At 41.6% G+C, this 142,231-nt stretch overlaps 2 protein-coding genes, 1 non-coding gene and 2 pseudogenes across 5 annotated transcripts; 3 read left to right on the top strand and 2 right to left on the bottom strand.

Moving 5' to 3' along the window:
* The first annotated feature begins 57,736 nt into the window (after nucleotides 1–57,736).
* Nucleotides 57,737–58,449, top strand: LOC119259842 (DNA-directed RNA polymerase II subunit RPB4-like; annotated as a pseudogene).
* A 1,107-nt stretch (nucleotides 58,450–59,556) lies between these two features.
* On the bottom strand, nucleotides 59,557–59,662 carry LOC119259997 (U6 spliceosomal RNA). The gene has a single exon (XR_005128642.1). It is a non-coding gene; the product is annotated as a U6 spliceosomal RNA (small nuclear RNA).
* A 9,944-nt stretch (nucleotides 59,663–69,606) lies between these two features.
* RAB1A (RAB1A, member RAS oncogene family) lies at nucleotides 69,607–102,132 on the top strand. The gene is made up of 6 exons (XM_037527500.2): nucleotides 69,607–70,026; nucleotides 86,244–86,316; nucleotides 94,186–94,281; nucleotides 98,748–98,843; nucleotides 100,929–101,060; nucleotides 101,319–102,132. The coding sequence occupies exons 1-6, from the start codon at nucleotides 70,004–70,006 to the stop codon at nucleotides 101,514–101,516; spliced, it is 618 nt and encodes a 205-aa protein (XP_037383397.1). The 5' UTR covers nucleotides 69,607–70,003; the 3' UTR covers nucleotides 101,517–102,132.
* Nucleotides 102,133–102,937: 805 nt separating this feature from the next.
* CEP68 (centrosomal protein 68) lies at nucleotides 102,938–125,929 on the bottom strand. 3 transcript variants are annotated; one of them, XM_037527497.2, is made up of 8 exons: nucleotides 125,856–125,929; nucleotides 116,047–116,452; nucleotides 115,295–115,372; nucleotides 113,038–114,546; nucleotides 111,338–111,460; nucleotides 108,578–108,674; nucleotides 106,702–106,872; nucleotides 102,938–105,897 (listed from the first exon to the last, which is right to left on the bottom strand). In XM_037527497.2, the coding sequence occupies exons 2-7, from the start codon at nucleotides 116,407–116,409 to the stop codon at nucleotides 106,721–106,723; spliced, it is 2,322 nt and encodes a 773-aa protein (XP_037383394.1). In that variant the 5' UTR covers nucleotides 116,410–116,452; nucleotides 125,856–125,929; the 3' UTR covers nucleotides 102,938–105,897; nucleotides 106,702–106,720. The 3 variants fall into 3 exon arrangements, with proteins under 3 accessions (XP_037383394.1, XP_037383395.1, XP_037383396.1); XM_037527498.2 differs by lacking the exon at nucleotides 125,856–125,929 and adding an exon at nucleotides 119,262–119,658; XM_037527499.2 differs by lacking the exon at nucleotides 115,295–115,372.
* Nucleotides 119,565–119,899, top strand: LOC119258563 (60S ribosomal protein L35a-like; annotated as a pseudogene).
* Nucleotides 125,930–142,231: the final 16,302 nt, after the last annotated feature.

Genomic DNA, 142,231 nt, shown 5'->3' with positions numbered 1-142,231 from the left:
TCACTGTATTTTGCTTACTTTCTTGTGCAAAGTCACATATATGTAACTCATACACCTGGACATTGAACATTCCAAAGAAGTGTAGGTTTCCACAGTGTTTCAGCTTTTCATAATTATGTCTCATTAGAGGCCAAAGGAACACATCTGATTTCACTCATAACCACTGACTCTTAGAGCGAAGAACAGAGATGTATGTGTATTTCACTTAGTCTCTTGAGGAAAGTCACTATCTTATTCTTGCAAAGAGACATTGATATTCAGGGTAACTGCTTGATTTCACAATGATTCAGCTTTTTACCAGAGAGCAACTTCGGAGGCGAAGGGAACACTTGTGTTTTTTCTCCTATCAATTGACACTCACAACAGAGAAGTGAGATATCTCTGTATTTCGCTTACTTTCTTATGCATAGTCACGTATATGTAACTCTAACACCTGGACATTGAACATTCCAAAGAAGTGCAGGTTTTCCCGGTGTTTCAGCTTTTCCTCATTAGTTCTCACTTGAGGCCAAAGAATCAGGTTTTCCCAGTGTTTCAGCTTTTCCTTATTAGGTCTCACTGGAGGCCAAAGGATCACTGTTGATTTCTCTCATAACCACTGATCTTTAGAGCTGAGAATTGAGATGTATGTGCATTTCACTTAGTTTCTTGAGGAAAGTCACATATATCTTATTCTTGCAAAAAGACATTGATATTCAGAGGAACTTTCTATAAGAAAATCACATATAGGGCCTCCCCTGGTGGCGCAGGTGCTTGAGTGCCACGCTGTGAAGCTGTCCGCAGTCTCTGCAGCACTGGTTCATTCCTGGCTGGCCGGCGAGGATCCCACATGGCGCAGCAGACATCTCCTGTTGCGCCCACTGCTCCCCTCATCAGTGTATTTCATCATTCTGCCTGTTCTGTTCCCCACTCTCTCTGGTGAATCCGCTCACCCTCCCAGGCATCTGGCCTATACCCCGGTTCTTGTATAACTAAATAAACCTTTAAAAAGAAGTCACACATATATTATTCCTTCAAAAACACATTGATTTTCATAGGAACTGCTTGAAATCAGCGTGATTCAGATTTTGCCCAAGAGCACTCTCTAGACACAAAAGGAGGGATTGAGATTTCGCTCATACCAAGTGACATTCACAACACAGAAATGAGATATCCCTGCATTTCTCTTACTTTCTTGTGCAATGTCACATATATGTAACTTTACACCTGCACATTGAACATTCCAAGAAAGTGCAGGTTTTCCCAGTGTTTCAGTTTTTCCTCAATAGGTCTCATTGGGGGCCAAAGGAACACTTCTGACTTCTTTCAAAACCACTGATCCTTAGAGCTGAGAATTGAGATTTAGGTGCATTTCACTTAGTTTCTTGAGGAATGTCACCCATATCTTATTCTTTTTTTAAAAAGGTTATTTATTTATTTATTTATTTATACAAGCACTGGGTACAGGCAGAAAAGCAGGAGGGTGAGAGAATTCACCAGAGCCAGAGTGGGGAGCAGAACAGGCAGACTGACAAAATACACTGCAGAGGGGAGCAGCGGGTGTGGCAGGAGAGGTCTGTAATGCCATGTGGAACCCTCGCTGGTGGCCGGCAATCAAACCAGTGCTGCAGAGACTGTGGGCAGCTTCGCAGCCCAGTGCTCAATCACTGCACCACCAGGGGAGGTCCCCATATCTTATTCTTGCAGAGACATTGATATTCAGAGTTACTGCTTGATTTCAGAGTGATTCAGCTTTTTATCTAAGGGCTCTCCTTGGAAGCAAAGGGAACATTTATGTTTTCTCACCTATCAATTGACACAACAGAGAAGTGAGATATCGCTGTATTTCAATGCTTTCTTGTGCAAAGTCACATTTATGTAACTCTTACACGTGGACATTGAACATCCCAAGGAAATGCAGGTTTTCCTACTCTTTCAGCTTTTCCTCATTAGGTGTCATTGGAGTCCAAAGGAACTCTTCTGATTTCTCTCATAACCACTGATCCTTAGAGGTGAGAATTGAGATGTATGTGCATTTCACTTAGTTTCTTGAGGAAAGTCACATATGCCTTATTCTTGTAAAGAGACATTGAGGAACTGCTTGATTTCAGTGAGATGCAGATTTTGCCCAAAAGCACTCTTTGGACTCAAAGGAAACACTTGTGATTTCATTCATACTTAGTGACATTCTCAACACATGAGATATCGCTGCATTTCACTTACTTTCTTGTGCAAATTCACATATATGTAACTCTTACACCTGGACATAAAACATTCCAGAGACATGCAGGTTTTCACATTGTTTCAGCTTTTTCTCATAGGGTCTCTTTGGAGGCCAAAGGAATACTTCAGGCTTCTTTCATAACCAATGTGCATTTCACTTAGTTTCTTGAGGAAAGTCACATATATCTTATTCTTGCAAAGAGACATTGATATTCCAAGTAACTGCTTGATTTCAGTGATTCAACTTTTTACCTGAGAGCAACTTTGGAGGCAAAAGGAACACGTGTTTTTTCTCCTATCAATTGACAGAACAGAGAAGTGCAATATCTCTGTATTTCACTTGCCTTCTTGTGCATAGTCACATATATGTAACTCTTAGAGCTGGACATTGAACATTCCAAAGAAGTGAAGGTTTTCCCAGTGTTTCAGCTTTGCCTCAATAGGTCTCATTGGGGGCCAAAGGAACACTTCTGATTTTTCTCATAAGCACTGAGTCTTAAGGCTGAGCATGGAAATGTATGTGCATTTTACTGTTTCTTAAGGAAAGTCACGTTGATATTCAAAGGAACTGCTTAATTTCAGCGTGTTTCAGCTTCTGCCCAAGAGCATTCTTTGGATGCAAAGGGAACACTTGTCATTTCACTAATACCAAGTGACACTCATAACACAGAAGTGAGATATCACTGCATTTCACTTATTTTCTTGTGCAAAATCACATATTTGTAACTCTTACACCTGGATAGAACATTCCAGAGATGTGCAGGTTTTCACAACGCTTCAGGTTTTCCTCAATAGGTCTCTTTGGAGGTCAAAGGAACACTTCAGATTTCTCTCATAACCATTGATCCTTAGAGCTGAGAATTGATATATATGTGCATTTCACTTAGTTTCTTGAGGAAAGTCGCATATATCTTATTCTTGCAAAAAGACATTAATATTCAGAGTAACTGTTTGATTCAGATTGATTCAGCTTTTGACTAAGAGCACTCTTTGGATGCAAAGGGATCACTTGTGATTTTGCTCATACCAAATGACATTCACAACATAGAAGTGAGATATCTCTGTATTTCACTTGCTATCTGGTGTGTAGTCACATATATGTAACTCTTATACCTGGACATTTAATATCCCAAAGAAGGCAAAATTCCCAGTGTTTCAGCTTTTCCTCATTAGGTTTCATTGGAGGCCAAAGGAACACTTCTGATTTGTCTCATTACCACTGATCCTTAGAGCTGACAATTGAGATGTATGTGCATTTCACTTGGATTCTTGAGGAAAGTCACATATATCTTATTCTTGCAAAGATACATTGATATTCAGAGTAACTGCTTGGTTTTAGAGTGATTCAGCGTTTTACCTGAGAGCAACTTTGGAAGGGAAGGGAACACCTGTCATTTTTCTCCTATCAATTGACACTAAATACAGAAAAGTGTGATATCTCTGTATTTCACTTACATTCTTGTGCGTAGTCACAAATATGTAATACTTACACCTGGATATTGAACATTCCAGACTCATGCAGGTTTTTACAGAAAGGAATGACATATGCATTGCTCATTACATGAGACTTTGATCTCTTAGTGTTAGTGCAGTTTTGAGAGAGATTCAGCATTACTTGCCAAAATCGCTGTTTGGAGGTTGTTTGAGCACTTTTCATTTTCCTCAAAAAAAGTGACTGTTGGGCCTCCCCGGTGGTGCAGCGGTTGAGTGCTGGGTTGTGAAGCTGCCCGCAGTCTCTGCATTGCTGGTTCGATCCCTGGCCACCGGTGAGAGTCCCACATGGCGCGCAGACCTCTCCTGCCACGCCCATGCTCCCCTCAGCAGTGTACTTCATCAGTCTGCCTGTTCTGCTCCCCGCTCTGGCTCTCGTGAATTCTCTCACCCTCCCATGCTTCTGACTACCCAGTGCTTGTATAAATAAATAAATCTTTAAAAAAGTGACTGTTAAAAGACCGTATTGAGGGATGAGAGATCAACATGACGGCAGGGAAATGCTGCAAGTCCTCCCTTTAAAAAAAAAGTTAATAGGGAGGAAAAGTGGCAGATCCCTGCAAGAACTGGTACATGGAAGATAAACGGGTAACTCTGGCAAACTGCCTGAAAAAGAAAGTTGCCATAAAAGAGGACTAGAAGGGAGGAAAGCTCAGAATCCTGCTACTCTCTCCCACCCAGAAAGTCAGCACTCTCTGGCCAACAGAAAGGAGGAAAACAAACAACCAACCAACAAGAACAAACTACACATCAAGCAGGACTGTGAATGGAAAGAAAATATTTCAGGCACTGCACCCTGTGAACTGGACTGTGGAGAACCAGACAGGAATCACCATGTAGGTGAGCAAACTGCTCTGGGTGCCATTAGAGAAGATAAGAACTCTGTGGAAACCTACAAATAGCCCAAGGCCAGCCTGTAAGCTTGTGTGGAAAAGCAGCGACTTGAAAACCATATGCGGATTGCGGATTGCGGCTGCCTAGGTCCCCATGCCTGCTACCTATGCTTTTGGGGAGACACACGGGAGCCCTCATTGTGGTGAATGTCTCTCACTAACTAATCAGAAAACAGGCGCCTGGACATGAGAACGGGATGAAAAAGGCGCCATTTCTGCGGACACTGAACTGGGCTACAGCCTGTGTCCTAGATCTGAGGGCTTCGGAACCGAGACCCAGGGCACGAAATTCGGGGTGCGGGATCCCAACAATGGTGGGGCACAGGGCAGACACAGCACCCCCACACCGTTGAGTCTCTCCACATCACTCCCACAACATTTCCCTGGACCCACGGGGGAAAAAAACAGTCTGGAAGGACACCAGGAAAGATCTCTGGCACCACGTAGTGACCAGAAAAAAATCACCAACATCCTGATAGTTGGAAACCAGGGATCCCAAAAACACCCTCAGGATCTGAGAGAGGGTGGGCCACGCAAACAGGGGTAAGGAGGAAAATAAGGCATGAAAGAAGACCCATCCTGGAAATGAGAGCCAAGCACAGGATATGGGGCATGGGATGCACCATAGCAGCGGGCAATGCATGGAGTGACAGCTAGCGTTTTCGATATGATAGCACTGGAACTGAGACCTAGAGTGCAGCAGTCAGGGCACGGGATCCATACAGCTGCAGGCACAGCACCGGGTGAACACGGGGCAGGCACAGCACCCAGCTTGAATCAGAGCCTCTGTGTTGAGGTGCTCCCCTTTGCCTCCCATCCATTTCTCAGAGAACCACTGGGAAAAAGTAATGGTCAACAAGTACGGGCCTCTGGAGCCACTTCGCGACCAGAACAAAATCACCAACTAGCTGATTTCCTGTTGGAACTTAGCAAATACAGGGAAAGGAAATGTAAGGGACAGCACCCAGCAACACAGCATCAACACCCTGTTGGAGTTTTGGCCTACCAGTGCTGGTCTGTCTGGTAAACAGTTTCTGACACCCCTAAAGCAGCACTCCAAAGAGATGCCTGCCAACACCAATGGCACAAGGTCCCAATGCATGGATCTAATTAGAAAGCAAACAAAAGGGAGAAGAAAAAAATATAAATAACAAAGCAAGCCCGCAGGAGAACACAGCACAAAAGAAATACGGTCATCAGAGCTCAAAAATGACATGGAAGAACTTCTTGGCCTATCAGATAGAGAATTAATGATCATCATGATTAAAAAGCAGAAAGAAAATGAAAAGGAAAAAAATAATTTGAGACAAATAACCACTGAACTGAAGAATGAAATTGAGACCTTAAGGAAAGAAAAGAAATGCAGGAGATTAAAAGATTACTAAAGGAGATAAAGAACTCTGGGAAAGAAATGAAAACAGAATAGATGAAATGGAGGAACAGATCAGTACTATCGAAATACAGATATAAAAAGAGCCAAAAGAGAAAAAGACAGAGAAGTGCAAATGAAGCAGTATGGGGATACTCTTAAACAATTATCAGACTCCATGAAGAGAGGAAATGTAAGAGTTATAGGCATTCCAGAAGGTGAGGAGAAAGACAAAGGAACTGAGAAAATAATCCAAGGAGATAATTGAAGAAAACTTCCAAAGGAGACTAATATAGACATACAAGAAGCAAGAAGAACTCCCAATTACCACAATGAAAAGAAAACTACAGAAAGACACCTAACAATAAAGCTTGCAAGAGTCCAAGACAAGGAAAAAATAATGAAACTGGCAAGGGGGAAGAAACAGATAACTTATAAGGGAAAACCAATCAGGTTAACTTCAGACTTCTCCAAAGAAACATTATGGGCAAGAAGAGAATGGAGTAACATATTCAGCAAATTTCAAGACAGCAAATGCCAACAAAGAATACTATACCTTGCAAAGCTCTCCTTCCTCTACAAAGAAAAAATATGGACCTTCTCAGACAAACAGAAATTCCAGAAATTCATTACAACTAAACCCCTTACTCCAAAAAATTTTACAAGATGTCCAAAAGCCAAAACCAACAGAGGAATGAACAAAAAGAACAGAATAAAGCAAAGAATAAAAATCAAAAAACATAAACAAAATGCAAACACAGATACCAATATATCAATATTAACTCTAAATGTAAATGGATTAAACTCATCAATAAAAAGATACAGAGTAGCAGGCTGGATTAAAAAATAAATTCCAAACTTCTGCTTTCTCCAGGAAACACATTTAATCACAAAAGATAAACATAGATTGAAAGTAAAAGGTTGGAGAACAATCCTACAAGCAAATGGACCAAAAAAGAAGGCCGGAACAGCCATACTTATATCAGATGAAATAGACTTCAAATGAAAAAAGGTAAAAAGAGACATAGATGGACACTACATTATGATCAAGGGAACAATACATCAGGAAGATCTAACACTCATCAACATATACTCACCAAATGAAGGGGCACCAAAATATATTAGACAATTATTATCAGCTCTGAAAACAGACATTAAAGAAAATACATATATAGTGGGAGACTTCAACACCCCACTCTCACCAATGGACAGATCAACAAGACAAAAAATAAACAAAGACACTAGAGCCCTAAATAAAGACATAGAACTAATAGATTTAACAGACATCTATAAGACGCTGCACCCAAAAATATCCAAGTACACGTTTTTCTCAAGTACGCATAGATCATTCTCCAGAATTGATCACATACTGGGCCACAAGACAAACATCAACAGATGCATGAAGATCAAAATCATCCCAAGTATCTTCTCCAATCATGAAGGTATCAAGCTAGAAATAAATCATGAAAAGAAAACAAGGATCCCTACCACTTCATGGAGATTGAAATCCATACTACTGGAAGACCACTGGACTAATGAGGAAACCAAAGAAGAAATTAAAAAATAATTTGAGTTGAACAACAAGGAGGACACCACTTTCCAGAATATATGGGATGCAGCAAAAGCAGTAATAAGAGGAAAATATATAGCAATACAGGCTCACATCAACAAACAAGCAAGAACTCAAAGAAACAACCTAATCTCACATCTCAAAGACCTAGAAAAAGAAAAACAAAAACACCCTTAAGCCTGTAGAAGAAAGGAAATAATAAAAATCAAAGCAGAAATAAATGAATTGGAAATTAAAAAAAAATCCAAAAGATCAATGAAACCAAAAGTTAGTTCTTTGAAAAAATAAACAAAAGACAAACCTCTAGCCAGGGACACAAAGAAAAAATGAGAGGTAACACATATAAATAGGATTACAAATGAAAGAGGAGAAATCACAACAGACTCAGTAGAAATCAAAAGAATAATCAGGGATTGCAATGAACACTTATATACAAACAAATTCAACAACCTAGAATGTCCGGAGCCGCATGGAGCATGCGCCGTGTTGCACATGTGCTCGATGAATTACGTTTCGATTTACTGTTTCGCCTTCAGAGAAATCCCTGCGTTTTCCTGTAAATCATGCGAGACTGAGAGGTGCGATGGGAGGAGCGACCGGGGTATAAGAAGGGAACCGAGAGAGAGAGAGAGAGAGAGAGAGAGAGAGAGAGAGAGAGAGAGAGAGAGAGAGAGAGAGAGAGAGAGAGAGAGAGAGAGAGACTGCGAGGAGACTGTGAGAAGGAGTTACGGCGAGGGGTACTGCAAGAGGAGCAGAGAGAAGGCCTGGGAAGTAAGAAAGACAGGGAAAAGAAAGACATGTAAAAGTAGGAAAAGGATAAAGGAAAAATAAAGAAGCAAACGCTAGCGTCAAGTTGTCTCAAGGCCCACATTTCAATCCTCAGCCCTTCTCTTTTCGTGCCTCCGAATCCCGCGGGTCGGAACACTAGAAGAGATGGACAAATTCCTAGAACTATATAATCTTCCAAAGCTGGACAAAGAAGAAATAGAACAACTAAACAGACCAATTACAAGCAGTAAAACTGAGGCAGTAATCAAAGCACTCCCCAAAAACAAAAGCCCAGGTCCAGACGGCTTTACAAATGAATTCTACCAAACGTTCAGCAGTGAATTAGTGCCTATCCTACACAAACTCTTTCAAAAAATTGAAAAGGAAGGAATACTACCAACTGCGTTCCATGTAGCCAATATTACACTAATACCAAAACCAAACAAAGACAGCACAAAAAAAGAAAATTATAGGCCAATCTCCCTAATAAACACTGATGCAAAAATCCTCAACAAAATCCTTGCCAACAGAATCCAACAATGCAGCAAAGGGGTAGTACATCATGATCAAGTGGGATTCATCCCAGGGGCACAAGGATGGTTCAACATACGAAAATCGATCAGTGTAATCCAACACATCAACAAAAAGAAAAATAAAAACCATATGATCATATATGATCATATCAACAGATGCTGAGAAAGCATTCCGCAAACTCCAACATCCATTTATGATGAAGACTCTTGAAATTCTCGGGATAGAAGGAACAAACCTTAACATGATAAAAGCCATATACAAACCCACTGCCAATATTATTCTTAATGGTGAAAAGCTGAAGGCCTTTACTTTAAGATCAGGAACAAGACAAGGTTGTCCTCTCTCACTACTGCTCTTCAATGTAACACTGGAGGTCCTAGCCAGGGCAATAAGGCAAGAGAAAGACATACAAGGAATCCAAAAAGAAAAAGAAGAAGTAAAACTATCACTATTTGCAGACGATAAGATAATATACACAGAGAACCCTAAAAACTCCACAGAAAAACTACTCAAAATAATCAACCAGTTCAGTAAAGTAGCAGGATATAAAATCAACACACAAAAATCATTAGTCTCCCTATACACAATCAATTGGAAGAAGAAGAAATCAAGAAAACCATCCCTTTTATAATTGAAACCAAAAAAAAAAAATCAAATACTTGGGAATAAACCTAACAAAAGAGGTGAAAGACCTGTGCAAAGAAAATCATAAAGCACTGTTAAAAGAAATTGAAGAAGATGCAAAGAAATGGAAAGACATCCCCTGCTCATGGAGTGGAAGAATCAACATTATTAAAATGGCCATCCTCCCAAAAGAAATATACAGATTCAATGCTATTCCAATAAAAATCCCAATGACATTCTTCAAATAAATAGAAAAACTATGGTGAAATTCATGTGGAATCACAAAAAAACATGAATAACCAAAGCCCTACTGATGAAAACAAAGGAGAAGGAGGTATCACACTTCCACCAGTAAGAATGGCACATACCAAAAAAACAAGCAACAACAAATGGCGAGGATGTGGTGAAAAAGGAACTCTCCTACATTGCTGGTGGGAGTGAAAACTGGTCCAAACACTGTGGAAAGCTGGAGTTTCCTTAGTCTACTAAAAATGGTGTTACCATACAATCCAGCAATTCCACTGCTAGGGATCAACCCAAAGGACATAAAAACAGTGATTCAAAAGAACACCTGTACAGCTATATTTATTGCAGCACGATTTACAATAGGTAAAACCTGGAAACAACCCAAATGCCCAAAAATAGTTGACTGAATCAAGAAGATGTGTTGTATATACACAATGGAATATTATTCAGCAATCAAAAAAAGATAAACTCATGCCATTTGTAGCAACGTGGATGGAGCTAGAAGGAATTATGCTCAGTGAAATAAACCAGAAGGAAAAAGAAAAACATCAGATGGTTTCACTTATAACAGGAATATAGGGGAACCAAATAAGATATCAGTGTAAAAATATAATAACAGTACAAAACACAACAAAGCAAAAACAGACAACTATAAACCAGAGACATACTGCAGGGGAGAAGGAGGCAGAGGGGTGAGAGGGTAGGAGGGAGGAGCACAGGGACTGTGGTGGTGGTGCATGTATGCCTTGGGGAAGGGAATTCTATGGGGCCTCAATCTAAGGGGGTTGGGGGGAAGCAAATATTGTCTAAAAAATGTAAAAAGTGATAAATGTTCAAAGAAAAAATTTTAAAAAATTAAAAAAAAAAGACTGCATTGATTTCACTGTGTGTTTTACTTAGTTTCCAGGGAGGAATCACATATGCATTCCTCATTTCACTAGACTTTGAACTGTATTAGTGCAGTTTTCAGAGAGATTCAGCATTATCCACCAAAAGCGCTTCTTGGAGGTAGAGTGAGCACCTGTGCTTTTCTTCATTATCAATGACCTTGACAAGAAGGCATTGAGACAAGTGTGTATTTAACTTAGTTTCCAGGGAGGAATCACATATACGTAGCTCATTTCTCTAGACTTTAAACTCTGAGTGTTTTGCGGTTTTCGGAGAGATTCAGGATTACCTCCCAAAAGTGCTGTTTGAAGGTATTTTGAGCCCTTTGCATTTTCCTGAAAAAAAGTGACTGTTAAATGTATGCATTGTTATCACTTTGTGTTTTACTAGTTTCCAGGGAGGAATCAAATATGCATTTCTCATTTCACTAGACTTTAAACTCTGAGTATTAGTGCAGTTTTCAGAGAGATTAAGCATTACCCACCAAAAGCTCTTCTTGGAGGTAGAGTGAGCACTTGTGCTTTTCATCATATTCAGTGACCAGTAAAAGAGTACACTGAGATCAGTGTGTGTTTTACTTAGTTTCCAGGGTGGAATCACATATATGTTCCTCATTTCACAAGATTTTGATCTGTCAGTGCAGTTTTCAGAGCGATTCAGAATTACAGCAAAAGGCACTATTTGGAGGTACTTGAGCACTTATGATTTTCCTCATAATCACTGAGGAAGCACTCACTGAGATCACTGTGTATTTGGCTTATTTACCAGGGAGAAATCACACATATGTTGCTCATGTCTCTAGATATTGAAATCTGTGTGATAGTGCAGATTTCAGTGAGATTCAGAATACTGCCAAAAGTGCTCTTTGGAGGTAGAGTGAGCAATTGTCACTTTCCTCATTTCAGTGACCCTTAAAAGAGCACACTGAGATCAGTGTGTATTTTAACAGGGAGGAATCATATAAATGTTGCTCATGTTAGTAGACTGTGCATTTTTCACAGCGATTCAACAGTAACAGCCAAAAGCGCTGTTAGGAGTTAGTTTGAGCATGTATGATTTTCCTCATAACCAAAAACTCTCAGTAGCCCGCGTTGAGGTCAGTGTGTATTTTACTTAGTTTACAGAGAGGAATTACATTTGCATTGCTCATGTCAAAAGACTTAAAACTCTTAGTGTTAGTGCAGTTTTCATAGAGATTCAGTATTACCAAACAAAAGCGCTGATTGGAGGTAGTTTGAGCATGTATGATTTTACTCAGTTTCTAGGGCAGAATCACCTATGAGTCGCTCAAGTCACCTGACTTTGCATCTGAGTGTTAGTGCTGTTTTCAGCGACATTCAGCATTACCAACCAAAAGCGCGGTTGGGAGGGAGTTGAGCACTTGTGATTTACTTGATATCCAGTGACTGTTAAAAGCCAAAATGAGAACCGAGTGTATTTTACTGTTTCCGGGGCGGAATCCCACATGAATAGCTCAAGTCACTAGACTTTGTATCTGAGTGTTAGTGCAGTTTTCAGGGAGGTTCATTTCAGCACTACCCACAAAAGCGAAGTTTGGAGGAAGTTGAGCACTTGTGATTTTCCTCATATCAAGTGATTGTTAAAAGACAGCAAAGAGGCCCGTGTGTATTTTACTCAATATCCAGGGCGGAATCACATATGAGTTGCTCAGGTCACTAGATTTAGAAATCTGAGGGTTAGTGCCTTTTCCTTATAACCAGTGACTGTTAAAAACCCCCATTGAGCGAAATGTGTATTTAATTGTTTCCAGGGAGGAATAACATAAATGTCATTCATGTCACTACAATTTGAACTCTAAATGCTAATGCATTTTGGGAGATTCATCATTACTCACTAAAAACGCTGTTTGGAGGTGTTTTCAGCACTTATGCTTTTCCTCATATCCACTGACTGTTAAAAACCCTCATTGAGTTAAATGTGTATTTTACTAAGTTTCCAGGGAGGAATCACATATGAGTCGCTCACGTCACTTGACTTTGAAATCTGAGTGTTAGTATCTTTTCCTCATATCCAGTGACTCTTAAAAACCCTATTGAGTGAAATGTGTATTTTACTTAGGTTGCAGGGAGGGAATCACATAAGCTTCTCTCATGTCACTATACTTTGAACACAGAGTGTTAGTGCATTTTTGGGAGATTCAGCATTACACACCAAAAACACTGTTTGGAAGTGTTTGAGCACTTATGATTTTCCTTATATCCAATGACTGTTAAAAATCTGCATTGAGCAAAATGCATTTTTACTCAGTTTCCAGGTAGGAATCATATATGCGTCACTCAGGTCACTAGCCTTTGAACTCGAGTGTTAGTGCATTTTCAGGGAGAGTTAACATTTCCCACCAAAAACCATTTGGAGGTTTTTTAAGCACTTATAATTTTCCTAATATCCAGTGAGTATTGAAAACCCCCATTGAGTGAAATGTGTATTTTACTTAGTTTCCAGGTAGGAAAACCATATGTGTCACTAATGTCACTGGACTTTGAACTCTGAGTGTTAGTGCATTTTCAGGGAGATTCACCATTACCCACTCCTCCTGATTGGAGGAGTTTTGAGCACTTATGATTTCCCTCATATCCAGTGACTATTAAAAGCTGCATTGAGCAAAATATGTATTTTACTTAGTTTCCAGGTAGGAATCACATATGCGTCGCTCAGGTCGCTAGCATTTGAACTCTGAGAGTTTCTGCAATTTCCTCATAATCTGTGACTGTTAAAACCCTTATTGTGTGAAATGTGTTTTAATTTCCAGGGAGAAATCACATATGCATCACTCACATCACTAGTTTGTATTCTGTCAATGCATTTTCTTCATGTCCAGTGACTGTTAAAAACTCACATTGAGCAAAATGTGTATTTTATTTAGTTTCCAGGGAGGAATCACATAACCATTGCTCGTGTCACTATAGTTTGAACTCTGAGTTTGAGTGCATTTTTGGGAGATTCAATATTATCCACCAAAAACACTGTCTGGAGGTGCTTTGAGCACTTATTATTTTACTCAATCCAGTGACTGTTGAAAACCCATGTTGAGTGAAATGTGCATTTTAGTTTGTTTGCAGGGTTGAATCATATATGCATATCTCAGGTCACTAGAATTTGACCTCTGAATGTGCATATTCAGGGAGATTCACCATTCCCCACCAAAAATGCTGTTTGGAGGTGTTTTGAGCACTTGTGATTTTCCTCATATTCAATGACTGTTAAAAACCCACATTGAGCAAAATGAGTATTTTACTTAGTTTCCAGGGAGGAATCACATATGTATTGCTCAAGTCACATATTTGAACTCTGAGAGTTAGTTCATATCAGGGAGATTCAGTATTAGCCACTGAAAGCCCTCTTTGTTTTTTTTTTTACTTTATTTATTTATTTTTTTTAAGATTTATTTTTATTTATTTATTTATACAAGCACTGGGTACAGTCAGAAGCGCGGGAGGGTGAGAGAATTCACCAGAGCCAGAGCGGGGAGCAGAACAAGCAGAAGGACCGAAGTACACTGCTGAGGGGAGCAGCGGGCGGCAGGAGAGGTCTGCGCGCCATGTGGGACCCTCCTCCAGTGGCCGGGGAGCAGCCGGGGATCAAACCGGCGCCATAGAGTCTGCGGGAAGCTTCGCAACCCAGCGCTCAACCGCTGCTCCACCAGGGAGGCCCTGAAAGCCCTCTTTGGAGGTGTTTTGAGCTTTCATGTTTCTCCTCATATCCTTTGACTGTTAAAAAACCGCCTTGGTGAATAATGCTAAATCTCACTGAAAACAGCACTAATACTCAGATTCAAAGTCTATTGACTTGAGCGACTCATAAGTGATTCCACCCTGGAAACTGAGTAAAATACACAAGGGTCTCAATGCTGCTTTTAACAGTCACTGGATGGATATGAGGAAAATCAAATGTGCTCAACTATCTACAAACTGCGCTTTTGGTGGGTAATGGGGAATCTCACTGAAAACTGCACTAACACATACAAAGTCTAGTGACTTTAGTGACTCATATGTGATTCCGCCCTGGAAACTGAGAAAAATACAAACTGGTCTTAAAGAAGGCTTTTTACACTCCTGGACAGCAGGGAAATCATAAGTGCCCAAACGTGCTTCGAAACAGCGATCTTGCTAGAAATGCTGAATCTCAATGAAAACTGCACTAACACTCAGAATTCAAAGTGTAGTGACATGAGAAACTTTATGTGATTCCACCCTTGAAACTGAGTAAAATACACACAGTTTCCATGCAGGTTTTTTTTTTTTTTGGGGGGGGGGAAGGACCATAAATATCAAAATTATGAAAACTTTATTTTGGAGAAAGTTAGTGTAAAGGGAGCAGGAATGGCCACTGAGCAGGTTTTCTTGGATCCCATGCAGACTGGGTAAAGGAGGAGTTCTGGAGCCCTCAGGGGTTTTGCAGGTCTTTTATTGGGGTTCACCAGGCATATGGCAGGGAGGGGTGCTGGGGGGCCGGGAGGCTGGCAGGCCTCCCAGCCCCCAGCAGGTCTTCACTCTGTGGGCTCTCCAGCCTTCTCTCGGCTTCTGCTCGGCTTCTCTTTTGGCTTCCTCCATGCAGGTTTTTAACATTCACTGGATATGAGGAAATTCATAAGTGCTCTGCCTTCAAAAGAGCAGTCCTGCCGGTAATGATGAATCTCAATGAAAACTGCACTAACACTCAGAGTTCAAAGTGTAGAGAGATGAGCAACTCATATGTGATTCCACCCTGGAAACTCAGAAAAATATACAGTTCACAATGCGGACTTTTAAAAGTCATTGGATAAGAATAAAATCATAAGTGCTCTAACTCCCTTCAAACAGCGCTAATGCCGGTACTGCTGAATCTCAAAGTAAACTGCACTAACACTGAGTTCAAAGTGCAGAAAGAGGAGCAACACATATTTCATTCCGCACTTGAAACTGAGTAAAATACACACAGTTCTCAATGGGTGCTTTTAACAATCACTGCATAGGAGGAAAATCATAAGCGCTCTAACACCCTTCAAAACAGCAGTCTTGCCGGTAATGCTGAATCTCAATGAAAATTACACTAACACTCAGATTTCAAAGTGTAGATGAGCAACTGATGTGATTCCACCCAGGAAACTGAGTAAAATACACATAGTTCCCAATGTGGACTTTTAAAAGTCCCTGGATAAGAAGAAAATCATAATTGCTCTCTCTCCCTTCAAACAGTGCTAAGGCCGGTATTGCTCAATCTCAATAAAACTGCACTAACACAGAGTTCAAAGTGAAGAGAGATGAGCACTCATATGTGATTCTGCCCTCGAAACAGTAAAATACACACAGGTCTAAAATGGGGCATTTTGTATTCACTGGATACCAGGGAAATCATAGTGCTCTAACATGCTTCAAAACAGCAGTCTTGCCGGTAATACTGAATGTCAATGAAACCTGCACTAACACAGAATTCAAAGTGTAGTGACAGGAACAACTGATACAGGATTCAGCTCTGGATACACATAGTTCCCAATGCCAGCTTTTAACATTCACTGGATATCAGGGAAGTCATAAGGGCTCTAACATGCTTCAAAACAGCTGTCTTGCTAGAAATGCTGAATCTCAAAGAAATACACTAACACTCAGAGTACAAAGTGCAGTGACATGAGCAAATGAGATGTGATTCCACCCTTGAAATTGAGCAAATACACACAGTTCTCAATGCAGCTTCTACCATTCACTTAAGATGAAAATCCTAAGTGCTCTGTCTTCCAAAGAGCCAGTCCTGCTGCTAATGCTGAATCTCAATGAAAACTGCACTAACACAGAGTTCAAAGTGTAGGGTCATGAGCAACTGATGTGTAATTCTGCTCTGGAACCTGAGTAAATACACATAGTTCCAAATGCGGACATTTAAGTCACAGGGTAACAGTAAAATCATCAGTGCTCTAAATGCCATCAAACAGCTACTCATATGTGATTCCGCCCTTGAAACTGAGGAAAATACACACACAAGTCTAAAAGCTGGCTTTTTATAATCACTGGATATCAGGGAAATCATAAGTGCTTTAACATGCTTAAAAACAACAGTCTTGCGGGCCTCCCTGGGGCGCAGCTGTTGAGCGCTGGGTTGCGAAGCTGCTCGCAGCCTCTGTAGCACCAGTTTGATCCCCAGCCGCCAGGTGAAGGTACCACATGGTGTGCAGATCTCTCCTGCCTCCCGCTGCTCCCCTCAGCGGTGTATTTTGTCAGTCTGCCTGTTCTGTTCCCCGCTCTGGCTCTGGTGAATTCTCTCACCCTCCCGCACTTCTTAATGTACCCAGTGCTTGTATAAATAAATAAATAAATAATTTTTTTAAAAAGTCTTGCTAGAAATGCTAAATTTCAATGAAAATTACACTAACACAGTTCAAAGTATAGGGAGATGAGCAACTAATATGTGATTTCGCCCTGAAAACTGAGTAATATACACATGGGTCTCATTGCTGGCTTATACACTAGTGGATATGAGGAAAATCACAATTGCTCAACTCTGTCCAAACAGAACATTGGGGGAGGGGAAGGGATTATGCTGAATCTGGCTGAAAACTGTGCTAACACTCAGATTCAAAGTCTAGTAACTTAAGTGACTCATATGTGATTCTGCCCTAAAAACTGAGTAAACTACGCATGGGCCTCATTATTGACTTTTAAAAAAATATTTTATTTTATATAAGTATTACATCATTTTTCATCTTTGCAGAATGTATGCATTTTCATTATGGTTATACTCCCCATACAATTGTGCCGCCCCCTTATTTTCACTCTAGTCCTTCCTCTCCTTGCTCCTCCCAACCCCCCCGTAGTGTGTCTCTGGTTTATAGTTGCTTGTTGATTTTGATTTTTACTTTGAATTGATTAGGTATTTTCCTGGTCTCTTATTTAAATTTTCTAAATTCCTGCTATGAGTGAGACCATCCAGTATTTTTCTTTTTTTTTCTGAATTATGTCGCTGAGCATGATCCCTTCTAGCTCCATCCATGTTGCTGCAAACTGCATGTGCTTATCTTTTTAGATTGCTGAGTAATATTCCATGGTGTATATGTACCACATCTTTTTGATCCAGTCATCTATTTTGGGGCATTTGGGTTGTTCCCATAGCTTAGATATTGTAAATAGTGTTGCTATAAACATAGGTGTGCAGCTACCCTTAGGTATTAATGTTTCTGTGTCAATTGGGTAATTACCTAGGAGTGGAATTGTTGGATCATATGGAAGCTCTATGTTTAGTAGGTCAAGAAATCTCCACACAGGGCCTCCCCGGTGGCGCAGCAGTTGAGCGCTGGGTTGCGAAGCTGCCCACGGCCTCTGCAGTGCTGGTTCGATCCCCGGCTGCTCCCCGGCCACTGGAGGAGGGTCCCGCATGGCGCGCAGACCTCTCCTGCCTCCCGCTACTCCCCTCAGCAGTGTACTTCGGTCTTTCTGCCTGCTCTGCTCCCCACTCTGGCTCTGGTGAATTCGCTCACCCTCCCACGCTTCTGACTGTACCCCGTGCTTGTATAAATAAATAAATCTTTAAAAAAAAAAAAAGAAATCTCCACACAGATATCCATAGTGGTTCGACCACTTTGCACTCCCACCAGCTGTGCAGAGTTCCTTTTTCTCCACAACCTCGCCAACATTTGTTGTTGCTAGTTTGTTTAATATGTGCCATTCTTACTGGTGTAAGATGGTATCTCATGGTAGTTTTGATTTGCATTTCCCTGACTACAAGTGATGTTGAAATTTTTTTCATATGCCTGTTGGCCATTTGCATTTCCTCTTCAGAAAAGTTTATTTTTAGCTCTTCTGCCCTTTTTTCACTGGATTATTTCCTTTATTTTCTTGAGTCTCATCATCTCTTTGTAGACTTTTGTGATCATTCCTTTATCATTAGTGTTGTGTGCAAAAATTTTCTCCCAGTCGGTGGGGTTTCACTTTGATATGGTTATTGTCTCTTTTGCAATGTAGAAGCTCTTTAATTTGATGTAGTTCCAGCTGTTCATCTTTGACTTCACTATCACCATCATTATTGGCTTTTTACAGTCACTGGATATGAGGAAAATCATAAGTGTTCAACTCCCTCCAAACACCGCCTTGATGGGTAGTGCTGTACCTTGTTGAAAACGGCACTGACACCAGATTCAGAGTCTAGTGAATTGAGCAACTGCCATGTGACTTCGCACTCGAAACTGAGTAAAATACACTACGGTCTCATGGCTGGATTTTCCAGTCACTAGAGAGAAGGAAAATCGCAAGTTCTCAGTTCCTCAAAACAGCGCTTTTGGTGGGTAATGCTGAACCTCGCTAAAAACTGCACTAACACTGAGATTCAAAGTCTTGTGACTTGAGCTTCTGATATGTGATTCTGTCCTAGAAAAGGTAAAATACACACGGGTCTCATTGTTGGCTTACAGTCACTGGATATGCCATTAGTGTGGTTTTGCAGGCAGTTACAGCACTTGGGATTTCCCTCATTTCCAGTGACTTTCATGAGTCCTTATTGGGAACTGTGTTTATTTCACTCAGATTCCAGGGTGGAATCTCGAGGTGTCACTCTATTCACTCCACATTGAAGTCTGCTAGTTAGCGCAGTTTCCATGGTGATTCAGCATTACCGCCATTAGTGTTGTTTGGCAGGTAGAGAGAGCACATCAGATTTTCGTCCTGTCCTGTAACTTTTAAAGTCCGCTTTGTGAACTGTGTGTATTTCACTCAGTTTCCAGTGCAGAAGAACAGAGGAGTTGCTCTTTTCACTACACTTTGTAGTCTGTGTGTTTCTATTGAGTCTGCAGTTTCCATTGAGATTCAGCATCTCTGGCAGTAGTGCCGTTTTGTAGGGAGTTAGAGCACCTAAGTATTTTCTTATCTCAGTGAATTTTCAGAGTCCCAATTGGGAACTATGAGTATTTTACTCAGATTGCAAGGTGGAATCACATTTTGTAGCACTTGTCACTAAACTTTGAACAATGAGTCTTAGTGCAGTTTCCATGGTGATTCAGCATTACCGCCATTAGTGCTGTTTTGCAGGCAGTCAGAGCACCTGAGATTTTCGTCCCATCCAGTAACTTTTTTTTAAAATAAATTTTATTTTTATATTCCCCATACAATTGCAACCCCCTTATTTTGACCCCAATCCCTCCCCTCCCCATCCCTCATCCCCCATAGAGTGTCTCTGGTTCATAGTTTTTTGTTGATTTTGATTTTCACTTTCTTTTTTTTTTTTTAAATTTTATAGAGGCATGTTTATTTATTTATTTATTTGTTTGTTTGTTTTGTTTATACATGCACTGGGTACAGTCAGAAGCGCGGGAGGGTGAGAGAATTCACCAGAGCCAGAGCGAGGAGCAGAGCAGGCAGACTGACAAAGTACACTGCTGAGAGGAGCAGCGGGAGGCAGGAGAGGTCTGCGCGCCATGTGGGACCCTCTTCCGGTGGCCGGGGAGCAGCCGGGGATCGAACCTGCGCCACAGAGGCTGCGGGCAGGTTCGCAACCCAGCGCTCAACCGCTGCGCCACCGGGGAGGCCCGATTTTTACTTTCTTATAGTTACTCATTTTCCTGGTCCCTTATTTAAGTTTTCTAGATTCCTGCTATGAGTGAGACCATCCGGTATTTTTCTTTTTCTTTCTGGCTTATTTTGCTGAGCATGATCCCTTCCAGCGCCATCCATGTTGCTGCAAATTGCATGTGTTTATCTTTTTTTGAATGCTGAGTAATATTCCATGGTGTATATGTACCACATCTTCTTGATCCAGTCGTCTGTTTTTGGGCATTTGGGCTGTTTCCAAAGCTTAGCTATTGTAAACAATGCTGCTATAAACATAGGGGTGCAGGTGTTCTTTGGAATTGATGTTTCTGTGTCCTTTAGGTAAATACCTAGGAGTGGAATTGCTGGATCATATGGAAGCTCTATGTTTAGTAGGTCCAGAAATCTCCACACAGCTCTCCATAGTGGTTGGACCAGTTTGCACTCCCACCAACAGTGCAGAAGAGTTCCTTTTTCTCCACATCCTCACAAAAATCTGCAAAGAGCTGATGAGACTCAACAACAACAAAGAAAATAATCCAGTCAAAAAATGGGCAGAAGAGCTAAAAAGAAACTTCTCTTAAGAGGAAATGCAAATGGCCAACAGGCATATGAAAAAATGCTCAACATCACTTGTAATCAGGGAAATGCAAATCAAAACTACCATGAGATACCATCTTACACCAGTGAGAATGGCACATATTAAAAAAACCATCCAGTAACTTTTAAAGAGTGCTTTGTGAACTGTGTGTATTTCCCTCAGTTTTCAGTGCAGAAGAACAGAGGAGTTGCTCTTCTCACTACACTTTGAACTCTGTGTGTTACTGCAGTTTCCATAGAGATTCAGCATCACTGGCAGTAATGCCGTCTTGTAGGGAGTTAGAACGCCTAAGTTTTTTCTTATCTTAGTGAATTTTCAGAGTCCCAGTTGGGAAGTATGAGTATTTTACTCAGATTTGAAGGTGGAATCACTTTTTGTAGCACTTATCACTAAACTTTGACAGAGTGTCTTCGTGCAGTTTCCATTGTGATGCAGCTTTACTGCCATTAGTGCCGTTTTGCAGGCAGTTAGAGCACTTGGGATTTCCCTGATATCCAGTGACTTTCAAGAGTCCACAATGGGAATTGTGTTTATTTCACTCAGTTTCCAGGGCGTAATCACCTGGTGTGGCTCTTTCACTCCACTTTGAACTCTGCTAGTTAGTGCATTTTCTATGGTGATTCAGCATTACCGCCATTAGTGCTGTTATGCAGGCAGTCAGAGCACCTGAGGTTTTCGTCCCATCCAGAAACTTTTAAAGTCAGCTTTGTGAACTGTGTGTATTTCACTCAGTTTCCAATGCCGAAGAACAGAGGAGTTGCTCTTCTCACTACACTTTGCAGTCTGTGTGTTACTGCAGTTTCCATTGAGATTCAGCATCTCTGGCAGTAGTGCCATTTTGTAGGAGTTAGAGCGCCTAAGTTTGTTTTATCTCCAGTGAATTGTCAGAGTCCCAATTGGGAACTATGAGTATTTTACTCAGATTGCAAGGCGGAATCACATTTTGTAGCACTTGTCACTAAACTGTGAACCGTGAGTCTTAGTGCAGTTTCCATGGTGATTCAGCATTACCGCCATTATTGTGGTTTTGCAGGCAGTTAGAGCACTTGGGATTTCCCTCTTATCTAGTGACTTTTAAGATTCCTCATTGGGATCTATTTTTATTTCACTCAATTTCCAGGGCGGCATCACTAGGTGTCGCTCTTTTCACTCCACTTTTTACTCTGCTAGTTACTGCGGTTTCCATGGTGATTCAGCATTACCGCCATTACTGCTGTTTTGCAGGCAGTTAGAGCACCTGAGATTTTCGTCCTATCCAGTAACTTTTGAAGCCCGCTTTGTGAACTGTGTGTTATTCACTCAGTTTCCAGTGCAGAAGAACATAGCAGTGGCTCTTTTCACTACACTTTGAACTCTGTGTTACTGCTGTTTCCATTGAGATTTAGCATCACTGGCAGTAATGCCGTTTTGTTGGAGTTAGAGCGCCTAATTTTTTCTTATCTCCAGTGAATTGTCAGAGTCCCAATTGGGAACTATGAGTATTTTACTCAGATTGCAAGGCGGAATCACATCTTGTAGCACTTGTCACTAAACTTTGAACTGTGAGTCTTAGTGCAGTTTCCATGGTGATTCAGCCTTACTGCCATTAGTGTGGTTCTGCAGGCAGTTAGAGCACTTGGGATTTTCCTCATATCCAGTGACTTTCATGAGTTCGCATTGGGAACTGTGTTTATTTCACTCAATTTCCAGGGCGGAATCACTCGGTGTGGCTCTTTTCACTCCACTTTGAACTCTGCTAGTTACTGCAGTTTCCTTGGTGATTCAGCATTACCGCCATTAGTGCTGTTTTGCAGAAACAGAAATATTATAAGTGGAAAACCCATTTAGAAGGTTATTTCATGTATCCCTCCTGTGTACATGGGAGACACCCAGCATGACAGAGTATCTCACCCATGTGGCTTTAGATGCTATATAAAATACTTAGCTAAGACAGAGGAATTGGGGATGAAAAGGGAAGTCAGGATGTTTAGTGGGCTCAATGAAATGTGCTTCTGCCCTCTCTCAGGAAGAGAGATAGGGGGATTAGGACTTCCTGGAACACTCATATAATGAAGTTTACAATATAAAAGCAATTTCTACGCAGCCTTCAGAGTCCCTCCCTGAAATACTCCTCTTGCTAAAGACATGTTAAGGAGTGCCGTATTTGAATTTGTTCCTACACAGGCAATCAGTGTTCAAGTCCTGACTTTTCCTCTTGCCACCTGGACGACTCAGATACCTTTTAAACTCTCTGTACCTGTTTTCTCATCCGTAATATTGGAGGAATAGTTCTAGTCACGACATGGGTAAAGCCCTCAGAGCAGCACCTCTCATGTAATAATGCTCTGTTGGTTAACTAACAGCATTATTTGGGGATCCCTCATCCCCTGCAGGACCAAATTAGACCATCTTAGTTCTCTTGTCTTCTCTGCAGCTCTGTCCCTGGTGTTTCAAGAGTAACTCTTAAACAAAACTCAACAAATTCTACGTCCTAGTCCTAAGACTAACAATGATTCCTAGGGGTGACTGTCTAAATTCACATTAAGTGGAAAAGGGAAGTTTGCATCAAAGGGACTAATCTGCAAAGATTTCTGTGGTCTTTTGTAGGTAAGCTCTGAGGTTGCTATGCTGAGTGACTTCTTTGCTCTTTTCTCAACTTCCTGCTTCTAGACTTGGTCCTGGGACGTAGCTCTGCCTAACAAAGTGCTTCAGTGCCATTTCTAACAAAGATTTCAAAGCCTTGCCAACGAGATACATTCTTTGGCAACTCTTATGGAATGTGTAAGCAGCTCATCTTAAAATAGAGCCCTTTTTTTCCTTCCGTCCTTCCACATTTAACATCCAGTGGACTGAGTGCAAAAATCAAGTTATAGTCCTTCCTCCCATTTGCTTTATTATCTCTATCCCACCTCTTTTCTTATGGCTCTCTTTTCCCCCTTTTATTTTCTTTGCTTTTGTTTCCTTAACTCCCTCCCTATGACTCAGAACGGAACTGGTATGTTGTCTTAGGCTTGATATTACTCTGAACCAGATAGAAACAAGTCTAGGAAATAGTTTTGTTTTTTTTTTTTTTCCTGAACTTGCAGCTCGGCTGAAAAATGAGAGAGGAGTGTTTCTTGGCAAGGAACCAGAACTAGAGAGAAACAACAAACTCCAGAGAAGAGGCATTCCTCAAACTGAGTATTTTGTTTCTGGAGTAATCACTGTCTGGCTTTCCACAAGTGGCCAAATTTAGTTTCTTTTAGATTTGGTATGAAATGCCTGAGGCTGGACACCAGCTTCAATCTGGTGACTTTTATCTCTGGGTTTTGGACTGTCACTGACACCAACTATCTTTCTTATTTATTATAAAGTGCCTGTCTGATCTTGGATCCACAAAAGATTTATTTTGTTGGTTGTTATTGCCTGAGTCATGAGGGAGGGGTGCCAGTGTTCAGGAAGGCCAGGAATGGATGAGATTTGCTTGACTGCTTAGCAACCTCTATCTAAAAATAAACCTTTTCAGAGTTATGCCCAAGTTCCTGGTACAGGGTGGGAGTTTGCTCTGAAGCTACAGATACCCCATTTTTCTCAATTGTGTTAGTCTATGTACACTGTTTCAAGGGAAAGAAAATGTCATTTTTAACCAGTTTATTTTGTGTAGGTGTTAGTATGTAGCATGAAGGGTACCATGTGGCCCCCCAAACCTGCACCCTTTAAGTAGGTTCTGCCATCCTCCTTAGGGTAAATGGTTTTCAGGCTTTTCTGTCCTCCCACCATTAGAATTGCCCTGCCTGATGGGCACCTGCATGTGTTACACTGTTATAAGTTGTATTGTTTACTTCTGTTGGCCTCCCCTGCAGTATTGAGATATTCTCCAAGAGAAGCAGAGGCAGGAGAGAGAACTGGAGAGAAGGGGAGAAAGAACTCCAGGGAAACCCAGAGTGAAGACTTGCTGGGGGCCTGCCACCCCCCGCCCCCGGCACCTCTGCCTGCCTTGTACTTGGTTGCTGCACTACATGTAAAAGCTCAGTAAAAGCCTGAGAAAGCCACCGAGGGCGCCAGGACTCTCCTTTACCCGTCCGGTCTGCTTGGATCATAGAAAACCTGCTCAGTGGCCATCCTGCCGCTACAGCTGTAGAAAGACAGAGAAATACTCCCATGTGTAAGATCATCAATAGAAAAGAAATTTAATAGGAGAGTATGCAAAAGAGAAGAGAAAGGATATGGTTTCCCAATGAAATACCCAAGAGTTACATATCTCCTCCTGGGTAAATGCTCAGCTAAATAGGTTTGCTCCAAAGCAGGGCCGCTGAGGCCCAAAAGCTTACAGCAAGGCTAAGGCACCTTCTGATGGGGACTCATAGAAAGTCTGGAAGGAAAGGAACAAAATCAAAGTACAAGTCAAGATAAAGCCTGCCACTGTCAGCCTCCCCACAGTCTTTCACCACATCTCTTCTAAGTGTCTCCTTCCACATCCTTCAGTCCCTGGTACAAGTCCAAGGCCAAGAAGCAAATAGAGCTTCTTCCTCACATGTCTCTTTGTTCCACCTGCCTCCACCTGGTCTTCTCCCTCCAACCTTCTCTCCCGAGGGCTTTTTAGCTTCACCTCACTGCTCAGCTCCATCCTTTCTTATGTGGAACATGGAACCTGGAACCTCCCCTTCAGTGGGGATCACATTGTTACTTACGTAGATGTTACGCGCACCATTAAAAAGCAATTTTGCTGTATGATTAACACTGAAAAATCAAATGTATTTTCAAATTAGTCTCTAAATTTGATTTTTTAGTTTTGAGTACTAAACTGAAATTTTCTAATTCAGACAATAATGTTGAGACTTGGCCTCTTCATTCTGTAGACGAGAGAAAAAAGATCATTTTTCCTCTGCAATTGTGAGCTCTTGAGTGAGATTCCTGTGGTTAAAAAATAACAACACCAAAAACCAGATAAATAAGAGTAAAACAAACAGAAGTTCATTAACATGTGTACCTCATGCATGCCTGGAAAATACCTAGGGAAAAATGAGTGACTCTCTGAGGTGACTTAAAATTCAGGATTCAATGCCATCTTAACAGAAGAAAAGAGGGGATATAGGTTTCTGAGGGGACAGTAAGTGAATTTTAGGAAAGATGAATGGGCCTATGGAAGAATAAATGGGAAGCAGGAGAGTGTGTAACGAAGTCTGCTGGGTGTGGGGTCAGCTCTAGGCTCCTCTCCCATGATAAGAACCAAGCTTCCCAGGTTTGTGAAACTCTCTGGAGGGCATTTCGGATGACTGAGTTCCTTTTGAAGGACCTGTTTTGAAGGACCTGTTTCTCCCCTGTAGAAAGGGGAGTTCAGAGAAACGTCCCCTATATTTACTATTTTCCAAGCTTGCAGCTCAAAATATTGATATACCAAAACAGCATATGTTTGGGTGGAATCTTTGACTACCCTTCGATCCTTCATGGAGTCCATGACCCCCGTTATTAGGTTGCTCATCTAAAACAATCCAAGGGGTTATTAGATCCCTGCCATAATTACACCATTCTTAAGCCAAGCAAGGAGAAAATAGTCCCACCATGTGAAGGAGAGACACTGAAGTCAGAAGCACACTTCACATGAATGACTTTTGTACCCGCCTTTTACATTTTGTAAGAAAATGTTCACCAGCTCATGTTATACCTGCTCTTTGGGCTGCTTTTTTATTTATTTTATTTTTTTAAGATTTATTTATTTATGCATATAAGAACTGGCTACAGACCAGAGGTGTGTGTGTGGGGGGAGGGGTGACTTCTCACCCACCAGAGACAGTGGGGAACAGAACAGGCAGATTGACTGAAATACACTGGTGAGGGGAGCAGCAGGCAGTCAAGAAAGGTCTGCTGAGCCATGTGGGTAGCTCCCTGGCTGCAGTGGCTGCGGATAGCTTCATAGGCTGCGTCTTAACCCCTTGTGCAACCAGGGAGGCCCTGGACTGCTTTTGAAAATCTCTCCTGGTTGAGGGGGGTGGATCAACATGGCAGCAAGGAAACGCTGCGAGTAAGATCTCCCATTAAAAAAAGTTAATAGGGAGGAAAAGCGGCAGGTCCCAGTGAGAACTATGACATGGAAGATAAATGGGTGACTCCAGCAAACTACCCGAAGAAGAAAGTTGCCATAAAAGAGGACTAGAAGGGAGGAAAGCTCAGAACCCTGCTACCCTCCCCTACCCACAAAGTTGGCACTCTCCGACCAACAGAAAGGAGGAAAAAAACAAACAAACAAAAAAAACCTAAAACAACCAACAAGAACAAACTATGCATCAAGCAGGACTGTGAGTGGAAAGGAATTATTTCAGCCACCACACCCCGTGAACTGGAGCTGTGGAAAACCCTGCAGGATTCACCTTGGAGGTGAGCAAACTGCTCCAGGCACCATTAGAGAAAAACAAAGACTCCCGGAGACCTACAAACAGCCCCAGGCCAGCCTGTAAACTTGTGCGGAAAAGCGGAGGGCTTGAAAAGCAAACGCGGATAGCGGCTGCCCAGGTCCCCACGCCTGCGACCTAGGCTTGCCGGAGATGCGCGGGGGTCCTCACTGAGGTGAATGTTCCTCACTGAGTAATCAGAAACCAGGCGCCTGGACACAGGAGCGGGGTCAAAAGGCGCCATTTCTGCGGACACTTAACTGGGCTACAGCCCAAGTCCTGGATCTGAGGGCTTTGGAACTGAGACCCAGGGCACAAAATTCGGGGTGTGGGTTCCCCATGACGGTGGGGCACAAGGCAGACACGGCACCCCAAAGCCGTTGAGGCTTTCCCCACCACTCCCACTCTGTTCCCCATCCCACAGGGTGAAAAAAACAGCTCCCCAAGGACACTAGGAGAGATCTCTGGCTCCACCTAGTGACCAGAAAAAAAATCACCAACACGCCATAGAACAGGGACCTTTCTTCAGTAAAGACTGCTTGAAACCAGCAGAAGGCTCCCGGAGGAGCCAGTGGTGAGCTGGGAAGTTCACCTATGCCAGGCCCCTTCTGACCAGCAGTCCGAGCCCAGAGGGGGAGCGGGCACCCACGGCCGGGGCAGACCTGGCATGCAGAAGAGTGTGCATGAGACCGGACGCGCAGGGAGTGCGTCCCGCATCGCCATTTTGGAACAGGGACATTTCTCCAGTAAAGACTGCCTGAAACCAGCAGAAGGCTCCCAGAGGAGCCAGAGGGGAGCTGGGAAGTTCGCCCACACCAGGCACCTTCTGGCCTGCAGTCTCAGCCCAGAGGGGGAGAGGGAACCCACCGCCGGGGCAGACCAGGCACACAGGGGAGTGTGTCCCCGCATCGCCATTTTAGAACAGGGACCTTTCTTCAGTAAAGACTGCTTGAAACTGACAGATGGCTCCCGGAGGAGCTAGAGGGGAGCGGAGAAGTTCACCCAAGATGCCGGCCAGTCCCAGCAACACAGTGTCCCAATGCATATGGCAAATTAGAAAACAGACAGTAGGGAGTAGAAGAACCACACACAACCTAGCAACTCCTCAGGAAAAAAAGTATACCACAAAAAGAAAACCACCCCCCAGATTGCAACGACAGTAACTTGGAAGAACTTCTGAGCCTTCCAGAAAGAGAATTTAAAATTGCCATGATTAAAAAACTGACAGAAGCCATAAAGGAAAACAATGATAAGGGAAAAATAATCAACAATCAGAAGAATGAAATTGAGTCCCTAAAGAGGGAAGTAAAAGAAATGCAGGAGATCAAAGAATTAATGGAGGTGCTAAAGAACTCTGGGAAAAGCAATGAAAGCAGAATAGATGAAATGGAAGAATGAATAAGCACTCTTGAAGACACAGAAATAAAAAGAACCAAAACAGAAAAGGAAAGAGAAGCACGAAGGAAAAATCAACAAAAAACTATGAACCAGAGACACTCTGTGTGGGGGGGGGAGGGGAAGGAAGCTTCCCCTTCCCCTCAAAATAAGGGGGTCACAATTGTATGGGGAATATAAAAATAAAAAAAATATATATATAAAAAAATAAAATAATGCTAACAGAGAAAAGTTGAAAGAATTGTACTAAGAATTCCCATACCCCTTGCCCAAATTTACCAATTTTTAAGATTTTGCCACATTAACCATTTTCTCTTTCAGGAATCAGACCTTTTATAAAACTTCTGTTCAACTTACTTCTGTACAATTCAGTTCCACTTAGTACCTGATATTAGCTCTTTTCTCTCTCTGAAGTCACCAATTTTCATGTCCTAACAGAAGGGAAGAGATAAAGTAGAAAGGATAAGATGAACTCATTCTATTCAGTAACCACTGGGTTTTCATGCTTTTAAAACTATGAGATTTAGTTTGAGAAACTGAGAAAGGCATTTAACATGTCTAAAGTTGGTCAGCCTTGAAAAAAATGGAGACACCTTCTAGAATAAACTATTTTTAGTAGCAAAATTACTATAGAAAAGAATGGTGGTGCATTACATAAATAGCTCTTTCTGGAAGCATAATGATAACTTTGCTTCTGCTATTTAAGGAATCAACCAGGAAAGTTTGGATGAAGTCTATTAAGTTATCAAAAAGAAATTTTTCATACAGGTCCAAGGGCTTAATAACATTTGGAAAAAAACTGGCTTGTCATTGAATGAAGTGGATGTTGTGGTGGGGGGAGTTTTAAGGAGACTGGATATCAAAGGTCCATCTTCATAGGCCATGGGACAGTTAAAATGTAGAGTATTTGTATTCTGATTAACTCACACTGATTCTCCCATATTAGGTAGTGTTGTTTCTTTTTTTTTAAGATTGATTTATTTATGCATATAAGAACTGGGGTACAGGCCAGAGGTTTGGGGCGGGTGAGAGGTTTCACGAGAAGAGTAGGGAACAGAACAGATGGATTGACTGAAATACACTGCTGAGGGGAGCAGTGGGCAGTCAGGAGAGGTCTGCTGGGCCACGTGGGTCACCTTCCTGGCAGGGGATCGAACTTGTGCTGCAGTGTCTGCAGAGAGCTTCCTCATACTGTGTCTTAACCACTTGTGCCACCAAGGAGGTCTGGTAGTGTCATTTCACTTTAAGGAAGAAATAAATGAAATCAGTGAAACAGTTGAATATAGGTTCCAAGAATTGCAACATACAGACTAAAAAGAACAATGAAATCATTCTTAGAAGAGGCCATTCACACTGTAGTAAGAAAATAAAGAACAAACTGGACTGAGGAGAGGAAAGGTAGCTCAGGGTTTTGGATTTTGTTTAACAAAAGCATTTTGTTTAATATATGGCTTATGAAAGTTTACAGTATAGGTTCTTTGCTTAAGAAATACAATCCACACAATAGTGTGACTATTCTTTCAACTTATTCTGTTCATTAATATTTATTGCACGTCAGGTCTCTTGGGTCAGACATAGGTCTAATGAGGCATTTCAAATGAAACACCTTTGTCCACACCTAGTTGACTCGTAAGTGGGAGACAGATGAGAAATACAATATATGACTAAATTAGGAAGCTTGTTAGAAGGTGGTGAGTGCTATAGGAAAATAAGAATAAAGTTGGATGCCTCCTAAGTGTAAGCTTTGTTGAGAAATAAGGAAGCAAAGTCTTGAAAATTGTGCACATTTTCCTCCGGGGAGGAGCATTCCAGGAAGAGGTAACATCCAGTGTAGACTACCCAAAAGGTAGCAACATGTTGATTTGTTAAAGGAACAGCACGGAGGTCAGAGTATGGGGGCACAGAGGGCCAGGAAAGAAGTGAAGATCCTGCGGGCCTCATGCTTCCGTTCATCCCTTGTTTGCTCTGGGTAAGATTCTGCTTTTGAGCAGAGAAGGAACTAAATGTTATTTCATTTTAAAAGGTTCTCACTGCCTACTCTCTTGAGAATAGACTGAGGGGACAAGGCAGGAGAAACGAGACAGGCTGTAGAGGGGCAGTGGTGAAAAAACAATCCCTTTCTGGCACACCCTCAGCAGACAGAACCAACAGGATTCCCTGGGATTGGATATGGGCTAGGAAAGAAAGAGTTAAAGTGTCTGCAAGGCTTTTGACCTGAACGACTACCAAAAAATGGACTTGTTCACAAGAGAAGGGGAGGAGGAGAACTACGAGGAAGCAGGCTCGGAGGACAGGCACAGATCAGCAGTTCAGTTCTGGATGGATGAGTCATGTAAGGAAACCGGAAGTCAGTGGGCACACAGATATGCAAGTCGGAGTTCAACAGAGAGGTCTGGGCAGGAGACATAATTTGGGAGTTGTCGGTATATAGATATTTATTGACTCATTTCTGTTCTTTGAACACGTTCATCGACAAGAGTACAAAGATGTACATATATTTAGTATATATACCTACTGCGGCCATTCAATAATTGTTAATATTTTGTTCTATTTGCTCTATATACCGCCCCTTAAGTATGCTTCTGTTTTCTTTGCTAAAATCAACCATTTGAGTTGGAGTTGCTTCACTCCTGCATTCCACAAGGCAGGGATTGCATGAGATAACTGGTAATGAATGCAGATAGTGACCAGAGCCCAGGAGAGGCCCTGCAGCACATGAAGGGTAAGCAGTCAGGCAGAGGAGAAAGAACCTAGAAGCAACCAGGAGAGATTTTTTTTTAAATAAATTTTATTTTTATATTCCCCATACAATTGCAACCCCCTTATTTTGACCCCTCTCCCTCCTCTCCCTGCCCCCCACCCCCTCATAAAGTGTCTCTGGTTCATAGTTTTTTGTTGATTTTGATTTTCACTTTCTTATATTCATTTTCCTGGTCCCTTATTTAAGTTTTCTAGATTCCTGCTATGAGTGAGACCATCTGATATTGTTCTTTTTCTTTCTGGCTTATTTCACTGAGCATGATCCCTTTCAGCACCATCCATGTTGTTGCAAATTGCATGTGTTTATCTTTTTTGAATGCTGAGTAATATTCCATGGTGTATATGTACCATATCTTCTTGATCCAGTCATCTATTTTTGGGCATTTGGGTTGTTTCCAAAGCTTAGCTATTGTAAACAGTGCTGCTATAAACATAGGGGTGCATGTACTCTTTGGAATTGATGTTTCTGTGTCCTTTGGGTAAATACCTAGGAGTGGAATTGCTGGATCATATGGAAGCTCTATGTTTAGTAGGTCAAGAAAGCTCCACACAGCTCTCCATAGTGGTTGGACCAGTTTGCACTCCCACCAACAGTGCAGGAGAGTTCCTTTTTTTCTCCACAACCTCGCCAACATTTGTTGTTGCTAGTTTTTTTAATATGTGCCATTCTCACTGGTGTAAGATGGTATCTCATGGTAGTTTTGATTTGCATTTCCCTGATGACAAGTGATGTTGAACATTTTTTCATATGCCTGTTGGCCATTTGCATTTCCTCTTCAGAGACGTTTCTTTTTAGCTCTTCTGCCCATTTTTTGACTGGATTATTTTCTTTGTTGTTGTTGAGTCTCATTAGCTCTTTGCAGATTTTTGTGATCAGTCCTTTATCATTAGTGTTGTGTGCAAAAATGTTCTCCCATTCGGTGGGGTTTCTCTTTGTTTTTGTTATGTCTCTTTTGCTGTACAGAAGCTCTTTAATTTGATGTAGTCCCAGCTGTTTATCTTTGCCTTCACTATCACTGCTTTGGGTGATGTGTCTGTAAAGATGTCTTTGATGTGCATATCATGTAGTGTTTCGCCTATATTTCCTTCTATGTATTTTATGGTTTCAGGTCTTATGTCTAGTTCTTTAATCCATTTTGAGTTGATTTTTGTGTATGGTGTGAGGTAGTGGTCAAGCTTCATTCTTTTGCATATAGCGACCCAGTTTTCCCAGCACCATTTATTGAACAAACTTTCTTTGCTCCAATGCATATTCTTTGCTCTTTTGTCAAAGATTAGTTGACCATAAATATGTGGGCTTATTTCTGGATTTTCTATTCGATTCCATTGGTCTGTGTGTCTGTTCTTGTTTCAATACCATGCAGTTTTGATGATTATGGCTTTGTAGTAGAGTTTGAAGTCTGGGAGTGTAATGCCTCCATTCCCTTCTTTTTTTTTTTTCAGGAGAGCTTTGGCTATTTGGGGTTTTTGGTGATTCCATATGAATTTCATCAATAACTGTTCTATTTCTTTGAAGAATGACATTGAAATTTTTATTGGAATAACATTGAATCTGTATATTGCTTTTGGTAGGATGGCCATTTTAATAATGTTTATTCTTCCAATCCATGAGCAGAGGATGTCTTTCCATTTCTTTGTGTCTTCTTCTATTTCTTTTAACAGTGTTTTATAGTTTTCTTTGTATAGGTCCTTTACCTCTTTTGTTAGATTTATTCCCCAGTATTTGATTTTTTTGTTTTGATAATAAAAGGGATGGTTTTTTTGATTTCTTCTTCTTCAGATTTATTGTTTATGTATAGGAATACTACTGACTTTTGTGTGTTGATTTTGTATCCTGCCACTTTACTGAACTGATTGATGAGTTGAATTAGTTTTTCTGTGGAGTTTTTGGGGTTCTCTATGTATATTATCATGCCATCTGCAAATAGTGATAGTTTGACTTCTTCTTTTCCTATTTGGATTCCTTGTATGTCTTTCTCTTGTCTTATTGCTCTGGCTGGGACTTCCAGTATTATATTGAAAAGCAGTGTGAGAGTGGACATCCTTGTCTTGTTCCAGATCTTAATGGAAATGCTTTCAGCTTTTCACCATTGAGAATGACTGGCTGTTGGCTTGTCATAGATGGCCTTTATGATGTTGAGGTATGTTCCTTGTATCCCAAGAGTTTCAAGGGCTTTTATCATGAATGGGTGTTGCACTTTGTCGAAAGCTTTCTCAGTGTCTATTGATATTATCATATGGTTTTTATATTTCTTTTTGTTGATGTGTTGGATAACGTTGATTGATTTTCAGATGTTGAACCATCCTTGTGTCCCTGGCATGAATCCTACTTGGTCGTGGTGAATTATCTTGTGGATACATTGTTAGATTCTGATAGCTAAAATTTTATTGAGGATTTTTGCATCAGTGTTGATTAGGGAGATTGGCCTGTAGTTTTCCTTTTGTGTTGTCCTTGTTCGGTTTTGCTATTAGTGTAATGTTGGCTTCGTAGAACGTGTTTGGTATTTTCCCTTCCTTCTCAAGGATAGGCACTAATTCGTCTCTGAATGTTTGGTAGAATTCATTTGTAAATCCATCAGGTCCTGGGCTTTTGTTTTTGGGGAGGTTTTTGATTACCATTTCAATTTCACTGCTTGTAATTGGTCTGTTTAGGTGTTCTATTTCTTCTTTATCTAGCTTTGGGTGATTGTAGAGTTGTAGGAATTTGTCCATCTCCTCTAGATTGTTGAACTTGTTTCCATATAACTGTTCATAGTAGTTACTGATTATTCTTTTGATTTCTGCTGTGTCTGTTGTGATTTCTCCTCTTTCATTGATGATCCCGTTTATTTGTGCTTTCTGCCTTTTTTCCTTTGTGAGCCTGGCTAGGTGTTTGTCTATTTTATTGATTTTTTTCGAAGAACCAGCTCTTGGTTTCATTGATCTTTTGGATTGTTTTTTTAGTTTCAATTTCATTTATTTCTGCTTTGTTTTTTATTATTTCTTTTCTTCTACTGGTTTTGGGGTTTTGTTGTTGTTCTTTTTCTAGATCTTTGATCTTCGAGATTAGGTTGTTTCTTTGAGTTCTTTCTTGTTTCTTGATGTGAGCCTCTATTGCTATATATTTTCCTCTTATTACTGCTTTTGCTGTATCCCATACATTTAGGAAATTGGTGTCCTCCTTGTCATTCAATTCAAAGACTTTTTTTAATTTCTTCTTTGTTTTTTGTTTTTTTTTTTTAATGTCACCCCAGTCTTTTTTTTTTTTATTTGTTTGTTTATTTATTTATACATGCACTGGGTACAGTCAGAAGTGTGGGAGGGTGAGAGAATTCACCCGAGTCAGAGCGGGGAGTAGAGCAGGCAGAAGGACCGAAGTACACTGCTGAGGGGAGCAGCAGGCGGCAGGAGAGGTCTGCGCGCCATGCGGGACCCTCCTCTGGTGGCCTGGGAGCAGCCGGGGATCGAACCGGCGCTGCAGAGGCTGCGGGCAGCATCGCAGCCCAGCGCTCAACTGCTGCGCCACCGGGGAGGCCCTTAATTTCTTCTTTGATCTCCTCGTTAGTCCAGTCGTCTTCCAGAAGTGTGGTTTTCAATGTCCATGAGGTAGGAGAGTTCCTTGCCTTCTTTTTATGGTTTATTTCTAGTTTGATGCCTTCATGGTCAGAAAAGATGGTTGGTATGATTTCAATATTGGTGTATCTGTTGATGTTTGTCTTTGGTCCCAGTATGTGATCGATCCTGGAGAATGATCTGTGTGCGCTTGAGGAAAATGAGTACTCAGATCTTTTTGTGTTTAGTGTTCTATAGATATCTGTTAAGCCCAAGTACTCTAGGTCCTATTTAGAGCTTTAGTGTCTTTACTTATTTTTTGTCTCGTTGATCTATCCATTGTTGATAGTGGTGTGTTGAGGTCTCCCACTACGTATGTGTTTTCTCTGATGTCTGTTTTCAGAGATGACAATAGTTGTCTGATATATTTTGGTGCTCCTTTGTTTGCTGAATATATGTTAATGAGTGTTATTTCTTCTTGAAGTATTATCCCCTTGATCATAATGTAGTGACCATTGGGGTCTCTTTTTATCTTTTTGAGTTTGAAATCTGTTTTATCTGATATGAGTATAGCTGTTCCTGCTTTCTTTTTTTGTCCATTTGCTTGTAGAATTGTTTTCCGTCCTTTAACTTTGAGACTATTTTATCTTTTGGAGCTAAATGTGTTTCCTGGTGACAGCAAAAGGTTGGATTTTGTTTCTTAATCCAGCTGCCACTCTGTGTCTTTTTATTGACGAGTTTAGTCCATTTACATTTAGAGTTAATATTGATATGTTAGCATCTGTATTTGTCATCTGTTTGTCTTTCCTTTGATTTTATTTATTTATTCTTTTAATAACTTTTTTTTTGGCCTCCTTTCTTTGTTATTTGTCCCTCTGAGGTTCTAGCTTTAGGACTCCTTGTAGTATTTTTTGGAGAGGGGGTTTAGTCGTAATGAATTTCCAGAGTTTCTATTTGTCTGGGAAGGTCCTTATTCTTTCTTCATAGAGGAAGGAGAGCTTTGCGGGATAGAGTATTCTTGGTTGGCATCTGTTTTCTTGGAGTCTGTTGACTATGTCCCTCCACTCTCTCCTTGCCCATAGTGTTTCTTCGGAGAAGTCTGATGTCAGCCTGATTGGCTTTCCTTTGAATGTTATCTGTTTCTTCCCTCTTGTCAGCTTCATTATTTTTTCCTTGTCCTGGATTCTTGGGAGCTTTACTATTATGTGTCTTGCTGTATTTTTCCTTTCATCGTGGAAGTTTGCTGTTCTTCTTGCTTCTTGTATATCAATTTTCAGCTCCTTCTACACGTTTGGGAAGTTCTCTTCAATTATCTCCTTGAATATTTTCTCTGTTCCTACATCTCTCTCCTCTCCTTCTGGTATTCCTATAACTTATATTTCCTTTCCTCATGGAGTCAGATAGTTCCTGAAGTCTTTCTTTGGTCTTTTTCCTTCGTACTTCTCTTTCCTTTTCTGTTTTAGTTCTTTTTATTTCTGTGTCTTCAAGAATGCTTATTCGTTCTTCCATTTCATCTATTCTGCTTTCATTGCTTTTCCCAGAGTTCTTTAGCACCTCCATTAATTCTTTGATCTCCTGCATTTCTTTTACTTCCTTCTTTAGGGACTCAATTTCATTCTTCTGATTGTTGATTATTTTTCCCTTATCATTGTTTTCCTTTTTGACTTCTGTCAGTTTTTTAATCATGGCAGTTTTAAATTCTCTTTCTGGAAGGCTCAGAAGTTCTTCCAAGTTACTGTTGTTACAATCTGGGGGGTGGTTTTCTTTTTGTGGTGTGCTTTTTTCCTGAGGAGTTGCTGGGTTGTGTGTGGTTTTTCTACTCCCTACTCTCTGTTTTCTAATTTGCCGTATGCATTGGGACACTGTGTTGCTGGGACTGGCTGGCATCTTGGGCGAACTTCCCATCTCACCTCTGGCTCTTCCAGGAGCCATCTGCCGGCTTCAAGCAGGCTTTACTGAAGAAAGTTCCCTGTTCTAAATAGGCGATGTGGGTTCGCACTCCTCTGCGTGCCCGGTCTGCCCCGGCAGTGGGTTCCCGCTCCCCCTCTGGGCTTGGACTGCAGGCCAGAAGGGGCCTGGCGTGGGCGAACTTCCCAGTTCACCTCTGGCTCCTCCAGGAGCCTTCTGCAGTTTCAAGCAGTCTTTACTGAAGAAATGTCCCTGTTCTAAAGTGGCGATGCAGGGACGCACTCCCTGCACGCCCAGTATGTCCCAGCGGTGGGTTCCCGCTCCCCCTCTGGGCTTGGACTGCAGGCCAGAAGGGGCCTGGCGTGGGCGAACTTCCCAGCTCCCCTCTGGCTCCTCCGGGAGCCTTCTGCCGTTTCAAGCAGTCTTTACTGTAGAAATTTCCCTGTTCTAAAATGGCAATGTGGAACGCACTCCCTGCACGCCCGGTCTGCCCCGGGGGAGGTTTCCCGCTCCCCCTCTGGTCTTGGACTTCAGGCCAGAAGAGGCCTGGCGTGGATGAACTTCCCAGCTCACCTCTGGCTCCTCAGGGAGCCTTCTGCTGGTTTCAAGCAGTCTTTACTCTGTTAGCATTATTTTAAAATAAAACATTAAAAAATGTTTGATCTCTTTGGGTTAGCTATTAGTAAACAAGGCATCAACATGTTTTGAGCATTAGCAGTTTATTCATGAAAATGAGTAACATGTGGATCTTGCCCATATATTGTTCATGGTCTAGAGGTCTAGACAGGGAGAGAGACACGGAAATAAAAATTGTAGGATAATGAAGTGGGACTTCTTAGTCTCAGCTTCATCTAAAGCACTGGTGACTACTTAGCCATGTAATAAATTGAAGCCAATAGTTCTCCCTGACCCACCCCACCCCTTGCCAAACTTACAGAGGACATGAAAAATAACTTGTTTTTCAATTCTCAGTCTCCTCATTCCAACTAACTCTTTAGCAAGAGAAATGGACCCCATCCTGAAGGATATGCTGGATTGCTACCTTCTTAACCATATGATTCTGGGAAACTCTAAGCCAATGCCTTGGAAAGCTTTCTAATGTATTTCTTCAAAGGAAAGAAACAGAAAACAAAAACTAAAAAGACAGATGTAAGCCCTGACATATCACTAAATGTTAATGGTCTAAATATGTTACTGGGCAAAGGATCTAAAAACTGTCTCTAGATTCAGAGAACCTCTGTCACTGGTTTGAGTTCCATCCTGAATAATCTAGAAAGAGAGAGAGGGTGCTACTATGGTGGTGTTTAATGGTGTACAATCCACTTACATATAGCAATTCTGTTTGTGTTTCACTTTATAGTCCAAAACTTTTTCAATGGTAAGTATTTTGTGAATATTCAATAATATTTGTTGATTTTTATTCATGTCATGTAGGAAAAGTTAAGTTAGAAGATTCGAGCTTTTCTTTTCCATCAGCACTACAGTTTGGAGACAAAGTCATATGCTTCTGTTCTCATTTTCATTTTACTTTGTGGTTGAAGCAGATGACCCAGTTACTGTTTCCTGATTTCGAAGGAATTATATGTGGGCATTGGTGCTGTTGCTATTTCTACTGCTACCAGTTCTGCAGAGCAGAAATCACAGTGGACTTGTGCTAACATATTTGAGTTCCAGTCTCAACTCAGCCAATAACTGGCTTAGTTTTTCACATATTTGAGATGAAAAAGCAAGGCTCAATGGTATTTAGGGTTCCTCCTCTCTCCAAAATTCCATAAAAGTAAATCATTCCTTTCTTATACTTTTTCCAAAAAGAGATTTCCAAAGCCAAAATAATGACAACAAAGCTTATATATATTCCTGAGTTTTAGCCACTAGCAATTTGTATGAATGGCATCCCATAATTCACAATTGACTCAAGATGATTTCGTTAAGTAGAGATATTGAAACCAGAAATTATTGTTATTTTTTGTATTTCCAGGACAATGAAAGCAGGTTTCTTTTAGTTCTACTGATGATTTCAAAAACAACTATGGACTCACATTGATGCTAATAAATATTGCAATATTAGATGACTTGCAATCCATCACAATATGATACAAGTTCATAATTCAGTTTAGATACTGTTGACAAATGTAAGATATCTTTCTTTCATTTCATGATCTTTGGAGTCAGGCTAATTTGGGTTTAAGTGACAATTTTGACACTATGCCTTATTTTCCAAACCTTCTATCTAGTTTTTCATTTTCACCTTTTAATTTTTAATTTCCAGCACCACTTTCTGAACCTTTTCTTTTTCCCAGTAGCATTCTGTTCTTGTTTCATGCATATTGTTTGCCTTCTCACTGCATTATTCCTGTTTCCTCCTTTTCTTTTCTCTTTTAACTTGTCTTGGTTCACATCTTTGATCTTAGAAGTTTCTTTCTGATGTCTTTCAATCCTCATGTATCTCCTCTTATTTGATTGAATTGTTTGTCTTTCTTCATTGCATTATTAAAATAATAAAGATGCAAAGACCATATCAGATATATGACTTGCAAATATTTTCTTCTATTCCATAGATTGCCTTTCACTTTCCTGATAGTGTTTTTTAATACACAAAATTTTTCCAGTTTTGATGAAGTCCGGTTTATTTTTTTCTTTGTAGCATATGTTTTTGGTGTCAAATCTAAGAAACCATTGCCTAATCCAAGGTCATATAGAGTTTTCTGTTTTCCTCAAAAAGTTTGTACTTTCAGCTTTTTTTCTTTACATCTTTGACCCAATTTGAGCTCGTGGTACACAGCACATGCCAGATGCTGCCCATCAGCATCCCATGGTCTTCTTCTAGAAGGGGAACCATTGTCTTATTTATTTTCCATTTTTTACCTTCATACCTCCTCTAGTCATTAAGTAGAGAACTAACCATGTGTTAGTTTCTTGAAAATTGAGTGGTATCTTTATGAAGAATGTACTTTTTAGTGGTAGTTTAGATTGTCTTTTTACAAAGGAAAAAAAATCATGCCAAACTATTTTCTTATATTTGGCTGCTAGCGCATGGTTGCCATGTCTTTTTCTCTCTCTCTTTCTCTTTGGAAAAAAATAAGTAAATATGCTGTAAGGGAGGGACATAACTTCTTTTGCATGTGACCATCCAGTTGTCCCAGTACCATTTGTTAAAGAGATTATTCTTTCTTTCATTGAATGCTCTTGACACCCTTGTGCAATAGCAGACTGTCTTGATTATTGTGGTTTTGTGGAAAGTTTTGAGATCAGGAAGCATGAATCTTTTGGCTTTCTGTTTTCTTTTTTAAGATGCAATTCCTCCCCTCCCCCAAAAGAGTGCAGCTCCCTTGCAAATCTTAATATTACCTTTTTCATTTCTGTAAAAAAGCTGTTGATATTTTGATAAGAATTACACTGAACCTGTAGATCATGTTGGGTAGTATTACAACCTTCATTGTGAAGTACAGTTGTTCAGAATATAGGTTTTAGAGTCAAAAATGCATGGATTTAGTTCCATCTCTGTTTGTTGGGAGACAGGTGACTTCAGGAAAACTACTTAACCTCTCTGAGCCTCAATTTCTTCATTTGTAAAATGGAAAGACCAATAATATCACCCACACATGATAATTATAGGGGTTAAATAAAATCTATGTGTGATTCAATATTTACTGATGTTTATGAATTGCTCTACTAGTAAGAAGACTTTCTTTTTACTGTATCTATACAAAAAGATGGATGTTAGCTGACCTATTTTTATAATCATTTCACAATATTTGCTAGTCAAACCATCAAGCAGTACATCCCAAACTTACCCAGTGCTGTATCTCAAAATTATTTCTCAATAAAACTGGAAAAAGTACATTTATAAGAAATATAAATTAAATAAGTTAAATATATAGAAAAAATGTTTCTATAGAAATAAAATTCTTTAAATAATATGAAAAAGAGATTCCTATCTGCATTTCCTTATACACCCCCTGACTTCATTACTGTTGGGAGCAAAGAAAGATCTGGTGGTCCACCTTGACCCACCCCTCTCATCTTCTCCACATTTGGAAACTTGTTCACATCTGCTATCTGTAGCCTCATGGTGGCATTCTCTGATTCCCATGCCCAAGTGGCTTCTGGGCACTCCTGACAGTTTAACTTCTCAGAGCCCATAAACAGTGGAGGAGGGAGAGCTTCAAGCAGAAGTGGGAGGAAAAGGCCTCCGCCTTTTCCTTTCCTGTTATTGAAAGGTCTCTCAAAGGCATTCCTGAATGGTTCCATCAACTTCTGCCTCTAACTTTCTCTCACTAGTGAGTCAAATCCAGCCTAGGGAACAGGTTATCGAAACCCCTTTGATCGCCTTCCATGCTCCACTCCCTTATCCTCAACTTCTCCAATTCCCCAGACTTCTCCACATTCTCTGCTACAAAATGAAAGTTCCTTACATCTAGTGCATATGTGCTCACTGATGCTCATGTAGGATTGGTGGTGGAAGTGGGGTAACTACACAGGCTGTCACTGGACAATATATACCATATAACATGTTTAGAAAACAATTGCACTTCACCTCACATATGACAATTCTCTTTGCTAGTTTTTAATTTATTTTTTTTTTAAAATATTTATTTATTTATGGGTACAAGAACTGGGGTACAGGCCAGAGGCACAGGGGGATTCACCGGATACAGCGTGGGGAGCAGAATAGGCAGACTGACTGAAATACACTGCTGAGAGGAGCAGCGGGTGAGACAGGAGAGGTCCGCCAGGCCATGTGGGTCAGCTCCCTGGCCTGGGATCGAGCTCATGCTGCAGGGGCTACAGATAGCTTCATAGAGCTGAGACTTAACCAGTTGTGTCACCATGGAGGCCCTCAGTTTTAATTTAATAAAGGGTATAAAGTACAATTTTGTATACCATGTGCTCTAATGAAGACAGTGAAGTTTTTCTATTACTGATGTTACAAATCAATTCCATAGACATAGTGTCAAATATTTATTAACAGGGATTTGTACAATAAAAACAAAAATGGTGTGTTACTTCCATGTTGCTTTCCCAGTGGATGAGAGAAACAATATTTATTATCAAATCTTAATGATCTGGATTGTTTTTGAGGCTAATGAGCTTAACCCAAGGTTGTGATTTAGAAAAAAGAATAGGAAGGGCTAGTTCCTTTTTCTGAATTGTCTTAAAAAGTTCAGTGAGTTCCTATGGGATTGCCTTGTTTCAGCTATTGGATTTTAGGGATGATTGAAATGGTTGACTTTATTGCAATGCAGTCCAACAGGACATCTGGAAACACATTTGGCCAAATCCCCAGGAAGAGGACATGTTCCTAAATTTCACATTGATACCATACCCTATTCTCCAGAGAAGTGGGATTTTGTGAATGAGGTATTACAGTTGCATATTTTATACGTACCTGAAGTATTTATATATTGCTCAGTATCACAGTTTGTTGTGATTAAATACACATAAGTTGCTATTTTTTTTTCTGTTGTGATTAAATACACATAAGTTGCTATTTTATCATTTTTAGTGCCAAACTTAATGGCATTAAGTATGTTCACACTGTTGTGCAAATCATTACCACTATCCATCTTCAGAACTTTTTTACATCCCAAACAGAAACCCTGTACCCATTAAACAAAACACACCACTTCCCATTCCCTCCGGACCCTGGTAATTCTCATTCTAGATTCTGTCTCTATAATTCTTTAAAAAATATTTCTTTATTTATGCATACAAGAACTGGGGTATAGGCCAGAGGCACAGGGGGTGACAGGATTCACCAGAGACAGAGTAGGGATCAGAACAGGTGGATTTTACTGAAATACACTGCTGAGGGGAGCAGCAGGAGAGATAGGAGAGGTCTGCTGGGCCATGTGTGTAGCTCCCTGGCTGGGGATGAAACTCAGGCCACAGTGGCTGGCAATAGCTTGAAGGCACTGAGAATTTAACCCCTGTACCACCAGGGAGGCCCTCTGTCTCTATAAATTTAACTATTCCAAGTAGCTCATATAATATACATACAATCACATACTGTAGGTATATCCTATTTGTCCTATTGTGACAGGCTTATTTCACTTAACATAATGTCCTCAAGTTCATCCATACAGAGCATGTGTCAGAATTTCCTTTCCTTTTAAGGAATAACATGGAATAACATTTCACTGTACATGCCAGTTTTGTTTCTCCATTTTGTCCATCTGTTGATGGACATTTCGGTTGGCCCCACCTTGGGCTCTTGTGAGTAATGCTGCTGTGAATATCAGTGTAGACTAAGCTGAGGGTCCATTTTTTAGTTAGGGAGCATTCATCAGTTACCTCAAAGCACTTGAAAATAACTTTTGCATGAGCAAGTTAAAAAGAATTTAAATCAACTTCCCATGATAATGTAGTTATTATCCTTAAGAAAAAATGAAAGAAAATATGCTAAAATTCAAAGCAAATATAAGAAATTATTAGAAATGTTAGAAAAATATTTGCCATATATCAATATATAGATAGAAATATATATGACATGTATGATGCTCCTATCACAATGGAGAGACGAACACAAACCTTTTATTGAGTCTATGAGCCATACAATTCAGAAACAGCTATCTGTTCTTGACTGCCTGTTTGATTTAATAATTCCACTTACATTAAAAATTCAGTAAGAGAATGGGCATGGGGGAAAATTTGGGTCAAACAATGGCATTCCTTTATTGAAAGAATCTTGTGTATTTTCTTCTCTATATAAATTCCAGGTGGAAAGGGAATAACTTTGAAAATTTATTTAGAACAAACAAACTAAACCAGTGGTTCTCAATTGGAGAAATTTCTGAGATGTTTGGCAATGTCTGAAGCCAGTTTTTTGTTCTTGATGATGTTTTATGATTTTATGCTATCATTATTGTTTATTTTTTCACATCCAACTGGGATTTTATTTTAATTTTTAATAAAGTACCATTATTTTACATCCTTGTCAATATTTCGACAGTATAGGATTTCTCCTTCAGGTGTCATCACCATAGCTCTTCCACCACCAAAGGACCCGCAGCCGTCTACAATAGCCCACTGCACCTCTTTTCCTTCTCCTCCTCCCGTTTCACTCTGGAAGCCTCAGGTCTATGGTCAGCTTTCAAGGGTTCATTGTTTGTTTTTTTATTTTAAAGATTTCATATTTATGTTTGTGTAGAAGAACTGGGGTGTAGACCAGAGGTGCAGGGGGTAAGAGGATTCACCAGAGATAGAGTGAACAGCAGAGTAGGCAGCCAATTTTGGTTGTGACATGTTGAAGGGGCAGTGCTTACTGGCATCTGGTAGGTAGAGGCCAAGATGCTACTAAATATCTTACAATGAGCAGAACAGCAAGAAAGGATTACATGGTTCAAAAAGTCAATTGTCAGTGGTGCCACTGTTGAGAAACTGGCAGCAAACAAAGAATATCGAACAATTACAATCAACCCCACCAGCATCGATATTTGAAAATCGTTGATCACAACGAGGTTATGTTTGCGGTTTTCATAAAGAATGCTGATTGTGAGGACTCCCTGGTGGTGCAAGGGGTTAAGTCTCAGCACTATGAAGCTATCTGCAGCCACTGCAGCATGAGTTCGATCCCCAGCTAGGGAGCTACCCACATGGCACGGCAGACCTCTCTTGTCTCACCCGCTGCTCCCCTCAGCAGTGTATTTCAGTCAATCTGCCTGTTCTGTTCCCACTCTGTCTCTGTTGAATCCTCTCACCCTCCCCCCACACCTCTGGCCTGTACCCCAGTTCTTATATGGATAAATAAATAAATCTTTTAAAAAAAAAGATTGCTGATTGTGGCTCCAAAATTTCTCTCTCATACCTCCCTATTTCCCTCTTTCCCTCCCTTTCTTCCTTTGTAATGACAGAAAGGAAGCTTCTCTATCATCTTCTCTGCTCATTTTGAAGTTTCAGCATTATTTAAAGTAATAAGAACTGTGATGATGGGTCAGGATTCAGATCGGAAGTCAGGTGGCCTGGAACACTCCTACTGCCTTGCAGAGGAGAATAGTCACTGTGTGGTGGCAGGACAGTTTTCCCTGACCATCCATTTCCTCCTCTCACAAATGAGCAGGGCCTGTTTTCTTCCTGGGCTCTGATCGCACTGTTCTGGGGTTCACTGTCACTTCTCATTGGTTCATGCCTCCTTTGCACTAGTTGGCATTCAAGCCAAATATTTTTAGGATTGCCACAGAAAGTCAACATAATAACTATACCCCTCATCCCAGTGGGTTTGGAAGGATCATGTACAGTATTAAAATCTCTTTCAAAGAATTTCATATAAATGTAAGGTCCTGGGTTGAATGAAAGAACATGAAAATACGGAGGTTGACAACCCCAAAATCGACATGCACATGTCCCACTGGAGGATTATTTTTTAGTTTGTTTTGCCTTTTAAGTAAAGTCTTTGTTTCTGCTAACATTCATTTGGGGAAAAGTCTTTAGGGCCTTGAATTTTATCTCAGAGTAGTTCAAATCTTTTTCTGGCCACAAGAGAGTAAATTATGACAGAAGAGAAAAAAAGTCCTCAAAATAATTGGGCCATCACAGCATGGATCCATGTGAGCTCTTAGGGGACAAGATTTAATTACATCATGAATTGCATATGTTGATTGTGCTATAAATAATAATCCTGTGTGCCTCATTAAACTCCAAATACATGTCCTTGCATGAAACTCATTCTTTTTCTTCCTAGCCTGACTAAATGCATTGTCTTTGGAAGTCTGTCTTGGGAGACAGGTGCACCTGGCTCAGAGTTAGGCAGGTGCAGTGTCTCAAGAACTGTGAAATTTTATGCTCATCATTTTTGAAAACCCATGCTCTAAGTTAACTATCGGGGTTCTCATATATTTTTTTAATTAATTAGATCAATTAATAAAAATTGCTAGACAGGAAAAGTAGCTTGCTTCCTGAGAATTTATATACCCTGTCTAACTATATATTTAAGACTTTGAATATATAGTCCCAATTTCTCATACCAAAACCAATTAAAATATATTTGCTTCAAATAAGCCAACTTCCTTTGATTCATCAATGAAAACTAAACATGGTATTTAAATATTCTTTAAGTAATAAAGAATGTAATAAAAAATTTCCACCTTCCTCTAGCAGTTCATTTTTAAGAGATCTATTTATTAGACTATTGAACAATGTAAGATCTGCCTTCCTAAGCTTCTCAAACTGGTACCATTTGGCAAATTGCTACCTGTTCTTGGCAACATAAGCACAGAAATTGAGAGTAACTGTCTAGGAAGTGTTACAGCAATCTAAGCATGGGACATTTTTTCCTAGTACTTTATTTCCATCTCATTTGGTAAAAGTGTTGGTACATGTAGGATTGGAAGTGGAAAAAACTAATTCTTCACTTAGATGGGTTGAGAAATGCTGTTGTAGAAAATTCGTTCAGCATTATACTATTTTCTCCAAGGATAACTGCCCTCATAAATTTTTCTTAGGCAACAGAATACTATTCTCTCCTTTGCTGCTCTGCTTCAAAGTGTGAAGACACATAATATCTGGCGATTTCACCTGCAAATATCAGCTTATTGACAGAGAATGTATTGTCATTCCTTTTGACCTTCTAGCCTCCTTAATCCTTGTCAGCTGGAACTCACTTTCCATCCAGGTTTTATGCAATATCAAAAGTGTGTCCTTTGTGGGCCTCCCCTGGTGGCGCAGCGGTTGAGCACTGGGTTGCGAAGCTGCCTGAAGCTGCCCGAAGCTGCCCGAAGCTGCCTGAAGCTGCCTGAAGCCTCTGCAGCGCTGGTTTGATCCCTGGCCGATGGCGAGGGTCCCACATGGCGCGCAGACCTCTCCTGCAGTGCCCGCTGCTCCCCTCAGCAGTGTACTTCATCAGTCTGCCTGCTCTGTTCCCCGCTCTGGCTCTGGTGAATTCTCTCACCCTCCCGCGCTTCTGATTGTACCCAGTGCTTGTATAAATAAATAAGTAAACAAATAAATAAATCTTTAAAAAAAAAAGTGTGTCCTTTGTAAGAGGTCTGTGTAAGAGGCTGGGTCCCTACATTTAGGGGTGCTCAGGACCATGTCCTCTCTGGAGCTTCACATGCCCAACTCCATCCTGAGAGGAGCTGGTATGTTATTATCATTGTTACATCAAACATGAGACAGGTTAACTAGCTTTGAGGTAACCTGCAATAGGATATGACATGACCTTCCAGCTCCAGACTATCAAGGAAGCCTGGCTGACTGTAAACCGCCTTCTGGCCTCCTTGTTTATTCTCCTATTCCTTGGGCCCTGACAACCAGGTACAGGAAACTCTCTGGCCCCAGGCCTCCTCTGGTAGGCAGCGGAGTATTCCTTTAAAGCTGATAGCTTTACATATATATGTGTGGTGTGTATACACACACACACACACACACACACACACACTGAGAGAGAGAGAGAAAGAGAGAGAGAAGGAGGTAGAGGGACTAGACAATATTTTCATTAAAAAATTTCAAACTCAGAATTAATAGATGCTTATTTTATCCTTTTTAATTTAATTTTTATATTTTATTTTTTGTTTGCGTTTAAAGAACTAATGTAGTAAGTCTTCTCCTGTCTCAATTTTCTTCCCTCCTTTCCCAGATGCATTTACTAGCTGGACAGGAATCCTTCCTCTTTCTGTTTTTATGTTTCTGCTATTCTATTTGTTTATTTGTTTATTTATTTTAATAAACACAAAACGCTTTATTAGTTATTGATTCTTTTACTGCAAATCATACCAAAATTACTCGCTCGATATAACAATAGTGTAATAGTATTCTACCAATGTTAATTTCTAAATTTTGATAAATGTGCTGTAATCATGTGTAATGTTAACATTAGAAGGAGCTAAGTGAAAGGTATATGGGAACTTTCTGTACTACCTTTGGAACTTTTCTATGAATTTAAAATTATTTCAAGGTAAAAGTTTAAAAATCCAATTTCAAAAGTACTGAAGTACGAAGTTGCTTAATGACTTAGTATCACACAACAGGTAAGTGGTTTATCTGAAACTAGAATGCAGGTGTCTAGTCTCAATCCAGAACTCTTTCTCCTAAAAGGAGTCTCCCAACCATCACTTTAACCCATCATTCTCCTGCGCATCTTGGTAGAGATATTTATGACCAAACTTCTGGCCTTGTTAGGTAGGGACCAAATGTGATTCCTGCAACTATAGTCTTTCCTGAAGCTTTGCAAATAGCATTCTCAGAAGCACAGTTTCAAACTTGCTCTGCTCATTAGCCTTTCTGCCCTTTCACCTTCCTCCTGCCCTCTCAGATGGTCAGATCTACTTCACAGCAAGTACAGAAGCCATTAGAGAACTTCTACTTCCTGTGACCCAACCTACAAGCCCACCTGCTCCACACCTATTTGTCTTTCTCTGCCTCCTACCATTTTGCCAACAGTGGTACTCTCCATTCTATCTCAGATTATGCCCTCTGCTGGGGCCCTGGGTTTTCCTACTGCTACTGTTTCAGAGGTCTTGACAGATCAATCTCTTTCTTGTCTCCCCATTTTCTTTCTCTCTACTAACATTTTTACGCATGTCTTTAAAAATCTCCAACCTTAAAAAAAAAATTACCTCTGTACTACATGCACCTGCGACTTCTACCTTGCCCTTCTCAGCCAGCCTTCCTTTAAAAAGTCATCTGACTCATCTCTTTCCTCACTACTCTGCTCTGCTTTTCCTATTTGGTTTCTCTGAGCATTTAACACTCTGAATCACACCATTCTTGTTTTAAAAAATTGTGATATAACCCATCCATTTAAAGTGTACAATACAATGGTTTTTAGTATATTCACAGATATGGGTAACCATCACTGCAGTCAATTTTAGAACATCCTCATCACTTCATAGAAATACAGTACTGTTTAGTTGTCACTCCCTATTCTCCCATCCTCCCCCACCGTTAATCTACTTTCACAACCATTAATCTACTTTCCATCTCAACTGAATTGCCTATTCTGTGCTTTCATATGAATGGAATCACATGATAAATGGATTTTTGTGATGGCTTTCTTTCACTTTCTTTATTTTTTTAAAACTCTTTTTTTTTTTTTTAAGAGGTGGAGTATGGGCCAGAGTCATGAGGGGTGAGAAGATTCACCAGAGAGAGTGGGGAGCAGAACAGGCAGATGTACTGAAATACACTGCTGAGGGGAGCAGCAGGCGAGACAGGAGAGGTCTCCTGTGCCATGTGGGTTGCTCTGAACTTGCACCACAAAGGCGGACAGCCTCACAGCCCTGCGTTCAATCCCCTGTGCCGCCAGGGAGGCCGTCTTTCACTTTAGTATGCTCTAAAGGTTCATCCAACTTATAGCATGTATCAGTACTTCATTTCCTTTTTACAGCTGAATAATATTCCACTGTGTGGATACATGACACTTTATTTTTTTTTTTTTAAAGATTTATTTATTTATTTATACAAGCACTGGGTACAGTCAGAAGTGCGGGCGGGTGAGAGAATTCACCAGAGCCAGAGCGGGGAGCAGAGCAGGCAGAAGGACCGAAGTACACTGCTGAGGGGAGCAGCGGGCGGCAGGAGAGGTCTGCGCGCCATGTGGGACCCTCCTCCGGTGGCCGGGGAGCAGCCGGGGATCGAACTGGCACTGCAGAGGCTGCGAGCAGCTTCGCAACCCAGCGCTTAACCGCTGCGCCACCGGGGAGGCCCAATACATGACACTTTATTAATCCACTCATCAGTTGATGGGTGTGTGGGTTGTATCCACCTTATAGCTGTTACGAATAATGTTGCTATAAATAGTTGTGTACACATTTTTGTGAGGATGTGTTTTCATTTCTCTTGAGGAGTAGAATAGCTGATTAATATAGTAACTTTATGTTTACACATTTGAGTAACTGCCACATTGTTTTCCAAAGCAACTGCACTATTTTACATTCCTACCATCAGGGTATAAGTGTTCGAATTTCTCTACATCCTTGCCAACACTTATTTTTATCTAACTTTTTGATCTACTATTACTATGTGAAGTGGTATCTCATTGAGACACAGTATTCTTCTGAATATAAATTATTCCCTTGGGTTTTATGAAGTTATACTTTAGGATTAATAAATAATTTTCAAAAAATAAAAAACATGACTTTTATATAAATATAAAATGAAAATGTGTCCAAATTTAATTGACTTGCTGGTTAATGAAGTTTCCAGTAAGATGGTAAATCTGGTTCAAAGACTGTTTTATGGGCCTCCCTGGTGGTGCAAGGGGTTAAGACGCAGCACTATGAAGTTATCCGCAGCCACTGCAGCACGTTCGATCCCAGCCAGGGAGGTGACACACATGGCACAGCAGACCTCTTGCTGTTGCTCCCCTCAGCAGTGTATTTCAGTCAGTCTGCCTGTTCTGTTCCCCACTCTGTCTTTGGTGTGTCCTCTCACCCCCTGCATCTCTGGCCTGTACCCCAGCTCTTGTATGCATAAATTAATAAATCTTTAAAAAAAAAAAGACTGTTTTGTGAAATTGTGGCTTATATAGGCTTTTTTTTTGAAAAAAAAACTTACAATCAGATCGCTAGGTTAGTTAGAGATAAAATTGGTTAATGTCCTTACAGAGTAATAAACCATAGCTTTTTTTTTTTTTAATAAACCATAGTTTCTGAGTTTACTAAGTAGTGTACTAGAACTGACTCACACTCGCTGATTATTAAATATTCAGGAGTTTTGTAAGTTAGCTCCTCTCCGCCCAGCCAGTTTATCAATGCATCATTGATGTTATTTGTACTGGGATGAAATTATTTATATCTCTACACAAATTAACATTATTTATATCTAGACACAAATTAACACATTAGTAACTAATTCTGCAGAGCCTCAGGTCTTCATAGTAAAAAGTGAAGTCAAACAATGGTACATTCTTCTCAAAAATGGTATCATCCTTCGGGGCGCCTGTTAAACAGTGCTTCCCCATGGCATTGAAGAAGGATGCAGTCATCCTTTTTACCTCATTTCCAAGTTTTGAATAATTTTCTTGATACTAATTTTCCTCCAACCTCTCTAGCTCCTCCTTTCCAATCTTCTTTATGGACTTCTTTTCCCCTATTTTCCCTTAAGTAATGTTGTTCTTCAAGGTTTTATTTTCAGATGTTGTCTGAGGCTTGCTGTCTTTTTGCTCCTTAGTCTTCCCCCATCACTGCCTGATTAACTACTACTCATTCTTTACTCTGCCTATCTCAGGTAAGCCTTCCCAGCTCCCATGTGAGATCAGATTTCCCTCTTTCAAAGTACTTACCACCATTCTAATAAACAATTCATTTTTGTAATTAGTTATTTAATGTTTTTCTCTTCCATTTGATCACAAGCTCCATGACAGCAGAGAGCACGTCTATCTTTTTCACTTCTATAATCCTCTGAGCCTAAATAATAATTTGTTAAATGAATGAATGAGTGAAATAATCAGATGGTTAGATGGTAGCTCATATCCCCTTTCATGACTTCAGTTTTCATCAGCATATTGGTGATTAAAAGAAATGTATATTCCCAATTGTCTTTCTCTTTTAAGACTGATTAACAAAATCATATTCATGGAAAGTATCTTGTTCTATTCTAGACACCATAACAGAACATCAGAATTCCATAGATATTTTGAAATGCCAAAGGAGGCACACAATTCAGCTAGGAAATAGCATTTTATTGTCTACAAAGTGTTGGGAGACAATTCTCCATTGGGCGCTGCTTTTTTATGTCTTGTAAGTAGAAGCACCAATAATTTTTTTTTGAAGATTTATTTATTTATTGTATAGAAGAACTGGGGTGTAGGCCAGAAGTGCTGGGATTGAGAGGATTTACCAGGGACAGGGTGGGGAGCAGAACAGGCAGATTTACTGAAATACATTGCTGAGGGGAGCAGTGGGTGAGACAGGAGAGGCCCGCTGCTGTTAGCTCCCTGGAAGGGGATCAAACTCAAGCCATCACAGTGATAAGACTTAGATTTAATCCCTAGGTCCCCAGGCACCAGGCGGCAGGCCCAACAGTCTTTGATTCTGTACTGTCATTTCAAGGTACAACCCAGGGAAGTAGAGATAGAGAACAGGACTGTTTGCTGAGCAGTACAATAAAGATAATGTCTCCATGGGTCAGCAGTTGGGCTATGGACCTGTTTGCAGCTCATAATGCAAAATTTGTGTTTCCTAAGCTTGGTTATACTCTCCTGCAATGCAACCCACTGCATGTAGGGGTATCACCTGGCCCTCATTGGGCCACCCATAGGATCTGGAGTCAAAGAACTAGTGCAAGAAAACAATGATCCTTTGCTGCTGCCATTGTTGTGAATAACAAACTTTTCTTTGTCACTAACCCAAGAGTCTGATTTCTGGTCAGTATCCACAAAACTGGGGCAGAATAACTTGTTAGCATGAAAATAGAATAAAAAATCTCAGATTCTCCACAGTTTTGACACGAAGAAATTATTCATAAATACTCATATTGTTTGGTCATCAGAAGCAAATGTGTAAGCATTTTATATCGTAATGTAATTTTGTGTTTACAAATAGATGTGTTACAGTGTTTTAGTTATGGCTTAGAAAACTGGGAATTTTGAGTTGACGTGTAATTGATTATACTTTTTACTCTTTAAAGAAATCAACATAGACTCCCCACTTGGGTTTCCCACAGAGTTTCTAATTCTAGAAGAGTGTTTCTGATATTGAGCGGGAGATGCCTGTGCATTTGTTCATATTGGTGATTTGGGAAGTACCTTAAGACCATTTTTTTTAAAGATTTACTTTTATTTACTTATGCAAGAACTGGGGTGTAGGTCAGAGGTGCAGAGGGTGAGATGATTCACTAAAGACAGTGGGGAGCAGAATAGGTGAATCCCCTGAAATACACTGCTGAAGAGAGCAGCGGGCAAGACAGCTCTCTGGCCAGAGATCAAACTCATGCTGCAGTTGCTGCCAATAGCTTGATAGCGCTGAGAGTTTAACCCCTGCGCCACTAGGGAGGCCTAACTCCATTCTCTTAAGTGAAGCTTAGCATTGAAAACAGCAATAGCAAAGGCAAGAGCTGTGTATGTTATTCTTTTGCATTCCTGTCAACCTTCTTATAAGATTTGGTACAAGCTTCTGTCCAAACGGTATCACTTTTTCAATGTGGTAGATTGTAATTTCCAAAATTGGCTGCAGTGATAGCTTCCAACACACATTGTGCAATTGGACCTTGTCGTTTCCTCATGAAGAATGGAGTCTATTTCTCCATGCCCTTAAATCTGAGAAGTCCCTGTGACTGCTCTGACTAATAGGTTGTGGCAGAAGTAACACTGTGGAAGTCCTGAGCATAGTCCTCTACTAGCCCAGCAACTCTGCTCTTGCTTCTTAGAATGCTTGCTCTTAGGCTGCTTCCTCTCATAACTCAGGCTTATTGTTGTGATAAGCCACTTGTAGGTGCTCTGGGTAACAGCTTTAGCTGTGCGCCTGACTAAGAGTTGGCACCAACTGCCAGGGAGATGAGTCGGCCATCTTGGATGTCTGATCTAGTTTAGTCTTCAAGCAATGGCCATTGCGTGATAACTGCAGTTTCATGAGAAACACCAAGCAAGGATTGCTGAACTAAATCTGGTCAGTCCATAAAACCATGAAAGAAGAGAAATAATTGTTGTTTGGGGGATGTTATACAGCATGTTACACAGCAAAGAGAACCAGAAAAATGAGGGTCCTAAAGAAATCATTTCATTTGACCCTGTTGTTCTAAACCTATCCGCAAGTGCTTAGAATCCTTAAAAACAGGAAGCAAGTTTTATTTAAGATCTAACATGGCAGCTTGTACTTAAACATTATTGAATATTTTCATGAATTAACGAATGATTGTACATAAAGTAAATATCAATATAAAGCAGCAGTCTTAATCCTAGATTAAAAAAAAATGCTTATTGCTTACTTACAAATGAAAAATTTGGAAATAACCCTTCTTTAATTTAAATTTATCTAGCCTCTTGGTCATGGCCTGATCTCTAGACCATAATCAAGGCAACATGTTTGATCACAAGTTTATGTAGGAGGAAATTCTAGAACTGGTTTTGCTATCATTGGGCAACAAATTAATGTTGTTACGGTAGCCCAACATAAAGCCTCTTTCATCACACTTTTCAAAACTTGAAAAGAATACTATATCATGATTCTTGGAATATTGTCTTGAGATCTCCGAGGATAAAGGGTCTTACCAACAAAAGATAACTGTGAAGCACAGTAGTAACAGCAATCTCTACTACCCTCCCTCCCTAACCCCTGGTCAATTAGCCCTCACTATGTGCCACTTTCCTCTCACTCCTGTGCTTCAGCCTTGCTAACCTTTTAAGTCCTCAAATATACCCTATATCTTCCTGCCACAGGACCTTTGCACATGCTATCTCCACCTCTCATCCCAACTCTCCGTTTTTTCACTTTGCCACACTATTCATAATTTTGCCTTAGTTCAAATATAGGGTACTCAATAAATCCACCTGTTCTATTCCCTACTCTGGTGAATCCTCTGACCCCCTGAACCTCTGGTCTACACCCCAGTTCTTCTATGCCCAAAACAAACAAAACAAAACAAAAACAACACACCACACACACACACACGCACACACACACAAATCTACAAACATAGGGTACTCAAAAGATGCTTTGTCTGGTGTCTATACTTCTGGAGAAGTGCCCCATTTACATGCTCTTATAGTTCTCTATATTTTTCCATCACAGCATATTTTGCAATAGTAATTACTTTAATTGTTTAATTACTTAATTTCTCCTAAGATGACCTTTTCACATGTTTAGGAGACCATCTACATACTTACACTATGCATGAACATGACTTTGCTGTCATCAACATGACTTTAATCTTTCAGGAAACTTTTGAACAGGAAGAAAAAGTTGTAAATTACTTTATTGTTGATTTCAGAACCTTCCTGAAAGACCCATTAACTCTTCAAAACAGAGCATAAAATGAGGCACCAAACTCCTACTCTAGAGTCAAGATGGGGCACTGGACACTGTGCTAAGGATTAAACTCTGTCCATGACATTCTGAGCCAAAGGGCTGCTGGGAAGGGACTGGAGCTGGGTGACCATATTGAGTGGAACTTTTAAAAGAGAGTGAGAGAAATGGGTTCTGAAAGACCCATTAATTCTTCAAAATAGGACCTCCCTGGTGGCAAAAGGGGTTAAGACGCAACCTATGAAGCTATCCGCAGCCACTGCAGCACGAGTTCAATCCCCAGCCACGGAGCTACCCACATGGCACAGCAGACCTCTCCTGACTCACCTGCTGCTCCCCTCAGCAGTGTATTTTAGTCAGTCTGCCTGTTCTGCTCCCCACTCTGTCTCTGGTGAATCCGCTCACCCCCCTCCCCCACACCTCGGACCTGTACCCGAGTTCTTGTATGCATAAATAAACAAATCTTTTAAAAAAATTCTTCAAAATAAAGCATAAAATGACAATATACACATCTAGATTCTTTGCACCCCTTGCTTCAGTTGCTGTGTGAACCAACCCTAAACTATTATCCACTGCTAACCAAGCCCTTCCTCTGTTGTCCGTGAAAGACCCACCTAAAACCAGAAAGTTATAGTTCAATAAAGCCCAATTTTGTCCTTACACTCCTTTAAAATACTACAAAGGCTCTCAAGATGGTGCTCTTCCCTACAATAGAAAGCAACAAACTGGTTTTGTTGTATTAACACACTGCTTTGGTGATCTTCTGGAAGGCATTCTTGATGCTAAAACATAATCAATGTGCATATTTAATAGAATAGCATTTTTGGTTTCTTTCCCTTCCTGAAAAACCATTATTAAATTCATGATGGGATCAAGAAAGCCATCCCTTTTATTACTGAAACAAACAAACAAAAAAATCAAATAAATAAAAAATCAAATAAATCGTTTTTTAAAAGATTTATTTATTTATTTATTTATTTATTTATTTATTTATTTATACAAGCACTGGGTACACTCAGAAGCACAGGAGGGTGAGAGAATTCACCAGAGCCAGAGCGGGGAATGGAACAGGCAGACTGACGAAATACACTGCTGAGGGGAGCAGCGGGCGGCAGGAGAGGTCTGAGTGCCATGTGGGACCCTCACCCGGTGGCCGGGGATCGAACTGGTGCTGCAGAGGCTGCAGGCAGCTTCACAACCCAGCACTCAACCACTGCACCACTGGGGAGGCCCAATAAATAAATCTTTAAAAATAAATTTCAATGATATTCTTCAAAGAAATAGAACAAATATTGATGAAATTCATATGGAGCCACCAAAAACCCTGAATAGCCAAAGCTCTCCTGAAAAAAAAAAAGGGAATGGAGCTATCACACTCCCAGACTTCAAGCTATACTACAAAGCCATAATAATCAAAACTGCATGGTATTGGAACAAGAACAGACACACTGACCAATGGAACCAAATGGAAAATCCAGAAACAAACCACAGATTTACAGTCAACTAATATTTGACAAAGGAACAAAGAATATGCAATGGAGCAAAGAAAGTTTGTTCAATAAATTTTGCTGGGAAAACTGGGTCGCTACATGCAAAAGAATGAAGCTTGACTACTACCTCACACCATGCACAAACACCAACTCACAATGGATTAAAGAACTAGACATAAGACCTGAAACCAGGGCCTCCCTGGTGACACAGTAGTTGAGCACTGCCCGCAGCCTCTGCAGCACCAGTTCAATCCCTGGCCGACAGTGAGGGTCCCACATGGTGCGCAGACCTCTCCTGTCGCTCCCACTGCTCCCCTCAGCAGTGTACTTCGTCAGTCTGCCTGTTCTGCTCCCGTGCTTCTGACTGTACCCAGTGCTTGTATAAATAAATAAATCTTTAGATTTATTTAAAAAAAAAAAGACCTGAAACCATAAAATATATAGAAGGATGGGCAAAACACTACATGACATACACCTCAGTAACATCTTTAAAGACACATCACCCTAAGAAATGATAGTGAAGGCAAAGATAAACAACTGGGACTACATCAAATTAAAGAGCTTCTGTACAGCAAAAGAGACAATAACCAAAACAAAGAGACACCCTACGGATTGGGAGAAAATTTTTGCACACAACATTATGAAGGACTGATCACAAAAATCTACAAAGAGCTGAAGAGACTCAACAAAAACAAAGTAAACAACCCAGTCAAAAAATGGGCAGATGAGCTAAAAAGAAACTTCTCCAAAGAGGAAATGCAAATGGCCAACAGGCATATGAAAAAATGTTCAACATCACTTGTACTCAGGGAAATGCAAATCAAAACTACCATGAGATACCATCTTACGCCAGTGAGAATGGCACGTATTAAAAAAACTAGCAACAACAAATGTTGGCAAGGATTTGGAGAAAAAAGGAACTCTCTTGCACTGCTGGTGGGAGTGCAAACTGGTCCAACCACTATGGAGAGCTGTGTGGAGATTCCTCAATCTGCTAAAAATGGAGCTTCCACATGCTCCAGCAATTCCACTGCTAGGTATTTGCCCAAAGGACATAGAAATATTAATTCCAAAGGGCACCTGCACCCCTATGTTTATAGCAGCACTGTTTACAATAGCTAAGCTTTGGAAACAACCCAAATGCCCAAAAATAGATGACTGGATCAAGAAGATGTGGTACATATATACCATGGAATATTACTCAGCAATCAAAAAAGATAAACTTATGCAATTTGCAGCAACATGGATGGCGCTGGAAGGGATCATGCTCAGCGAAATAAGCCAGAAAGAAAAAGAAAAGTACCAGATGGTCTCACTCATAGCAGGAATCTAGAAAACCTAAATAAGGGACCAGGTAAAAGACCAATAATAATAAAGTAAAAATCAAAATCAACAAGCAACTATAAACCAGAGACACACTAGAGGGTGGGGCGGGGGTGGAGAAGGGAGTAGGATCATAGCAAGGGTGGTGGGAATTGTATGGGAACTATAGCAAGATGAAAATGTATACATTGTGCAAAAATGAAAAATGATGTAAAATATATAAAGTTTAAAAATTAAAAAAAAATAAATTCATGATGGAAAGCGGTGATGTTTTATAGTTAAGGAAATACAGTAATTGATTGATAAATCTGTCTCATAAGAATTTAAATTCTCTTTTTTTCATAATGGATGAAAAATACAGAAGCCAGTGGGCAGCTGCGCTAAGGTGTCGCGATGGCGCTAGAAGGCAGTGACCCGCGGGCCTTGACGTGGAGGAGGACGCCTCCCAGCTCATCATTTCCAAAGAGTTTGAAACATCTGAGACTCTTCTAAATTCTCAGGGTCATATGCTTCTGGAGCATCGAAAGCAGCAGAATGAGAGTGCAGAAGATGAACAGGAACTTTATGATGTCTTCACGAAAACTTTATTACTAATTTTTTAAGATTGATTTATTTATACAAGAACAAGGGTACAGGCCAGATGCGTGGGAAGTGAGAGGATTCACTGGAGACAGAGTGGGGAACAGAACAGGCAGACCGACGAAATACACTGCTGAGGAGAGAGCAGCAGGCGAGGCAGGAGAGGTCTGCTTCGTCACGTGGGATTCTCGCCTGGCCGGCAGGGATGGAACCCACACTGCAGAGGCTGCAGACAGCTTCACAGTGCTGTGCTCAACCGCCTGTGCCACCAAGGAGGCCCTTCATGAAAACTTTAAACTACACGCCTGCTTCAGCCGTTTCAAAAACAGAGAGAACATTGCCAGTGTTAGTGACTTGTTGCTCCAGAAAAAACTTCGTAAGTTTGAATTGGCCTGTTTGGCCAACCTTTGCCCAGAGACTGCTGAGGAGCCCAAGGCTCTGATCCCAAGTCTGGAGGGCTATTTGAAGATGAGGAACTACAGCAGACACTTGATGATATCCAGACTAACCGCAGCTTTCAATATTGATCTAACATCACTGTTGCTGAAGGAACCACAGCCATAGCCAGACACAAAGATCTGAACACTTCGAAGGACCTTTGTGTGAAGCTGTGTCTGAACCTCTGGTTTGCTGCTTAGTATCAGGTGTTCTGTGATCACTGATTTAGAGGGGGGGAACCTGCCTCTTCTGAGCCATTTCATTGAAGTCACATGATCTGAGGCTAGCTGAGGGAAACACTTTAGACAAACATTACATCTTTTGTTTGTTGAAACAGGAAATAGGCCTTTTTTTCTTTACAATTTGTGGTTTGTGTTTAGAAGAACACCTTTGGCTCCAAATGAACTCATGATTCAAGGGAAAAGTTGGGGAAAGAACAAAATTGTCTTTAAAAGTAGTAATTTTATGTCAACTGCTAGTTAAGACAAAAATAAAAATATTTTTATAAATTATTTCAATATTTGAAATAAGATTTCTAAATCACCAATGTTCTTAACCAATATTTGAAGGAAATAATATTTTTGTTCTTAGGCAGCTTCATTTCTTTGATACATACCAGTGTTATCAATTGAAAGATGTGGATAACAGAAGTGTCTATTCCACAGATTTTTTTGGTTTTCATTGACATAACATTGCATTGTAACACATAGGTTTCAGATGTGTGTCTTTGAAAATCAAATGCGTATATATACGGGATTAAGTTCACCACTAAACGTTCAGTTTCATCTTTCATCGTATAATTGGCTCTATTTAATTTTTGAAACAGATTAGATGTCAAACCTTCTCCAGAAAGCTTAATCAACCTTTTCTGAAAATTGTAGTCATTCTGGTTTTATTAAAACCTGGTAAAGTTTAAAAAAAGAGCATTACTGGGGCCTCCCTGTTGACACAAGGGGTTGAATGCCAGCACTATGAAGCTATCCACAGCCACTGCAGCATGAGTTTGATCCCCGAACAGGGAGGTGACCCAACATGGCGAGGCAGACTGCTCCTGTCTTGCCCGTTGCTCCGCTCAGCAATGTATTTCAGTAGATCCGCCTGTTCTGTTCCCCACTCTTTCTGGTGAATCATTTCACCCCCCGCACCTTTGGCCTCCACCCCAGCTCTTGTATGCATAAATAAATAAATCTAAAAAAATATATAAGGAAGCCTTCATGAATTTGCCTGTCACCTTCATGCAGGGGCATGCTAATCTACTCCGTATCGTTCCAACTTTAGTATATATGCTGCTGAAGCAAGCACAGAATTTACATTCTCCATAGGACACAGACCTGGTCAGTTTTGTTCACTGGTTTATCTCCTTGTCTGAGCAAAATAGGTGCATGCTTCATACATAGCTGTTGAATGAATGGGTGCATTAATCAGTAGAGGATAGATTAAGAAGCAATTCTCACTCATTAGCCTTTGGGAATGAGCCTCTTGTGGCAAAGTGAATAGGAAAAGATCATCCCACATTCTCATCCTTCCACTCTCACCAATTCCAAAGAGCATCACACGGTGCATAGATTTCTACATGCAGCCCTGATGGTGACCTCATGTAGTCATACAGCTGCTTTTCTGCTGGTCATGATTTGTCCAGTCTAGTTATGTCCTATCACATTAGAGAAAATAGAAGTTGTCCACAAGGGTTGCCACTGTTTGAGAAGGGGGTGAAAATGAGTTCCTCGGAGCACGTAATGTATCAGTATGGCTTGCTGATTCAAGAGTGAAAGGTAGTTAGCAAAATTTGCCACCACAGAATATGCCACCTTGGCATAAGGATTATTTTGAGCTGAAGGCAACTGAGAAGAAGCAGATATAAGTAAACCTCTCTCTCCTTTCCGTTTGCCTAAAAGCAGGATATAGATTTGTAAAGGTATATCCACCTCCTCTGCTCCATCATGAAGGGCAGGAGTTAGTTCCAGAGACTCCTCTAGACGCATATCAGCTCTAAGATGGCCCCAGAGGAAGCGACATACATATCTTACTCACTAGCCCTTACCGTCTGTTAGTTTTTTCCATACACGGATTTTTACCTTCCTACAGCTTGCTGCCCCTAGAAACTCAAAGTCCTTTTCTGTTGTCTTGTCACTTCTTTACAGATGTAATGTTCTTTTGTTAAAATGCTATATACGCCCAAGTTCTAGTCACTGTTCTGAGTTATTTGAGTGTTCCCATGTGTATGTGCAATGCACATGTTAATAAACTTCTGTGCATGTTTGCTTTGTAAATTTGTCTTTTACAGAGCACTAGCCAATGAACCTAAGAAGAATAAAGAAAAAAGGTTTGTTTCCCCTCCCTTAGGAGAGAACCAGACGGCATTGGAGTAACCCTGTTAATCATCAGGCAAAGCAACTAAAAAACTGTCACCAGGTCAGGCTGTCACTCACTGGTTCTGGGTCCGCCCACCTGCCACCAGAAATGCAAACAAAAGGGCATTTGGTGCAGCAAAAAAGGAACAGAAAAACAATTTATTCTAATCAATGGGGTAAAGGGAAAGGAAGAAGTCGGGGGGGGGGGGGGGGGGGGGGGGAAAGGAGGGAGCGCGCCTGGTTACCCAGCTGAGGTGTGAGGTAGAGTTGCTGCAATAGGGCTGGCAGGCCACGGCGGGACCCGCTGCTGTTGCTGGTGTTGCTGCTGCTGCTGAGGTTGAGGAGGGGTGTCCCTCCTGGGCTGAAGGTGCACTGCCCTCCCAGCCGCCAAGTCAGCTGCCCTCCACAGCAGCAGCTCCCATGAAAACAGCTTCTGTTTGAACTTACCAGCTACACTTTCTTTTAAAGGTTCCCCCCCCACCCCCCCCCCGCCACCGCAAAGTGGTCACCCAGCTCCAGTACCTTCCCAGCAGCCCTTTGGCCCAGGATGTCACGGACAGAGTTTAGTCCTTGGCGCAGCACCCAGTGTCCCATTCTGACACTAGAGATTGGAGTTTGGTGGCCGACTATGCTGCTCATCCCAACACAGAGCCAACACGGAGGGGACAGGGAGGCCAGGGAAGCAGTGTGGTTTACCCCCACCCCAAAAGGCCTCCCCCTCTCCCTCTGGCCTCCAGGCTGCGGTGCAGAGCTGCTCCACACCGTGAAGGGTGTGGTACTAGTCCCATGAGTGGCACCACAGCAGCAGTACTGGGGCATCCCCCATGAGAAGAGCCATTAGTTGCATCTGTCAAGTCTGTCATTGTTGCACACATTTTTAGAATGTGACCTGAGCATTGTGAGTTGCTTTTTCATAGGGTTTATCTAGGATCTTGGCTCACTCGACATTTACTCAGCACTCAAAACATCTTGGACTCTCTGTAAAATGCCTTGAGATAAGTGAATATTTTTTAAAAGGCACTTTGGAAGTCGTTGTCCTAAATATATTCCATTATAGTGAAAAGTGACCAAAACCTGTATGTTCAGTATAATGGACTATTAAATATATTTGTTGATTTTTACAAAGAAATCAAGCACTAGATATTTATAGAAGATCTATTATGGGCGAAGCCCTGGCAACACAAAGAAGTGTAATTCCTCAAGGAGAATGTGCGGAAAGGTAAGGAACAGTGCTCATGCCAGCAGAGCAGAGAGGGATCCTTAGTGCAGTAGCAGAAGTTCAGAAGAGGATCATTTCCCAGGGGGGCAGTTGGAGAGACTTCAATGGAGAAAAGGGGGCAGGGACTTTTAACCACATCTTTAAAATGAGCAAATCTTAAAGAATAGAAAATGGAGGTGTAGCTCAGGACTGGGTACTAAGGAGACACAAGGCCAGAGGGAACTGACATTTTGAGGCCTCCGCCATGTGAGGCACTTGCACAATTACTGGCTTCATGTAATCACCCCTTAAATGTGTAGGACAATGATAGCAATGGGGTCCCTGCTCTCAAGGGCATAAGTATTATGCTTAAAATAATTACAAGACAATAGAAGATGTCAGGGAAGAAAAGACTGGATTGAATATAATCAAGCATGGTTCAGTTCTTGCAGCTAAATGGACTCCTTTGAGATTACATTTCAGTAACTGAGTCCAAAGCCCTCCTGAGTGAGATCACAAAGGTAGATGAGCACTGGGAAGCTCACATTGTTGGAAAGATACTCTGAAACAGGTCTAGGTTCACTAGCCAAGCTCTCTGTCATTCTGAGCCCAGGGTACTGGCATGGGTTCTGAGACTTCTTTATGAAATTTTCAGTTTTTGTGTGTGTATAAACCAGGGGTTTTATCCTGAGCTAAGGGATGGAGTAGGTGGCTGGACATCAGGGAGAGAGTGGAGAGTCTTATACAATGAGGGGATGACTTCAAATGACAAAACTTTCCCTCTGGATGTTTGTACTAACTTAACGCAGATAGGTTTCTCTAATAATCAGATTATTTCCTAAATCTAAGTAATTCGTATTCTTTAAGGTGATGACAATGTCTGCTCCCACAGGGACTTAATTGACCTTAGTTCCACATGCCAAGGTGACATGTATTGGAAAAAGTCTGTTCTGGACATCTTGGAAAAAGCACACTGGAATATTTTGAGGGAGGTTGATCCTATACCCTCAAAGACCTTATAATCTAGCTGGAAAAAGAAAACACACACACACCCCGACTGTAGCCAATAGTATGTTCAGTAGAACTTTCTCAAGTGCTAGACATGTTCTACAACATGCATTATCTAATAGGGTAGCCACCAGCCACACACAATTGTTAAACACTTGAAATATGCATAGAGCAATTGAGGAAATAAGCTGAATTTTTAACATAATTTTAATTAATGTGAGTAGTCACATATGGATCATGGTTTCTGAATTGGACAGCTCTGAATGAGGCATTACATGAGTACTAAAAAAAGAGCGGAGGCAAACAAGAGCAGGGCAAGATCGCCCACTTCAGGAGGGTTCATATGAACAGGGAAGGATTCCAGGAAGGGGTATGACATGAGCTGGGTCCTTACAGATTTATAAAGCTCTGAAAGAGGAATAAATAGAAGATAGTACTAATTTCTGTGAGTTTTCAGAACACTTCTAGGGACACCGGAGAGTAAATATTGAATGGAATAGACTCCTTTTCCCCACCTAAGTTAGCTATAATTAGTTAATTTCATAAACCATCTAGTCAGTATTTAAATTTCTAATTGTCTCATAAATACAAGTGTGTATTTTTTACATTTTGAATGTAAAACAATTATCTGTCTTTATGTCCATGGACTCTTTCTTTCCAGTGCCTGGAGCAAATAATCTTAAGGGAAATGGGAAGAGTGGCAGTTGAAAGAAGTGGATTCTATTCTTGCTATCATTAACTCACCACAAGGTTTAGTTTTCTTGCCTAAAACAAATCAAGGGTTCATTAACAAATGTTCTCCAATGTTCTGTCCTGCACCAGCATACTCTGATTCTCTCACATTTTAGTGAAATAGGTTATTGCAGCCCAATGCCACCCAGCTTAAAATCTTGTTCAATGTGAGAGATATAGGGATGCAAGAGTTAAATCTTCTTCACCCTCCTGATTTGCAGGGAGAAAGCAGAGATGAAGGAGTGACAATAGCACCTCTAAAGTATTCTTCACTTCTAATGCAACTGAGGATGTTTTGTAGGCTGAGAGGTGGGAATGTGTAGGAAGGAATGGAAATACCTTAAACTAAAGTGGGAATGAACTTAAATGTGTGTTTAGAACATATATTTAGGGCAAGACTGTGTGTGGGGAGGGCACATCTGGAAGAAGGAGCTGGTGCCCACCGGGAAGTTCAAATGCTAGAAATATTTTCCAACTTTACCACTTGCCCTAAGATTTTTTTCACCATTGCTGTCTTCTGTAGGTCCAAGCAGATACTTTAGAGTCACTGAGATGAAGGCGTGTTTCTCGCATAATCATTGGACATCTTAAATCTAGAGTCCTGTCTTGACAAAGACTCTCTCTTTGACCAAACTCTAGGTCAGGTTCCCCTTTCTCAACTAGGCCTCAACCTTGGCTTATGAAAACGACAGACTCTCAGCACAAATGATTTTGCTTGCGTCTAGAAACACTGAGATTGGAACAAACATCAGGATAGTTTCTAACAGATCCTTATGATGATCCCAGACTCAGTTAAAATACCCGAGAAAGCTCAGTGCTGCCTAGAGAATTTACTGTCTGTTCCAGTTAAAATCTGATAACAGGATGCTAGGCCTCAGAACTTCTTCTTACTACAATTACTTGGGAACCTTTGCAATTATGAATCCTTTCCTGCATCCTGTCTCTTTGAAATGCAAATTGGGTATGCTGCTCTAACTCATACCACTGCCTCCTATCATATAGATGCCAAATGTTTATCTTCTGAGAAAGTGCCAATTAACAAACCCAGTTGGTCTGTTAGTGACATGGACCAATCCCCTTATCATCCCTTATGCATACAAGAACTGGGGCCTAGGCCAGAGATGCAGGGGTGAGAGGATTCACCAAAGACAAAGTGGGGAACAGAACAGGCAGATTTACTGAAATACACTGCTGAGGGGAGCAGCGGGCAAGGCAGGATTGGTCTGCTGTGCCATGTGGGTTATCTCCCTGGCTGGGAGCTTTCCTTTGGCACACCCTAGTTACTAAAGTCTAACTCTTATTTCAGTGACATTAGATTCAGTTCACTCTGGGCTCTTGTCACTATTGCAACAGTTATTATTGAAATAAATCTATCTTTACTATTTTAACTAGTGTCTGGCTTTGTCCATCTTTCAGTCTTCTGTTTTTTTTTGTGCTGATTCAGAGTGGGGGCAATTTCTGATGGTTCTAGATTCCACATTGCAGCAGCTTTAACTCTGACCTCAAATGACATGGCACTGCCAGTCTTCCTCCTTCTCTACTCCATGTCAGGCCCCTCTTCCCTATGCTATGACCTTGGTTCCTGCATGGCTGGTAAACAGGCTATCTTTGAGATATTTTTAGCTCCCCCCCTTGGCCCCACACCTTCAGATTCCATCTCTTCTTCTCTAAAATCTCTCCTTTCCATTCTTGATGCAATTGCCCTGGGTCAGGACTCATCATCTCTTGACTAAATGTACCTAATTCTCTTTTTAACTTCCTCCTTACCTCCAACCTCCACAGAACTTCAAAGTACTCATTCTAAAACACTAAGTTGATCCTCTCACTTTTCTTCACTCTTCACTGCCTATTGAAAAAAGTTGAAATTCCTTAGCAGGCGTTTGCGCTCCCCATGATCTTGCCTTGACTTAAATGTCTCCCTCCACATCTCTCATAGAATCTGTGACACCATTCTTTAAATATGTGTGTAGGGGCTCCCTGGTGGCACAGGGTTAAAGTATCAGCACTATCAAGCTATCCCAGCCACTGTGGCATGAGTTGGATCCCCAGCCAGGAAGCTAACCCACATGGCGCAGCAGACCTCTCCTATTTCGCCTGATGCTCCCCTCAGCAGTGTATTTCACATTTCTAGGGGTATCTCACATTCTTTTGTCATTCTGGGATAAACAACTCCCTCTCCCCATTTCTGCCAATGATCAAATTTTACTGTTTTTCAAGACTTAATTCAAATACCTCTTTCATCACGAAAGCATTCCCAATGGTGTGAGTTGGAATTGTTTCCCTACTTTGTACTTTCACTTCATGTAATTTTTTAGATGATAGGTTCATAATCGAGGTATGTATAATTTATGTACACTCATATCCATCACTTCTAGGTGTACAGTTCTATGAGTTCTGACAAGCATGAACAGTTGAATAACAAACCCATCACTGTATGCATAACTTAGGGGTGTCCACAGACCCCAAATTATTAAGAGGCGCATGCTCTAAAAGGGATCCATCCATTCATATGCATGAAGGCAAAAGAAGCACACTCAGCGTGAAAAAACTTAATAGACTAGCTATACATAAAGAGAGAAGAGAAGCAAGGGTATTCCTAATACAACTACAAAACTGGGTGGCCGCCCTTCTGCCTGTCTGTGCCTATGCAGGCCTCTCTTTCAGCAAATCTGTCCCTTTCGGGGGCAACTCTCTTTGCCCATTTGTGTCTACACAAGTGTCCTTTAGTCTTCTCTCCCTTTTTATAATAAAGCTTCCTTTTTGGATATAAAAGAAAAACAAAAACAAAGACAAAACCCTCCAAATTTTGCCCATCTTCTCGTGGGCAAATACTCAGTGAAAGAAGTTTGACCCAAAGCAGGGCCACTAAGGCCTGCAAGCTTGCCACAAGTCTAAGGCACCTCTGGCAAGGAACCCAAAAAAGAGGTTAGGCAGGTCCTAGAGAGCTGGAACAGAAGGAGAGAGAGTAAATGCAAAACACCCCAGGCTTTTTTTGCACTCTTGACTGTGGCTATCACCTGCGGCCTTGAATGCTGGAGTCACTTGGGAGCGTGGGCTCGGGGTATACATGCCTGATGGTGGACACCTGGAGTATGGTATGGGCATGAGTAAGTGGGCACACCTGAGCTGGCAGACTGAGCCTATAAGGGTGGCATCACACAGAGGATGGTGTGCAGTGGAGAACAGCTATGAGAGGATGAGTGACGACTCTGAGAGGAAGCCCCAAGAGTCAAGTTCTCATGGGGGGTGGACTAGTAGGGGGGAGCTCTGAACACCCTGTGCTTGCTGGCACAACAATCACATAATCACAACTAGGTCAAGATAACGACTGCCTTTGTTTCTGCCAAGGACCAAGAGCAGCCTCCCCATGTATCTCACCCACATGTCTAAGTCTCTCCTCCAAGTATCTCTCTATGTCTCTTTCCATGTGTCTCCTCCCATGTGTCTCTTAGCAGTACCAGGGTGCAAGTTAAAGCCAGAAAAGCAAGAGCAGCAGGCCAGCCTGCTTCTGTGTTATATAGGTCCACCTGGCTGCTCAGCTCCACCCCTAATTCACAGTAGCTCCCCCACTCAGGAACTCTGGGCAATGGCATATTGGGACTTATAACCCAAGGCAGCTGCATGTAAGTGGGGGCAAGGAAAGAGGTGCCTCCCCTTTATGAGGTTTATCTCTTAACATCACCACAGTGAAGATATAGTACATTTCCATCAAGCCAAAAATTTCCCTTTGTGTCTCTTTGTAAACAATTATCTCCTTCCATTCCTAGTTCATGACAATCGCTGATCTGGCTTCTGTCCCTATATACCTTGTATCATTTTAATTAACTTTTGCATTTTCCCCTATAGGACTTTTGTATACATCTTTCTTCACTGAGTTGAAATCGTTCAGATAAGGAGCTATAAGCATTCACCTTCGTGATCCTCATGATTCCAAACACATTTATTATGAGCCGGTCATAAATATTTGATAAAAGAAAAAGGGAAGAAAGGAAAAGGAAGGAAGAAAGGAAGGAAGAAGGAAAAGAATGAGACAAAGGACAAATGGAATCAGTTCTAGGAGAGTTCTGATTCAATAAAGGGCAACAAACAAGGATCATACTAATTTAAAGAATTCTTAGTTATTAAACTCTATGAAAGTAGCTACTCTTAAACACCTAAACATAAAATATATTAAAGTTTGAATCAGCAAAACAAATATTTTAACTTTGTGAAGGGTGAAATGACATGACTGTAATTGGTAGCAGGAGGTAGGAATCAACCACCTGTCACTCCCAACTTAAACTGCTTCTGATATTATTATTATTAAGAAAAGAGGCTTTCTGTTCTTAGTAGACAATAGGTAAATTTAAAACTGTCAGGGAAGTTTGGAAAGGAGAAAGGAAATTACCAAGTGCCCTCAAAGTCATAATCTGCTTTATAAAGTTTTATTTAATTCTCAGAACTACTCTTTTAGATCATTAGGAGGTAATTCTTTGTTGGGAAAGGAAATAGGTAATTAAAGGAAGTTTAGGAGTATACCTCCAAAGGAAGGGACAGGTTAAAAGTTGCATGTTAGGTTTAGGATGAGTTCTTTGTAGATGTTTTTTTTCTTTTGTGAAATCACAGCAATCAGATAGGGACAATAGTTTGGTTGTAATAAACACTTTTTGCACTCTAGCATTGATCCATTCTGGGTCACCATGTTCATTTCAGAAGACAATACAATGCGAAGGAATTCTAGTGTACTGTTTGATGAGTTGTCAACAAAGGTACATGCTGGAATTTAGGGGTTAAGTCATGTAGTCAGTAAATGGCCTTCTTTCCATATTGTAGTGTCATGGGAATTTTAAGTCATTTTGCAATCAGTTTCGAGAGATAATTTTCTTGGTTCTTAGAACCAGTTGGAAGATAAACTTTGGACAATGTATTATACTATGCCCTTAGTAATTAAATAACCCAAGATAATATGTTAAAGTTTAGTGGAGATTTAAATTCCTGAGCTGATTAAAGCTGTTAAAACCATAAGGTTTTAAAAAATGTGTTAATGTTACTTCCAGCATTACACATTATTGAGTGATCTGCATGTTTCTATCACTCACTACTTTCCAATTCTGCAGAATGGTTCAGAATTCAGTAATTAAGTAAGTACGATTCCACTCTAAGGCTGGGATCCCGGCAGGAAGACCAGGAATTTTTGGCTGAACCTGGGCAGTGTCCCATTTCGTTTCTGCTGATCCACAGAAAGTCGTGAGGTCACGATGAAGTGCTGTTTCAGAAAGTTACATCTTGCGTATGCAAATGGCCTGGGGCAGAGAAAAAAAAAATAGAAGCAGAAGTCCACTGGAGGATACTGTAATTTACAAGTTGGGGCGAACAGAGTAGACTGGAAAGGGAATGCTAGGAAAATGGTAGTGCCTGCGGCCAACACTGAATGATGACCTAGGAGGGTTGGGTGAAATGAGGGAGAACTGAAAAAGAACTTGGTGTTTTCCAAAGACCAGAAGTTTTCAGCAGCGACACCTCGATTCCTTTCCGTTCTCAGAGCAGCAGACGTCCTCGCATGAGCTGGCAAGCTCAAGTCTCAAGCTGCCAGGCCAGCAAAAGACGGTCCGGAGGCAGGACACACATCAGTCCTCTCCCCGCCTCAGCACCCACGCCGACCCCTTGCGAGACCCCTCCCTCTCACCGCTGCGGGTGCCCAACTCTTGACCCCCACTCCCAACCTTCGTCCGCGACCGGCACCGCCCTCCGCACCTCTCCCCCCTCCCCCTCCCCCTTCCCCTCCCCCTCCCCTCCCCCTCCCCCGTGGGACGCTGACTCGCCCGGCTGCCACGTCTCACTGATGACATCACCAGGGCCGCTCAGTCTTAACCAATCCGCTAGGGGGAGTCCGAGCGAAGTCCTAGCCAGCGAGTCAGCGGGGAGGGGGACGGGGAGGAGCGGGGGCGGGGGTGAGAGAGCGGGGAATGGGGTGGGCGACAGCCTCCCAAATACGCATGCCCCACAGGCGCGGGGCTTGGCGGGAATCTGAGTCCTGGCGGCCGCGACTCACCGTAGATCTCCAGCACCTACATCCGCACTCAGGACTCTGTTTCCCGGCATGCTAGGCGGTGCGGCCGCCCTCTGGGCTGTGTAAAGGCCCCTCGGTCGAAGACTTTCCTATTTCCTGGTTCGCCGGCGGCCATTTTGGGTGGAAGCGATAGCTGAGTGGCGGCGGCTGCTGATTGTGTTCTAAGGGGACCGAGTGGGGAAAGACGTTTGCTCTCCCGGAACAGCCTATCTCGTTCCTCTCCCTCGATTACCCGTGGCGCGGAGAGTCAGGGCGGCGGCTGCGGCAGCAAGGGCGGCGGTGGCGGCGGCGGCAGCTGCAGTGACATGTCCAGCATGAATCCCGAATAGTGAGTGCAGGAGAGCGCCGGTCGACTGAGTCCTTGGGCCAGCCTGGGAATGCTTGAAGGCGGGAGGAGGGCTGGAGCGGGGGTGGGGGCTTCGGCCACGGTGAAGTGAAGGTGGTGGGGCCGGGGAGGCTGGCGGCCGGGAGTCGGACCCCATTGTCTGACGGCGGAGGGGCGGCCGGGGGGAGGGGTCGGGCCGCAGGGGTGAGCCTCGGGGGTCAGGACCGTGTGAGGTTGAAGGGCCTGAGTGCGGTGCGGGTGCGGAGGAACAATCTTACGGGGCTGGGGCAATTGGGAGTCGGTGTAGGGCGATGGAAAGGGGCAGCTTCCCTTGAAGGCAGTGACTTTTGAAGGAGGACTTGTTTTTAAGGGGAGCTGTATGGTGGGAAATCTCTGCTAGAGGGCACCTCAGACCCTGCGCCCGCACTCTGCGGAGCTGTCAGAATCGTCTGGGTGGAAACCAGCTTTACTTGTAAATCCTGAGCTTGTTGGCTGTCTCTTCTTCCACCCTCCCCGCCAGGTTGCAGATAATATGGAAGCTTTTCAGGACTGCGTGGGATTGAGGGGAATGAGTAGATGGTGAGATGCATTTTGAAAATGTTAGTTCTCTTTTTGAGTTATTTCCTGGAGTTCTTAAGAACAAGCCGGACTCATTGCATCTTAGAAACCTGGGAATGTGAGAATTTGTTTTTAGAGGACACTAAAGTCGTTTTGTCTTGTGTAGGTCAAGAGAGCAAACAGAACTTAAGCGTAGAAGCATCTTTCTGATATTACTAGATGAAGAAAGATTTTACTGTCAAGTCCAAAGAAACGAATGGGCCGTTTGAAAGATCTGTAGGTTTTGCATTACCTACTTGAATGCTTGCAGATAGGGAATGAGGTTCCATGACGTGTCATGAAAAGTTAATGCATTTCTTTTTCTTGCTTACTCAAGAAGTCACCACAGCAGATGTGGCACACCTGGCATCTTTCCTGGGGTTTGGTGTTCGCATTCCTTGGGAAGACTTCATTGGGCTCTTAATGAACCTTAAAGAAAATCCTCCTACAGTTAGTGAATAATTGGAGGAGATTTAAGTGGTAGCCCTCTTCAATGGCAGAATGCTTTGGAGACAAGGGGGAATTTGTTCAAGAAAAAATCAGTATTTGTTCTAAAAGTTGAGTTTATTTGTTGCTTTGGTCCATTACTGCTATATGTTTCTCCTAAAAGGTCCACCCATCAGTTTAGCTGACTCTCATGTGTGTGTCACATGGCTGTTGCAAAATGCATTCTGACCTCAAGTTTTGTAATACTGTGGCTTAATGCTGAAATGTCCCCTTTTTACTAATCAGAAGCCATACTATTTTACTAAAATTTTATATACTTTAAGAAGTAGAGGTTAGTGTTCTAAGAATGTTTTATTTACTATTTTGGCCGGTTTTTTTGTTTATCAAAGGATCCAAGGACAAAGTTGGTTTTGCATAAGGCAGAGTTGAACATGAGATCCCTAAGTTATTGGTTTTCCTGGTAATGGTAAGGTACATGGATTTGCCATTTTATGAAGCTTTGTAAACCTTCTGTTCAGGGAGTTACTACTATTTGCTACATATATTTATTACTGTAAATGGAGCAGGACTATGACAAATTATTTAGCCTCTGAATGTGTTTCTTCATCTGTAAAATAGTATAAGTGGAATCATTGTTCCTAAGAGGGTATAGTTGTGAAGTTTAAGGTTACGTAGAAGAATTTGTAAGACATAAGAGCATTCTAGCTGGTTTACATCACTATCATGTAAGGTGTTCTGGTAGTACTAGGATTTAGTAATGTAATCCTTACCCTCAAGGAATTTATAATGGAAAATAGAAAGTAGATTGTAGATATGTCAAGTTCCAGATGTGGCATGAATTGGAGCAGACTTCAAAGGTCAGTGGAGGGTTGTGGTTGGCATAGTTGGGTTAAGGAAGACTATAGAAAAAGAATCTTGTAAAGAAATTATTAGCAATACATTTGGAGAAGCAGAAGAGTATTTTTCAAAGGGGAGAAAAGAGGAAGGATGGTTAATAAATGTCAAGGATAGTAATTCTTGAGGTAAATACAGAGCCAAACCTTTCTTTTGAGGACTGAAAATTAATGACCTCAACAAAATCAGACCCAGAAATCATTTTTACATTTTTTTCTGGCATCGAGTATGCAGGCACCTGGCCTACTGTATTCATTTTCTGGATTGTTTCTAGTAAAATAATGTAGGTGCTGAGGAAAACTTGGAAAAGTGTTAGTGAAAATTGAGGTATGAGGGGATAATGGATTTAATGGGGAAGGTCATAAGAGCTACCAGCAAAGTAGATTTTTAGTATTATCACTAGCATTTTCCTGTCTTAATGAAGTTTGTTACCATTGTAAAAGTAATTAGAGAAAAGTTGGAAAGTAGAGAAAGGGAGGAAAAATTCTTAGTTTTATTACCCTAATAGAAGTTTATTTTTGCTAACCCTTTAAAATTCTGATTTTTCTTAAATTAAAACTTTTAATTGCTGTGTGCCTTTCAAGATTCCATCATGTTTTTAACAGCTAGCATTTGTGGCCACTTACATTGCAGGGACTGTGTGTATTATATACACATTATATGCTAATATAAAAGAACAGTTTACTAGCTAATGTTTACATGAGCACCTTTGTGTTCCTTGTTTATTCATCTATTTATATTATTCTTTTTGGAAACTTTTAAAATCTGGTTTTTTAAAATCTGCTTTGTTGGTTTTTAAAATCTGATAATGAAAATGGGTTTTTGATCAAAGAAAAAATTTGGTTTTAGGTTGACATACGATTACCTGTTGTTAGCTTTATGACTGAATGGTTTTTACTTTCTGATCTTTAAGTTGTAAACTTTTGGTTTTGGCTGGTTTCAGAGAAGTGACTACCCTGGGTTATTATAATGGTAAAATTAAAGGTAATAGCTGACTCATTTAAATTTTAAGTACAAACACCAAAAAGCAACTGGAAGTGGAATCTGAACTGTGGAAAAAAGAAATGAAAAGGATCTGAGTTTTCTTTTCTGGAGATTGGAAGACAGATTTTGATTTCTGAATTAGGTGGCAAGGCTGGCAGAGATTATTTCAGCACACTGGTTAAATACTTAACATTATTTTCATACCTGAAACATTTTTCATAATCCTTTAACTTCTAAAGGATTTTTTTAGTAGTTATGAATTATGATAATGAATAATTTTAGTGAAAATGGTTTTAGGTGTTTCAATTATAAGGAATGTGTTAAGAATGAAGCCTGTGTACCTATCATGAAGATACTAGTTAAAACCAGTAGGAAGAACGGTATTAGTCTATTTGGATCAACTGTAGTTATTTAATGCAGAAGGAATTTATAGTAATTATTTTGTTTTTAGGTTTTTTAAAAAATGGCTCTGTAGTGAGCCATTGAAATCCTGACTCAAGATTTAATCAGTCTTCAAAAATTTGCTCTTCTGTCTGGATCTGGTAGAGTCAAGGAATATTTTAACTTTATTTTTTTGGCAGTATTGTGCTTTGAAAAAACCTTTTAAGAATTTGAAAGTAAAAGTAAGTGAATCAGTTCTGTTATCTGTCTGACGGTGTAATTTCTTTAATAACCATAGCCTTACTTTCATATAATTTTTAACTAGAATTTTTTGATAGAAAAGAAGTAAAAATCAACTAAAACTAAAAGGGAGTAGTCTTATTGTTGGTTGTGTTGATGACTTGGAGTTGTTGGTGGTAGTGTTTTGAAAAAATTAGGAAAGTTTAAAGAAGGAAAGTACCATTGTTTTGGGGCCTCCCTGGTGGCTAAGGGCTTAAGTAGCAGAACTATGAAGCAATCCACAGCTACTGCAGCACGAGTTTGATCCCTGGCTAGGGAGGTGACCCACATGGCGCTCCTCCTGCTTCCCCCCAGCTGTGTATTTCAGTGGATCTGCCTGTTCTGTACCCCACTCTGTCTCTGGTGAATCTGCTCACCCTCCTGTACTTCTGGCCTACACCCCAGCTCTTGTATGCATAAATAAATAAATCTTTAAAAAATAAAGTAACCGTTGTTTTCATTACCTAGAATATGATTTCTTAATGTCTGGAGAATCACATATGCACTCCTTTGGATAATTGTTTCCAGTTGCTATCTAGAATCTCTACAAAATACATATTAAGAGTTTTACATGAATGATCTTGTTAGGATTATTTAAAATATCTGAAATTTCACATTTATAATTTCCTCATTTCACCCTAATTAAGTTTAAAATGGAAGAATACTCGCAGTTCATTACTGCTTCATCAAATAAAATTTAAAGTTTTAAGTGTCTCAAAGATGGAAGAGGAGCTTCAAGTTCAAGTTTTCTCTTGCTAAATATTTAGTTGGCTTTAAGGAAAATTTTGCCTTCTGAGTAATTTTATTTCCTAGATGTTTCAGGTTTTTTTTGTTTTAAAGATTTATTTATTTATTTATTTATACAAGCACTGGGTACAGTCAGAAGCGTGGGAGGGTGAGAGAATTCACCAGAGCCAGAGCGGGGAGCAGAGCAGGCAGAAGGACCGAAGTACACTGCTGAGGGGAGCAGCGGGTGGCAGGAAGAGGTCTGCGCGCCATGTGGGACCCTCCTCCGGTGGCCGGGGAGCAGCCGGGGATCGAACTGGCACTGCAGAGGCTGCGAGCAGCTTCGCAACCCAGCGCTTAACCGCTGCGCCACCGGGGAGGCCCTTTTTTTTTTTTTTTTTTTTTTTTTTTTTTAAGTTTTGAATAATTTACCTGTGTGCTAACATCTTGTTACCTTCACTTACTAGTAGTAATCCTTTTGGCTGTGTGTTTTTCTCTCCTTGGCAACTTTTGGCTACTTATATATGGTGGTTTTACTGTTTGCGGTTCATTTTTGGTAGTTAAGAATAGCTACTTTTGGGCCTCCCTGGTGGCGTAAGAGGTTAAGCACCACACTATGAAGCAGTCCCCAGCCTCTGCAACAGGAGTTTGATCCCTGGTGGGCCAAGGAGAAACCCACATGGCGCAGCAGACCTCTCCTGTCTCGCCCGCTGCTCCCCTCAGCAGTGTACTTCAGTCTGCCAAAAAAAAAAAAAAAAAAAAATTGGCTGCTTTTGCTAATGTCATCTATTCTTGTTTCCAAACATGAAAATGTTGTGGTTAAATAAAATGCTCTTTAAAGTTTTGAGTTTTTTTTTTTTTTTTTTTAAGATTTACCAAAAACTGAAATTTGAGTATTTTAAGAGGAAGAAAATTGGAAAATGGGTGTGGATGCCATGCATGAAATACTTTAGATGTGTAGCTTATCAGCTTTTACCAAACTCTTTGTCTGATGTTTTGGAGTTTTCAATAAGAGATGTAGGCAAAATGTCCACTTCTTTTCTTACAGGGAGAAGGAAGTGGTCAAACTATTCCTCTGTTGGCTAGTAGAAGGTGGGACCTGAGGTTGCTGTTTTGATGTCTGGAGTGGAATTTAGCAAAGGAAACTTAGGTCTTGACTTTTCTTTGGATCCTCCCTGTGACTATTTCACGTTATAAAAGGTTAATGATGGAATGATCTTTGGGGAAAAAGTCTTGAGACTAGAAGGAGCCAGTGAACAAATGTTTGTTAGCATTTTGGCTGGCTTGAGCATGTGAAGAAATAGGGTACAGAAAAAGTAGGAAATAAAGTTTTCCTTGGTGCTTTTGTGACTCTGTATGTCAGAACACACCTGCTTTATGAAATCTGTGGTCATGGTAGGTTTCAATTAAGTTTTCTCTTTCTGTGCTTATAGATTTCTAATTCTGACAAAGTTACGTTGTCTGTCTCTGTGCCCTGTGTGCTTTGGCTCACAAAGAGCGACCACTCTTTGAAAGCATCATTTTTTAAATAACAGCCTCTGTGAGTACCACTTGGCTAAGATCTTTATACAGGGCACTATTACGTATTTGTACCTCACACTATTGAGTTTTACAAATGAGGTTGAGTGAATTATATAATTGGAGTTTCATAATAACATTGATGGGTTTAACTTTTCTGAATCTCTTCCCTTTGTATAACAGTTGTACTTAAGTGGAATTACTCTTTCTCCTTTCCACTCTGCTTATAGATATTTTCAGAAACTTGATTTAGAACAGTTATTCTTAATCCATTTCTGATCATGTACTGCTGTGAGCATTTGATGAACCCATGGGGCTTTGTGCCCTGTGTGCATATACACACTCATAATATTTTGCGTAAAGTTGCAAACTGTCCACACTCCCTGAGCCTGTTTATGAACCTGAAATTAAGAATACCTGATGTAGGGGATTGAAAACAGAAGAGAATGTTTATTACTGTTCTTTAAAAATGGGGGCACCTGAGAATGAGAATGACAGCTTAATTTTAAATTTGGTATCCTAATTTGTTTTAAAGTGTGAGATTTGTTTTGGTCATTTAGTCTGTGCTTTTTTTTTTTTTTAATTGGTTAACTTTCCTTTCTCATTTTTAGTATATTAAGTGTTTTCAAGAGTCTTGAAACAAAGGTACACTGAGTTCATGGAACATTAGCATTCACATTAAGAACAGTAACTCATCTCCTTGGTGTCTTTACTACCTTAAAACCCATATGGATGTCATTAAGATAAATACCCAGCAAAGTCTAATATAGTCATAGTGGATTAAGTGGAATTTATAGAAAAGGTTGAATAGTCAGATTTATAAAAGGACATTTGAAGCAACTTGTGAAATGTACACTGTGGATGATTATTTAGTGCTTTATTTGCAGTTTGCTGTCTTAACACCTATCCTGATGAAGAACAATTGTATTCTTCACTTACTAAAAAGTTAATAAAGTTTGAACTCCAAAATAAGTATTTTTACCATGCCCTTTTAAGCTGGACTTACTTATTTACTACTAACACACTTTAATGTAAGCAGTGAATCATGCTTGTCTTTGTATTTAGTCTGGTCCTTTGTGCTAGTTCATGTATGGTTTGATTCATTTTGATAGGTTTTATTTATAAAGACATTTTTATCATCTTAGTATATAAAATATCTCATTGACGGATGTGGTGTGATAAAAAGAACATAGCATTTGAAGTTGTAAACCCTGGGTTTAAGTTCATATTGTCATTTCCTCATACAAGCAGTTCATTCTTTTTTGAGCCAGTTTATCTATAGAATCTGATTGGTAACTTCTCAGTTCTGAGTGAACTGTACAATGCTAAGCAGATATTATTTGACATATATGTTCTAGTTAAAGATGCTAAGATATGTAAATGATTTGTCTTCAATTTTTTTTTTAAGATTTATTTATTTATTTATACAAGCACTGGGTACAGTCAGAAGCTCGGGAGGGTGAGAGAATTCACCCGAGCCAGAGCTGGGAACAGAACAGGCAGAGTGACGAAATACACTGCTGAGGGGAGCAGCGGGTGTGGCAGGAGCCGTCTGCAAGCCATGTGGGACCCTAGCTGGCGGCCGGGGATCGAACTGGTGCTGCAGAGGCTGTGGGCAGCTTTGTAGCCCAGCGCTGAACTGCTGTGCCACCAGGGGAGGCCCTGTCATCAATTTTAATGTTTTCATCATACATTTATTTCTGTCCTCTAACGTTTTTTTTCACTATAGGTTTTTTCACTGTTCCAATGAATGTACTGATGTACACACACATACAGTTAATTTCACCTCAAAGAAAGCTTGGTAAAGGAAACAGCCAATAGTTGAAGGTTTGTTTTTTTTTTTTTTTTTAATTATAAAACATGAACTTTGCTCCCGGTGCTTACCGATTAGTTAAGATAACTTAGGCTCAGACAAGCATAATCAGTAGAACAGTATCAGCACAAATTAAATCTTGTGTTACTTTTAAAGAACAGGATGGCATAATAATGCAGAAGATTTGGAGGCGGAACCTATGATTTCTGTTATTAATAGAATGTTTACTTATGTTTGATTTAGCTATAGAGGAACAGAACACCCAGGAAGTTCTCCAGAACCCTGGATACTAGCCTTGTGGTAGGGTCAACAGCTAACAGTTTGACTTCCCATCACCAACCAGAAATTTTATTTATGTACACTATTTCTCTTGATTCTTTGAAGAAATAATGTCCTAGCTTTACAGAAGAGACAGGCAAAGAAGAGTTAAATGACTTGCCTAAAAGCATTCAGAGTAAGCAGCAGAATTAGAATTTTTAACTCAGGAGCCTGTGATATCAGTCCAGCTATACTGCTGCCAGTCTACCATGGTTAATTTCTGGGAATTTAAAATTTAAATCAATTAATTAGGCCACTAACCTTTTTTGTTGTCAATTACCTTTAAAATTCATAATCAGAGAGGTCTTTTTTTAAAATATTGAGAAGGATTTTAAAGATATGTTGAATAGGCCTTTGATGTTTTCCTTCTCTTTTGTTAGACTGATCCTTAAAGCTTTTTTAGGCTTGCGGTTAATTATTGTCTTGTCTCCATTTTCAGTTTTTCTACCTTCATGACTATTCTTGAATATTTATATTTAGAAATCATGACCTTAGGAGTCATGAATATCTTTTTTTGTAAGTAAAGCAAAGAATTGCTGGAGAGGACACACTTGCTGCAGACTTTGTTACTATTTTATTTGTTCCTGACTTTGGGAGTTGTGACTAGTGGAACCATAATTTTTATAAATATTACCTGGTTACTTTTAAACTTCTACTTTAGATAATACTGGTGAGCTCCTGTGGTACTTTGACACCCATCATCTGAACAGAAGATTTGGATAAATAGCTTCAAACTTTTAGTACATAACTCTTGAATATTCTCAGTAAGCTACCTCTTAGTTCGGGGGGTGGGGGGAAGGAAAAATAGTAATTGCCACTTAGTGTGCTCCTGTAATGTGCCAGACACTGCTAGTTGTTTTAGAGGCATTATTTCTCATCCTGACAAGGAGCCTAATTAGGTGGTAAAGGTTAATAATTGAATACTTTGGCTAAACATCTTATAGCTAGTGTGCCATGGTACTTGAATTCAAATGCAGGTCTTTCTAGCTCTAAAACCCATGAAGACTTTGAAAGGTAAAGAAATAAGGGACATTTACATCCCTTCCCTAGTGTGTTTTCCATCAAATATTAGTTATATATGTTGCAAGACTATTCTTTTGTCCTCTTGTATGACTTACTACTTCCTTCAGCACTACCAAAGTTTTCCTTATTTTCAGAAGTCCAGCTTTGAATTTTTGGAACACTGTTCTAAACAACTAAAATGGAACTTAGAAAAAATTAACCCATTTTCTCTAAATAGCAAAGGAAAACCAGCAGTTTTAGGAACTGATTATGGGAAGTTTTTTTTAAAACTGCTTCGTTATTTCCTTAAATTTGGAGGAAAGGCTTTTGCCCTCTCACATTCGTGGTAATTATTGTTTGACTGTTTATTTTGACCAGCAAGCTGTTTCTGCCCATAGCTGAGGTTTATTTATTTTTGTAAATTTAATTTTTAAAGGGAAACGTTCTCTATTAAAGTTAAACAACAGAAAAGAAGCATACTACATAAAGATTCTCGTCTCTTTTTTCCAGTCTGATAGTCAATTTTGAATTGTGTTCTGTGGAATTAAAGTGAATGAAGAAAGGTTGATGCCAGACACAACTACTACAACCCAAATTTTATTTATCATTCTATATCCCCAAAAATAGTGTGTAGTTTAATAATTAGTGATTTTGTTTTAAATTTGATATGTGAGCTTAGTTTTAACCTGTTTTAAGTATGGCATTTATAAAAAGGTAAAGTAAAATGATTCCTGTCATTCAAGTGAATTTGTTTTCAAGACAAAAGAGAACAAATTTCATTTCCATTGAACTTTGTAAAATAAAATAGCAGGCTTTTACCAAGGTTCACTTATATTATAGTTGACATTATGAGAGTTGTATTTTGTGGGTGATGTTTGGATAAAAATGACTAATACAGTCTGTGCTGTTTTACTTTTGACTTTTTCCCCCCTTAGTATATGTTTCTAAATGGTGGAATCTTGAAAGTTGTCAACATGTTAATGTCAGTCAACTTTATCTTGAAAATATTCACATCTGAAAATCCAAATTTTATTTCATAAAGAAGAAAAAAGTGTGTGTTCTCATTTAATCCAGAAGATTGACTTCATGTACTTGTTGCTGTGTAATAGGATTATGCCAGTGTTGTCTGCGTGCAGTCTTATCCATCTACCTATTTAGAAATTGTTTTTGTTGTGATAGACATAATGAATGTATGATGGTTGTAAGTCATTGAATAAACTCTCATTAAACATTTTTCCTCCCCTCAATTTTTTTTTGATTGAACAGGTAATACATATTTATGCTAGATGTTTTTTAAAACGTGTAAAGAATATATCAATCAATTGTAATCCTACAATTTAGAAGTGGCTGTTTTTCTCCAAATCTTATGTGTATGCAACTTGTTTAAAAATAAAAATGGGTTATACTAAACAAGATGTTCTATAATATTTTCACATAGCGGTATTTTACTTAAGTCTCCTTGAGATTTTAGAATTCCCAGTAGGTTTTAGATTCATCTCCTACTTTCTGTATGCAGTTTGATAACTTTTGTATGCAGTTTGATAACTTTATGAAAGTGAAAATATTATACCTCAATAGAATTTTGAACCAAAATCTCTTGTACTAACTTATTTATTTAAAGATTCATTTATGCATGCAATAACTGGGGTACAGGCCAGAGGTGTGGGTGGGGGGGGTGAGAGGATTCACCAGAGACAGAGTGGGGAATAGAACAGGCAGCCTGACTGAAATACACTGCTGAGGGCAGCAGTGGGCGAGTCAGGAGAGTCTGCTGCGCCGTGTGGGTAGCTCCCTGACCTGCTGGGGATCAAACTCGTGCTGCAGAGGCTGTGGATAGCTTCACAGTGCTGTGCTTTAAACCCTTGCGCCACCAGGGAGGCCCAGTAACTTTTTTAAAAGGACATTGTTTTCTGCTTTCACAAGTCATGTTTTAAAAAGGTATAGAAAATGTTAGTATTAGAATACATAGGTATGAAGATTATGTTCAGATTATAAATAATGGGAATAGAAAATCTCCATGTAACTAAAGTGACCATGAAGATTTATAGGAGAAACTAAGAACCAGAGTAATTTTTCAATTGAAATTATCTTTGAACCCCACCATCCAATTAGAAAAGCCTGTTAATTTATCTAACTTTACCCCTTTTCATCCAGCCTTAATCTTATATCAGTCTTAGTTTATCTCTCACTGAATTTTCTCTAAATTAAAATGTAATACCTGCTTATGGTATTAAAAATTCAAGCTGTTGAAAAGAATTTTCTCTGATATTAACAATACTTTGCCTCAGTTAAGGTTTTATTTTACAGTGTCCAGCATGATTTATGATTTGATTTAATTTGAGATAAGAGAATATTTCTCAAATTTAAAAAATATCAGGAGCTAGCATTTCAAAGAGATTGATGCTTGTATCCCTTTTGTTAATGTCCTAGGTTTTTTTTAACTTTTTTTTACATGAGACTTTTAAAAAATATTTATTTATTTATTTATGCATACAAGAGCTGGGGTACAGACCAGAGATGCGGGGGCGTGAGAGGATTCACCAGAGACCGAATGGGGAAGAGAACAGGCAGATTGACTGAAGTACACTGCTGAGGGGAGCATATGGGCGAGTCATGAGAGATCTGCTGCACCATGTGTGTTGCTCCCTGGCTGGCTGGGGTCTGAACGCATGCTGCAGAGGCTGTGGACTGCCTCATAGTGTGGTGCCCAACCCCCTGTACCACCAGGGAGGCCCTTTTTTTAACTTTTTTATCTTGATATAAATTTAGATTTACAGAGGAGTAAAATTAGTAAATTCCTGCATACCATTCACCCAAGTAATATTAGCATCTTACTTGGTGTATAGTTATTAAAATGAAGAAAGTTTTCCTCTTGCATGCTATTAGAAGCCAGTCTTTAACAACCCACATTCAAGGAAAGGGAGTCAAAAATTAGGGTCCATATCTGGGAGGGAGTGGTGTTCAATGACTTTCTAGGCATATGTTAAAACCAATTCAATATCCATATTTTGGGGGTCATACTTTGAGTTCATGCAAATATCCTGTTTCTCCTAAAAGCTTCACATACTAATTTTAGCTTTCATTGGTGATCTACTGGTGATTTTCACTATCTTTCATTCCCTCTACATGTGTTAATTAGAATATTTCTGTAAGGAATATTTGTCTCCTCACATTTATTTATTGACTCATGGATATTTATCTTATTCTTTGGGTTATAATTCAGTAATCCAGTACATGGTTATTTATTTCATGGCTCACATTGTTCTGTCTGTACATTAAGAGAACTTTCAGGTTTACTGTGCCCATTTCAGGTTGACGTACATGTCCTTTAACATATGCCATGTCCCCATCCATCTTTTCCCTCTTGTATTTTGCTCAAAATATTAATCAAGGTTGTCAAGTATTTTTTAACTGTAACTCATAAAGAAACTTGAAAATGGCAAAGTTTAAAATGTTTTCTGATCTCTTAGCATCCTTTGTAAAAGGCACAATGTTAGATTTTGGATATGCAGATGATGTCAGTTTACCTTCGCACTCACAGATATGTCAAGTACTGGAGGGAAGTGGGGGGCCTCCCTGGTGGTGCAGGGGTTAAAGACAGCCCTGTCATGCTGTCGCACTGCAGGATCAGCACCAAATTCAATCCTCACCAAGGAGGTGACCCATATGGTGAGGCAGACCTCTCATGTTCTCCTGTCTCGCCTGCTGTTCCCCTCAGCAGTGTACTTCAGTAAATCTGTTCTGCTCCCCACTTTCTCTGGTGAATCCTCTCACCCCCTCACCCCCCACACCGCTGGCCTGTACCCCAGTTCTTGTATGCATAAATAAATCTTTTTTAAAAAAAAAGAGGGGAGTGGAGATAGATTCCAGACTACTTAGGGGGCAGAAATATTAAATATTTTAGTAAATTAGGCATGAAAAAGACTAGAGGAAGCTCTGATTTGAGTACAGGGGTTAGGATTTACTGGAATACTATAATAAAAGAAGAGGGGATTACCACTGTAACTAGATTTCTGTACTAGCATAATCCATTTTTTCCCACTTAAAATAATAATATAGCTATTACAGACTTTATTCCAATTCTTAGGAAATAAAGGAAAACTACATTTAAAATTTTACCATTTGCTAAATTACTCCTTGAGTCTTTGTAGCAAAAATCTGACCTTGTACTTTTTAATTTTAGATTTGCATATTTTTAAGGTTTTTATTGTTTTATAAATTAGCAAAGAAATATCTTTTTTTTTTTGAAGATTTATTTATTTATACAAGCACTGGGTACAGTCAGAAGTGTGGGAGGGTGAGAGAATTCACCAGAGAGCAGGGAGCAGAACAGGCAGACGGACAAAGTACACTGCTGAGGGGAGCAGCGGGCAGCAGGAGAGGTTTGTGCGCCATGTGGGACCCTCGCCCTGTGGCCGGGGATCGAACCTGCACTGCAGAGGCTGCAGGCAGCCTCGCAGCCCAGCGCTCAACCGCTGCGCCACCGGGGAGGCCCTGAAGAAATATCTTTAAGCAATCAGAACTCCTGAACATTTGCTATATTACTAGTTTATTAATAAACTCACACAATATAGGTAATTTAAAATGCTCCAGTGCAAGTAACATGCTGTTGATAATACTCTGAAATATGTGTGTTCAATAAGGGGAAGCTTGTGAATTTGATTTTGTTTACTGTTCTGTTATAAGCAGTGGTTCTCTCATTGCAGAGGAGTGCTCAACTGTTTATATTACTTATGACTAAGAATCTTAAAGGATCAGAAACTCAAAATAATGTTTTCAAATGCTGCTGTTCTTAAAACTAAAGAGTGTGATATTTGAAAAAGATGATTTTTTTAAAATTTGACTTTCTTGAAACCATAATGTAATTGTAACACAATTGGGAAGCATTCTTATTTTTACCAGCCTATGGTTACTCTGAAACAGAGAATTTGATCTTTAAGGTAATGAATGATACCTTGGACAACATCTGTTGCCCAGTGATGTCCTTGATTGTAACAGTCCTGAACAACTGATTGAAGGGATGTTTAGTATTGGGTGCTTACTTGTTTATATGCGCTGTTCTCAGGGAGATTGGTAAATTCAGTCCATCTGTTGTGTTAGAATTTATGAAAGCAAAGTAACTATATCAGTGGTGTGATTATTCTTGCTAACTGAAATGTAAATTCTTGTACTTGCTGCAAGTGTTAAGTATTCGTAAGAATTTGTTTGGTCTGATTAAGGAGGAAATTATCAGTAGTACTAAAGTCAGTCAGCAATTATACAGCTTAATAAAAGTTGTTGTATTAGCTGTCAATCATTTATTAAAGGTAAATTTTTAATCATTATCCCCCTGCCCCTCTTTTTCTTTAAGATTTCATACTGGAGATGATACAATTAGTTCATCCTATACTTCAAGCGCTTCAATTACTTGTTTAAAATCTTTTTATTTTCTTCTGTGACCTTCATTTTGCAGCTGACTGGCACTTTCTCTTTTAATTGTTTCCTTCAGGTATAAGTGACAATAAATGTGTTGTGGAGAGTTGGTAAAACCAAAAAGATGAGTTTTAGATAATATAATTGCCCCCCAGTAACCATGGGGTGTTGGTTCCAGGACACACACTGATTGTAAAATTCACAAATGTTTGAGTCCCTTATATGAAAGGGTATACATAGTACTTGCACATAATCTATGTACATCGTCTCATATACTTTAAATCATATCTAACTTATATAATGTAAATAGCTATATATGTTATAATGTAAATAGCTATACTATATTGTAATGTAAAAAGCTAATACTATATTGTTTGAGGGAATAATGACAAGGAAAAAACCCTCTGTGCACGTTCAGATGGTTCACCTATGCGACTGTCATAGGCCTAACTACCTAATATTTTCTGTCCATGGTAGTTGAGTCCATGAATGTGGAATTTACCTGATAAGGAGGCCAACTGTACATCATCATTGCGTAAAATTAGGTAGCAAACTAGTGAATATTCACAGAGATAATCACTTCTAAAAGTTACACATCTTGCTTATATGTAAATGATAATTATCTGAATATAAATTTAAATCGGGTAGAATTGGGTTTTACCTTAAATAGGTAGCATGTTCTAAAAAAACAGAAAATTGAAAATTAAATATATTTGTGTATGTATATGTAACTTCTAAAAAAGCAATCTGTAAATGCTGGTTTTTTTGTTCTTTTGAAATTCCTTAAAAGAGCATACATAATAGAACAGGTCAGATTTGGGTAGGCTCTATGAGTGATTCCTTTGAATATGGGGGCAGACGTTCTCTTATCTCCATGTATATGAAGGAATCCCTAGGGATGATTTGTGTTAGACCAGGCAATGGTAAATGTACATAAACAGCGCCTCATTTGCAATTTTTTTTAAAAAGATTTATTTATTTTTATACAAGAGCTGGGGTACAGGTCGGATGCGTGGGAGGGTGAAAGGATTCACCAGAGACAGAGTGGGGAACAGAACAGGCAGACTGAAGAAATACACTGCTGAGGGTAGCAGTGGGCGCGACAGGAGAGGTCTGCCGCGCCATGTGGGATTCTCGCTGGCTTTTCGGGATAGAACCTGTGCGGCAGATGCTGCGGACAGCTTTACAGTGCGGTGTTCAACCGCCTGCACCACCAGGGTGACCCCGTCGTTTTCAATATTTTCTGAAGAATGCTTTAATATAAGCTTTTATAGAGTGTTGTTAAAGTTGTGTTTTTGCATAAATAACCTTTAGTTTTATCCATCTTTAATATCTTTAGAGTATAGACTTGCAGAAGTTAAATGATCCTTTTTTACAGGAGAGATTTCCAGGTAGATGCTTGGAAAAGAATCAAAAGAAAGTCCCTTCTTTGCTATAAAATACTGATTTAATCTTAGAATTTGAAGGATAGGTTTGTTTTGTTGGCAAGAACAATGAAACAACTCCCTGTATTCTAATACAACAGAGGAGTGGGATGATGTAGCATAATTCTCGGACTTTTCAGGAATGCACATCATTTACGTTTCCTTTCTTCCTTTTCCTGGAAGTGGAAATTGACTGATCTCAGAGATCATGGGTGGCACTGCCTATTTTACTTAAATAAGTCTGTTAGTGATTCATTGGAAGGATTTCTGTTCTTGGTTTATAGCTTTGGATTCTGTTAAGTCATGTGAGTTTTTCAGGAGTTGTAGTCTGCCATTGAGCTATTATTCTTGGTTATATTTCTCTTATTATGGAACATAAAATGCAATATACTTACTAATAAGATTTTCTTTTTTTTTTTTTGCAGTGATTATTTATTCAAGTTACTTCTGATTGGCGACTCTGGAGTTGGAAAGTCTTGCCTCCTTCTTAGGTTTGCAGTAAGTTGAAATGCCGTTAAAGAAATTAATGCTGTACTTGTTTTCTAGGTAGACAGAAGATTAAATAGTTTTTGTTGTAAGATTTATTTATTCATGCATACAAGAACAGTAGTATAGGCCAGATGTGCGGGAGGGTGAGAGGATTCACCAAAGACAGACTGGGGAACAAAACAGGCAGATTCACTGAAATACACTGCTGAGGGCGAGACAGGAGAGGCCTGCTGCACCATGTGGATATCTCCCTGGCTGGCCGGGATTGAACCTGCACTGTAGAGGCTGTGGACAGCTTCACAGCGCTGAGCTCAACGGTCTGCGCCACCAGGGAGGCCCTAAATAATTTTTAGTTCTTCCAGAATTTATATATTTAAAGTCTCCCAAGTGTATATCCCCTATGATATCTTGGGCTGTTAAAGAGAAGAAATGCTGTGTTCTTAAAAGAAATTCAGCAAGTGTCTAATGAATGCTCTTGGTAGAGGTCAAAGTGTGTTTCATTGCAACCTAGGTAGTGAGCAAGGGAAAAATAATTGGCCAGTATTAAAGGTGATTTGATGGAAGGGAATCAAGTAAAACTTTAGTAATATAAAAAGAAAACCTTTAATAAAACTTTGGGACAATGGTCTGGTGTTCTATATGTTGAAATTTACAAACAAATTTTCAACCTAATGACTAGACCCCGCAGCCTTCTTCATAGTCATCACCTGCACATACATTTACTGTAGTTGTCCTCACTGTCTAGATACTGATTCTTGGAGTATGGACCAAAGAACCCTGGGAATTATCAAGATCCTCTCAAAGGATTCTTGAGATCAAAATTATTATTTTAATACTGTTAGTATTTCTTGAGTAAATAACTGCATAGTAATAGTAGTAAGACAAAGGAAAGACATTTGCCTTCCATTTCCAGAAGCAGTGGTGGGGGCCCTCCCTGGTGGCCTAGGGGTTAAGTCTCAGCGCTATCACCACTATGGCCTGATTTCCATCCTGGCCAGGGAGCTAAACCACATATGGCGCAACAGACCTTTCCTGTCCTGCCCACTGCTCCCCTTAGCAGTGTGTTTCAGCATATCTGCCTGTTATGCTCTGCATTCTGTCTCTAGTGAATCCTCTTACCCCCTGCACCTCTGCCCTACACCCCTGTTCTTCTATGCAAAAATAAATTTAAAAATTTAAAAAAAGAAAAGGCAAAGGTGGGTAAAACTGGTGCACATTATGACAAGGTGGTGCCAACCCCCAAATTGTACCCATAGATAGTCCTGTTATTCACCTCATGGGGGGATGTAAAGCCATTTCATTTAAGAATGTCTTTGATGAAACAGTAAAAATGATTGTTTAGAATATTGATCCTTTAGTATTCTTTTAAAAATATTTTGTGTGAAGAAGTGATTGTGCATAAAGCACGTATACTGGATACTAGGGTATGTTGGCTGTCTTGAGGAAATGAAAAGTGCTTATATAGTTTTGCGTTGTCAGTTGAACACTATTTTTTTTTTTTCAAAGAACAACCGACAAACTATAGTTATGTAGAACTAGGTGTTTAACAGATTTTTTTCCCAAGTGAATTTCCATGTCAAGGAAAATAGCTGCCTATCATAAAATTCAGACTTTCAAGGGAAAATTAGAATTTTAGAAAACTTAATTCACCATTGCAAGCTTGACAGCATCTCAAATAATTAATACAACTTTTTTGATGAGATGAGTGATACTAACGAATGACATTTGAAAATATTATGTAATATATAATGTCATTATATGTAATTAAAAATGAAATTATTTGTATTAGAATAAAACTTCGGTAACTTTAATCTTATGAGAAGCTTTTCTAATACGGAAAAAATTCAGGAAAGGAAATTTTTAACTTTTTAACTGCATTAAAATTAATGTTAAGCACATAAAATGTTAGAAAACAGATGGTACTGGGGCTCTTCCTGGTGGCATAGAGGTTGAAGTCTCAGCACTATCAAGCTGTCACTAGCCACTGTGGCCTGAGTTCTATCCCTGGCCAGGGAGCTGACCCACAATGAAATATTCGTCACCAAAAAAGGTAACTCGTGCCATTTGTGGCAACGTGAATGGAGCTGGAGTGGGTAATGCTAAGTGAAATAAGCCAGAAGGAGAAAGATAAACATTGGATGGTATCAATGACATGTGGAATATAGAGGAATTAAGAGTCAGATAAAGACAAACTTAAAATTAACCCTTGACAACGGTCTATAGAATTAAAGCATCCAGCAGGGGAAGGGAATAGGGAAAGGTTAAGAACAGAGAGACGGAAGCATGAGGGACTATGGTATCCGACTATGAGTAATTTAGTGATGGGCACACTGTGGTGGTAATACCTGACCGGGAGTATCCAAATATCACTTCAATTAAAAAAAAAATGAATTCATAGGGCCTTTTTGTTGCTGCAAGGGGTTAAGTCTCAGCACAGTGAAGCTATCCGCCTCCACTGAAGCATGAGTTCGATCCGATCCCCGGACAGGGAGCTGACCCACATGGTGCAGCAGACCTCTCCTGTCATGCCCACTGCTCGTCTCAGTGTATTTCAGTAGATCTGCCTGTTCTGCTTCCTGCTCTGTCTCTGGTGAATCCTCTCTCCTCCTCCCCTGCCTCCAACACCTCCTGCCTATACCCCAGTTCTTGGATGCATAAATAAAATAAATCTTAAAAAAAATGAATAGCTTAATTAAGAAAATACAACTTATTTTCTATCAGAGAGAGAGAGAGAGAGAGTGCATGCGTGTGCAAGCAGTGACTCAATACAGGCATACCTGCGATACTGAGGGTTTGATTCCAGACACAATAAAATGAATGTTGCAGAAAAGTGAGTCACATGAAGGTTTTGGTTTCCCAGTACATGTAAAAGTTCTGTTTACACTATACTGTAGTCTAGTGAGTGTATCTAACAAGCCAGTATACATACCTTAATTAAATGTGGCAAATACAAGGGGAGCACATGCTGTGAAAATGATACCAATAGATTTAGGGATCAGGAAGAAGACTGATTATAATAAAGTAAAAATCAAAATCAACAAGCAGCTTTAAACCAGAGACACACTACAGGTTGGGGGGTGAAGGGAGTAGGATCAAAACAAGGTGGGTTGGAATTGTACGGGGACTATAACCAAGATGAAAATGCACACATTGTACAAAAGTGAATAATGATGTAAAAAATATACAAAATTAAAAAACCAAAAATTAAAAAAAAGTGCAATTAAAAAAAAGCATGAAGCATTATTTGTGGCTGAAATGAGAAAAATTTCTTGTGTTCTTGAAATACAATATAGGTCCTTCATTTAAGTATATTTCCTTTAATCACAAAATATCAGGTTTCTTTTACATGACGATTTAGTTATTTTACATGAATTTCGTCATCATAGAGTGGGAACTCTCCAGTACTATAATAGAGCGAGTGATGAGCACTTACAATCATAAAAATACAAGTTAGGCAAATATTTAGTGCTTGGATTTTAAAATTGATAGAGAGGCACACACGGAGAAATAGATTTGATCAACACAGGGTTGCCACAGACCTTCAGTTTTTTGAAAAATGCAGTGCCTGTGAAGTACAGTAAAATGAAGCCAGTAAAATGAGGTATGCTATATATAAAGTGCCCTTATTGAGGTGCCTCCCTGGTGGCACAAGGGGTTAAGACAGCACTGTGAAGCTATCCACAGCCACTGCAGTACAAGTTCTATCCCCTGCCAGCGAGGTGACCCACATGGCACAGCAGACCTTTCCTGTCTCGCCTGCTGCTCCCCTCAGCAGTGTATTTCGTCAGTCTGACTGTTCTGTTCCCCACTCTGTCTCTGGTGAATCCTCTCACCCCCGGCACCTCTGGCTTGTACCCCAGGTCTTGTATGCATAAATAAATAAATTTAAAAAAAATAAAGTACCCTTACTGGAAGGATCTTTGATTCGAAATGAACAGGTGTGCGTTGGTTTCTGTCAGAAAGCTGTGCACATAGGTAAAGAATCTCCTCAAGAGTTGTTTTAGAAATCCATACTTACTATTCTTCTCAGAAAATACTTGGCTAAGAGAACATATTCCATTAAAGCTAAGAGTTTTCTTTCAGAGTTTAACTAGAAAACCAAACCAGGAAAAGAGAAAAATACATGAGCGGGCAGTTTACAAAAGAAGATACACAAATTGCCAATAGATATGAAGAAATGTTTGATTTTATTTGTAGTGAAAGGTCTTTAAGGCAGATATGAAAATTAATAATAATTCCTAGTATTACACCAGTGATTGGTACGGCCTGAGCTAAGTTTTTATTTCAAAGAAAATCTTCTCTGGGTAGTCTATTGGTCTAAGTCACAGTTTTTGATACTGCCTGCACATTAGAATCAGCTGGGAGACATTTGTTTAATAAAACACCTATTCCTGGGCCTCTCTGGTTGCTCAGTGGGTTGAAAGCACAATGTGAAGCTGTCTGCAGCGCTGGTTCAATTCCCGGCTGGCCAGGGAGAGGCCCACATGGTATGGCACACCTCTCCTGCCGCCCACTGCCCCCCTCAGCAGTGTACTTCGGTCCTTCTGCCTGTTCTGCTCCCTGCTTTGGCTCTCACCCTCCCACACCTCTGGCCTATACCCCAGTGCTTGTATAAATAAATAAATCTTTTTAAAAAAATAAAACACCAATTCCTGAACCCTCAATAGCAATGAACTGCAAAAACTGTAATAATAAAAAAAATATTTAATAGGCTGTGTGGGAGCACAAAGAGAAGATTTGCTTGACTGTTGGCCAAGAAGTTGAAGAATGTTAAAGGAACCTATGGCTGTGTTCCTTTTAATTCTTTTTTCCCTGTTTATTTTGGAGTATTGTAATACAAATTCCAACCCTGTCATTATGACAGAACCATTGTCGGCTTAGAAAATATCCCATATTGTCTCAGAAGTGCCATATTACAGTTGGTTTGAATCAGGATTCAGTCATGGTCCACATATTCCATCTGGTCACATATTTCATCTGGTGGTTTTGCTGCTTAGTTTCTTTTTTTTTTTTTAAAGATTTATTTATTTATACATACAAGAACAGGTTCACAGGCCAGAGGTGCGGGCAGTTAGAGGATCCACCAGAGACAGAGTGGGGAACAGAACAGGCAGACTGACTGAAACACACTGCTGAGGGGAGCAGCAGGCAAGTCAGGAGAGATCTGCTGTGCCATATAGGTTGCTTCTTGGCTGGCTGGGGGATTGAACTCGTGCTACAGAGGCTGCGGATAGCTTCATAGGTTGCGTCTCAACCCCTTGCACCACTAGGGAGGGCCTGCTTAGTTTCTTAATCTAAAGTTTTTCAGCCTTTCTCCTTTACATTTATGCATTTTTCATCTTTTTTGTGTGTGTGTGGAGATTGAGGCAGTTGTCCTCTAGATTATCCAGCATTTTTGATCTGGCACTTTACTTCTGAGTGTCTGTTTTTATCTCATGTTGTAATTGGAAGTAATCCCTAGGGTTGTGCTATCCTAATGGGTAGCTACTAGCCCCATGTGGCTATCTAAATTTAAATTAATTAAAGTTGAATAAATTAAAATTTCATTTTCTTATTTTCACCAGTAGCTAGTGACTACTATTTTGACTAACTCATAGATCCTTTCCATCAACAAAGAGCATTCTGTTGACAATGCTAGTCCCATCTTTGTTAGCAGAATATTTCCGAGGTGGTGCTTTGTGCTTGCTAAGAGTGTTATCGCTCCACATTTTTCACCAACATTTTCACTTAAAACATTTGGTTTCCATTCTGAGTAAAATATTGTAACAGATACTTGAGATAAACAAGGGTAACTTTATAAGTTTAACATGGGGTTAAAGATTGTTCATATAAAAACTTGGGCATAATGATCATGGTACATTTTTCATAATAGCCAAAAAGAAAGAACCCAAATAAATGTCCATCAACTGATTAATGGGCAAACAAAATGTGGTATATTAATACAATGTGCTATTATTTGGCCATAAAAAGAAATAAGTACTGTTACTTGATGTAACATGGATGAACCTTGGTAACATGTTAACTGAAAGAAGCCAGAAACTCAAAAGGCTGCATATTTTATGATTCGATTTACATGAAATATTCCAAAGAGGCAAATCCATAGGGACATGAAGTGGAAAAGTGATTTCCAGGGTTTAGGGGGAGAGAAGGAAAATGTAGTGACTGCTGCTGGGTACAGGGTTCCCTTTGGGGGTGATAAAAACTTTCTGAAGTTAGTAGTTGCACATATTGTGAATATACTAAAAACCACCAGATTGTACTTTAAAAAATTTTTTTAAAAAATAAATTTTTTTTTATTTATTTATGCATACAAGAACTGGGATACAGGCCAGAGGTGGTGGTGGGGAGGGGGGTGGTTGTGAGAATTCACCAGTGACAGAGAGGGGAACAGAACAGGCAGATCTACTGAAATGCACTGCTGAGGGGAGCAGCGGGCGAGACAGGAGAGGTCTGCTGCACCATGTGAGTAGCTCTCTGGCTGGGGATCAAACTTGTGCTGCAGTGGCTGTGGACAGCTTCATAGGTTGCATCTTAACCCCTTGTGCCACCAGGGAGGCCCACATCAAAAAAAAAATTTTTTTTTTAAAGATTTATTTATTTTTATACAAGAACCCCGGGGTATAGGCCAGATGTGCAGGAGGGTGAGAGGATTCACTGGAGACAAAGCGGGGAACAGAACAGGCAGACTGAAGAAATAACACTGCTGAGAGGAACAGTGCACGAGACAGGAAAGGTCAGCTTCACCATGTGGGATTCTTGCCGGCCAGCCGGGATTGAACCCACGCTGCAGAGGCTGCGACAGCTTCACAGTGTGGCACTCAACTGCCTGCGTAAAAAAAAATTTTTAAAGATTTATTTATGCATACAAGAGCTGGGGTGTAGGCCAGAGGTGTGTGGGTGGGGGTGGGGGATTAGAAGATTCACCAGAGATAGAGTAGGGAGCAGAACAGGCAGATTGACTAAAATACACTGCTGAGGGGAGCAGCGGGTGAGATAGGAGAGGTCTGCTGTGCCATGTGGGTTGTTAGCTCCCTAGCCTGGGATTGAACTTGTGCTGCAGTGGCTACTGAAAGCTTCATAGTACTGAGACTTAACCCCTAGGCCACCAGAGGCCCCCTGCACTTTTTTTAAAATGGTGACTTTTATGTGAATTACATCTCAATTTTTAAAAGTTATAACTAGGAAATAAAGTTGTTTTCTAAAATAGAACATTCAGGGGCCTCCTTGGTGTGGTGCAAGGGGTTAGGACGCAACCTATGGCGCTATCTGCAGCCACTGCAGCACGAGTTCAATCCCCGGCCAGGGAGGTGACCCACATGGCGCAGCAGACCTCTCCTGACTCAGCCCCTGATCCCCTCAGCATTATGTTTCGGTTGATCTGTCTGTTCTGTTCCCCACTCTGTCTCTGGTGAATCCTCTCACCCACCCCACCCCCACACCTCTGGCCTGTACCCCAGTTCTTGTATACATAAATAAATCTTTTAAAAAAATAATCATCGAGAAGAGGAGAGTGATGTGGTCATTACATTGCGAATAAATTGGATGGGGGTGACAGGAGAGTAAGGTTCACTGACTGGCAAATAGAAAAATCGTATCATTGAAAGTATAAAACCTTTTTCTAAATGATATTTGTAAAGAATTTGTCAGAAGACTGGAAAATTTAAAGAACAGCTATTGAAAATATCTTAAGGAACTACTATTAAGTAGTGCTTTGTAATCAAAACATGAATTAAGTATTGGAGTAGGATGGAATTGGCTTTTGGCTTTTTCAACATGTTATATGCCTTGTAAACTTTATCAACTTTGTAGATAAAAGTAAGCATTGTATTTTCTTATTTACTCTATTGAACACTAATCATTAATATTTTACCCCCTTAGGATGATACTTACACAGAAAGCTACATCAGCACAATTGGGGTGGATTTCAAAATAAGAACTATAGAGTTAGATGGGAAAACAATCAAGCTTCAGATAGTAAGTATTTTTTGGAAATTATTTTGGTAAATTTAGAATGTGTTATTTTTAATATGTGAAAATTAAATTTGACATATCTTAATCGTGCATCTATAACAGAATAAGAATTGTTTAAAAGATTTCTCTAAGATTACCCTCCTCATTGAATTTTCATAAAGACAATATGTGTATTGAGTCAAACCTGAACATAGTTTTTCTTGTACTTTTATCAGTGAGTGTGTAAACTGACATTTACCTTGTCCTATAGCAGAAATATATTGGTCATTTACTGTTGTTTTTTACTGTGTTGAATACTCTGAAACATTAAAAGAAACCTAGAAGTTCTTTATATGTGGCTTAGTTGAAGAGTATTTACCTACTGCTTTTGTATTTATTAAATAGTATGTATCAACTCTGTAGAAACAGAATTTTGTTGGAAAGAAACTTAACTTTTCTAACATGTTTATTTTATAGCTTAGTAAATGGATGCTATGAGATTTAATGACTTGCCCCCCTTCCATCTTTATATCCCTAGACCCAAATTAAAAATAGGTAATTGTACTAGTTCAGTTATACCACTTTATTTTTATTTTTTTACCATATATACTTATTTATATATATATACACACACACACACATATATATATATAAAACATCATTCTTCCTTTTTGTACTATGTTTGCTTTCTCTCCTCTCAGATGTAGTCCCCGTAAAATTCCCACCACCAGTTCACCCATGCATCACAACCATAGACCCTTGTGCTCTTCCCTCCCATTTTGATCCCTCTCCTCCCTCCTCCCTTGCAAAATGTCTCTGATTTATAGTTGGCCTGTTAATTTTGTTTTTTAATTTATTGTAATTATTTTTCCCCCCTGATCCCTTATTTGGTTCTCCTACATTCCTCCTGTAAGTAAAACCATCCGATATTTTTCTTTTCCACTGAGGATAATCCCTTGTAGCTCCATCCATGTTGCTGTGAATGGCGTGAGTTTATCTTTTCAGTTGTATCACTTGAATATGGATCTGGGTATTACTGGTGTGGATGTATCTATGGTCTTTAAAAAAATTAATTTGAATGTGTTTTAAAGTAGGTTATTAGTATGAGGCAACATAGGAAATCGGTGACTATTATTTTTATGACCCTAACAATACTGAAGTGGAAGGAGTTTTGGATTTGAAGTCAAAAAACTTGGGTTTATTGTCTGATTCTGGTATTTACTAGACAATTGTGGGTTTAAATAATGTCAGCCTTTTTCCTGCTACTCAGTTTCTTAAGCAAAGTAAGTGTGGTGATACTTGATTTACTTACTTATAAAGTAGTTGTGAGAAGCAAATCTGGTAGCTCTGTGTATGTCTGTATAATAATGTATGTGAACGTTCTTTGTAAACTTTTTTGGGCAGTATACAAATGTTACTTATGATACCACATTCCCAGGTGAATTAATGTTTTTTCAATTGTTCCTTTTATTTACATGACCCTAGTGAGTAAAAGTAAGGTACATTACAAGTGAATAGTATTACCTGATACTCCAAATTAGAATTTGCAAAGATAAATTTAGAGATAATTGTAATTCTTTCAGTGAACAGATTTCCTTCCATATTGATTTTTGCCATTATATTCAGAGTGCTAACTTTGTACGTTGCAACAGAGAATATTTCAAAAAGATGTGCCCAGGCCTCTAAATAATGTGAAATGAGTGTTATGTATGATCATTGGTCTCCATAAGATTTGGGGTGTATATCTCTGAAACATACATATATTGTTACAGCTTTCCTGAGGCAGAAGGGATCTTACAGGTCACTCATTCAGTCTTTCCTTCATCTTCAGTAGGAATTTTCTATCCTTATCTGCCTCTTTATGAGCAATTTTGAGATGCTCACCATTTTGAAAGTGGCAAGCTCCATTTATAAATAAATAACTTCTAATTGTTAATTCTTTATATTGAACTGACGCCAGTTTCCTTTAACTTCTGTGTCCATGAGAGCCACCTGAACAAGATTAAATTCTTTCTCATAGGCAGCCTGCCTTTTAGATTCATGTTATCACAACCGTCTACACCTTTGAAGTCAGCATTTCTGGAAGCATGTTTTCAGAACCTTTTATAATTTAGGTTCCTCTTGAATTTTGTATGTGCCTTTTAATTAGAGTGTGATTCCTAAAATCAAATATAAGATTTAGTCCAGCCTATGTGGATTAGTGAGGTAAATCTTCACCTGGTTTGGACTCTGTATTTCTTTCCTACCACCCCACTTTTCCAGTCAGTCCATTCAAGAACATAAAAAGAAAGCTTCAATTTACTATATTTTGCTGTTTCAATAAGTCATATTACCTAAGTTAAGTTTGTGATTTGTTGGCTTAAATTTTAAGATTATTTTTAACTTTAAAATCTTAAAAATAAAGTCTTGTCGTAGTCTTTTTTCAAATCTAAATGCAAAATTTTATTTTTTAAACCCATTTACATTTCATCTTGTTTGGCTTGTGTCATCCTTTTAAGTTATCTTAGGTCTTTTAAAATGATTGTGTTGATCTATATTTTCTTTTAGCTTTTCCTTTCAAGTTACCATCTTGGTCTTTATCAGAGTTGGCAATCACAAAATGAAAGATATAAAATATTCAGTAAGGCAGTGCAGGGAATGGAGTCCAGTCCCATGCCATGAAGGCCTCTTTCTGTGATCTTTCTTCATTCATGAAGTATTTATGGAAATGCTTATATTATACCCAGTACTCAAAGAGATTTGAGGTTACAGAGATAAATGAAACATAGCCTTACTGGAGATGCCATTTCAGTCGGAGAGACAAACAGGAAAATTAGTTATCCTGTGATTATGACAGGTAATGAGTATTAAAAACATAGGATAATCAATAGCAGAGGAAGGTACTACTTGCATGTAGAATCAGGAGAGTTTTCATAGCAAAGAGACCCAGCTATTTTACTTTTGGGATGCTATTGCTCAGCTACAGTTTGTTAACAGGTATTCAGAAACTATTTTTTCTTTTTCTCATATTACTTTGTGAAAGGGATTAGTGGGCGGAGAAGAGAAAGGAAATACTACTTTATTGAGCAGTTTCTATAATCAAGTACAGTACTACTAGCATTTGACAAACACTAGTTCATTTAAGGTAGTTCTATAAGATCTGATACATAGGATTTATAAATGAAAAAGTTATTAGATGACTCTCCTTAGAGTTAAATAACCTGGAACATAGATAGGCTGTTTTGAAGTCAGTTTGGTTTCATTCTAAAGCTCATGCTTCTCTAAGGATATCCTGAAAGACTTTCCTTACTAAGACTGCAGATTTAAATATTTCTCATCTTTCAGTCTAGCACTTCAGAGAAAAAAGGGAAGCCATAGCGACTTAATTTTAATGATTCATTTTACCTTATTTGCTTCATTTTCCCCTGTAGTATGTTAATGTTAGTCATTATGAAATTCTACTTCAAAAAATACTTTTGTGTACATCACCACTCTACTGTATCATCTCCCATTATAACATCTAATATAATTGTGGTCTGTACTCAATTTCCCCAAAATTACGACTTCTTTTTAACAGCTATATTGGTTAAGAAAAAAGTTATTTCACACAGTGAAATAACTGAGTGCTCCTGAACCTTTTTTTTTTTTTTTTTTTGGCCACTTAAGGTGTTAGCAGGGAATCACTGTCAGTTCAGTTACATACCAAAACTACAATTCCTTCTCTGTAGAGACTGTTACATCTTCATTTCCATTCCCCGCCCCCCAAACCATTATGTACATTTTATTTCTCCCATCAAGAGGTTACTTTTTATCAGTATCTTTTAGTACTGTAGGTGGCTATTCTATACCAATGCTTTTTTTAAGGAGACCCCTTTGTCTAGGAGCAATTTAAACATAATTATTGCCCTTGATAAAACCAAGGCTTAAAAAAATCCAACAATTCTGTTTTCCTCTTGATATTTTTAATACTTTTGATAAACCCTTTATAAAAGCATTAGCTTGAGTATGGTAAACTGCTCTCAAAATGGTTACAGCGCTCTCTTGACCGGTAGTTATCCGAATTAGGTTCTTTCACTGCTTTCAGTGATGGTGATGGTGATGGTGATGCTAAAATGTGCTAGCAGATAATTTTGTCTTATGTAGGAGTGTACTGTGTTAAAGAGGTGTTAGGCAGTAGCTTTCCTACTCGTCAGCCCATCTTTGCATTCACACTGAATGACTTGCACGTTGCAAAGGGTGCAGGGAATATGAAAAGTATGACAATAGCGCCTAATCGCAGAGCTTGTAATTTTGTGTCATTGCCACAAGCTAAACCCTAGGCACTGCCTTCTTTTCTGGACGTTCAGGCATTGGCAGTTAGTATGCACTGTAGTGTAGTACAAACATCAGTTAATGTTTCCATATCAAATCCTGATAATCTCCTTAACTGTGAAAACTAAGTAGTTATTCCTCCTCTTTCCATAATTCTTATTTTAATGAAATTGTTTGGGTTTCTTGATTATTTCTAATAGTGGGACACAGCAGGCCAAGAAAGATTTCGAACAATCACCTCCAGTTATTACAGAGGAGCTCATGGGATCATAGTTGTGTATGATGTGACAGATCAGGTAAGTTTCTGGAGAAAATTATGTTATGGAAACAAAAAGTAGAAGTTATTAGTTGATTATCTTTCTTTTACTTTGCATATGTCATCAGTGTTCTTTGTGTAGCAGAAAATTTCATTCACCACTATATAAATGAATCACATTAAAAACATGTTTTAAAGCAGTCCTTTTAAAACAGGTACTTTATTTTTTCTTCCCTCCATCATTTGTTTTTTTTTTTTTTTTTTAACTCTTTTTTTTTTTTTTTAAAAGATTTATTTATTTATTTGTTTGTTTGTTTATACATACAAGCACTGGGTACAGTCAGAAGCGCGGGAGGGTGAGAGAATTCACCAGAGCCAGAGCGGGGAGCAGAGCAGGCAGAAGGACCGAAGGACACTGCTGAGGGGAGCAGCGGGCGGCAGGAGAGGTCTGCGCGCCATGTGGGACCCTCCTCTGGTGGCCGGGGAGCAACCGGGGATGGAACTGGCGCCGCGTAGACTGCGGGCAGCTTCGCAACCCAGCGCTCAACCGCTGCGCCACCGGGGAGGCCCTCCCTCCATCATTTGAATACTCATGGATTGTTGAACCAAAACTTCCTACTTTCCTTTAGTAAATACATAGAAAATTAAAAATTGACATTACATATGCTTTTAGTGGACTCTGGTTATATTTATTATCAACTAAATAATTGATCATTTTGGCAAATTTTTAGGGAATTGTGGAGTTGTTTGGTTTATACTATGTTCTTGGTGTTATGTAGTAATGGGAATTTGCCCAGTAATTAGACCGATAAGAACTGACAAAAGTGAGATTAGGGTTCTCTGCCTATGGAGGATATGGTTCAGAAATGGGATGAGCTTAGGAAGATTTTAAGATTACAGTGAATATCTTAAGATTAACTGTTGAGAGAAGGCAGGGAGAATTGTGGGAAGAATGTGGTACAAGAACCAAAATTGGTTTTGGATCAGAAAGTTAGGAAATTGGGCCTCCCTGGTGGCAGAGGCAGTTGAGCGCCGCACTGTAAGGCTGTCCGCAGCCTCTGCAGCGTGGGTTTGATCCTGGCCTGCCAGTGAGAATCCCACCAAAGCAGACCTCTCCTCTCAGTGTGTTTTGTCAATCTGCTTGTTCTGTTCCCCACTCTGTCTCTAGTGAATCCTCTTAACCCTCCTGTGTATTTGGCGTGTACCCCGGTTCTTGTATAAATAAATATATTTCAAGGTCTTTTTTTTTTTTAAACTTCAAAAAATTAGAATTTGTCTTGTAGCAAATGTTAACCTCACCTCAACTGTGAAATTATAGCTTAATGGATTACTAGAATCACAGATTAAGATGACTGCCACTGAAGTACTGTGAGATACAGGAGGAAAAAAATGCTAACCTCAAAAATCTCAATTTATTACCATGAAATATTTAAAAATGAAAAGTTTTTCCTGTTACTATGACTCTGAAAAACAAACTTCCCTATTTTGGACTCATTTAATAATTTTTTTATTAAGATTATTTATTCAAGAACCGGGTACAGGCCAGATGTGCGGGAGGGTGAGAGGATTCACCAGACACACAGAACAGGCAGAATGACCAAAATACACTGCTGAGGGGAGCAGTGGGCGAGACAGGAGAGGTCTGCTGTGTCATGTGGGTTGCTCCCTGGCCCGCAAGGATCGAACCAGCACTGCAAAGGCTGCAGGCAGCTTCATGGTGCTGCGCTCAACCACCTGTGCCACCAAGGAGGCCCCTATTTAATAACCATTTGACATCTCTAATAGTAACACTTGGGAGGGTATCTTAAAAGTTTTATCAAATTTCAAAAACCAGGCTTTTGTAGTGCATTTAAAGTGCATTCCAGAACAATTAATTTGCCTTGCCCGTAGTTTAATGTTGAACTCTCAGAGTATTTTCATCCTCAAGCTTTCAAATTTTAATTTCTCCATTTAGATATGTATAATTTATCGGTTCACTTCTATCACAGCACTGCAGCTATTATTTTGTAGCCAGTTGTCTGACTAGTTCTTCGTAGGTCCAGAAAGGCATTTCTCTTTATCACTTGTTTTACTGGAGTTGCGTCCAGAACTGTATTACCATTCTTAAAAACATCTGTCTTCTCAGGAGTCCTTCAATAATGTTAAACAGTGGCTGCAGGAAATAGATCGTTATGCCAGTGAAAATGTCAACAAGTTGTTGGTAGGGAACAAATGTGATCTGACCACGAAGAAAGTAGTAGACTACACAACAGCAAAGGTATGTTTAAAGTTTGATTTTCAAACTGAACTTGGTGGATAGTTTAATTTGAATTACACGTGGGTATGGAGAAGTGGGTACAATGGCCACAACTGCTTTAGCTTTTAAAGTGATTACTAGAATATTCTGGTGACAGTTCATGTCATCTGTCTGAATCCAGTGGACTTAGTCCTTACTTACTCTCCATTTCAGATGATAGAAATGTACTAAATATAAGAATTTTTTCCAGTGTTAATTTTGCCTTATTTATTCTCATAGGAATTTGCTGATTCCCTTGGGATTCCATTTTTGGAAACCAGTGCTAAGAACGCAACGAATGTAGAACAGTCTTTCATGACAATGGCAGCTGAGATTAAAAAGAGAATGGGTCCTGGAGCAACAGCTGGTGGTGCAGAGAAGTCCAATGTTAAAATTCAGAGCACTCCAGTCAAGCAGTCAGGTGGAGGTTGCTGCTAAAATCTGCCTCTGTCCTTTTCTCACAGCAATGAATTTGCAATCTGAACCCAAGTGAAAAAAACAAAATTGCCTGAATTGTACTGTATGTAGCTGCACTACAACAGATTCTTACCGTCTCCACAAAGGTCAGAGATTGTAAATGGTCAATACTGACTTTTTTTTTATTCCCTTGACTCAAGACAGCTAACTTCATTTTCAGAACTGTTTTAAACCTTTGTGTGCTGGTTTATAAAATAATGTGTGTAATCCTCGTTGCTTTCCTGATACCAGACTGTTTCCCATGGTTGGTTAGAATATATTTTGTTTTGATGTTTATATTGGCATGTTTAGATGTCAGGTTTAGTCTTCTGAAGATGAAGTTCAGCCATTTTGTATCAAACAGCACAACCTGTGTCTGTCACTTTCCATGCATAAAGTTTAGTGAGATGTTATATGTAAGATCTGATTTGCTAGTTCTTCCTTGTAGAGTTATAAAAGGAAAGATTACACTATCTGATTAATAGTTTCTTCATACTCTGCATTTACTTTGTGGCTCCAGAATATTGTAATTTGTTGCACACTATGTAACAAAACAACTGAAGATATGTTTAATAAATATTGTACTTATTGGAAGTAATATCAAACTGTATGGTGATAAGTATTGTTTTAATTCTTATGGTTAAGGGAAATAGAGCCTTGCATTATATTCAAAATAGCCATTTGTGTGTGCAACCAGGGCACTGTAGACCTATCTTAGAGCAGCGATCAATATGCTTTCCAGATAATATCCTCAATAAATGACTGAGGAAAGCCTGGTTTCTGTGTAGGGATTTAACCAAGCTTAGTGGTTCAGGGACATTAAATTGTATGGAAGACAAGTTTAAAGCATATGCTGTCTAGCCTGTTATCTCAGTCCTTCTCTAAAACTATTTGAAATGGCTTCGATTAATATTTTGTAAATTCCCTAAATGACAAATGATCAGACTAACACATGGGCTAATACCGTTTCTTCCATACTGAGTCAGATGTCAACTATTTTATCCTCCACATTGTTAAACTTAGGTTGGAGGAGAGTTAAAAGCACTGAAATATAGAAAGCAGGAAATTTATTATCTGATTGCCCTAATTTTAGTAATTATAGCCCTAAAAATTAACCAAAAACACAAATGCTGGCTAGGAAAGATAAATGAAAGAATTATTTATTTCAGTGGAATTTTGCACATGTGAAAACGTTGTTAAATGGGACTTTAAAGATCCTAGGGGTTGTTTTTATTGTGGGAAACAAAAACCCTTTGCTGACACTGGCATCTGATGGTGACAGAAGTCAAAGATTGTTTCCTTGGGATTGAAGGTATAGCAGCCAAAACATTTTTTTCTTATGGGCTTGGGGTGTGGCTGTTGGCAACACATTTTATGGTGGCATCTTTAATTCAATGATAAAATTTAAACAAAAAACAAGCCAAAAATTATAGGTTTCTTTATTTTCACTAAACAGGCAATTGAAATACATGGTACAAAAATAAGTGGTAAGATTATTGTAAAATGAAATGGACAGAATATTAAACTTAATTTTCCATCTATGAGAATTTCACAATAAAAATCATAGTTTACTTTGTATTATAGACGTGCTTGTTGGATCTATTCATCCTCACATAAGGCAACTGGAAAATTCCTGAAGTTACTAACTTGGGTGAAATTTTTCAATGCTTTAAAAAGGGGTAAAGCATTCAGAAAACTATTTTCTAAAGAGATGACAACAAATGTTAGACAATGTGATGCCATGCACTTCAGTTTTAAACAGCAAGTTGTTCAAACGCTCAGCTTATTCTTGGTGAGTGAGCAGAAGACATTAAACATATTTACATATTTCACTTTGGAAATTCTAGTCTTCTTTTCCCCATAACAGTTAAGACAGTCAAACTTGGACTTTAACCACAAGATAGTTCAGCATGCTTCACTATTTGCTTTTATGAATATGCTAATACATGGAGTTTCGAGGAAAAAAAAAAATTCCCATTTCTACCCCCATTTCAAAGTACAAACATTTCAAGCCACTATGGGTCTTACTAATCAATTAAATTTAATAAAGTGATCATTTATATATTTTCAGTGTAAGCTGAAACTAGCTTACATAAATGAAGAGTGTTCTGTGCCTAAGCAGTCACAATATCTGGAAAATCCTTGCAGAATGATAACCATTCTGGTCTGAGCAGTAACTTTCTATCTGACTTTAGATAAAATTTCCCTTAGCATACATGTTGCCATTGCAGCAAACCTTCCTTTATGTTCCCATTTAAGTCTATATTGACATTGTCTCCTGTTTGCAGATGAGCTCAGACATGGAGCTACAACAAGAATTCAGGTCTCGAATCTGCCAATCCAGCTTTTAGTACTGCCATTACCCTGTGGACTTAAGTTCTACTAATTTAAAGGAACTACTAGGAAATTTTACAACAGGTAAAGTTGGGATTTCAAAACCACTGTTGTGTCTGTAAGCCATTATTGTCCTTAGGCTGATGTTAACCATAGTGCTAGGCTATTTGAAACTAACCCAGGCACACTTACTTTCCTCATGGAAATGCTGCTGGTGACTGCTTCTTAGGCAGAAAAGAATTTCAGCTTGAGTTTTAAGGGCTATCTTAAACTCTTAAAGCACTGCTGAATACTAAATTAACACCGGTGTTGATATTTTCCAGTGACATTCACAGCCAGGTCCAGAGTTAGCACCTTTCAGTTGTATTTTATTTCAAAGGAGATGAACGAAAGTAACTCAGATAATCTCTAAGAATAATTTCTTAGGAGACAAGGTACTCCCAAATAAAATATTCCACAAAAATTCCTGTCAGTTTAAGGTAACTGCAATTATTAACCACATCAAAGAGGTGAAATATATCAATTTAAGAACCGGTAACACTAGACATTATTTGCCCTTTTAACCAATTCTAGGCTCTTAAGGATAGTATACATATTTATTAGAAGGTTGTTGCATCTTTTAAAAATCTCACTATGTATGAAACCAAGGTTAATACGGAGTTGGCAAAATCACAGTAAGACTTCTGTTGATGAGGTGGATGAGATGGTATAAAGATTATGTGGCTCAGACCATGAAACTAAAACCTTCTTTTAAACAAGTAATTTTGTATTAAAGTTTTGTTTTAAGGGAAGGGAGTAAGTCTGCACATTGGGATGATGTTCCAGTGTCACCTCTTTGAGTTCAAGATGACTTGTTCATTTCTTTATAAAAGATTTTCTTTCTTAAGCACCCTCCTCAAATGAGAATCTGACCAGAATCTGAAAAGATCTATATTATCTTACCTACAAGTGTGAAGAAGTCTTTCCTTTAACTCCTTAGTCCACTGTAATACTAAAGATGGGGAGGGAGTAGAGAATGTGCTTTCCTCCTTCCAAGCTCATGCATGGCCCAGTAGAACTTTGAAGTGCTGTTTTAGTCATTTGCATCCGTGATAAGCAACCATCTTCCTTGACCTTTGTTTACTCTTCCGAGGATGAGTATGAATGAAAGATATTTGAGCACACGAATGCTCAATGACAGTTCTCCAAATCCCTGCCAGTTTCTTTTTTTAAGATAGTAGTTTATGTAGGCAGATGGTGTCCTAAGGCTCTGAAGATGACAAGATATCCTAACAGCCCAAAACAATTACAGAGTTCAGAACATGCTCTTACATTTAGAGGTTTAAAAATCTCTTAAATCTTCAGCAAGAGATTTATAAACTTAAGCTTCATATTATGAAAACACCCAAAGTTCCAGGCCAACCACTGACTCTCTTTCAGTCTCTTGGATCCTGCACTTGCCTGAGAATGCCAAGTAAAGGTTTCTCCTGCTACCTCAAAGTTAGAACATTCCTTTTGGTATGATTTGGTAGGTTACTTTTTGGGTCTGGGGACACTATTACCATTATATGAAATTTTTTTCTGCATTCCATTATCCAAAAAACAACCTGCCTCCTCATAGCTGAATAAGAACTATCTATTTCCTGACAGCAGTGGAGATCTGTATTTGGTACCTTCTTTCTCATACTAGCCTTCTTTAAATGACCTATGCAGATGGACTAGTTTGGGAGAGCTGTCTGCTCTTTTTACTAGCTAAAAGGGGAGAAAAGACCTGTCAGTCTCATTGGCATTTTATCAAAACTGCAAAACCACATGTTCTTTGAAGAGAAGCACCAAAAGGAAGACCTTAGTTTGGAAGGATCATTTTAAATAAAAATAGTAATTCAATAGCCCCTACTCAAGGGAATAGAAAGACACTTTAAATCTAATACATTTTAGAGTTAAATTTCCCCCTTGATTTCAGTGTTAAATGGCTCTTACAAGGACTTCCTGAAAGTTTCCCACCAACCAGGTTAGGGTTGGACAGTTATACCTCTGTCTGAGAAGATGCCTGAAAGAGAAAGAGAAGTATGTGTTACAGGCAGAAGCTGCAATGGAAGAATCAACAACAGCAACCACCTGCATTCATTTTACAACTACACTGATTGTGATGCAAACACAGGGACTCCCTGCTTTTGTATAGCTGGACTTTGTATCCTTTGTCATCTTTCGTCTACAGTTAACTCCCTCTAAAAAATCCTAGTTAAAGCACTACATTAGTTGAGGGAAAGGAATTTTCGGAGAAAGCACGGTTCACCTGTGGAATCAAAAAAATATTGGGCTCCTCTTTCCTGTCATTCCATTTTGACTTTCCTCAGAGATCAAAGGAGTCTTCTAAGTCTCCAAGGCATATTGCCCCATCTAGCTACCTAGCCATTTGGTTTTCTGTTGGCACTTGGTGCTGTCAAGATGAAATCCCAAATAAGTTGGGTGAGGAGCCCGCTGAGCAAAGTAGCTTGGTGATGTCTTTGCACTGCAGTATGCATGTGCAGAAACAAAATGTAGGGGCTTTTGCTGCTATTATCCTTGGGTGCAGGGGTGGTGGTATTGGGAAGTCTTGCAGTGAGCCTTCATTACCACAGGAAGACACCACCCCCCCCACGCACACACCGCACTGTCATCCTGTCAATGACAGCAACTACTATCTTAATGTTTCTCAGTACCAGGGGCTTCTCCCAGTATCTTGTTTACTTTAGTAGCTTTTAGCTCAACCAGCTTCTAAAATAACAAGCAACTAATAGAGCAGGAGCTCTACACCATGCTCTAGCACTAGGACCCAAGGATGGATTTTCTTCTCTTGGGTTTTCCTACTTACCAGGCAAAAGCCCTTCACATCAGTGCTCCTGGGTGCCACCGGTGTGTTGTGGGGTAAGGGGACAGCCAGCCAGCAGGTCCAGAGAGGCTAGGATAGAGTCATACAGGCGATCCGCATGGCTCTCGAGCTCACTGGGCTGCTTTGCGATCCTCCCAAGGACATCCTTTAACACTTACAAGTGAGATTCAAAGCAATTAGGCCAAAAAAAACCATGCAAGCATATCTTCCAGAGAACATACAGGGGTGTAGCATTTTACACAAAATAGAAACAGTAGTTTTGGAACATCTGCCTTTTTTAAACAGTGATTCTTTGGGGGTTTCTACCACACTGGAGAATCTATGTTGCTAACTTCTGATTAAAGCTGAGAATTTACTGATTGTCAGTTCGGAATGCAGTGAAAATATGCTTCCACATTCACAGACGAAACCACAGACGTGGTTCTTTGGTGCCTGCTATCATCTGATTTTAAAGATGCACACCAGATCCTGTGGGGCAGATGGCTGAAATGAAACGGAACATGCCAGTATTAGGATGCTGAGTCCTGCTACCACATCCCATCAACTTCTGTTGGCATGTGAATGGATGACCCAGTAATATTTCAGAATGCCAGTGGAACTTTTTTTGAGTCCTAAATAAGCACGCTTGTTTTTTCCCTCTGAAAAATTTTACTTCCTTTGTTAAGCAGAGGCTGCTTTAGTTTCCTGTGCCTTTATCAGCTGTGTTAAAAACTCTCCCTAGTATCCTGCCACAGTTGCAATATCTGTCAGCAGCGGAAGGAAAAGGGGAAGCTGTGTATCTGCAGAGGATGCTGACGGATGGAAAGGAGAAAGCTCAAAGGGTGGCTGTTCTGAGCTCAGCTCCTATGAAGCCCCATCAGTGCGGCGTCATTAGAAGAACAAAGTGCCGTCCTGACAACTCACTAGAGCTGGCAAGGCCCTGCAGAGGGATGAGTCAGTGCAGTAAAGCTAGGTAACTGGGCTGGGTTCCCCCTCCACGTTCACCAGACCTTTGCTCAGTCCTGTGTGTTGCTGGTGGACCTTTTTTTTAAAAAAACACAAAAAACAAAAACTTTCATTTTAGAATGTTATAGAATGGTGGGACCAAGTAGAAAGAAAGCTGGGAACAGGTATGAAATCATCTTTCCCAGTGAGACTTTCATATTTTAACAGACTGCACACATATAGGGGCCTGGTTCAACTTAACGCCAATAGGTTTGATTGATCTGATCCAGTACAAAGGTTTGAACTGCACAGGTCCAGCAAGGGCAATACTGACTGTAAACCTTGCACCCTGTATGCTTAGATGTTTTCTTGAAGCCTGGGATCTTTACATTTTCCTAAACTGGGAACCCATCCTACAAAATGGGCTCAAGCTTAGTTTACACACCACTGCCATCCTGTCCCTTCCCTTCTTTCTTGGGTCTCTCCCTTTAGGACAGACTGCTCTCAAGTCATGAAATGAATTCCTCCCCAAAGCAGGTAACCAGAGGCGTTCAATCTATGCTAAAAAGGGAGGGGACCCCCGAGGTCTCCCCACTATGAATACCATAGCCAAAACAAACAAAACCAGTAAGCTGGATTAAAACCAGCAGTTCCCAGGACACCAGAGAAAGATAAAAACAGAAGCAAGAGTATCATTCTTAGAGGCTGGATGCCTAACTTCTGCCTGGCTTAGCTTTATGACAGTGTTTGTAGGGGCAGTGAAATGAGGACTTGGCACATGATCACGGGCAGCTGGCGGGGGCGGGGGAGGGCAAGTGGGAAGGCTCTTACACTGGCTCCTTACAGTGACAACAGTTGACAATGTGCATCCCGGGACCTGCTAATGAGAGAGACTGAATGCTGGCTTGATTCACCGCCTTAACAAGCATCTCACCTGGGGTATTATCCAACAGGCACTGAAGAAGAATCTCCCCTTTCTGTAAGACACTCTCTGTCAGGGACTCGTGTTCATCTATGTCTTTCTTAAATTGCTTGAAGCACATATGAAAAAGAAAAAAGTTAATAATCATTTTGTAAATTATTCAAAGTGAACCCATGCAGGCTTCATCAGTGGGTGTCAAGTAGTATAATTACTTTCTTCTCATTTTAACCCTCATTCTGTCCTGTGCCTCAACTTCCAGGCTAGTTAGACACAACTATCTTGCTTAATAGAGCTGAGATATGTACTACAAGTTACCCCTCCTAACCTGGAAGATAAACCAGTCTCCAGAATTTCCCAAGTAAATGGCAACAGCTTAACTTCACCCTCTATGAGCCCAAGATTAAAACAGTGTCAATCCTTTTTTCTGTTTACATTTTGACAGAAGAGGGTTTTTTCCCCCCTTGCCTGAGTGGGGTTCAGGAACATTTCGGGGTCAGGGTTTTTCCTCTTTGTGCCACCCTTTACAGGGGTCTTTAAACTCACAGGACTTTGGCATTTCAAAACAGCCTTCTATTCTCATGGACCTGCTGAGAACGACAAGAAATCTGGTAACTGGACCATATTCCTCCATCCATGTCCTTCCTTAATATCCTGCTCAGTGCAAACTACTTGATAACTTAGACCTCATGAAGACTGGGGAAGTTGTCTCCTGAGCTGCTGATTTGTTTTCCACTTGCAGATACTGACCTTGTTTTATGCTTTAGCTGCCAAGAAATGTAAAGTCAAATTCATAACCATCTTTAGGACAGGTATAGAGCTTGGAAATTTACATTTTGAAGTAATAATTTAACTCCTGAACTTAGTATATTCTTGTCTTCAATTTTCCTTTGCCCTAATATGTACGCTTACTTTATTACGCTGCCACAAACCCATTGTGTTAAGATGAAGGTATGAGACAGTCACAGTTAAAATTGTGAACATATTTATGTTAGGTATCTAAGCATTTGAGGTAGCTCCTATCTATGACCCATGTACCATTCATTCTACATGGGGAGGAGTTAACAGTGTGACCCCACTTTGTGACATGGTCATGCGGGAGATACAAGAGCTAGGCTTCACTGACATGCAAGGGTAACTTGCAGCTAAGATCTCTGTTCTATAAAGCCAGATATTTGCTTCTAACTAGTCTGGAAGTTGAGGCACAGGACAGAATGGGGGAACACCATTATTCTACTTGGTACCAACCCAGTGGGGCTGAGGTACCCTGGAGATACCATGAAAGTATTTCTAGCAAGGGCAGTTTTCTTTCCCTTCTGTGGTACTGCCCCAAGCTTCCTGGGGTGGCTGCACAGCTCTGTGTATGCACTCAGGGGCTGCACACACAGGTTTTAACACTTAGCCTTCCTGTCCTCAAGCAAACATGGCAAGGAACTCATGGCAACCTCTCCAGACTGCAGGACTCTGCATTCCCATTAGAGTAAGGCTGCTGGTCCACTGACTGCTGGGATGAGGTCCCTCCTTTAATTTTAGTGGGTCCCAAGTTAGAAAACAAAGGCTCTTCCTCTTGCTGGATATGGTAGCTCTTGAGTTGGCTCAAACCGGGTGGTGCAGTAAAGCTCTGACTCAAGCATGTGTAAATCATGCCCTCTTTTAAAAGATGTGGTCAGGTTAATAAAGTGGCAGAAATGCAAAAACCTGTCCTAGAAAACTTTCTAGACTAGTATTAAGCTTTGATCACAAATGTCATCTCTGCTTCTTCATAAGAGATTAGAAGGACTTGGCCAACCAGACATTCTAGAAGTCAGCCAGGAATACAGCATAATTACATAATATAACATCTGATTCAGAACACTTCTGAAAATGAAGGGGGAGACCTATTAATAATTTTGGAATAGGACAAACTACCCCCCTAAATACACCCCACCAAATCAAGTTAACCAGAACCCAGCACAAAGAGATTTTTAAAATAAAACCTTGGGTCTCCCTGGTGGCCTAGGTGGCCTCACTGCTACCATTGCAGAGGCCCACCATGATGGCCTGAGTTCTATCTCTGGCCAGGGAGCTGACCCACATGGCACAGCAGACCTCTCCTGTCTTATCCGCTGCTCCCCTCAGCAGTGTATTTCAGTAGATCTGCTTGTTCTGCGCCCCATTCTATCTTTGGTGAAACCTCTCACCACCCCCCACCCCAGATCTTTGGCTACACCCCAGTTCTTCTACACAAAAATAAATAAAACCTTAAAAAAAATCGTAATGAAAAACAGGTGAAACTCTTAAAAAACACCGATAAGCAAACTGATATATTTTTGTCTGTTCATGGAGTCAGTACAATTCATTTCAAATTCTTAAATAGTGCTTGTTGTCCAGTAGACCATTCTATGAAGATGTACTCTTCAATTTGGTAGCCACCAGACAAATGTGACTGAATACTTGCAGTGCAGTTAGTGCAACTAAAAAATCTGAATTTCTTAAATTTTACTTAAATAACCGGGTGACAAGTCTAGTGATTGTATTTATCAATCCATGAGAAACTTGCGAATTACTCTTATGTAGTTGTAACTGAAGATAAGTATGTTTTCTCTGAACTCTATTTGGCCTGAGAAGTAACACACAATTTTAGTTTTCAGCATGAAAACTTTGAAAAAGGCCTCTGACTAGATTTTAGATAAAACAGTTGAGCTACAACATAGAACATCAGTTATTTGGGAGTTAACTTTGTAATCAAGTAATTTAGTCATGAGTGAAGTGCCAAAAGCCAGGACCATGTATTACCCGGTAAAGCTGCAGAGAAGACTTGAGACCAGTAAGACTGGACTTGAGTGGAGTCAAGTGGTCGGTAATGTCAGCCACATTATAAAGCCAGAGGATTAGCTCTTCAAGTTGACAGCAAAAAGTCTGTTGGAAAAAGAACACATTACTGCTTGCATGCTCCTTTACATTTTCAAAAGGCTAAAATTTATCCAGGGAATTCTGGGAAGTAGACTGTGCATCTTCCCAGCACTCTCTAGTTTGAGGCCTGAGTCTCGTCTCTTCCCTCTGCTTGTTTCTACCCTATGACTCTCGACCTCTGCCAGGACAATACGAAGAGCCCCATTTTGGTTCTTTCTCTCCTTAACAGGAGAGAAAACATATTTTTGATGTAAAATCAAAAGCACCAGCTGAGAAAAACCACCCCTGCTCATGGGACTAGAGCAACTAAGGGACAGAAGGAAAAGCTCAGAGGCATGCCTGCCACAGAAACTAACTCGTGGGTCAGCACCACTATAAAGTTGCTCCTGGAAAAACCATGGACATAAAATAAATGTCCATTATAGTGACTAACCTAAACCAGCTGCTTGTCCATTCCACGAGCCAGAGTTAGGCCCCACCCTAGGAAGGCTGTGTATACAAGAACTGGGGTACAGGCCAGAGGTGCAGGTTGTGAGAGGATTCACCAGAGACAGAGTGGGGAACAGAACAAGCAGGCAGACTGAAATACACTGCTGAGGGGAGCAGCGGGCAAGGCAGGAGAGGTGTGCTGGGCCATATGGGTAGCTCCCTGGCTGGCCGGGAATTGAACTCATGCTGCAGAGGCTGTGAATAGCTTCAGTTTTTTTAACCCTTTGCGCCATCAGGGAGGCCTGCAATCTTTTATGACAAAGGAGGGCACATGCTAACATCTGCTTATCGTCTCCGTAAGACAAAATAACCTGCAGGGAATCAGGGTGTAGGTGAAAGCATTCCTGGAATGCCAGATCTGTGGTGCTGGCTCACAGACACAGCCCTCTGGCTGGGTGGATGCGGTGTCTGCGTACTCACCTGGGAGGCAGGCACGGGGACTCTCTGAGTATGAGGGGAATCCTATTCCTCAACCACCTTGTGTCAGTCCTCAAAATGGATTATTTCATGTAATCCACACAACACCCCAAAGAGGCATGGCTCCATGTTTCACAAATAAGCACATGCAGAGACTGAGCCAAAACTCCAAAGACAACATCTGACTCTGAATACAATATGCCTGAAACTGACTACATAATTCCAGAGTATTAAGTCTCCAGATATTTGCAGGTGACAGACAAGAGTAGGCTTGGTGGCCAAGAGGTCTAGGAAATGGCACATCCACTACTCCAGGTGCTATAGTTACAGCACTTTATCAAACTGTAGCTCTAAGGAATCCCATTGTTAGAAAGCCACTTACCTCTGTTAAGCCCTTAAAAGCCTCCAAGCACAGCCCTTTTGTAAGAGCACCTCTTAATCCTCAAGGTCAAAGCCTTGGGAAGCAGCCTGGGATAGTGGTTGAAAGTTCTCAATCTCTAGCCCTTACAAACTGTGGGTGGGCGGGTTACCTATCCTTTAGCTGCCTTTTTCTCCAAATGAGTGTACTCCTGATTGGGTAGAAATGTGAGGGTCAAACAAGATACAGTACAGTGCCTGACACATAAAAAGTGCTTGATATCACTAAGTTAGCGGCAAAGCCTCAAATGTTGTTTTACCTTCACACACTGCACGAGAGATTCTTTCCCCTGCTCTCTTCCAGCACCTGGTTCCGAGAATGCCTGCTGGCCTGACACAGCTGGCAAGGAGGAGCGTGTTCTCAGCGGTCTAGAGGAAATCCCCAGGGCCTGACTGTTCACTTGACTCCCATCCACTGCCGAGTCCCCTGCATGGACTAAAGAGTGTGGCAAAGGGGGATTCTGGTTGTCAGGGTCCCTGGACACTCTGAGTGTTGCCCCAGGGCGAAGCTGGCTTTGATTGGAGTCCGATGGGAGGGAAGCTGGCCCATCACTGTCTGATATATCCGGGGAGCTCTGCCCTTCAGCAGCCCCAGAGGGAAGGGTCACTGAGGTAGGAATGGAACCTAGATATGAAATCAAACTAGAAACTTGCGTGAGTCGTGTGGGCAGGGCAAGATACTCCTCATCACTTTCCATCTCTTCTTCTGATTTCCATCCAGATTTTGTGCAGACAGAGGGCCGGACACACTGGCTGGCCCCTTTCTCTCTTCCTGGTCTGGATGACAGCCACCCTCTGTTCCATTTCCTCAGCTGAGGAGAGCCCACCTCAAGGTGCTTGTCCATAGGCAGCCAGTCTTTCACACCCCTCAGGGCTGGCTCTCTGCTCTCCCAAGAGGTGTCCCTACTGTCTGAGGCTCTGGGGGTAGAGGCAAGCTGTCCAGAAGATGCCAAGACCCTGCCGCCCTGCTTCTGAGATACTCTTGAGGGCCACTGCTTAAGACCCGGCTCTCTAGGTGCAGAGAATGGCAGAGTAGTAGCCTCTGCTGGTGGGCAACTGTGGGAGACATTACTGGGTGACTTTAGGGTGCTTGCTGGGGAGACAGAGAAGCTATCTAGGTCCACACCTGAGTCCTGAAGGACAGGATCAGTGAGCACGTGGCTGTTAAGGTGCTTTGGGAGCTGAGGCCTGGGCCTCAGTGGGTAAGTATAGTCCAGCAGGTCTTCGTACTCTTTGTTTGGGTTCCAGAGGGGGGAGTGGCGGTCAGGAGAAGGGGGCAGGGAATCTGGCAGAACACAGGCCCAGTACTCAGCCTGGAAGGAGAGGTGCCTCCTGCCCAACCCTGGAACATCATCCTTAGAGGACACAGGCTGTGGTGACCACTGGAGCGGAGGCCCTGGTCCCACCACCGAGGGAGCCGACTGGGGAACAACCAACTCTGAGGAGGAGGAGACCTTGGCAAAGGAGCAACCTTGAGGTTCCGCCTGCCCTTGGTGACACTGGAGACTGCTGCCCGGGGATGAGGCAGAGATGCTGCAGCTGGAAAACTGAGGTGCAGCGACACCTGGGCTCACCACAGACCTCCACCTCGATGTGAAAGGGAAACAAGAGATGCAAGCCTGTTGGCTGAGATCAAGCACTTGTGGCGACTCTACTGGGGATGGGTCATCTTCTATATCAGCATCATGTCCTGGGCTAAGAGCTGTAGCTCTGGGAACAGCAAGAGTCTGAGGTAGCTCTTCTGAAGCAGAAGTCCTGGTCTCTTCCATCTGCAATGATTAGAAAAAGCACTCAGATGAAAAAAGACAAGCAAAATTTCTTTTTTGGGATGACAAGTTTTCTTTGGAGGCCCGGATGGTAATCAGGAGAGTTCCTGAACTGAAATCAAGAATCAGACAGAGACTATGCTGCTAGTGACCAGTTCTGGCTCAGCCAGCTTCCTTGCTGCCCTCAGTCCTTTAAAAAGTTCTTCATCCACAGACACGTAATTAGTGAGTTAGCAGAATCAGTTATGCTGAGGCTGGAACACATTCCTAGCCTCTGAGAAGGGGGTTCTGGGCAGATAAAATCTCAGTCAATCTGATGCTGACAGGAGATACATCCAAACCCAGCAGGCAAGCAACCCGCCAGGCCTTAACGCTGCTTAGCTCACATGCCAGTGGTTATGGGAATACTGACAAAATAAGCCATCATTGCAGCCTCTGCACTTTGAATTTTTAACCTGCCTGATTAAGAACTCAACCCAGGGGGCAGTGGGTGGTGGTAGTGTGGGTGGGTGGGAAGAGGGCAGGAGCATAGGGGTTGGGCACAGATTTTGGGACCAGACAGACCTCACTCCAACCCTCTCTTCCAGGTGTGACTCTGAATTTCAATTCCCTCATCTGTAAAATGGGAAGAGTAGCAGAACCATTTCCCCAGGACACAAGGCACACGGTGAGAGCACCAGGTCCATACACAGGAAACAACCTATCTGGGTGTGTGCTTGGTTGCCACTGCCTCCCAGAGCCTCAGACTCACCAGTGCCCTGAGGCTCCCATTGACCCTGGCTCCCAGGCAGGTGGGCCAGCCTCGTTCTCTCCCAGTCATGCTCAAAGCCTGCACAGAATGAGTGGCGGGGAGAGCATGCAGTCAGGGCCAGGGTGACACTGAGGAGATCAAAACCGTTCCCATGAAAGGTCTCAGCAAGCAGAACACAACAGAATGTCACGACTGGGAGGGAGAGATCATTCAGGTCACCTTTCCAATTATACTGCAGGCCTGATTTTGTGATTTGCTTGAGGTCACATGCCAGGCAGGACTCTGTTTCATGTAACTCCTACTAGGCAAAGCTGCTTTGCAGTCTGGGAGGCCCAGGAAAATCCCCTTGCCCAGAAACAGAGCTGCCCACCAAGGGTCTGCCAGGTTTCCTAGAGTCCACAGTCCTGGATCTTCCCCAAATCTCCTCAGGGTCCCTCTGGAGCCTTTAAATCACCAACAGGACATGACTCCCCTGTCTGAGCTCCCCTTGCTAATTCTCTGGCTCATAGCCACAGTTCCGTACTCCTCAAAAGGTCAACTGTCACACTGTTGAGCAGGAGATGCTATGGACAGAGCCCCTGCCAGACCCAAGGCCCAATTTTCCAGGTGAACCTGCAGAAAAGAAATCACACCCAGGCTCCCCCAGCTAGCACAGTGACCAGGGAAACATGAAGGGTGGTGATAAAATGCTGGAACACACTCCTACAGGACAGCTCAGGCACATATACAAGCCCATTTGTTCCTGTACCTACCTGGTTTCCCACACAGTGCGGGTCTGCAGTCCCCATGCCAGTAGGAGGAAGCAGGCAACCAAGAGCAGGCTTAGACCCACCAGCTACTGGTTCCTTGCAGAAGTTTTCACCCTGTGGCTGGCAGGCTCCATAGGGGCCTCCAAGGCCGGCCCCACTGCAGGAGGCAGGTACATGTGGCTCCTCTGCCCCCCACGCAGGGAAGGCAGGCCCTCCCTCAGCTTCCAGGCGGGGCAGCTGCTCCCTGCTCACAGGGTCTGGGGTGTCCACCTCCTGCTCCTCGCAGCTCCAGCTCCCGTAGGATGGGGCCTTTGTGTCCTTGGACGCTTCCACCGCCACCTCTACCTTTTCTTCCCCCAGGGCCATTAAGATGACCCTAGATCAGGGCCCTCCTGAAATTTTCAGTCTCCTATAAAACAAGAAAGAGAGAAAGATCAATTTTCTTGCCTGTGCCTCCAGGAAACCTTGTTTTTAATGAATAAGACAAACATTGGGAGTGGGGAACAAAAGAAACAAATGGTGGCTATTTCCTCAGAGGAAAAAAATAGAAGCCAGTCTTTCCCTGGTCCCAAACCCTTCCAAAGGAGATGCAGAAACACACCACATTGGGGCCTCCCTGGTGGCGCAGCGGTTGAGCGCTGGGCTGTGAAGGTGCCCACAGCCTCTGCAGTGCCGGTTCGATCCCCAGCCGCCAGGGAGGGTCCCACATGGCCCGCAGACCTCTCCTGCCGCACCTGCTGCTCCCCTCAGCAGTGTACTTTGTCAGTCTGCCTGTTCTGCTCCCCGCTCTGGCTCTGGTGAATTCTCTCACCCTCCCATGCTTCTGACTGTACCCAGTGCTTGTATAAATAAATAAATAAATCTTAAAAAAACAAAACAAAACAAAACACCATATTGTCCTGTTTTTAAGTGGCTGGTACCAACCCCAGCAGTAGGCACCCAGGAGGGTCAAATGCAGCGCCAAATAGGAGTCAAGGTATGGTCCTGCTTAAGTCACTACCCCTTTGGCCTAACCCCTATTCCTGGCCTACCACTCCCCCTATCCCCCCAAAAAAACCCACAGCCCTGCAACCCATCCCACTCTGCTCTAGGGAACATAGGCCCAAGACTCTGCTGAGCCCAGGATATTACCCCAGTGCCTGGTGAAGGAAGACCCTCTCACAGACACCACCCCAAGAGATGGAGCAGGTGGGTGCTACTCATTCCAACAATGGCCCTGACTCTTAAAGAAAGAGATTCAGTTACTCTCTTTGTGGCAGCTGGGATTATGCTTAACTTGATAACCAAGAGGAATCATGGAAATTCAGCTGGGTAACAACGGTAAGGGTCATGTAACATGTGCATGTGGCAGTGAGAGTCAGGTAGCTGGCACACAGGCTCGAAAGAACCAGGGTGAACACTCAGGGAGGGAAGAAGAAATACTCAGGATCTGGATCTGAAAATGAGATCATTCTATTAAGTTTCAGGGACATGGGGGGATCCACCCCCTCAGCCTAAGTGTGCAGGCCAGGGAGCACAGGTGTATGGGGCTGCAAGAGGACAACTTGGAAGTGCAAGCAAAGGAACGCCAGCCAGGAGTGCACATGGCCAACCTCAAAGCTTAAACCTGGGCAGGACTAGCCTTGATTCCTCAGAGACCAGGAGGCAGAGTGGTGTGGCAAGAGAAGGTGCTGTGTTGGGAGGGAAGCCCGAGAAGGTACAGGAGGCCATCAATGTGGCTCATCAGCTTGGCTCACATGTTGGGAAATACAACTAGGTGAGAGTATGAATCCTGAAACTGGTGTACAGAAAACTGGAAGGTTCTCTCCTGCTCCAAGCCAACCGAGAAGAACATACACCACACACATTTGCATAACCACCATGTGGGGCAAGCGTTCATCAGAAAGCCATGTTTTAGACAGGTAATATGCCAAAAAATTCACTGTGGTTGAAGTATCCCTGCATGCGTGGCCCACTCCTCACTAAAATGAGCCTGGTGAACCAAGGGTCACCTACTGCCAGCAGTGTTATGGGTGTGTGTGACACATCAGTGTTCATAGGTCACCTGACAAGTAACAGGAGTCCACCAGAGGGAGAAAAAGCAATCAGTTTTTCATATAAACCAAGTAAAATATTTACTACTAGATATTCCCACTTAAGAGGTAAGGGATCTTACTGATTATGTGTATGTCTTTCATGCCGTGACAGAGACTAGCACAAGCATTTCTCATCGCTCTTTTACATAAAGTAGTAAACTGTACAGCACACATTGTTCAGAACCTTGCTTTTCTTTCTTTTTTTTAAAACAAAATATAGTTTTCTCTTACTTTTTTTAATCACTGCCCAGTACTGTGTTCCATTATAAGGATGCTTTCTAGTTTATTCCACCAGTTCCTTATCAGTGGGTATTTGGGGACAGTTTCACATTTTTTACTACCACAAACAATGCTGAGCTGAGCACACACATCACTTAAATGCATGCACACTCTGTCACAACTGTGGGGGTGCACAGCAGAGGCACCCACACATTACTTCTGCCACATGACCAAGTGACACCCCCCAGGGTGGCATCAGTGTACACTCCCACTAGCAGCACAGGAGAGTTCCAGTGGGAGGCAGGCCCTCTTATCCTCACATTTCACAGAGGGGCGACCAAGGCTCAGGAAGATTCAAATCTGGGCCTGTGGGACTCCAGAACGCAAGCTGATATGAGCCAATTAGCGAATGAGTTACAAACAGAAAGCACCTAAGAGAAGATAGTGGTAGAGGGACAAAGAGGTATGACCAAGTCCTGCTGAGACAAATTTTCATGGAGCCACATCCTTTTGGCACATGGAGAAACATTACAGGCTATTGTGTTTCCAAAACTATGAGAATAAGCTCAGCCATGGGCTAGATAAATTAGGGTCAAGGCTGAATCTAGCCCTGTGTCCCCAATTTGTAATTCTTGTACCATTCTGGAAAACCGAATGGCCAGAGTAGGGCTCTTCCTTCCCCTAAAGGGTGTGGTTTACAGGGAGCGGGAAATAAGATGCTGCTGAGGCAACAGAGGGCGCAAACAAATGAGCTGTGTATTTGTATTGATGATGTATTTTAATTTGTTTAGTCTGCATTTCATTATTCAAAAAAGAAGGTATTCATTTATCTTGGGGGGTGGTGGTAAGTGGTGAGCTAGAATTATAAGCTATTCACATTTATGACGATATACCTCTAGGCAACTTTCAAGTATACACACAAACCTGATCTAGGTTAACAGTGTTGCCAGAGACCTTTCAGCAACCACGAAGGAGGTCTGAGATTCTGTCATTTGCACAGAAGGGGTACTACTGAAAAAAGGGAGAAGAGGTGGTTATTTTCTCATGCTGAGTAAGCAGTCCCTTCATAATCTTAGTTATAAATCTGCCTCAAAAAATCATGTACTTTTCTCTGTGTTACACAAACTTATTACAAGAATTAAGACAGATGAATGTGAAAGTCTTCAAATAAGTCCTGAGGAGTGAAATTTCTGTTGCTGCTGTTTAGGTGCAAACAACTAAGGCCTGATGGGGCCAGGACTCCTAAAATATGGCTCTGGAAGGCTGTGGCCCAAGGACATTTTTGCTGGCTGCAAGCATTTTTGCTGTCTCCAGAACCAGAGAGAGCAAGCAGTTCTTTTTGAAACTAAAGGTGTTTTTGCTCAAGATGAAACAAATTCTAACAAGGTAGGTGTGCTTACGAGAGAGAAAGAACAGCACAGCGACTCCTGGCGGCCGAACGAATAAAACTAGCGTCATCTGAGGAAGTCAGTGACTTGGTTCATGCCAAATTTTGAAGCAATCTTCCTGCTAACATCATTGGACACAGAATTCATGTGATACTGTACCCCTCAAGGATTTAAACTTATTGAAAAACCAATAAAAGTGAATTTTTTCTGTTGTAAAAAAAAAAAAAGGAAATAATTCCATGAGAGTCGATTCCAAAATATATGTGAGACACTACAGAATACCAAAAAAGCAAGATATCAATTAAGAAATAATTCAGGAAAACTCCTTCCAATAACAACTGCTGAAAGTAAACCACTTTTAAAACAGCAGTCAAGCTGTTTTAAATGAATGATGAAGAAAACATTGTCATAGTGAATGCACCTGTTTGACATTCGTAGGGTTCAACTCTGCATTTGACAGGTGAGCCTCTCCAACACTGCACAAAGGTCCAATCCTCATTTCCAGATTCTAGATTTTACACATCACTCTTTCTGACTCTGGTGGGGAAAGGGTGGATATAGGGAATTCTCCTTGGACCCCTCCAAACAAAGAGCTTACATTTGGTCACAGCATCCAATGGACTGATTGCTCAGACTATGAAAATGAATGGCTATGTTGAATAACCAACGCAGTCTCCTGGGTCAGCAGCTTTAAACAACCTGCCACTCTTATGTTGGACCTCCCTGCTCTCAGATTACACATTTTACAGTGTTCCTGGAAGCCAACAGCTCCCTGGTGGGTAGAGGACTCAGAGCACAGATAATGCACAATGAATTCAACCCATTTATCTGAGAAAGTCTGCACGCGTGAGAACCACCCTGTCCTTGGCCAAACCAAGAGACAAGTCATATAAGCTTTGGGATATTCAAGAGACTACCTGGACTTTACTATTAAAATTTTCCATTTGTTTTCAGGGCCTGTGGATGCCTTATGACCTGATGGGTATAATTAGGAGTGATGAAGGCTTGACTTACTCTTGCCCTACAGCAAAAATATGCCCCCGTATTACGGATGTGGTAATACTAACTCCTAAGCCTGGACATGTGATCCTTCTTGGCATCTGCAGCACCACCCTCGCGCAGTCCCACCACAGCTGCCAGGGTTCCTTCCACTCCCTCCTCTCCAAGATGGGAGAAAGGACTGGGAATTGGGGGGGGGGCGGGGAGGCAGAGGGAACAGGGGGAGGAGATGTTCCTATCTTAACCAATTTATTCAAATACACAAATGATTCAACTAGTCACTCCTCTGACCCCAAAAGGACTTCCCTCCAGACTCTTTAAATAAGAGCACCCGAAACAATCTGATTTATACCAATGGTGCCTGGGACACTCTATTCTGACATGGCCAATCACTGTACCCAGTGCACAGAGAGCCACTGGTACCAGACACATAGGGCAGGTGCTGCTGACAGAGCAAGCCTTGACAGTTCAGAGGCCAAAGCCTTGGAATTCCTTGTTTTCACAGGAGGCCACAGGTCTAAGTGGTAAAAGCCATGTGCACCCAGGGGCAGAATCTGGTCAGAGAATCAGACAAAATGGCTCTCAGTGGTACTCTTTCTCAAAGAGTATCAAACTGCCCACAAGCAAAGGGGGATGGGGTGGGGTAGGGCCAAAGACTGTCAGGCTGGGGGAACTAAGTTTATGGAGAATAGAGCTTAAAGGCAGCAGCCAATTCAGGCATGGGAGGCAGGGTGAAAGGGGGTATAGATGTATGGGGGGTGGCAACAAAAGGGGTACTCACAAGACCAGAGGCCTGCCTCAAAGCAGAGATAGGGTGCCAAGAATGCTGTGGCTGGAGGCTAGAGACTCAGAGGCCAATGCCCAAGAGCAACTGATCTTCCACCTGTTCCTTCCCTGGCTACAGGAGGCCCCAGAGCCCCTTAGTCCTCCACATTGGCCCTGACTTTTCAGTTGGGACAGGTCACCTTGAGTGCTGTGTCTCCCTCCTCTGCAGGTGAAAGCAAAATGAAAAAGAAATAGGTTCAAAGCTACAGGGGTGTATAATCACATGTTTCAGGCTTGGTAATAGGCTGATGTCACTCCCAGGTTCCTTGGATACAGCAGTCGCTCTCCTTTCCCTGCCACAACTGCTTCCCTAAGTTTTGCTTAGGGTCACAGAAGTCCCACAGGGCCCTAGGAGGAGCCACTGTGTCCCTCCATATCAACACGGTGGGAGGGCTGAGGCAGGGTCTCATGGCAAGGCTAGTCTTCTAACTCATGGTGACAAGTTTTCAGGTGGCCTGCAGAGATGCAACTGCCACATCTACAAGGAGCTTAGCCAAGCTTCCAGCCACCTCCTGCCCTCAGCCCCAACTTATCCAGTTTCCTCTGCAGTCAGCAAAGCAGCCCCATCCAACAAAGCTCAAAGTATGAGGATGCTGAGGACTGAACACGTCAATCAATTGTACCCTGTATTCTCACCAAAGAGCAAAGTAGAAAAACAGCTCTCCGGGAACAAAAATTGCTTTCACTGTTTGAGGTCACGTGGTTGTGGTTCCACAAGTCCTTGCTTTTACTGTTCTGGCAATTTTCTGTGAGGCTATCAGGCTATACATGTAAGACCAGTAAGAACCTGATTTCTTCTAGAGATACTATTAGGAATGTCATTCACTAAACCAAAGCATCCTTCTTGGAGGACCCATGGGAAAATAATTCTCTGGAATCAGTAATAGAAAGTTATTCCACTGGTTTTTTTTACTACCTTTAAGGTGATGGCAAAACCAACAAAAATTTTCCTCTCTGCTTTGGTTGCAAGGAAGCTCAGGCTAAAATCTGCAATCTTACCAAAGTAAAAAAAGGTACACGAGAGGCTTACCATGTGTACTAATCATGCTCTTGACTTCCTCTTCTCTTTAAGTCTATCTATGCTAATTGTTTTATTAGAAATTTTGTTAAACCAGAGTTATCTTGGAAAGATTTCTCAAATCATTTTTTTAATTAAACTTCCTGATTTTCTTACATCATTCATTTTTGTATAATATTTGATTTCTCCCCTCAAGTGTAGTCCCCACATAATTCCCATTACCATATCAATAATGAAAGGTCACCAAATTCCCTTGTGCTCTTCCCTTCCCTGTTTTGATCCCACTCCCTCCCCTGCTGTATGCCTCAGATCTATAGTTAGCCTTAAATCATTTTTTGGAACCAAACAGAGAAATTGTTAAGACTAGAATAAGACAAATTTTCAAAAGCTCAGAAATCTAAGAATTTACCTCAATACCATAGGAAAACAAAAGTTGTTTACCAGTACTTTTTCTAAAAAGCAAACACAGATACTTATGTTAGTACCCATCTACTCAACATGTGCTACAAGCAGCAGCACTGTATCACCTTAGAGCTTTCTGGAAATGCAGATTCTCAGGCCCTGCCCCAGAACCCTGGAATTAGAATCTGCATTTTACCAAGTGCTTATCAGTCACTGGGAGAGCACTATGTTTCAGAAACACCAGGCTAATCAGGAAGCCTGTTTCAGTACCCTGGGAAAAAAAAACAACTATACAGCTTTACAGCCTCTCATTGAGTGCCCATCTTTAAGCCAGGCACATAGAAGCAAAGTTATGGCCTTTGTCCTGAAGGCCATTGCAACAGGACACTACAAAGAGCTCACACTTTGCAGCAGGTTTTTAATGGCTAATTATAGAACAAGCAGTACTACTCCCTTGAAGGGATTTGTTGTGGCTACACTAAAAGCAGCAGCAGAGGCCAGAATCCCGTGATAGTTATAAGTAAGAAGAGCAAAGGAACTTGTTTTGGAGACTCCAAATAATATAAGAGAAACCAACATGCTTAGGGGACCTACAGTTGAAAGGGACTATACATCTTAGCCTGTTTACTGTGACCAGAAAATGGTACAGGAAAACCTGGAAGTGAGGCAATATCCCGTAGGGGTTCTATCTGCCACCTGTAGGTCTGGCAACCAGGTCAAAAGCCAATAGGAGGACTTCTTTTTACAATGTTTGTGAACAACTCTAAAGACGGATATTTCTTCAGGAAAACAGATTTAAGATATAAGGAGAGAAAAGCCACCCAAAGTTCACCTACACAAGCTCTGCCTCTCTAGCAGAACCAACCATCTCGATTTTTTTGTCAGCCATATCAACCCCATGTGCTTCATTCCTCTACTCTTACATGACGATTTCAAGTAACAGTCCATAGTAAGAGTGCACTAATCACTACTACATTACCTGCCTATACTGATGTCTGACACTTAATCTCTAGGGGGTGCCCAGGCTCTAAATGCATAAAGTTAATCTCTTACTTTTACTGTGTGTGGAGAGTGAATCAGGAATGGCTAAGGGTTTATTAAATATAGGAACAGATAAAAACCAAAAGGGAGGGAGACTCAAACAGGCCCAGTACCACACAAATATTTAATGTTAGTGAATCTGTTCAAGTATCTTTTTATTTTTATTCTAACAATTGTTTATAGCTACTGAAATATTTTTTCAGGAATTATGCTAAGCACTTTTTTTTTTAAAGATTTATTTATTTATGCATGCAAGAACTGGAGTACAGGCCAGAATTGGGAGTGTGTGTGAGAGGATTCACCATAGATAAAGTGGGGAACAGAACAGACAGACTGACTGAAATACATTGCTGAGGGGAACAGCAGGTGAGACAGGAGAGGTCTGTTGTGCCATGTGGGTAGCTCCCTGGCTGGCAGGGGATCAAACTCATGCTGCAGAGGCTGTGGACAGCTTCACAGTGCTGTGTTGTTAACCCCTTGCATCACCAGGGAGGCCCTGCAAAGCACTTTAAATTAACATTTTAATGCTCAGAACCAATGGAATAGTTACTGCTCTAACTCCATGTTACAGATGAGGACACTGAAGCACAGAGAAGTTAAATGGCTTCTCTTGAGTTTGTAACATGGCAAAGTTAGTCTGATTTTACTTGAGAGCCAGAACTCAACTGTTTCTCTAACTGTAAGAATAACTAGATCTAGGAGGGAAAATAATCCAAGTTTTTGTTTTGTCAACTTTGGCTACCTTACTCATTTTTGCTTCCTTCAATCAGTGAGTGCCTTCGAAGTTTCAAGCACTGGGCTAGGGACTGTGAAAACCACAACGCATAGTTTGCTACATAAAAACAGATTATTAGTTGGGGGTTTTGGGGAAGGTGCTTTAAAAAGTTTTCTGGAAGTAGAACTGAGTTCTTTGCAGAGTTCCTCAACTGTGGTCTAGAACGGACCCAAGGATGAAAATAGTGACCTCTACTTTTAATCAAATCCTAGGCAGACTGACCCAATACACTCCTGCATTTTAACAACATCCTTCATACGCTAAGTCTAGGAACTATTAGGGTCTCCATGAACGCTGCCTATCTGCGTGCCCTCCCCTCCCCCTGAGTTCCCAGTGAGGTCCAATCTGGCACTGGCAGGTTTCCTCTCATTTTTATTACAAACACTGGAAGGAACCCAACCAAATAATTATGAAGGCCCTGAAACAGGTTTTGAACGTGTACCCCCAGGCTGCCAGGAACTGTTCCAGGGACGACAGCTGGAAAGGGTGGCCCTTCTAGGCAAAAAGACATCTTGCTCTCTCCCTCCTCGGCACCCGGGGGCTGCTGCACTCAAAGCGACAAAAAGCCTCTCTGGTTTCCATCTTTCAGGTGGGAATGACTCCGAATTGGCGACAGGATCTCTGGACTGGCGCGATGAGGGCCGGCGCGAGCCCCTCACTGTCGGGGCACCGAGGTTCCGCCGAGGACCCGGGGTGAACACGGCAGGCCGGCGGCGGGGGCGCTCCCCGGGGGCCCGGGAGAGGCACAGCTGCTCGGGCCGCGGGATGCGTGACGCGCTCCCCGGGCCGGGCCTCGCGGCGCCCAGGAGCCTCCAACCGCTGCTCCCCGCCTCCGCGCCCCCGCTCCCAGGCCGCGACCCGCACCCGCCACTCGGCCTGTAAGATGGAGCAAGGCTCGAGCGCCCCAGCCCCAGGACGCCGTCGTGCCCCCTCCGGCGGGGGACGCGAGGCCCCGCCGCCCGCGCCGCCCCGGCCCGCAGCCCGGAGCCCTCAGCCAAGGGGGGCCGGCGCGCGCGGGCGGCGCCGCTCCAGCCGGCGCCACGAACTCCCGCCACCACGCCTGGGCCTACCGTGTCGCGAACGCCTCGAGCGCGTCGACCCGGCCGGTGCGGCGCCCGCGTTCCCGACAGCCCCACGCGGCGGCCCCGGCGGGGGTCCAGAGCGGCGGCCCCGAGCGGCGACCGCGGCCTCCACTGCCCGCCCCAAGCGCTCGGGGCGGGGCCCAGCGCCGGCCACGCCCCTCGGGGCCGCCACGCCCCCGCACGAGGGCGTCGTCAGGGTGACATGGCCAATCCCAGTTCTTAGTCCAGTGGCTCGACCTATAGTTGACCCGAGCCTGCAAGGAGAGCCCACCCCCTGAGCTGTCTTGACCAATGGGAGGCGAATCCTCGCCAGCGCTGTCCCCGCCTTCCGCGCACCGCTGGGGTTACCCCGTTGCGGGCGAGCGGGGTCGTGCCGGGGCGCGTCGTCCCAGGGCTGCGCGGAGGCGTAGCGGCCGGGGGTTGGTCGGTACTGGGGGGCGCTCTTTTTCTGCGTGTCGATCGCACCCTGAATCATAAATTCATCCTGCTCTGTGTGCGCGGCAGTGCTCAGGCCTGCCGCCGCTGCGGGGGGCGGGCCGCAGTCTCTGCATTTGCATTCGCGTGTAAACAGACGGGGCGCGAGGCCGGGACCGACTTGGCGCAGCGTTTCCCGCGCGTCCGAGGGCCGGGTCCCCGGGCTGGTGGCTGGGACTACCGCAGGGGTTAGGTGGAATTTAAGCAGCTTCTGAAAGGCTGTGAGGCGTGTGTGTGACACTGGAGCCTGCGCTTTCCGTGCCATTTCCCAGCTCTGGTGTGATAGTTGGCATTCACTCAGTGTTCAAGTTTTAGGTAGGACTGAAACAGAAATGATGCGGTGAAAAGGACATCGCTCTCTTCCTGTCCCACCCTCTAGACCCTCTAGATTACACAACCTGTTTTCTTACATTCCAAGGAAAAAAGAAAAATTCTAAGAAGGCATCGAAATTGCTGGCCACCAAACAAGCTGACGCCAACCTGAATCTCCCCAAATTCTCCAAATGCCTGCGCCACAAGAATAGACATAGTAAGTCTTGCCCACTTCCCCCCTTCTGCCTTGTAAGTCTGCATAAATGCCTCTGCCAAATAGCAGGGCAGTGGTCTTTCAGATATGAGTCAGCTGTCCCCCACAATCGACGTACTTTCCTTCTCAAATTCTGTTTCCTTTTGCTGGCGAAGGAAAACCAAGACTGGCTTTCAACGTCAGGGCCTTTGACTTGTCCTCTGTCATGTACCTGCGTTATAGCTGACAGTAGGCAAGGAGAGTTCTGTTTTCTACTGGACCTGTTTACTTCTAGTGTGGGAGTAGGGGACCAATCTCTTTCCAAGATTTAGACTTGGGGACTTCTTTTACATTAGAATATTGAGATGCTGGGTGGCCAAAAGGAACTCCACTGTAGTCCATCTGCTCGGCCACCCAATGCAATCATCAAAAACACACTCAACTCCCGAAAGGACAGGCCAAATTCTCATCAGTTATTGTATATGGCCGTAAGTCCAACATCTATAGAAAATGGTCCATTCTTCCTCCAAGGTTCGTCATCATCTTATTCCAAAGTTGCACTGTGTAGACTAATTTCTAAAGTTAATCATCAACATACTTTAAATATGGATAATACCAAGAGTTTGTTATTTTTTAACACCATTGCATTGTGAGTACTTTTTTTTTTCCCTCGGAAAAAACTGGGTGTAGGCCAGAGGTGTGGAGGCAGTGAGAGGATTCACCAGAGACAGATCTGGCAGATTCACTGAAATATACTGCTACGGGGAGGTTTGGATACCATATGTGGGTTAGCTCCCTGGCCGAGGTTCAAATTTAGGCGGTGCTGGTGATAGCGCTGAGACTTAACCCCTAGGCCACCAGGGAGGCCCTAGGCCAAGAGTTTAATAACAGATTTTGAAAAACATTTATTAAACCACTGAGGGGCCTCCCTGGTGGCGCAAGGGGTTAAGACACTTCACTATGAAGCTATTCGCAGCCACTGCAGCATGAGTTCAATCCCTGGCCAGGGAGTTACCCACATGGTGCAGCAGATTTCTTCTGACTTTCCCGCTGCTCCCCTCAGCAGTGTATTTCAGTAGATCTCCTGTTCTGCTCCCCACTCTGTCTCTGGTGAATCCTCTCATCCCCCTCCCACCCCACACCTCTGGCCTGTACCCTAGTTCTTTTATGCATAAATAATAAATAAATCTTTTTTTTTTTTAAAGCAAGAGACATAAAGACAAAGAGCCAATACACGTATCCTCAGTGTTCTTATCCAGGGTACTTGCAGCTCAATCTGGACATGAGCGTGTGGGTTTCCCCATATCAACAAGTGATTCTCAGGTACCAGCAGGGAGTTTGACAATTTAACACAATTCTGACACTATCTACTCAGAGATAGCATCAGATTCCATGATGAGAGGGCTCAGCCTCTCAAAAACAACCTGTATTTCAGATACTGGTCACAAGCCTGGGCAGTTACCTGTGCTGTTAACCAACCAGCTGCAGCTTTGAGGTTCCCACAGCCTCCTCCTCAGACTTCTGGGTAAAGAGCCCAGAATTTTACCTTCTGATCAATTGGCTATAAATCAAAGTCCTGTGACCTCCCTCCTCAGGTTCAATTAGTTTGCTAAAATGTCTCACAAAAATCAGGAAACACATTTATTCACTAAATCAATAATTTCTTTCAAAGAATTAATAGAAGGTTAAAGGTTCAGAAACAGCTGGAAGAGATGTGCATAGGGTAAGGTGTGGGGAAAGGACAAGGTGCTTCCACAATCTGTCCAAGCGCGCCGTTCTCTCCAATTCTCCATCTGTTCACCAAATGGAAACTCTCTACAGGCCTTCCTCTGGATTTTTATGAGGGCTTGTAGGGTCAGTGAAAAAACTTTTCTCAGTTTCTCAGGCTGTGTTTTGCTGTGACCTCCAGCACAGGTAGCCTAATAGATAACATGTAACCTGGAGATGTAGTCCACATTTGCAGAAGGCAGGAAATAATATGTAACGTTGGTGTATACTTCATATATGTGAACACATATTTCTTTTAACTAGGCTTAAACTTGGCCCCGTGCTAGCTTTGTCTATAAATCATATAAAAGCTAGTAGTGTTACAGGGCAGGGAGAGGGGCACCCCAGAGCCCCCAAATCTGCCTGCTCTAAATAGGTTCTGCCATCCACCTTATCAAGACAAAACATACCCTAGTGCCTAAGACCTTTCATCGGAAGGAACTTTAATACAATTAGTGTGTAACAGAGAAAAGACAAAGAATATAATTTCCAAATCAAGCACCCAAAGTTACCCATCTCCTTATGGATAAATGCCCAACCAAACAGTGTTGGCACAAAATAAGGCCCAAAAGCCTGTGACAAGTACCTTCCGGCAGAGACCCATAGGAAAGTGTCAAAAACAGCCAGACAAGTCTGGGAGGAAGAGAGCAAAATCAAAATCAAGATAAAAGCTTCCATTGTCGACCTTTCCTCGGGTCTCTCACCCACATCTGTTTCACCAGTCTAAGACCAAAAAGCAAGCGCAGTTTCTTCACATGTCTCTCTGCTCCATGTGCTTCCTTCAGGTCTCCTTCTTGCTCTTTGTAAGGGCAGGACAGGACACAGTGCAGGTTTTCTGATCCCATGCAGACTGGGTAAAGGAGGAGTCAGAGTCCTCAGTGGTTTTTTGCAGGTCCTTTATTGGGGTTCACCAGGCATATGGCAGGCAGGGGTGCTGGGGGGCCGGGAGGCTGGCAGGCCTCCCAGCCCCCAGCAAATCCTCACTCTATCCGGGCTCTCTGGAGTTCGTTCTGCTGCTTCTCGGCGTCTCTTTCTGCTTCGGCTTCTACTGCTGCTGCTTCGGCTTCTACTGCTGCTGCTGGCGTTCCCCTGTGACGCCGCCCTTAAAAGCACAGTCTTAGCTCAGCTGAATCCCATCTACCTATGCCCACACCCTATTCCAGGTGCCCGCCATCAGGCATGCATTCAGGACAAGGATCCATCATCTATCCTGATGGCGGAAGGGCAGAAAAGCCTGACATTTTCTTTACCCTACACTCTTCTTCCTTCTTCCTCCTCCAAGTTTCCTCTCCAGGTTCTTTCCTCCCTCCTTAGATCTATCCTTCCTTGGGTGGTGTGGGGAACCTGGAATCTCTCCTTTTCCTGGGGACCACCCTCTTACAGTAGGTCTCCTACAGGGGGGCACTTGCTGATCACTTATGGGGTACCGGGCCACTACCGCAGCTGGAGCCTCTGTGGGGGCAGGGGAGCTGCCGCTGCTGGACACTTCTGCCTTTGCTATGTGTGTGTCTCCTGTTGCTGTAATAAAGGCTTGTTTCTGGGCCCCGCATTTGGGCTTCGTGACCTACTTTCTCATCTGCCGCCATCAAGATCCAGGCAAAACTGTAGCTGAGACCTAACAGGGCTTCATTACATAGGAATGGGTAACTCATTGGCCATTGAATTTGATCTTTATCCCCTTTTCCTCCCCAGAGGGAGCAAAGGTACCCTTTGGGAAAAGTAGACTCACTATTATTAACCTTACATAAATGCACAGGACACTGATGGCCACAGAGCTTCCCAAAGTAGGATATATTTTTAATAGGAATGTGGGATTTCCCCCTCTCACCTCCTCAAGAGGGTAGCTGACTCTGTTTACTTTCCTCAGAGGAGGTCTGTGGCCAACTGAAAGAAGTTGCCTGCAAAATACTTCCTTTCCTGGCTTTGTTTTCAAAAGTCTGGGGTGATTTAGTGTCCTGGTGGGAGAGGAGACAGGAAGTAGCTTTGAGGAAGCAGATCTGGGAGGATTTCCCCCCAGTTAAAAGATTTCCTCAGGCATGGTGTAAGGTAAGTAGTCTAGTTAAAAAATAATTATAATAAATCAAAAAACAAAATTAATAGGCAACTATTAATCAGAGACACTCTGCAGGGAAGGAGGAGGGAGAGGGATCAAAACAGGGGAGGGAATGTGTTCCTACACAAGGGACTGCTATGGTGATGGTGCACGGGTGAATTGTTAATGGGAGTTTGTTTTTTTTTAATAAAGCTTTGTGGATTTTTTTTTTAAAGATTTACTTATTTATTTATATAAGCACTGGGTACAGTCAGAAGCGTGGGAGGGTGAGAGAATTCACCAGAGCCAGAGTGGGGAACAGAACAGGCAGACTGATGAAATACACTGCTGAGGGGAGCAGCGGGTGGGCAGGAGAGGTCTATTCGCCATGTGGGCCCCTTGCTGGGGGCCAGGGATGGAACTGGAGCTGCAGAGGCTGCAGGCAGCTTCGCAGCTCAGCACTCAACCACTGCGCCACAAGGGGAGGCCCTGCTGATGGGAATGTTGCAGGGACTACACCTAAAACGAGAAAGCGTGCATTGTATAAAAGGGAAGAATGATGTAAAATACATATCAACTAAAATTAATAATAAAAAAAGATTTCCTCAGGCTAGAGTTGAAATCCAGGATCCGGCTCCTTGGCAATATCCCAGGGAGGGGACCCAGCCTCAGAAAGGAACAGTGTGGGGTTCCCCGCCTCACTTAACATCTTTATGTCCTGAGGGTGCTGTGTAAGCTAGTAGGCTGCAGAATTGAGGTAGTCAAATGAACTGGGCCATGGAGACTTGGCAGGGACCAAGGGTGACCCCAAGATGCAAGGTCTTTTGAGGACCTCCCAAGAATGATCTGAGGCAGAATTTCCTGTTCATTTGGAGCTGAAATTAGCTTTATTTAAATGATTTATTGCATAATGGATTTTTTTTTAAGTAGTAGGGATGTTACCAGGCAGGGGAGGGGCATCCCCAAACCCCCAAACCTGCCTGCTCTATGTAGGTCCTGCCATTGATGCTGTTACAAATGACTGGTCTCTCAGATAAGAATTAATAAGTTTGGGCCTCCCTGGTGGCGCAAGGGGTTAACACACAACCTATGAAGCTGTCCCAGCTCTGTCTCTGGTGAATTCTTTTGCCCTCCTGTGCCTCTGTCCTGTACCCTAGTTCTTGTATAAATGAATAAATCTTTTTTTTTTTTTTTTTTTAAATAGAGGCATGTTTATTTATTTATTTATTATATTTGTTTGTTTGTTTTGTTTATACATGCACTGGGTACAGTCAGAAGCGCGGGAGGGTGAGAGAATTCACCAGAGCCAGAGTGGGGAGCAGAGCAGGCAGAAGGACTGAAGTACACTGCTGAGGGGAGCAGCGGGTGGCAGGAGAGGTCTGCGCACCATGTGGGATCCTCCTCTGGTGGCCGGGGAGCAGCCGGGGATTGAACCGGCGCCGCAGAGGCCGCGGGCAGCTTCGCAACCCAGCGCTCAACCGCTGCGCCACCGGGGAGGCCCTATAAATGAATAAATCTTAAAAAAAAAAAAAAGTTATTGAAGCTCTGAGCCCATTTGCCTAGATTTTATGAAATGGCCTTTTGTCAGTCTCCAGGGAATAAATGTGAATAAAGCACGTGGCCTATTGTGACTTTGAATAAATTAAATAAAACTATTAACACTGATAGAAAAGGATGTAGAGACTTGGAGAATACAGAGTGTGTTTGAGATAACTGTGTTTAAGATGTTTTATCTCCAGATACTTTTCTTTTTTAAGAGACCTGCAGCCCTGTGGAGCAGCCTCTGGGGGGCAGTGGTGCAGTTCTCAAGGGTGACCGCAAGGTAGAGCCGATTTTGTTGCAAAAAGACTGTTGACACTGACTTGGAATGGGAACTGGGAAACATTAACCGCGCATCTTCTCCCTGTGGGTCTGCACCTTACAGAAGCACCCTGAATTGTGTGGTGGAGCCTGCAGCTTAGTGGGAGGGCAGTAGGTCTCTCCTTATACCAGCATAGGGTTTTAGAGCTTGACCAGATCAGGGAAGTTTTCCTTCCAGGATGGTCCCTGATGGATCTCACCAAGCACAAATCAACAGCAAAACTGGGTTCCCAGGAGCTGGACTACTTTCCTATTTCTGAAAGTGCTGTTAGAAAAAGGGGAACATTTAACAGAACTCAAGCGCGTCCCTGGGGTGTTTTACTAAAACTCTTCCCCAACCACCATTTTTGAAAAATTTTAGGACATTTGTAACAGGGTGATACCCAGGAAAAAGGGCTGTTTCCAGATTCCCTGCCCCACCCAAAGGAGGGTGGAGCTGAGGAGGGAGAAGGAGCTGAGAGGAGACTGAGAGGAAAGGAGGCAGGATGGAGAGCAAGAAGGAGACCTGGAGGAGGCACATGGAACAGAGAGACATGTGAAGAAACTGTGCTTGCTTCTTTGTCCTGGACTAGTTGAAACAGATGTGGGTGAGAGACCTATGGGGAGGTTAACGATGGCTTTTATCTTGATTTTGATTTTGCTCTACTCCTCCCAGACTTGTCTGGCTGTTTCTGACCCTTTTCTATATGGGTCCCCACTGGAAGGTGCTGGGCCAATCCTGTTTGGGTGGACTTTACCCACAAGGGGATGGGTAACTTTAATACCAATTGTATTAAATTTCCTTTCCATTAAAGGTCTTATATGTTGTCTTGATGTGGCAGGTGGCAGAACCTATTTTAAGCAGGCAGGTTTGGGGGTTCTGGGGTGCCCCTCTCCCTGCTCTGTAACACATTGACACAGTTTAAAAGAATAAATCTGGTTGCAATCATATGGGGAATATAAAAATAAAATTTATTATTTAAAAAATAATAATAAAAAAAATAAAAGAATAAATCTTACCGAAGGGACAGATTTTACCTGCAGAAAATTTTGGGGAAGAGTAAACTTCTATCTAGAGAAAATAGGTGCCTTAGTAAGAGGAATTACACTGTTATTGGCATTATTAATCTATAACTATATGTTGAACAAATAGGACTTACAAGTTATATTCCAAACAACTTTATATTCCAGGGCCTCTGCAGCACACATTTCATCCCCGGCCTACCAGGGAGCTACCCACATGGCGCAGCAGACCTCTTCTGTCTCACCTGCTACTCCCCTTAGCAGTGTATTTCAGTCAGTCTGCCTGTTCTGTTCCCCACTCTGTCTCTGGTGAATCCTCTCATTCCCCGCTCCCCACACCTCTGACTTGTACCCCAGTTCTTTTTTTAAATTTTTTTATTATTTTTTAAAGAAATATTTTATTTATTTATACATGCACTGGATATAGTCAGAAGAAGGTGAGAGAATTCACCAGAGCCAGAGCGGGGAGCAGAACAGGCAGATGGACGAAGTACACTGCTGAGGGGAGCAGCGGGCACGGCAGGAGAGGTCTGCACACCGTGTGGGACCCTCACTGGCGGCTGGGGATCGAACCAGTGCTGCAGATGCTGTGGGCAGCTTCGCAGCCCAGCGCTAAACCGCTGTGCCACTGGGGAGGCCCTGTACCCCAGTTCTTGTATGCATAAATAAATAAATCTTAAAAAAAAAAGAACAGTATGCTGGACCTGGCTGTGCTCCCTCTTTCTATTCTGCCTGTGGCAGTGTCACCTTGTCTTCACACCCTTTCCCCTCTGCTTTTCCCTCTTCCCATGACCCTATTCCTCCCCACACTGCTCAATGCCCTTGAAGGCTGACACCTGGGTGACATTAGTGGCTCCCTTGCCAGTAGGGAGCACCAGCAAGAACTCTAGATGCCAGGGTATTTAATTAAATTTCTGTCTTTCATGGAGCATACCACAGATTGCCTTCCTTCCTCACTAGTAAGGTGACAGTTCTCGTCTCTATCTCTACATTCCAGCAACTACTGTCTAGCTGGTCATGGCTACAAGATCTTTTATGTTCCTAGACTTTTCCTGCAACATACTCACCTTTGTAAACAGTCCTCACTTGCTCTGTTTGATGGCGCCATCTGTCTCCTGCCAATCTTGAATGATTACAAGAGGGTTTCCCCTTCCAAAATGGCAGAAGCAGCACCAAAGCACACATCTTCATACCACACTGCTCAAGGGAAGGGAGAGGTTCTTGCTCAATTGTTTCAGTAAAAGAAAGGGAAAGTCCCAAATCTCCTGGTACTCTTTGGCTTCAGTGTACTGCTTGCCAGTCCTTAGTCAGTCTCTGGGGTCGGGGTGGTGTTGGTGGGGCTGGGAATGTGCTGATTGACCCAAATTAATGAGACTTCTTGCTGCTGAGGCTGGGGTCATTTCCACCCAAAACACATGACTGAAATGGATGAATGATTGTCTCAAAATAAAATTGCAGTGCAATAGTCCCAAATGGAAGGAGGGCACAGGGTACACCCCCCACACCCATGCCATCTCTTCATTTGAAACCTGCGATGATTTTTATATGTCAACATTATTGGCCAAGAGCATGCCCAGTAAGGTACATCTCTGGGTGTATTGCTCAATTAAACTACCCCAAGATGTCAGATTTGGTCTCCTCAAGATACCCCACTTTGGCAGGTTGATTACTGAGAACATTTTGAAGACTCTGGAGGCTGAGAAGCTCTTGTGGTTTCCCTAATCTGTTTGCTCCACCCATAATCAAAGATGTGATTACTAATCCAGCTAATGACCTTGGAGGAATGTAATGTGGGGGTATCATCAAGGTATGGGTTTATCAGAAGCTATGTCCTCTCTCTGAGAAACTTATCTTTCCTCTCAGAGTAAAGATGGGGTCATCCCTTCCTCGTCCTGTGAAGTCCCTTCCTCTCTCCTCAGCACCCTACTCCCTATTACCTCAACCTTTGGTTCAGGATTTAAACTGCTTTTTCTACAACTGAAAATGGGACCTGCATAATGTTGTAGCTCCCCTTACCAAGTTGACTTTCCCTTTTCCAGACCGTCTGCTGGTATGGTTACTTAAGCAGCAGAGAAGATTGCAGAGGAGTTAGGGGGGTTTCCCTTGTATCCTGAGGTATCTGTGAGGGCGGTTCTGGAAGAGATTAGCATTTGAATTGGTAGGTAGAGCAAGGAGATGGGCCTGACACTGTGGGTGGGCATGGTCCAATCATCCAAGGGCCTGAATAGAACAAGACATGGAGGATTCACTCTCTGCTTGAGCTGGGGTCCCTTTCTACCTGCTAGGATATCAGCTCTGCTGCTTCTCAGATGTGTGGGCTGGTTTGCGGGGCTCTCCAGTTTGCCATGGCGGGTTGTAGGATCTCTGCCTTCATGACCATGAGCCAATTTCTATAATCTCCTGAATATGGTGGTGTGTATGTCTGTGTGTGTGTGTGTGTGTGAGTGTGCAGTAATACAGTGTGTTTAGATATGGATATATGCTACTGGTTCTGTTTCTCTGGAGAACTCTGACTAAAAGCCTGTCCTTACTTCTCCTTAGTGGACATGATTCAAAGGTCACCATGACAGGTGTGGCCCCTGCTGTCACAGAACTTACAGTGTAGTTGTGGAGATAATTAAGATACACACACACAAAAAAAAACTAAACAAAACTATACATTATATTAAGCGCCAGTGTTAGTGTGCAGAATGAAGGACACTCAGGTCCCCCAAACCTGCATTCTCTAAAACAGTTCTGCCCACTGCTGCATACAGAGAAAGCATACTCTTGGTGCCTAAGATCGTCAATGGCCAAGAACTTTAATAGGATTAGTGTGCATAGAAAGAGATAAGGAAAAAGGACAATAGTTTCCCAAAATTACCCACCCCCTTGTGTGTATATGCTCAGCCAAACAGGTTTGGCCCTAAATGGGGCCATGGAGGCCCAAATGCTTTCCACAAGTCTAAGGCACCTTGTAGGGGCGAACCATAGGAAAGGGGCAGGAGGGGCCAGACAAGTCTGAAATGAAGGGAGCAAAATTAAAATACAAATGAAGCAACTCTCTTGCCCACCTGTGACTAAGCAGGTACCTTTCTTTTTCTCCTTTTCCTAAAATCTGTCCTTTTAAAATGTTAAAAAAAAAAAAGATCACAAATCATCTGCAACCTCTGCAGCATGAGTTCAATCCCCGGTCGGCCAGGGAGCTACCCACATTGTGCAGCAGACCTCTCCTGCCTTACCTGCTGCCCCCAGCAGTGTATTTCAGTAGATCTGCCTGTTCTGCTCCCCACTCTGTCTCTGGTGAATCCTCTCACCCTCCACACCTCTGGCCTGTACCTCAGTTCTTGCATGCATAAATAAATAAATCTTAAAAAAAAATCACAAATCAAAGTAATGCCTGCCATTGTCAGCCTTCCCATATGTCTCTCACCCACTTCTCTTCCAAGTATGTCGACTCCACACGTCTCCTCCCATGTCCCCCAATTCCCTGGTGCAAGTCCAAAGCTGAGAAGCAAGTGGGACTTCTTGACATGTCTCTATGCTCCATGTGCCTCCTCCATGATCTTTCTCCAAGTCACCTCCAGCTTCCCCCGCCTCCATCAGCTCCACCCTTTATTGGGGGCAGGGAACATGGAACATGCCACTTCTATGGAGATTACACTGTTTTGCCAGGAAGGGAATGAATAAGTTGCTGGGAGAAGAAAAATACAGATGACCTGCTTAAGATCCTGTGGTCAGGAAAGCTCCTCTGAGGAGGTGACTTTAAGGTGAGTCTGGAAAGATATGGAGGAACCAAGGGCAGAGGGGAGGTGGGAATTCTAGGCTGGATCCCAGTAAGTGCCAGCTGCATGAGGAGCCAACAAGAGGCCAGTGTGGCTGGAGGGGGGCAGGGCAAAATATGGTAAGGTTATATGGTTTTAAAAGGGAGGTAATAAAATATGCAAGAAGACAGAACTAAAGAAACTTTACAATAATAAAAAAAAAAAGGAACATGGCAGGTTTTATTTACATATACACACAGATCTTGCAAACCCTAGTCTGACGTGATAAGGCATCTCTTACCTTCTGGAGAAGGGATTTATTTCCTGTTATTAGGCAAAGCTTCATTCTTGGATCTGTTGTTTCTCAATTGCCTTCAATTAAAATATAACCCTTGTGGCACTTTGAGTCATCCAGGGCTGCTCATTCTTTTTCCTGACAAGATGGAGTGGGTGTCTTCCCAGCCACTAGCTATTCATTCCCCTTGTCTTGACCCTGTCCCATTCATGTTGGGGTGGAGGCCCATTATAGCTGATGGCAGAGACTCTGCTGTAAGGAAAAAACCAAACAAACAAAGCAACAACAAAATAGGGAAAGAGATGGAGCATCAGCAGATGCTGGGATTTATAATCCCAGATGACTTTTGTGATGTTACTCTGACTTTGATTTTTCATTGATTCCAAGTTACCTCATTATTTATATAGTTAATCTACATGTAGATGGATTTTTATATGCTAGAATCACTTTTTCAAACGGCTTTCAAGTTACTTTATGTGTCTATTTAAATTTGCTGCCTGACTGGTAAGTCTCTGTCCTCACAGAAACTTCTCCATGAGTCCTTGCTTACAATTAGGTAGGGCTACTGAGAATTCTGGGACACTGCTGTTTATGCTTCACTGCATAAGTGGTTTTTCTATCTCTATGTCTAAGTAGACACCAAAAAAAAAGAGCATAATGTACACAATGTAGGCATAAAATTTACCCATTTCTTCTTTCTAGCTTAAAAGATTATTTGCTGCTTTTCAGCTGGGTGACTTTGGACAAATTTACTAGCCTTCAATTTCTCATTTCAAAAATGCAGTTAAAATGGTGCCAACCTCACTGGGCTGTTCTGAGGATTAGATGAGATAATCAGCATAAACCACTTAGCATAGTGCCTGGCACATCAGTCAGCCCAGGGCTCCATCACAGTTGGCAGCTGCCTACACCAGGAAGGAAGCTTGTCTAAATGCTACTGTGGAGTGATCTCCTGGGTGTATTATGAGGTGAGAAAACAAGGTAGAGGAAAGCGATTAGAGTGTGCAACCAAATTAAATATACACTAAACTGTATATTTAAAAACCAAATCATGAAAGAATAACCAATAAAATTAAAAATGGTTACCTATAAGGGAGGGAAGGTGCTCAGCACAGACCTCCCAACAGTCTCAGAGCTCTCTGTCCCCCTCCCCGCAAGATGTGCCATTTTGGCATGTGGATTATTTTGAGCTGACATCAGTTCAGGCCCCAGAGGCCAAGGAGAAGCTTTTTCCCTTTGCTAATCAGAGAAGCTCCATTAGCAGTTACCTAGAAGAATGAAGATTGGGGGTATTAACCAGATGTAGGATTATCTGTCGAAATTATCTGTCTATTTGAGAAATCTGTCTACACCTGAGAGAAAGACTGAGTCATCCCCCTCCTCAACATGTGATGTCCCCTCCTCTCTCCTGGAAGCCCCAGACCCCCACCCTTTCCTCAGTATAGGATATAAGGCTCTTTTATCTGACTGAAAATTAATCCTTATGCTTCCCCATCCCGTGTAGATTCCCCATGTATACATTATTAAGTTGTTATTTTTCTGCTGTCAACCCCTTTTGTTACAGGGCAGGCCCAGGCCCCACAAACCTGTTTGCTCTAAATAGGTTCTGTCATCCACCGCATCAACACAAGACGTATGAGACTTTAATGGGAAGGAACTTTAATACAATTAGGAAACAATACAAGAAAGGCAAAAAATAGTTTCTAAATCAAGCACCCAAAGTTACACGTCCCCTAGTGGGTAAAAGTCCACCCAAGCAGGATTGGCCCAGAACAAGGCCCCAAAGCCTGCCACAAATCTAAAGCATCTTCCAGTGGGGACCCACAGAAAAACATCAGAAACAACCAGACAAGTCTGGAGGGAAAAGAGCAAAACCAAAATCAAGACAAAAACCGTCATTGTCACCTCCCCATGGGTCTCTCACCCACATCTGTGTCAACCAATCCATGACCAAAAGGCAAGCACAGTTTTTTCACATGTCTCTCAGCTCCATGTGCCCCCTCCAGGTCTCCTTCTGGCTCTCCATTCTGCTTCCTTCCTCAGTCTCTTCGCAGCTTCTTCTCTCCCTGCTCAGCTCCACCCTCCCTTGAGAGAAGGAAAGACTGCCAGAGAAGCCCAGAGTGAAGACTTGCCGGGGACTTGCCTCTTGGCCTCCTGGCCCCCCAGCATCCCTATGTGCTGTGTACCTGGTTGCTGCACTAATGGTAAATATCAGTAAAAGCCTGAGCAAGCCACCAAGGGCTCCAGGACTCTCCTTTACCGGTCTGGTCTGCTCAGATCATAAAGAAAGCCTGCTCTGTGCCCTCCTGGCACTACAGTGGGTCATCTCCCTGGCTGGGGATCGAACTTGTGCTGCAGTGGCTGCGGGTAGCTTCATAGTGCTGTGTCTTAACCCCTTGTGCCACCAGGTAGGCCCCGCCATTATATAATTAAAACACGATAAACACATCTCAAAATATCATTCCCTACTAGAAACAATTAAAAGTAATTGGAGAAATTATTGCTCCAGAATACATAATATGAGATGAACCTGTAACAGGTGGCCCCCAGGAAAAGGGGAAGTTCCATTTTCCCTGTCCCATCAAAGGAAGGGTGGAGCTGAGCAGGGAGAGAGAAGCTGGAGGGGAGATTGGGAGAAGGAGGAAGGATGGAGCCAGAAGGAGACCTAAAGGAGGCACATGGAGCGGAGAGACATGTGAAGAAACTGCGCTTGCTTTTTGGTCTTGGACTGGTGAAACAGATGTGGGTGAGACCCAAGGAAAGGTTGACAATGGCAGCGTTTATCTTGATTTTGATTTTCCTCTTTTCCTCCCAGACTTATCTGGCTGTTTCTGCCCCTTTTCCATGGTGTAGGGTAAGGAAAAATGTCAGGCTTTTCTGCCCTCCCTCCATCAGGATAGATGACGTATCCTTGTGGTCCTGAATGCATGCCTGATGGCGGGCACCTGGAGTAGGGTGTGGGCATAGGTAGATGGGATTCACCTGGGCTGAGACTGGGCTTTTTTTTAAGGGCGGCGTCACAGGGACGCCAGCAGAAGCCAAGAAGCAGCAGAACGAACGGAAGAGCAGAGAAGCAGAGAGAACGCCAGAGAGCCCAGAGAGAGTGAGGATTTGCTGGGGGCTGGGAGGATTGCCAGCCTCCCGGCCCCCCAGCACCCCTGCCTGCCACGTACCCGCTGAACCCCAATAAAAGACCTGCAAAAAACCACTGAGGACTCTGACTCCTCCTTTACCTGGTCTGCATGGGATCAGAAAACCTGCTCAGTGACCATTCCTGTCCCTACACATGGGTCCCCACCAGGAGGTGCCTTAGACTTGTGGCAAGCTTTCTGGCCTCAGTGGCCCTGCTTTGGGCCAACCCTGTTTGGCTGGGCATTTACCCAGGAGGGGATGGGTAACTTCGGGTGATTGATTTGGAAGCTATATTCTTCCCCCTTTCTTTGTTGCACACTAATTGTATTAAGGTTCCTTTCCACTGAAGGTCTTATACACGAGTACATTTTGTCTTGATGCGGCAGATGGCAGAACCTATTTGGAATGGACAGGCTTGGGGGTTCTGAGGTGCCCATCTCCCTGCCCCGTAACAGATTTGATGTTATTCTGCTTACTTTTGTGTATGCTTAAATTTTTCCATAAATAAGTTTTTTTTTTAAAAAAAAGATTTATTTATTTATGCATACATAACTGGGGTACAGGCCAGAAGTGTAGAGAGTGGGAAGATTCACCAGAGACAGAGTGGGGAGCAGAACAGGCAGATCTACTGAAATACACTGCTGCGGGGAGCAGTGGGTGAGGCAGGAGAGGTCTGCTGCACCATGTGGGTAGCTCCCTGGCCGAACTTGTGCCTCAGCGGCAGCAGATACCTTCAAAGGTGAAACCTTAACCCTTGCGCCACCAGGGAGGTCCATAAAAGTTTTTTGTTTTTTTTTTTTAAGGGAAAGAACTTGAGGTAATGATAACAATGAAAAGTTAGCAATCATTCTCTCTATTCTCAGCCCCACATCTCCAGCATAGCCCACTAATATAAAAAGATCCAAACACTAGCTGTCTATTCGACCAGTGAAGACTCAATTTTCAAATTCTTCCTTAACAGAACTTTCAGGCACATTTGCAGTGACATCCTACTCATTCCTATGGAAGTAAGATCACAGATCTAAGTAATGATTCTGAGAACTAAGGGACTAAAAGTGACCGCCTTAAGTTAAATGCTAATTATGTTGATTAAACTTTTCCTAAAATGTCCTATATCACTCCCTGTCATTGGAAATTGGGTTACCAACGATTTAACTTTTAATTTTTTTATGACTCAGTCATTGTAGGAACCTCAGGCACTTCGCTGGCTGAAATTCAGCCCAGGAGCCTGTTAATTATCTGGGGTTATTAGTGCTAATTCAAAAGCTTGCAGACTTTTATTCTTTCCTAGTGGCAGTCTTCCTGTTTTATCCCTTGCTGCAGTCAGCTTGTCAGCTTCTCTGCTTCACTCCTCTCCTCCCCATTTTGTAATCTGCTCTCTGCTATTCCTTTTACATTCCTCATTGCAGCTTACTAGGGGGCCCTGTACACAGCACCCAATAACCATTACTCAACTTGGATTAAGCCTGAGAAGAATGGAAGGTTGCCAGAAGAAATCAAATAATTAAGCTTATTAAATCATTAACCTTAATTTTAGATACATCACTTAGGTTG

The sequence above is a fragment of the Talpa occidentalis genome, unplaced genomic scaffold, assembly GCF_014898055.3.
Source record: "Talpa occidentalis isolate TD23 unplaced genomic scaffold, MPIMG_talOcc4v2.1 talOcc4.5, whole genome shotgun sequence".
Lineage (NCBI taxonomy): Eukaryota > Metazoa > Chordata > Mammalia > Eulipotyphla > Talpidae > Talpa > Talpa occidentalis.
This window is presented reverse-complemented; position numbering and strand designations above follow the sequence as displayed.

Coding starts and splice junctions, on each gene's coding strand:
- RAB1A (XM_037527500.2), top strand. CDS start 70,004: ATGTCCAGCATGAATCCCGAATA. Junction 94,282..98,747: donor AAACAATCAAGCTTCAGATA/GTAAGTATTTTT, acceptor TATTTCTAATAG/TGGGACACAGCAGGCCAAGA. Junction 101,061..101,318: donor TAGACTACACAACAGCAAAG/GTATGTTTAAAG, acceptor TTATTCTCATAG/GAATTTGCTGATTCCCTTGG.
- CEP68 (XM_037527497.2), bottom strand. CDS start 116,409: ATGGCCCTGGGGGAAGAAAAGGTAGAGGTGGCGGTGGAAGCGTCCAAG. Junction 115,373..116,046: donor CGCACTGTGTGGGAAACCAG/GTAGGTACAGGA, acceptor CATTCTGTGCAG/GCTTTGAGCATGACTGGGAG. Junction 108,675..111,337: donor CTTCTCTGCAGCTTTACCGG/GTAATACATGGT, acceptor ATGTGCTTCAAG/CAATTTAAGAAAGACATAGA.